General features: G+C 41.4%; 2 protein-coding genes and 1 non-coding gene across 7 annotated transcripts; 2 read left to right on the top strand and 1 right to left on the bottom strand.

Moving 5' to 3' along the window:
• Nucleotides 1–26,792: 26,792 nt before the first annotated feature.
• On the bottom strand, nt 26,793–88,593 carry cep63 (centrosomal protein 63). Of its 5 annotated transcripts, XM_072699933.1 has the most exons (16): nt 88,306–88,593; nt 86,825–86,893; nt 86,410–86,587; nt 54,721–54,816; nt 53,719–53,841; nt 47,334–47,453; nt 45,350–45,526; nt 43,852–43,991; nt 43,391–43,537; nt 41,167–41,269; nt 40,773–40,970; nt 39,124–39,210; nt 38,728–38,933; nt 38,001–38,076; nt 36,646–36,702; nt 35,131–35,269 (listed from the first exon to the last, which is right to left on the bottom strand). In XM_072699933.1, the coding sequence occupies exons 2-16, from the start codon at nt 86,863–86,865 to the stop codon at nt 35,267–35,269; spliced, it is 1,752 nt and encodes a 583-aa protein (XP_072556034.1). In that variant the 5' UTR covers nt 86,866–86,893; nt 88,306–88,593; the 3' UTR covers nt 35,131–35,266. The 5 variants fall into 5 exon arrangements, with proteins under 5 accessions (XP_072556030.1, XP_072556031.1, XP_072556033.1 ...); XM_072699929.1 differs by lacking the exons at nt 36,646–36,702; nt 38,001–38,076 and adding an exon at nt 26,793–28,131 and having other exon boundaries at nt 34,951–35,269; XM_072699930.1 differs by lacking the exons at nt 36,646–36,702; nt 38,001–38,076; nt 88,306–88,593 and adding exons at nt 26,793–28,131; nt 87,271–87,361 and having other exon boundaries at nt 34,951–35,269.
• Nucleotides 58,783–58,865, top strand: trnal-uaa (transfer RNA leucine (anticodon UAA)). Its single transcript has one exon. It is a non-coding gene; the product is annotated as a tRNA-Leu (tRNA).
• A 23,789-nt stretch (nt 88,594–112,382) lies between the features above and the next one.
• Nucleotides 112,383–120,164, top strand: LOC111846231 (uncharacterized). The gene is made up of 5 exons (XM_023816242.2): nt 112,383–112,608; nt 114,262–114,307; nt 115,030–115,355; nt 116,265–116,372; nt 117,650–120,164. The coding sequence occupies exons 1-5, from the start codon at nt 112,586–112,588 to the stop codon at nt 117,702–117,704; spliced, it is 558 nt and encodes a 185-aa protein (XP_023672010.2). The 5' UTR covers nt 112,383–112,585; the 3' UTR covers nt 117,705–120,164.
• The last annotated feature ends 24,015 nt before the right edge of the window (nt 120,165–144,179 follow it).

Below are 144,179 nucleotides of genomic sequence, written 5' to 3'. Positions count from 1 at the left end.
GTGGTGAGCCTTGCCTTGTACCCCGGCTTACTTTAAATGAAGGAGAGACCATATTATTAGTGAGTACTTTTGCCGAGGAGTCAGCTAGGAGAATTTCCATCCATTTACGGAAAATATCTCCAAATCCAAACCTTGTCAGGACCTCCATTAAGTAAGGCCATTCTAATCTGTCGAATGCCTTTTCGGCATCCAGTGATAGAACGGCCGTATCCGGGGTTTCAGCTCCCGTATGCACCAGGTTCAGTACTCTTCTAACATTGTGAAACCCTTGGCGGTTTTTAACAAAACCATTTTGATCGATATGTATTAACCGAGGTAAAACCCTCTCGAGTCTCATTGCCAATGCTTTAGCTATAATTTTGGCATCTACATTTAAGAGCGATATTGGCCTAAATGAACCACATTCCACTGGTGATTTTCCTGGCTTTAAGATAATAGTTATGAGGGCATCTCTCATCGATGGAGGGAGATAACCTTGTTGAAATGCTAAATATGTATCTAGTAAAGGTGATATTAATTTTTCTTTAAATTCCTTATAAATGTCTATTGGAAGCCCATCTGGACCCGCCGCCTTACCACCCCTCATACTAAGAACAGCAGCAGAAATTTCTTCCACTTTCAGATCTCGGTCCAGCTCTGACCTTGTTTCTTCAGTGATGGATGGAAATTCTAACCCATCCAAAAAGTTATTTTGGTTGGAACTGCATGATGGAAATTCCGATTGGTATAAAGATTTATAGAATGCGACAAAGGTGTCATTAATCTCGACCGGATCTGTTGTAATTGTACCTTTTTCATTCCTAATTTCATTAATGGATCTTTCTGAAGTTAATTTCTTAAGCTGCCAGGCTAACAGTTTGTTAGGCTTATCACCCTGATCATAATATGTTTGTTTCAATCTTACTATACTATTTTTAGCTTTTAATGTTGAAAGTTCTTCGTACTCCGCTTTAAGGGCTAACAATTTTTGTTTAATTTGTTTAGACTTATCTATATTCACTAATTTCTCTAAGTCTCTAATTTCCATGTCCAAAGTAATCATCTTTTGTTTAAGTTTGTTAGATTTGGAACTAGTATACCCAATCATTTGACCTCTAATAAATACTTTAAATGCTTCCCATCAAATCGCCGAGGTTTGATCAGTATTTGTAGTGAAGTACAAGTCTATTTGTTCACCAACAAATTTAATAAAGTCTGGGTTCTGCAGCCAATTAGGGTGTAAGCGCCATCTATAGGCATTTTTGGTTACCTTTGAGCCTCTATATATTAATGAAGTGGGAGAATGATCTGACAAGACAGCACTGTTGTATATACAACTATCAATGTTAGGAAGTAAGGAAATCGTAATTAGGAAATAATCTATTCGTGAGGAGGATTTCAATAACGAAGAAAAACAAGAATATTCCTTTTTGGAAGGGTTCAATATGCATGGTCTCCAGGGGTCACACAAATTTAAATCCTTTATAAATTGGTAAATTTTTTTCCTGCTTTGAGAGTGAGAGACATCCAGCCCAGAGGAGCGGTCAAGCAACGGGTCAAGCGCACAGTTAAAGTCACCTGCTATTATAGTTTCACCTGGAAGAGAAGCTAGTGCTATAAAAAGATTCTCAAAAAACACTGGATTATCCTCGTTCGGGCCATAAATGTTAACCAAATTGATAATTTTACTCATATAAGATCCTTGAACTATCAAATATCTACCAGCCTTATCTATAATACTATTATTTACAATAAAGGGTGTAGATTTATGGATCAACGTCATGACCCCCCTGGAGTGGGAAGAATAACATGAAACCAAGACTCGACCAGGCCACCTTCTTTGAACCTTCACCAGTTCTTCTTTAAGAAGATGCGTTTCTTGTAGAAATACTATGGAAGGATCAAGTTGCTTAATTCTTGTCATAACTTGCCTAAGCTTAACCAGTTTGATCATCCCCCTAACATTCCAAGAGGTGAGCTTCAACTTGTTTTGTGCGATTTTCTATAAATTAGATTAGATTGTACATTTTTATTCGCATACATACTTCGCGAATAACATTTTGATGTGGAAGTTAACCAAAAAATCTGTAGAAACTGGTCAAAAACAGACCAGAACAATAACTCAATAGCCTGCCATGAACAATGCACCATCCACACCCCCCCAAACCCGACAGCTTGATCCCCCTGTCCCACCCACCTAAACATTTGGATTTGGGAATATAGTTATGTCCCAGCTCTGATCCAATATCAAAGGGAGCAGATAACCAGAAGCAAGCTAAAGTAGAACTAATAAGACAAACATTAATTGAAATTAAGTGTGGCTCCTGGCCTTATACTGTGATTTATGTATATTTCCCCTACCGAGGTATTTCAAGTTACCATATAAACTGGATCTCTTTGACGGAACCAAGTATAAAGTACGTCTAATTTACTCATTTCTTAGCTCCTATTTTACTACCCGTACGGCGATAATGTGCATCACCCTATAAAACCCAAGGAATCCGAATATCAAAAGTGAGCAACAAACCAATATGATGATCCCAGTTTAGATAGGGAACCCGAGCAGCTCTCCATTCTAGACCTTCATGGTTGACCGGCGCTTTTCAATCCTTGTATAAATCTTTCGGCATCCGTCGGGTTTTCAAACTCGCGGGTCTGTCCATCAACTGTAAGACGCAGCTTGGCTGGATAAATTAGTCCATAGATAATGTTCATGGATCGCAGACTCTGTTTAACACCGTCAAATCGCCTCCTCTGTCGAAGTAACTCCGCCGATAAGACCGGGAAAAACTTGATCTCTTGTTGACCATGCATAATTTTGCCTTTAGCTCTGGCTACACGCATCACACGTACCTTGTCTTGAAAGTTCAGAAACTTCATGATCAGCACTCTTGGGGAAGATCGAGTGGATTGTGGCCTGCTTGGTAGTCTATGTGCTCTCTCAATAAGAGAGGGATTAGGGAAGTTTTCGGGACCCAACGTTTCAAGCAGCCATTTTTCCAGGAAGGCAACTGCATCCGGATTCTCCACCTTTTCGGGAAGATTAATCAACCTAAGATTCCCTCTGCGAGAACGGTTTTCAAGGTCGTCGAGCTTGCGTGTAAGAAAAGCAACTTGCTTAGCGGCTTCTTCCGATTTGTTCCTCTCTGATTTGACCGCGTCTTCTACATCGCTAATACGTTGTTCAGCCATATCCATCCGCCCTGAGAAGTCTCTTATATCCTTTTTAACCTTCTGAATCGCGTTTAGAACTCCGTCAAGCTTAGTGGCAAAATCGGTTCTCATAAGATCAAGTCTTTCGATCACATCTAACTTTTGGCAAGAGTTATCACAAGTTGCCTCTTTCAGAGGTACCTTATTGCATATTGTGTCCGACGAACTAGCGCTATTAGCTTCCTCTCGGTCGTCACACTCCACATTTGGAGAAGAGTCCAAATTAAGCTTATCTTTACGATTTCTTGAAGGCATTTTGACTCTTATACCCCCACGAAGAGTTACTAAAACAGACCAGATTCGTCACAGAAAATAAAAAGGCTGATATTCAGGATTTAAAACGGCCAGAGCCAGGAGCTCACAGAAACGCGTGCGTCTAGTTCGGAGTCATAACCACGCCCCTCTTGGCAATGTTTTTAAGCTAATACGCGATGGTTTATCTTTCCAAAGGAATTTAGAGATGGCGGAGTCCAGAGATCTAAACCAGTCAGGTGATGTTTTGCTCGGGATCATTGCAAATAAATAATTAATTCTTGGCAACACCATCATTTTTATTGAGGCGACCCGTCCCATGAGTGATATGGGTAGGGACTTCCATCTAGCCAGATCATCCTCTACCTTCTTTAAAAGTGGGATGTGGTTTAATTTAGTTAAATCTGCCAGCCTAGGTGAAACATTAATACCTAAATTTTTGATATCTCCAGATTGCAGTGGAGTGGAGGAACAATTCTGAAAGGAGCAGTTAATTGAAAGAACTGTGGATTTTAACCAGTTTATCGAATAATCTGAGACTCTTGAGAAAGAGTTTATTAATGTAATTACCTCAGAGAGAGTGGTTTGTGAATGCTGGAGAAAGAGTAACACATCATCCGCATAAAGACTGACCTTATGTTCCACATTCTTGCATTTGATGCCTTTAATCACTATAGCCTGTCTAATTGCTGCTGCTAGTGGTTCAATAAAAATTGCAAACAGTGAGGGGGAGAGAGGGCATCCCTGCCTGGTGCCCCTCTTGAGACAGAAGCTAGAGGATGTTTGGTCATTTGTCCTAACACATGCTGTTGGGGAACTATATAATATTTTTAACCAGTTTATGAAAGAGGTTCCAAAACCAAATTTGTGTAATGTTGCAAATAAAAAAACTCCAACTAACTCTATCGAATGCTTTTTCTGCATCTAGAGACAATATTGTGATTTGAAGGTTTTTATTGCACGAATAGTCTATCAGATTGAGTAATCTACGTGTGTTTGTTGATGAGTGCATCCCTTTTATGAAACCAGTTTGGTCAGGATGAATTATGTGAGGGGTTATCTTCTCTATTCTTTTTGAGAGAGCTTTGCAGATTATTTTAAGGTCAACATTAATAAGGGATATTGGACGATAGCTGGTAGGCAATATAGGGTCTTTGCCTGGCTTTAGCAAGAGACTAATGTTGGCAGAATTCATATTTGGTGGTAGTCTACTATTTTCCTTGGTTTCCTGCAACATTCTGTAGAATGTTGGTGACAGAATTGTCCAGAATTCTTTATAGAATTCTACTGGAAATCCATCTGGGCCTGGAGCTATTATTGGGCATACTGTTCAAAGCTTCCAAGAGTTCACCTGGTGTCAGCGTAGAATCCAGTGCCATCGTTTGATTATCTGATAATTTCGGAAGGGTTATACTATCAAGAAACTGATAAATTTCGTCTTTAGATGGGTTTATCTGTGGTGAGTATAAAGATTTGTAAAAGTCCCTGAAAGTGTTGTTTATTCTTTCAGGGTCATATACTGTATCCCCAGTTAAGTCTTTAACAGCACATATAGTTGTTTTTTCTTTCTTTATTTTAACTGGTTAGCTAGAAATCTACCTGATTTGTTACCATATTCATCATTTTGCCAGCGAAGTCTTTGTGCTAAGAATTGTGTTTTTTTATGAATAATTTCATTTAATTCTAATTTTGCTTTACGTATTTTGTTCAGCATTTCCTATTCCTGGGATGATACATAAGCTTCTTCTAAGGATTTGATGGTTTCTTCTAATTCCTGAATATACTTGTTTTCTCTTTTCTTTTTATGTGATGAGAATGAGATTATTTTACCTCTCGTCACAGCTTTGCCTGCTTCCCAGAGAACAGATGCTGATGTTCCAGGCAGGTCATTGTAGTCTAAATATAAAGCCCACTCTTTTTTGAAATAGTTAATAAAATCTCCATCTTTAAGCAATGATGTATTAAATCTCCAGTTTCTAATTGGTGGAATGGCTTTCTTATTTATTAGGGTTAAAGATACAGGAGCATGATCGCTGACAGCTATAGGGTGTATCTCAGTGTCTGAAATGTCACTCAGCAGTGAGCTACTGACTAGGAAATAATCCAGACGAGAGTAAGAGTGATGGACGTGTGAGAAGAAAGTATATTTCCTATGGTTGGGGTGAAGAGAACGCCATGCATCGCAAAGTCCGTGGTCGCTCATGTACTGCTTAACTATACTGTATTTATGGATTCCCAATTGCGCTGAGCAGCTGTACTGAGCCTGTCCATTTCTTTATTTAGTGCGAAGTTCCCCCAAGAACGAGTGCGCTATCTAGGTGTTCAGAGAGTGCGGTAAAGAAAACGTGGAAGAATGAAGGGTTATCAACATTTGGACCATATATACTAATAATACATAACTTTTTGTTAAGTATAGATAATTTAATGATTATAAATCTACCTTCTGGATCTATAATTGTGTTGAGTAATGTGAAATTAACATTTTTATGTATTAAAATTGCTACTCCCCTTTGCCTAGAGTTATAACAGGCTGAGAACACATTAGGAAACTCAGGTGTTTTAAGTTCATCTGTAGCTGTGGCAGGTCTATGAGTCTCTTGTAATAAAACAACGTCTGCCTGTAGTTTTTTAAGCTGGCTAAATATTTTTAAAGGTACTTTTCTAAGTCATTGTTCATGAGGAAATTAGCCAATGGAGAAATTGTGGATCGGGAGTGGCTTCTCTACTCTCCATCCAGAGGCACCGTCTTTTGTTTTGCGTGTAAGTTATTTGGGACTGGGAGTCACGCTCAGTTAAGTCCATTATCATCTGGATTTAGTGACTGGAAAAATGCTGGTGTACGTTTGCCAGAACATGAAATGTCAAAGTCGCACAAAAATGCAACCATGACTTACCTCAAGCGATCAAGTTATCAATGTTTAATGTAGGCTACAAGTTAAGGTAGTTAATTGGCCTTGTTCCCAAGAGTCAGCCATCTAGTGTACGGTATGTGTCAGGAGTTGTAGTGTTACGGTGGTAAATTGGTAATAGTGCAGCATTGTACAATAGTACAGTAGTGGCAATAGTACAACTGCTGTGTACAGTTGCCCTTTTGTATTTTTTCTTAAGGGCTGCAAGTGTAATGCTGTCTAATGTGTGTGGTCTGTGGGCATATAGCTACAACAGTTGTTGCTGTTTTTATTTTCAATAAAAGAAAGGCATTATTATTATTATTATTATTATTATTAGATAAGACCAGACAAGCTGGTCGGGAGGAGAGGGCGCGGAGGGGGGCGGGGTTGGGGGCCCACAGACTACTGTAGCCTAGGGGCCTCTGTACACCTTAATCCGCCCCTGTCTTTAATGTATTGTCATGTTTGATGTTCGATGTCTGCCCGGATTCCTTAATAAACCCTGTTTGTGCGTATTACCGGCTCTACTCGCCTGCTCTGTGAAGTGTGACACAAATCACATGCACAATTTAATTTAATATGCTCACAAAATACAAAATCAAGCTAAAGAAATCCCTAAAATGTACTTTTTCATGCTCTCATTTTGCTATTTTAAGCTCTTAATTTTTTTTTTTTTAATTTAAAGTTTGGTTAATTGTGTTCTTGCCTAAAGAAAATGTGCCCACAAAGCCAGAAGCTAGAGTGAAGCATGAAAATACTATGGGTTTTACGGTTGCAAATATATTCACTCAAATCTTTGTAATTCACCAGAATGGGGAAGAAAGGTGATTTAAGTTACTTTGAATTTGGCATAGTTGTTGCTGCCAGATGGGTTGGTATGGGTATTGCAGGAACTGCCGATCTAGTGGGATTTGCATGCTCAACCATACCTGGAGTTTACAGAGAATGGGCCATAAAATAAAAATATCGAGTCATCAGAAGTTATCTGGCTAAAAAAGCTTTGTTGAAGGAAGAGGTCAGGAAGAATGCCCAGGATGGTTTAAACTGACAGAAAGGCAACAGCATCTCATATAACCACTCACTGCAATTTTTGATTCCAAATGCCGGTGTAATTTCGATGGTTTCATAGCCTCGTTACTTAGCACAGCTTGGCAGATGACACAGATTGGTTTCGGGGGGGAACTATCGCTAGAAATAAAACCGAATTTAATATATGAAATGTCGTAATTCCGAGTAAATGGGCGATGTTTTGGCTCATCCTGTAAGTCGGCATAATTTGATGGACACTTCCAAAAGAAAGAATCCAGACTCTTTGAACACACCATGATTTATTGACAGCTCTCGTAACGCGTGTGTGTTTGTGAAAAGTTTGGAGTGAATGAGACAAAGGGCGGGAACGCTGAACATTCTAGAATGCTGAAACAAGGGGTGGGACGTGAAGTCGGGGGGGCAGGGAGGGGCACGCAGTGACAGCAGCGCTGAGATCACACCTGATCTGATTGAATTTTGATTGGTGCAGAAGCGAGGCTCCGCGGACCGGCAGGAACCCTCTCACTGACCGGCACCGGTCCGTGGCCTATAGTTTGAGAAGCGCTGTGATAGAGCACCTATGGGACATGGTGTAATGGGAGATTTGCATCGTGAAACTGGAGCCGACAAATCTGCAGCAAATGCATGATGCTATCATGCTAACATAGGCCCAAGTCTCTGAGGAATGCTTCATGCACTATACTGAATCTGTTCCACATTTTTATAATAACGCCAATATGTCTCCCATCTCAAATTTATTAATCTCTACTTTTTTTATAAAAACTATGCTTCTATTTTAATTTGGTAACAGTTTATTTACAACTAACATTTGCACAGTTCAGTACTACTTGGGGATGGCTTGACCGCAGTCCCAAGACTCCAGCTTTAGGTTTTGCAGGCACATTTTATTTAGATTTCTTGAACTTGATTTAGTATTTCATGGGCACAATTTAATACATTATATGTCTGCTAAGCTTGGGAAAGATCAGACAAATAATTTTTGAGTTATCATACTGACAAATCAAGTGTCTAAGCTGGTCTTCTGTTTACTATCACTATGCAGAATAGCTTCAGTTTTTGTGCAGTTTGTATCCAAATTTGATCAGTTCCAGATACTCAGTCTTACAACATGACTGCAGAGGTTGAAAAACATATGTCGAACAAAGTGTCTGAAACTGCAGTTTTTTTATTTCACTATGCGGCACTGCTTCAATTTTGGGGTGATCTGTATCAAAATTTGATCACCTTTAGTTTGTTTCCTATACAATGTTTCTGCAAAGTTTGAAAAATATCTTTAGAATACTTTAGAGTTACTGTGTTCACAAGACCTAGTATCCTCTACAGTTGCTGTTTCCTTCCTTCGCTGCCACACAGTACTGCTGTTTCATTTTTGGGGCAATTTGTCTGAAAATGAAACCAGGTATAGATCTTCATCCATATAATGTTTTTCATTAAATAAAAATAAGGTCCATCAAATACTTTCTGACGTATCACAATCACAAGGTCAAATGTTGTTTGCTTTCACCGGCAGCGAGGTCAACTGCAATACCTGGTGGTTTGGGAGGGCTTTGGTCCCAAAGATGTGCTGGACCCCTCGCTCATCGCTTACTTCCACCGCTCGCACCCTGATCGCCCTACCCCTCGACCCCGTGGTCGACCCCCATCCCTTCCTCGGCCTCCAGGTGGTGGCCGTTGGTGGGTGGGGGGCCTTGTCACACCTGCCCGGTCAGGCCCACTCCATGACGACAGGAACTACAGCTGATCCTGCCTACAGACAATGGTACTCCCTATTGTTGGCATGCGACTACCAAGCACTTTAACATTCTGTTCTCCCTGCAGTTACGTTCCGTCTGTCTGGCCCTCCCCGAGTTACTCACGCCTCCTGCCTGCCCTCCTTCTTGTCCGCCTTCCCCGTGTTCTCCGACAGACTCCCCGGCTATTTGACCCTCGGACCCCCTCTCAACTACGGCATCTGGACACGTCTTGGCTTCTGCCGATATCAACGGACGGATTCCTGTTAAGACCTGCTACGACTTCTGACCATTCTCTGTTTCATTCTCAATAAACCTGGTCGCTCGGAACCGAATAGTAGTGTGATTTTTTAATTCTTTATAGAACTATAATTTTATTGTGTATGCATTATCTACAATGGCATAAAACACTTCTTTAATTGCCTGCACTCACAGGAGTCCGGGAAAAACCATTACCTGGCAAACTGTACTCTTTGATATCAGGGTATATACAGAAATCCAGAGGTTAAATTTACAGTTTTTCCCAATCATTTTCACATTTGTCTCAATACCATGTCCACTTTTTCACAACACTTCACACAGTGGGCTGTACCAATACACACCTGAGCACATCACTTAACCTATGGTGCAAAATGCCCTACAACCACCAAAACGTTTCACAATTCACCCAAAAGTGACTCATGCTGCCATAACCATGACAAATGCTGTTACCCAACAACACTACTGGGGCACTCAATGTTCAATGGGCTAAAAAACACTAACAAATTTCAGCATTGCAAATTGCATATATAAAGTGTGGCTGTATCCTCCAGTTTGGCACAAATTACTGTCATGTTGCATTGTAAAAATAAAATAAACAAGAACTACTTTTATGTGTAAAAATTGTAATACCAACCAATTCTGAAATGCTGCAATATATTTCATTAGAAATCATGTAGGTGTTGCCATTTCTTTTTTGCAGTATGTAAATAATTCATGCCTAGCAGATGGAGAAAGTTTGTTACAGTCGAGTATAATAAATCTACAGTAAGACTATGCTGAGTGTTTTACTGTAAGAGAAACCAAGGAGCCATGTTTTACTGTAATGTATAAATACATGATAAATAAATTAATCACAAATGCAACAGTGTAATTTAGTGGACTTTTTGCCTGTCCACACAGTGCAATATCTGCTGTATTACCCCCCCCCCCCCAAAAAAAAATAAAATAAATAATAATACGATCAATTACACCAACAAAAAATACAAGTCCTGTCAAAGGATCAGAACGTAGAACTGCTGGACTGGTCTAGCCCATTCTATCCTCAGCATTTGGCCATAGATTTTCGTCAACATCATATCAGATGTTGTCCTCTGCCATACACCTAGGAAAGAATCTCTTAGAGTGTCTTATCCAGCCCTGGATGTCCTCTGCAGTTATGTCCATACACCCAGCCACCATTGCCCCTAGTTATGACATATGGTCATGTGGGCGGTGGTCACACACTTTCCATCTCCATGCAGAAAAAAAATCCTAAATTGGGTTGAGGAAAGGTGAGTAGGGTGGCAGGAATAATGGCATCATCCTGGGGTGGTCTGTAAACCATGCAGTGACCTGTCGAGAGTGGTGAAAGGCCACATTATCCCATACAATCGCATATGTTGGTAAATTTTGCCTTTCTTGATCTCTTGGGACAGTAAGTTTTTCCCACAGTTCATCAAGAAAAGTAACCAGGAGGGCTGTGTTGTATGGGCCAGTTACAGCCCTGTGCAGGTGCAGTCCTTCTGCAGATACTGCTGCACACATAGTGATGTTAGCGCCCCTCTGGCCTGGAGCATCAATGGTGGCTCTTCTTCCTATAACATTTCTTCCACGGCGGCGGGAGTTCAATCCCAGGGGTGCAACCATTGTGCCCCTGAGCAAGGCCCTTGACCCTAACTTGCTCCAGGGCGACTGTCTCTGTAGATATAGTACTTCACTCGCTTCAAGTCGCTTTGGATAAAAGTGCCTGCTAAATAAATACATGTAAATGTTGTACTGTAATATATGTGTCGCCATACCCACTGTTTTTGCACAGATTACATTGTGTTGCCTTGCAAAAAGGAAAGAGACACTCCATGGCCTCATTCGTATAAATGATGTAGATGGTAACGAAGCAGCAAACAAAAACAAAATTAGGAAATTTCTGCTAAAAGCACAATTATTTGTGTTAGTGCAAGTGCATAGTGTCCTTTGTCTGTCAAAATGCAGCATTTAACATGGTTAAATTCGAGGTTAATTTTAGTGTACGAAGAGCAAAGTCTAAATTAAAAGTATACAATGTTAGGAAGGCTAACTTTAATGGTATGAGACGGAAATTAGAAACTGTAAACTGGACAGAGTTAAATAGCAAAACAGTTGAAGAGGCATGGGAATTTTTCAAAAGCACATTGTTGCAAGTGCAAGAGGACTTCATACCTGTTTCCAGCAAAACTAAATCTAGGAAACGACAACCAAGGTGGTTTACTAAGGAAATTAAGAATAAAGTCAGGAGGAAAAGGGCTCTGTTCCACAACTGGAAAATAACTAATGATTTCAAAATCAAGCAGGAGTATCTAAGTCTACAGGCAGAGTTAAAAAATGACATTAGGCTATCAAAGAGGGATGTAGAAAGAAAAATTGCATTGGAGGCTAAGCATGACAGTAAAGGTTTCTTCCAATATTTTAACTCCAAGAGAGCACTAAAAGCTGAAATCACTAATTTGCAGGATAGTAAGGGCCTTATAATTGATAACGAAATTGATATGGTAAACGAGTTTAATGATTATTTTTCAAGGGTGTTCACAATAGAGAACACAAGTAACTTGCCACCAATTAATACAAATACAGCATCGTCTATGACCAATATATGTATAACTGAGGTTGATGTGATACTAAGCCTAGCTAAACTCAAAATAAATAAATCGCAGGGGCCTGATGGCATCTTACCTATAGTCTTGAAAGAGATGAGGGATATTATTAGCCAACCTTTGACTTTAATATTCCAGAAATCGTTATCTGCCGGTGTGGTACCATCAGATTGGAAGCATGCTAATATAACACCCATATTCAAAAAAGGGGATAGAAGTAATCCAGCAAACTATAGGCCAATCAGTTTAACTAGCATTACTGGAAAAATAATGGAAGCTATAATTCAAGTGAAAATGGTAGATTACCTAGATGCAAATAACATTATAAAGGATAGCCAACATGGATTTAGGAGAGGTAGATCCTGCTTAACGAATCTGCTTGAATTCTTTGAGGAAGCTACAAGTGAAATTGATCACAAAAAGGCCTATGATGTGATTTACTTAGATTTCCAGAAAGCCTTTGATGTTGTCCCCCACAAACGGCTCTTGTTAAAGCTTAAAGCTGCAGGAATTTTAGGAACTGTGGCAGCTTGGATCAAAAACTGGCTACTGTAACTGATAGGAAGCAGCGAGTAGTTATTAGAGGCACTATGTCACAGTGGGCCTCCGTTTATAGTGGGGTACCGCAGGGTTCAATTTTAGGACCACTATTGTTCCTAATTTACATTAATGATATTGACACGAATACATACAGTAAACTGGTTAAATTTGCAGACGACACTAAGGTGGGCGGGGTAGCAGATACTAATCTAGCAGCAGAGAGGCTTCAACGGGATCTGGATTTAATTAGCGAATGGGCTGATACTTGGCAGATGAAATTTAACACAGATAAATGTAAGGTAATCCATGCAGGGAGCAGAAATATACAGTACAGATATTTTATGGGTTCCACTGAAATAAAGGTAGCTGATTACGAGAAAGATCTCGGTATGTATGTTGATGCTTCCATGTCCCACTCTCGCCAATGTGGGGAAGCAATAAAAAAGGCGAACAGAATGTTGGGTTATATCTCTAGATGTGTGGAGTTTAAGTCAAGGGAGGTGATGTTACACTTATATAATTCCTTGGTAAGACCCCACCTAGAATACTGTGTGCAGGTTTGGTCACCACACCTCAAGAAGGACATTGCTGCCTTAGAAAAGGTGCAACGAAGAGCTACGAGAATGATTCCTGGTCTTAGAGGAATGTCTTACGAGGAGAGGTTAGCGGAACTGAATCTGTTCAGCCTTGAGCAAAGGAGACTAAGGGGGGATATGATTCAGGTCTATAAGATTCTAACGGGTCTGGATGCTGTTCAGCCAAATGACTATTTCAATATTAGTCTAAATACTAGAACTCGTGGCCATAAGTGGAAATTAGCGGGAGAACATTTTAAAACAAATTTGAGGAAGCACTTCTTTACACAGCGTGTAGTCAGAGTATGGAATAGTCTTCCTGCTATTGTAGTGGAAGCTAAAACCATGGGTTCCTTTAAATCAGAGCTGGATAAGATTTTAACAACTCTGAGCTATTAGCTAAGTTCTCCCCAAACGAGCTTGATGGGCCGAATGGCCTCCTCTCGTTTGTAAATTTCTTATGTTCTTATGTTCTTATATTTCAATTGACAGTGCTCTAAATTTCATTAGGTTTTGACCTGAAAGTTAACTGTTTTGAACAGATTATCTAAACGTCTGAAAAATCGGCTGTAGTTGTACAAAGTTTTGCTGGTGGCGAACACTGACTGAGAGAAGTATTCATGAAATTTGGGGGAAGTGGTGATTGAATGCATATTGTGTCAAAGCAATGCAAACGTATACATAGTTTAGCTCACATGGTCCAATGATATGGTGCATGTGTTAAGTGTTTTGAAAAAGTGGACATGGTATTGAGACATGCGTTAAAATGATTGGAAAAAACTGTAACACTTTTTAATACTTTCTCAATATTTTTTAAAATCCGCACGGCATTGAGTTGCAACCGTTTTTAAACAAGTTTCAAACTGATTTAAAGATTTATAATGTTACACAATTTTGGCCTGTACAACAGAATTTAAATAGGGAACATGGGTCAACAGAATAAATTTAGTGACTGTGATTTTGAAAACATCTTGCATTTAACTTCTTCAGTCACAAGTCCATATCTTTATCCACTAGGCTATTCATGGCAAGTGCCTTAATTGTTTGGCGTATTCTTCAATGAGTTTGTCGATTTGCACCAGTTGACTAACTGCTCTCATCCATGCATTCCTGATTTATGAGTTTTGTATCGCATATGCCACCAGAGTGCTAACCCCCATCCAGGTGATATTTATGTTTTTTTTTGCAAACCGATCAGTAACCCTCTCGATATTTTCCTGCTACTGGCCTTAGCCAGTCCTTAAACGCTGGGTCCTCTAACCACTTATGTGCAAATTTGCACTTACCCATGATGACTATGACTTAGCTTTTCTGAGTGTAAGTAGCCAACATGTACTTCAGCGCGCAAACTGTTTAAGACGTCGCTCGACCACTGAATATGACGTCAGCATCACAGAGATCATCTATGAATGAAGGAATGAGCCTAATCCACATTTAAAATAATTTGCGAGAAATTTAGCATATAAACTTTAAAACACAAATGGACAATTTGTAGTTTAAAATTTTTTTTCTAAAATTTAATACCTCGTAAATTTGTGTGTAATACCTTTTAATACTTTTTAATGGCTTTAATTTTTGCTTATGTGATTTACTACCTTTTAATACTTTTTAAAACCCCGTGGACACCCTGGATATATTTTCTGAATCGCCTATACAGTATACAAAAAAGTGCCGCTTGCAAAATATCTCATGGCAGTGCACATTGTCTGTGTGGCTGTGAGAGCCCGACTTCGCCTAGTTGGACTTCTACTATACAGAGCTAATAAATCTTTAAGATATAATATTTCATCTCGGCTGAAGCGGTATCTTTCAAAAAGAATATCATCCGGTAACAATAAAGGATCTTGCCATTCGTGCAAAACCCTCTCAATTTGAAATTCCCTTCTTATTATTTGTGCACTGATTGCAACTCCTCTCCTGGAGCCAACACCTTATCGTGGGGGAGAGGTTTGCGTGTTCCAATGATCCCAGGAGCTAAGTTGCCTGGGGCTTTAAGCCCCTGGTAGGGTCACTCAAGGCAAACAGGTCCTGGGTGAGGAACCAGACGAAGTGCGGCTCACAAGACCCCTAATGATGAGTATAAACATTGATCCATGATTTCCCTTGCCCAGACGCGGGTCACCGCCCCCTTGGAGCCCCCCCACCTCCCTGGAGCCAGGCCTGGGGGTGGGGCTCGATGGCGAGCGCCTGGTGGCCAGGCCTACACCCATGGGGCCTGAGGGAAGGAGCCTGAGCTGGTGCACGAGGCTGTGAGGTTCCGACTAGATATAGTCGGGCTCGCCTCGATGCACGGCTTGGGCTGTGGAACCAGTCTCCTCAAAGGGGGTTGGACCCTCTTTCACTCTGGAGTTGCTCACGGGGAGAGGCGCCGAGCTGGAGTGGGCATACTTATTGCCCCCTGGCTGGGCGCCTGTACATTGCCCGGGGACTCTCTTGTTCTGCTGGGGGACTTCAATGCTCACGTGGGCAATGACAGTGAGACCTGGAGTGGCGTGATTGGGAGGAACGGCCCGCCCGATCTGAACCCGAGTGGTGTTCTGTTGTTGGACTTCTGTGCTCGTCACGGATTTTCCATAATGAACACCATGTTCAGACATAAGGATGTTCATATGTGCACTTGGCACCAGGACACCCTAGGCCGCAGTTCGATGATCGACTTTGTAGTCGTGTCATCGGACTTGCGGCCGCATGTCTTGGACACTCAGGTGAAGAGAGGGGCGGAGCTGTCAACTGATCACTACCAGGTGGTGGGTTGGCTCCGCTGGTGGGGGAGGAAGCCGGCCAGGCCTGGCAGGCCCAAGCGTATAGTGAGGGTCTGTTGGGAACGTCTGGCGGAATCCCCTGTCAGAGGGAGTTTCAACTCCTACCTCCGGTAGAACTTCTCCCATGTCCCGGGGGAGGCGGGGGACATTGAGTCTGAAAGGGCCTTGTTCCGAGCCTCCATTGTGGAGGTGGCTGACTGGAGCTGTGGCCATAAGGTGGTTGGCACCTGTCGCGGCGGCAATCCCCGAACCCACTGGTGGACACCAGTGGTGATCGAGGGTTGCCATCAAGCTGAAGAAGGAGTTCTATTGGGTCTTTTTGGCCTGTGGGACTCCAGAGGCAACTGACAGGTCCCGGCGGGCCAAGCGGGATGCAGCTTCAGTGGTCGCCAAGGCAAAAACTAGGATGTGGGAGGAGTTTGGTGAGGCCATGGAAAACGACTTCCGGACGGCTTCGAGGAGATTCTGGTCCACCATCCGGCGTCTCAGTGTGGGAAAGCGGTGCAACATCAACATTGTTTATGGTGGGGATGGGGCGCTGCTGACCTCAACTCAGGATGTTTTGGGTTGGTGGAGGGAATACTTCGAAGACCTCCTCAATCCCACCGACATGCCTTCCAGTGGGGAGGCCTCCCTGGTAAGGTCTATTTGGGGGTTCTGGAGAGGAGGGTCCATTGGATTGTCAAACCTCGGATTCAGGAGGAGCAGTGTGGTTTTCGCCCTGGCCGTGGAACAGTGGACCAGGTCTATACTCTTAGCAGGGTCTTGGAGGGTTCATGGGAGCTTGCCCAACCAGTCTACGTGTGTTTTGTGCACTTGGAGAAGGCATTCGACCGTGTCCCTCACGGAGTCCTGTGGGGAGTGCTCCGGGAGTAAGGGGTGCCGGGCCTCCTTATAAGGGCTGTTCGGTCCCTGTATGACTGGTGTCAGAGCTTGGTCTGCATGGGTGGCAATAAGTCGAACTCATTTCCGGTGATGGTTGGACTCTGCCAGGGCTGCCCTTTGTCACCGATTCTGTTCATAGCTTTTATGGACAGAATTTCTAGTCATAGCCAGGGCGTTGAGGGTGTCTGGTTTGGTGACCTCAGGATTAGGTCTCCGCTTTTTGCAGATGATGTGGTTCTGTTGGCTTCATCAGACCATGACCTTCGGCTCTCACTGGGACAGTTCACAGCCGAGTGTGAAGCGGCTGGGATGAGAATCAACACCTCCAAATCCGAGACCATGGTCCTCAGCTGGAAAAGGGTAGAATGCTCTCTCTGGGTCGGGGAGGGGGTCCTCCTCCAGGAGTTTAAGTATCTCGGCGTCTTGTTCACGAGTGAGGGAAGGATGGAACAGGAGATTGACAGGCGGATTGGTGTGGCGTCAGCCGCATTGAGAGGAGCCAGATGAGGTGGCTTGGGCATCTGCTTAGGATGCCTCCTGGACGCCTCCCTGGTGAGGTGTTCCGGGCATGTCCCACTGGGGGGAGGCCCCAGGGAAGACCCAGGACACGCTGGAGGCACTATGTCTCTCGGCTGGCCTGGGAACGCCTCGGGATTCCCCCAGAGGAGCTAGATGAAGTGGCCGGGGAGAGGGAAGTCTGGGTTTCCCTGCTGAGTCTGCTGCCCCCGCGACCCCAACCACAGATAAGCGGAGGATAATGGATGGATGGATGTTTTCTATGCTGTCAATTGTGTAGGAATTATTAGCTCAGGTAATTTTTTATATCTCCACCAATATGTTTGAAATTAATTAAAGTTTAATTAATTACTATTTAATGCTGATTATTAACCAATTGTTATGCCGAATGGTCGGCTCCTCCAAACTCAATTGCGGTATCCCTGTGAGTCTGTTAATGTGAGACTTAAATGGGATTCACTAATTACCAGTATCGCTTAGTAACCTGGGTTAGAAAGCTTGTCCAGCAAGCTGCATCACCAGGTAATGTAAACGATTGGTAGCGAAGCTCCCCTCACGGCCGATGAGAGAGAGTCTCGCGATGTTTCAGGCGAGTTTGAGGTTCAGAGCATGTAGCAAGATCGCACAGAGGCAGGGACTTTATTGTGAGACACTCAATGACGGAGGCTAAAGTTGTGTAAAAGACATGCATTTATTCCTAGCTAACACTACAACTAACATAAGACAGACATTACACCTAACACAAACAACAAACACGAAATAACGGAATGTAATTATGAAAATGCAATGACCGGATTTAAATGAGTAACCTTAAATGGGAAATACTGTTCTGCAAAGCAAGCACAGATTATGGAACACGACCCCAAAGTCTTACAGCAGGGTAACAGAACAGCTTAAGTTGTTAGAATGAAAGGAAGTTGGTTTACTTGGTTGAAGAGTGGGGGGGGGGGTCTTGGCAGTTGATGGCAGAGCTGTTGAGCTGATGGCACTCAGGAAGGCGCGGCGTTTGGAGCAGTGGAGTGGAGCCCCTTTGGATTCTCTCTCTTGGTGAAGCTTTGTCTTGGGTGCTGTTCTCTGTTCAGCTGGGCCTTCACTGGAGGGTTTCTTGTGGGCTTCTCGTCTCCTGGGCTGATGGTCTTTCCTCAGGCTGATGGTTATTCTCTGCCCACCTTTGTTCTGAGGTCCAGGTTTTTATGGTCTAATGTTCATGAATAGGGATGACCAGGAATTTGACTCCTGGTCCAATGGCTGGCCATCCATTTGGTGGGATTTCGGAAGGGGGTCTGTATCAGTCCTTTTGGGATTTATGGCCCGACTGATTCTCCCTTTACTGATGATTTTCATTAAGCTGTTATAACTTTTGATACATCCACTTTTATGGTAATCACTGACCAGATTTGAAATCAGGGGTGATTAACAATCAGTTTGACACCAAACATGCCATACCAGCTTCATAGGTACATACCTCATACCATCTGTATTAATAGATTAAACAATTAATTATTTTGTCTATGTGACTGATTCACATCAGTATAGGATACAGGCGTTTTGGGTTGCACCTCAACAGATGTTACACTTTGTGCAGACATTACATCAAATATTCATATTACAAACAGCACATCTTATCCATAGATAGGCGTAGCCATTAGTTTGTGGTAATATCAATATAAGTTGCACATCTGGACACAACATATCTTGGTTGGTGTGGCTTATTCTAATTGATCTTCTCCAAAATGGATAATGTACACCTTAATTCAGTTCTTTTTAATATAGCATGGTAGAACACAGAAACTTTGTAACGGTCCACCAAGATCAGATAAGGACCACAAAGGAATGTTGGAAGAGAAGGGGGGTTGTTAACAAAGAAGACTCTCTAAAAGATAGGACACATTGGTTACACTCACTTTCCAGATTCTTCTGGTATACCATGAGAACATATATACAATGGTAGCTATACCTATCTATTTATTTAAATTTATATGTGTTCAAATGCAAAGGGGTAAAATAGGTGATACTCCGTGAACATGGTTATAAGGGGGGCACACAAAACACTAAGATTGTCTAAGGACACATACAAACATAACCTATCTGTATATTGAGACTAGTAGTCGTGAGTAGATCAATATACAGGGTATACAAAAGCCAAACTTAAATGAAATTTCCTTTAGGGTGTTCCTCTGTTGGGTGAGTGATATGTAAGGCAGAGTGTATGGGGAGGGGGTTGTGTGCCAAGTCGAGGGACCCCTGTCCATTAGGTCCACTCTGCTTGTCTGTAGGTCCCTAAATCTTTGGGCAATAAAAGTTGGAGTGCTGGCCCCCCTTATTATCTGTGTGTGTGTGTTTATGTGTGTAACCCCCCTTTGGTGCCTCTCGTACCAGGCTCGGCCTTGTCTCAGGCCACCTGGAATTTAGGCCCTGTGATATGTGCATGTGTGATCCTACAATCGTAAGGCTGCTAAATGATCTTTTGTTGTTTTTTAAACAATGGCAATAAAGATCTATTCTATTCTATTCAACCGCTTTGCAATACTACTTACAGTTGACCGTGGAATATCTAGCAGTACAAAATTTCACAACATGACTTACTGCAAATTCAGTGAGCTCTTCAGAACAACCCATTCTTCTCAAATGTTTGTTTACCTAACTGCATGGCTAGGTGCTTGATTTTATAGACCAATGGGTGGCAATGGGTCTGAATACCTAAATTCACCTGAATTCAGTGAATAAGAGGTCTGTACCAATACTTTTATCCATATGCTGTACCTCAATGTACAGATGTAGCCACTTGAATTTTCCGCTGTTTCCATGATGGGGCCTTGGCTGGTCCATGACAGGTCCCTGCTGGGTCCTGGGTGGGACCTTGACTGTAAGGAGATCCCCCATGATAATGTAATGAACAAGGGGGCCTGCATGATCCGGCCCTTAACTCTCTGTGTGTAAAGTACTTGCAATGATTTATCCATCCACCAGGAAGAGCAGTGATTATGAAAGCTGAAGTGACTTACCTGAAAACAGGTATTGAACTCCACTGCAAAAAATGAAAATCTAAGCAAGGATAATTTTCTTATACAGTGGTACCTCAGTTCTCAAACTCATTAGAACTCAAATTTCTTAAAAGTCGAACCAACCAGTTTGAAAAAAAATTACCTAGAACTCGATCTGAATCTCAAAAGTCGAACCGTGAACGCCAACCTAAGATAACTTGTACGTGCAGGGAAATTAGTCACGCATCACGTCTCTCAGTGGAAACAAAGGGTAACGCTTCAGTCTCAGCCTCGCATTCGCTGTGATAGCACCGTGCATGTTTACACTAGCTGAATACATATATTTAGACAGTAAAAATACATTTAGACAATGATAGACAGTAACAGTAATTATTATTATAAAATACATTTTAAAATAAAGATTTGTTATTAATTATTTTAATATTAATAATAAACCATTAATACATTTAATTATAATAATATTGTCCTGCCCAGCGGGGACGGAACGGAGACAAAGGCGCAGACGTCAGGGTATCAGGGAATACCGGGTTTAACTACAGGTAAGGCAGGCAAAACGCAGACGGACAGTACAATGACCAGACTGGGGAAACAAATTGAAATGCGGACTAAATACAGAGGACTAATAACAACACCAAGAAACAGCTGATCACACAGGGATTCCACACTTGGCACACGGAAGGAGAGGACAATCGGGGCAGGACACATTGTTTTTTTTTAACTTTAAACATTGTTTGGATACATTTATTTTCTTACTTTACAAATTACTGTTTTGATAAATGTGCTTAGATGTGTTTAGTACAGTATATGCTGTAAAAAAAAAAACATATTAAGGTGTAATTTTTGAGGCCGGGAACCAAATAATTGGTCTTCCATTATTTCTTATGGGGAAAATTCGATCAGAACTTTTTAGGATTCGGTCCAGAGTTCTGAACGGATTAAGTTTGAGTTCAGAGGTACCACTGTATTTAGACAAAATTCCAATTTCATTAATAAACTGACTACACTGCAATAAATGGCCTGTGAAAATTAAGAAATTGTTTCTGTTGTGAGGCAAAGATGGCCTAAAACTAGCAAAATGTGTTTTTAGTCAGTTTATTGATGAAATTAGAATTTTGTATTTTACTTTCGCTGTTGTAGATGAGGTGGACCCAAGATGTGTTCAATACAATAATTACAGGCCTAAACAAAGTAATAAGGCTGATATTGTCGAGCAATGAGGGACAGTGTGGTATATGAAGATTAAATAGATTTGAAGCCCATCGAGCTTGTTTGGCACATGATGAAAGACTTCATCCGCAAGGAGGCCGAGCCAGGTACAAAGCAGCTGCGTGTCCAAGCAATAGAGTAATTTTGGGAGACAAGAGAAACCCAAGATGTGTGTAACAGACTAATTACAGGCCTAAACAAAGTAATAATGTTGATTATGGAAAATAAAGGTGGACAGAGTTGAAAATGAAAAAAAAAACATATGGTTCTGTACTGTGCTTGAATAAAACAGACACATTCCTTAGTGTGTTCTTTCTTTCTGTCTGGGGGGGGGGGGGGGTGCACTCACAATGACGTGTGTCATTAACTTCTCTGCTTGACCACAATGAAAAGAGATATGTTTGCAGGGGTCAAGGTGAGGTTGTTTTCTTAACCTAAGAACACTGAACCAACGGTCAAGCATGGTGGTGGTAGTATCATGCTGTTTTGCTGACAGTACTGTACATCAGTACATTGCGCAAAGAAGATGGAATAATGAAGTAGCACTGGATAGATAGATTGGGAATTTTTTGTCATAGTACCAGACACAAAAAGAGGAACATAAAAGAAACATAGCATAATAAGTATTTACTGTAACCCTTTGGAGTCTGAGTCCTCTCCACTTTCAAAGTAGTCTGACATGCCTTGACATTTTACAGTTTTTCTTAATTGCTAAAACACATTTCCTAAAATCTCTCCATTAAACAAACCACTAAGCACAAACTCTAAAATTCAAGCTAAACTCACAAAACCTTACACTCGTCTTGCAAAATGAAACAATCTTCTCAAAACTAAATTATCTTTGCTCAAAAGCAAACACTGCTTTCAGATCATGCATCAAGCCAGTTGGTTAAATAAACACTACTGAACAGTCATTACACACTACAGCAAAAAATTAAAAACACTACCAGTCAAAACTGTTGTTGACATGTAAATTAGAAACCGCAAGACTATAGTTAAAAAAAAAAAAAAAAAAAGTATGGTCATCTACAAAAAATATTTCTATACTGTACAGTTATAACTGATAACTAATATGTAACGTTTGCCGTATTCAGTACTCCAGAAACGTTACTGTAAAGGACAAAGCCAAAAAGTAAATAAATGAGAGGCATATTACAGTGTAATATAAGTGTAATACACTTGTGCAACTGCTAAGTCAGAGTCACGGAAAAATATTCATTCATCATCTCATTCTTCATCTCAGGGCTGGGTCTAGCGATGCTATCCCTTGTTGGGCGATGCAGAAAGAATCTTCTGTGTGGCCCATTTGTACCTTGACATTGAAATTCAGCTTCTATTCAACATCTATGGCACGTATTCTATGTTCTAGTTACTCTTTGGCTTCTTCAAATGTTTAGAAATGTGTGAACAGTTTTGAGTCAATGTGTTTAAATGACTAATGTGTGCTACAACAACAACAACAAATTTATTTTTGTATTATCACGTTATCACAACATTACATTGTCCCAAAGCGCTTTACAGCATCCCCACCCAAAGCCCCCAGTGATTAAGCCATAGGCGACAGTGGCAAGGAAAAACTCCCCAGAAGGAAGAAACCTTGGGAAGGACCAGACTCAAAGGGGGAGCCCATCCTCCAGGGGCCGGCAGGGAGAGTCAAATACAGTTAAATCTGAAACACAAATGGGGAGCAGGGGGGAGATGACAAGCCGGTGCCACCACTCCCTCCAATCGCCAGGCAGCCAGAAGGCAGGGAGCAGGTCATACAAGGAAGATGACACAGGCAGAACGGTGAGCTGGATGCACGGACATCATTGGTAGTGACGACGTCACATGTTGCAGGGTGTGCTGGACATCTTGATAGATTGAGGGCTCCAGGCAGCACCCCCCAGGAGAAGGTGGTGGAAATAAATGCAATTAGTCAAAGTAAGGGAGACTATAGGCAGTGCTAAAAGTTAGATGAGTGCAATATGAAGTGCAATGCTCCGGCAGATATGGCTATGGCAGCATAAGTAGGAGGGAGAGGCAGGTGGGAATGCACGCATGGGGAGTCCCTGAAATGTCAGCACTCCAATCCCACAAGCAATTGTGAAGCTAGAGTGACAGCACTGTCAATTCAGTTTATTCAAAGCCAATGGCACCGATTAAGTGCTGGCTGCACTTAACCTATGCGGCCTGTGTTTTCTATTTTGCGTCAAAGTTCATCATAGTGCAAAATGTGTTTTGATTAATTAGAATGTGTTTCGAGTTTTGCAAAAATGATGACTGAAATCTGCAAGTTGTGTCTAACTAGGTGAGCACGGTTTAAAGTTTCGCCAAACAAATAACTGATTCAATAAATTACTTTTGGCAATTGGCAGTTTTGTTCCCAAAAAGATTTTTAATATTTCAACAATTCGGAAAAACTATAAAATATTTCACCTATCTAAAAAACATTTATCCCAAACTGATACAAATGCTTTTATTCAGCACCGATAATCTGAGATAATTTAGAATGTGATTGTTCTACCTTTTTTTTAGAATCTACTTTAAACCTACACTTTTCAAAAACCTATTTTCAGTGGTGCTGACAAATTGTAAAAAAAAAATCACATTATAAACATTTCTAGCCAAGACTTTTGAGCTCTGAAGCTTATAAACATAGGGGCTGGCTACACAAAGGTGAATGAGACATTCAAAAAATTGTATGAGGTTGAACTTTGAAGTGACTTTGGAGTCACCACACCTTTGCATACTGTCAATGGCCCATCAGTCTGGAATGAATGTCTGTCACTGCTCCTCACACCAAGAAAAGGCAGTGTGAATTTTACAGATTTTTTTAATTGCTAAGACAGATACTGCAATACTGAAGTTGCTTTCTCAAAACTCTTCATAGTCACCACATTAGCTTATGTGGGCTAAACTGTTAAGCATTTTGCTTTACTTTCATACAAAATGCAATCAATGACTAAATGCTTCAGAAGTCATGGATCCCTGTCTCACTCACAACAAAAAATTTTCAGAGGCCATTTTGCACATGCCAATACATACTGACCCTAATGCTGCTAAAAAGACAGTCAAATATGTCATTTTGCTAAATTACTTTTCTAAAATAGATAATAAAAACCACATAATATAAACAAATTATGTCAATTAACACAAGATCAAACAATGAATGCTGGATGCCAAGATATTTCTCCAGAGCAATGCCAAGGATAGATCAGGCATGTGAAGAGATACTACCATAGATACTACCCTGTCTTAGCAATTGAAAAAAACTGTAAGAAAAGACACAATACTAGCCTTTTTACAGTTTATAAGATGCAACGGATTAAACATTGATGAATAATGCAATCACATTATATATACAGGAATAATACAAAACAATAAATGAATATTAGAACAACAAATTGTCACTCCTGATCAGGATGCCAAGCTTCAAAATAGTTCCTGTCTAGTTGAAGGCAGAGATAGAAAGCACATGCTTTGCACTTCCAAGGGGTTTTTGTATGTACTGTATAATATCATAGCACTGGATTAGTATGTACCAGCATGCTCGCTAGCCAAGTACCTAGCCCTGTTTGTCTGTGGCATTGTAAAAACTTCGGCTGTGTTTTCAGTTTACCTTAACTCCAACAAGTTATTCGGCTAAGCAAGAAATCCTGCTTTGTGAAGTACGCCCAATCCAACCCTATTTGAAATTTGTGAGTTATGGTTAAAAGCCGGGTCCGTGGCAGAAACCCAACTAGTTTAAATGAACTAGAAATTCTGCAAAGAAGAGTGGTCAAATATTCAGCCATAATTATGCCAGAAGCTTGCTAATGGCTACCAAAAGATTCTGGTTGATACCTGTTGTACTTGTATATGTAAACTTGTGACCAGAACTAAAATGTGTTTTTGTAAAGAAAGCGTCATCTCATGGTAACACCCTGCAAGTGAATATATGGGCGGGTTTAGACGAGAATTTAGGAACACCCCCAGAAGGAGGGGGGTTACTCCCTTTGGCTGGCTTTTGGCAGGCAGCCGACAGGCTGTCAGAAGGAATGCTTTCCTGAGACATTCAGTGGAGCATTTTATGTTGACCAATCTTTGCCTGAATATGCTCAATGGCTCTAAGTGGACACCCAGATAATCCTGGGTAATCCTGTACAACCTCTATCTCCTCCCCCCAAATGCATAGAGGGCAACCAGAGACCATGATCTTTTCAGGTTCACTATGAGTTCCTTTGTCTTTCCGATGTTAAATCATAGTCAACTCTGATTGTACCAGTTGACAAAGCTGCCTGCCAGCCTCCTGTACTCCATCATGTCTGCAGATGGCAGAACTCTGTATTGTGCTTGAAGTCAGTGATGTACAGTGTGAAGAGAAAGGGAGATGGGAATGTTCCCTACAGAGTTCCAGTGCTGCTCGACTCGACATCCTGTAGACGAACATACTGTGGGTGTCCGGTCAGATAGATTATAATTCATTCCATCAGGGTAGCTTCCACCAGCATAGTTGACAGCTGCTCTCAAGTAGGACTGGCTGGTAAGGCATGGTAAAAATCAAAAAACATGATCCTCCTGGCTAGGAATAGGTACAGTGCAGCAGGTATATGATGGCATCGTCCACTCAAATCTGGGCTTGCAGCTTGGAGTAAAAGTCAGGATATGGGAAAAAAATCTTGTAACGAATTTTATTCAGCATTGAAAAAGTATATGTTGAAATATTAAATATCAGAGCTAATTATGTACTATCATTTGTAATACTTATGTTCTTGTCTAATGCAGTGCTGTTATGAGAAAAGAAGCAAAATTTAGAAGAGTAATAATTTGACGGTTGATACAATGTGATACATTTATTGTCCTGTGCGATGTGAATAATGTCACTGACACCAAACATCTTTTTCAAATTGTATGGCTTCTTGCTCATTTCCTTTGCAGTTATACCAACTGCATGTCTTCCAGCCACATGCCAAGTGAAGGATGAAGAAGTCATTGTACTGCATGTGATTGAAATGGATAACTGAGCTGCTAAGTCTGACTTAAATACTAAACACTGGAAGCTGACAAGCAGCCAGGGAGACAGTCAATTGACTGTTTAAACTGTTTGCCCTAGGTTGCCCTAGGCATGCCATCCACACAGTAAATTTTCACTCCTATATAGATGTCATTTCTGCTGTAGGCTAAAAAAAATACTCATTTTTTGTGTCAAACCCACAGAAAGAATGCAAACAAGCTCTCTCTCCAGGAATGTCAGGAAGAACACCAAACAAAAAAAATGTAGTTTTCTCTTGAACGTAAGTGGTAACATATGACATATTTTGTAGCACAAAATGCAGAAAAAAGACGATAATGAATTAAAATTGAGACATTGTTGCTAAATTTAATGTGCTGCCAGGACAGAAAACAGGATTGACTGATAGTCCATCACAGAGCCATCACATGAACCTACTCAAATCCACTTACGGTCACATTAAGAGGACATGGTCATACTTTGTTTTTCAAGTAATGAAAAGGACTGCACTTATGTTGTTTGACATCTTTAACTTACATTATACACATTTCATATGATGTTGCTGGTTCATAAAACATGGGAATATCTTGTGCTTCTGCATTAAGATTTTTCAAAAAATCTTAACCTCAGGTGAACAAGTTGCAGAAGGCTGCAAAGCATCCCCTAATGGCTTCTGCATCTGTCAAACTGTCATGAAATGTGAAAAATGAGAAGGGTCTGGCTGCAGAACACTGTGCAACCTCCAGGAACACTCTCCACTTCTGGACATGATGTGTATATATACACACACACATATACAGCGAGAGAGAGAGTAGGAGTGTGTGTATATATGTGTTTGAAATCACTTGACCTGCAACATCAGGAACTAACTTTAATAATCCAGTGTATGGGGTTCTGTTCAGTAGCGTCATGTCTGGGGCAGGAGTGGAGGTCATATGTTTTCCCACCCCACAATTGATCCTAGGACACAGAAGCTCAAATGTATATATGGCAGAACATATTGTACTTGTATCCATCACATACCTTGATTGTATGCTTTCCCTCACTGAATATTGCTACTTTTTCCCCCATACTCAAAATTAGGCAGTGATATAAGCGATCAACCTCAGCAACTGCATAATTTTTTTTATTTTGTTCTCATTAAGAAGCATGCATTACCATTCTTGATAAAATGGACAATTTGGAAGCTCACCATTTATTGCCACTGGACAACAGGAAGACATTTAATACAACTTAATTATATTAATAACACCTCTCCAAAATGATCTTTTTGTGACATATCATGCAAACATACAAAGGTAAACAGTTTGCAAAAAAAAAAAACCTGCCCGAAACGAATAAAGGTGAAGCCTTACTGATTTCAAGATAGAAGGCCTAGAATGGTGTTCTACAGCCATTCAGTAACAGTGAGGACTGCACACCAAAGTGGCAGAAGCCATTCTTCACAACTCATCAAATGAGCTCTTCATTTGATAATGCTCTTCATAATGGATGGTTCAGCCCACAGACTTTTAGTCAGAGTGAACCTTTGCCCTGTCCTTAAGGTACTTCTGCATGGTCTTTGCATTGTCCTCCTGCATATCATGGATGTGGGAGTCCAGCTTCTGTAGGAGTTCTTGGGAGCGCAGGGTCTCCTCCTCGAGGAAGTGGGCGGCCACTGTATCCACCGAGGACACAGCACAGCGTGCCTAAAAATGCAGAAAAGGTTTTCCAATGCCATACCAGGGCATTCAAACCCCTCCAACCATACGGTCCAGCTATTCAACATTTGTCATGTTGCTGCACCTTGGGGTGGGGGTTGGGCAATACAGCAGTAAAAGTCAGGCCATTATTTCTTTACTGCAAGGCTCCATTTTTCTGGCAAAGTAAACTCTACTTTTTATAAATAAATCACACAAAATAAACATTTTTGTCAAAGGGCATAATACTAGTAAATGCTGACAGTATGGTTTGTTAGGCTTTTTTGTCTCACTGCTGACTGGGTTTGACATTGCTGGTAAAGCTGTTACTGTACCTGTCCTGGCAGTGAAAATTTAAATGCGGGGGCCCATTTTCAGCCAATATTGGATGCGATTTGTCCTGTATTTCTTCAGATTTAAAGGGGAAACTCTAATTGCTGGTGTCTGTGACTGTAAACACTTGCATTTTGTATGTAGTGCTTCACATGTATATGTACGTAATGGTTGGCTATGGATGGCAATGCTTCAAATGGTTGAAATAAGGTCACAGTATCTCCAGTTAAGTTTTTACAGAATTTACAGAATACAGCAGCAGTCCATTCTGTCAGACTTTAAATTGCAAAAAGTATCACCACAATACCTTCCTTGTTTGGCCACAATATCTCCTTCCTTAAAAGATGTTGTGGCTGCTAAGCTGCCACTTCCTTTACTGATACCTAAAGCTTTTTTCTGAGGGAGTGCTTATCTCTACCATGATATTCCATATGAGTAGCATGTGCTCTTCTAAATCTGTCAACCTTGCTGTGCATTTTTTTGTAGACTGGCCGTTCTTATAAGACTTACCATATGATTGTATGGAACTGTGTTCATTTCTGTGATGTGCACTATCAACAGAGGTGTAAAGAGTACCTGAAAACCATACTTGAGTAAGAGTACAGATACCTTACTGTATAAATTACTCCATTACAAGTTACAAGTCACCAATTCCAATAAGACTTGAGTAAAAGTCGTAAAGTATCCAATTTTAAAAGAACTTAAGTATTTTACTCGTACTGAATGTAGGCTCAAAGAACACCAAGAAATGTGGAAAACAAGGAACTATTTATTTATGAGGCTTTATTTCCTAATATAGACATTAAATTGAACACCTCAATGTTTCAAAATGGCAGAAGAAGAAAATAGAACAAAAAGTCAGTCTCAGTCAAACTCAAATGTTCAAAAAAAAGGTAAAACAATAAAAAAACTAATAAAAAAACAAATTCAGAGCTGACTTTAATGGTGTCTTAAGGGCAATTCTTAAGGGCAATTCTTAAGGGTATTTCAAGCAAAAATGGAGCACTCCTAGTAATAAAATAATGACTTGAATTACACCATGATAATTATCAATATCGTTTGATATGATCATGATAAAAATATTTTTGCTATATCGCACAGCCTTAATGGATGCTACCACAGTGGCTTTGCTAACTAGCTAATAACTAGTAACCCATAGGAAGCAAGCTGAACAGTCGTTTGAGCAGACAGTAATATCTGATGACGCACAAAGTCTTTAAGTGTCAAGTCTTGTTAACTACATGGAAGCTATATTATCAGCAAGAAGGTCTTTACCTAGTTACCATAGTTTTGGTAGTGAGTCGGCTAGATAGTCAGCTAACTGATGGAAACGTTTAACCAGCAGCAAAACAACCACAAACAACCATGCGGGTCCCACAGTAAAATCTTTGTGCAGTAATTGACAGTCAATAGTGTGTCTAGCAGAAACATTAACAAACAAAATAATAAATAATAGATAGCACTGTTATTACACTGGGATACTAAAGATTTTTAACTTAATGACATAACAGGTACTACAACGATTCCGTTCTGCGAGTTCGCTTTGGCTTCCGCTTTAAGACGTGTTGGACAAGGGCGTGGCTTTCGCGGTACGAATGGGCCGGGTTGGATGTGGGCGGGGTTGGATGTCCAACCCCGCCCTCCTGCAGGCTGCAGCCAGACATACTTGAAGAAATTAGCCGTGGTAGATAAAGATCCTGACTTGTCGCACGCAATCACAATGTAGCGAGTAACGGTAAGCGTCCGTTCAAATGTAGTGGAGTAAAGAGTACATATATTCAGTCACAAATGTAGTGGAGTAGAGAGTAAAAGTTGCTTATATTTTTGATACTCAGTACAAGTACAAAGTAGCCAAAAAAATACTTAAGTACAGTAACGAAGTCCATTTACTCAAGTACTTTACACCACTGACTATCAAAAAATGTTCCTCATCAGTTTATTGAAGTTTCTCATTTTTTTATCATTTAAATTTTATATAAGTCTATATATCGTTTATATTTTCCAGCTTCATCCCGTCTGTACATTTCGCCAACAGAGAGAAATTGGGTTCACCTCCGTGCAGTGGTCTATCAAAGACTGAACCACATTTCCCTGCCACAGTTCCACAGCCCACCATTGGTTGTGAAACACTGCCATACACCATATTAGGCCTGCACAATGTACAATGTTAAAATTGACATTGCATGTTATACACATGCAATGGTCACATCACAAAGACCACAACAGTCAGCTGGGTTGAGGTGATTAATAAATTACATTTATTCTGTCATAGACAACCAAACTGTTATAATTTGAATGATTGTTCCTTTTCATCTAGTATACCTGAAGTTTAACACCTCTGCATTTGCGTGAGTTCTGCATGCGCACTCCGAGCCGTAGGACATGCACGGAAAACCTCTTCGGGTAGCCGCCCAAGAGGCATCCATGCCAAATGTCCAAATCACCTCAACTGGCTCCTTTTGACATGGAGAAGCAGCGGTTCTACTCTGAAACTCTCCCGGATATCCGAACTTCTTACCCTATCTCTAAAGGGAGAGCCCAGACATCCTGCGGAGAAACCTCATTTCGGCCACCTGTATGCGCAATCTCATTCTTTTGGTCATTACCCATAGCTCATGTAGGATCACACATGCACATATCACAGAGCTTAAATTCCAGGTGGCCTGAGACAAGGCCTAGCCTGGTACGAGAGGTACACATTGGCCTAGGCACCAAAGGGGGTTAGTGACCCCCCCCACACACACACACACACACACACACACACACACACACACACACACACACACACACACACACACACAGATAAGGGAGGCCAGCACTCCAACTCTTATTGCCCAAAGATTTAGGGACCTACAGACAGCAGAGTGGACCTCAAGGACAGGGGTCCCTCGACTTGGCACACAACCCCCTTCCTAGACATCCTGCCTTACATACCAGTCATCCAACAGACCAAAACCCTAAAGCAGTGGTTCCCAAGCTGGGGGGCGCAGAGGTATTGCGTGGGGGGGGGGGGGGCACACCAATGGAATAGCCTCATTGGCAAAATAATCTCTTCACAGACTGGACGATTAAACAAATAAAGCAGCGCAACATTACAGTAACTAACAATATATAAACCACTACCTTACGTGTACCATTAGAGCATTTATGTAATTTATTTAAACTTTATTTTACCAGGTAAATTAACTGAAAACCAGTTCTCACTGCTTTACGTGATATTCGAGAGAAATAGCAGATAACGCATCGGAACTTCCTGGGACACAAACGTTATACAAACGTCACGTTCTTCAGTCAATAAGGGCAAAGTTGTGTCGTCACGGATGCAGTTCCAGTTTGTTCAGCTGGCTGAGAGGTGCTGTACGATCTGTCTTAAATCGTCTTCCTCTTGCAAGGTTTTTGTACCATGTGACATGGTGACGCGTGACAACGTTTTGCACGGACAAAAAAATCTAACCATATCATGAAAAACGAGGTTTAAAATTTTCTACATGAAGTGCAGGGAGACTATCAATTAATGGGTATGATTTAGTGTTGTTTTGTGCTATAGTATAGGCTGAAACCTGCGGTTATCATTAAAAACAGGTGGCCAAATTTGGTGCACATCCCAAGGGTGTGGTCCCAAGTCCAAATACTAAGTTCTCAAAACAGCAAAGCATTAGTAAGATATAGGGGTGCACCGATCGATCGGCCTCGATCACGTTCATTTGAGGGGATCAGAAATCGACCATATTCCCATGAGATCCACCGATCTTAGTTATATGCTTTTAACTCTTTGGGATCGAGTATGTCGTCGACGACATCGCGTACTTTTCGCGTCTATTTCAGTTTATAAATATCTCGCTGAAATCTTAATGTATAATCATGAAAAAAACGCTGGCTAAATCTGTCTTCTTTTCAAAACGTCCATTGTCGGAAGTATTAAAGTTTTTTTAATTAGGTTAAATCGGCAAAAAAGTAAACCATGTCATCTTACTTTGTTTTACCTGCATCGGGGGCGTGTAGTACCGCTCTCACCCGAAGATCGCTATTCACATTCTAAATAGCCGCATTAGCGCGTATTCAAATCGCATTCGCATGGTAATTTGATTAACAGCGCAACGGTGAAACGCGATCCAGATACATCCCCTTCAGCGCCATAAAAGGGGGTTGGGGACGTGGCCAGGTGACAATGACTCATTCATACACATGAAAGTTGCTACATATTCAATGAAAGGAGCCAGAAATAGTTACATGAGTTAGGTTTTTCTTATTTATTTATCCAAATGAATGTTGCATCTACACCATTTAGTCATCTTCATGTAGCCAAGACTTTGGTGATCAGATATCTGGGATCAAAACAAACTGCCAGCATTGCTTACTATGTACTTTTATAATGTTTCTGCAAGTGTTCCATACTGCATTTTGCAATGTCTATACTTTGATGTCAAATTTCAAACTTAACAAAAATCTGACATATTTACAATATATATTAAAATAAAGATGAGTGTAATGGCAAAACAAATATATAAGAAATAATTTATTTGCCATGAATTAAGTGTGATGAAATGTGTGATCATGCCCCAGTCAGTGAAAGTGTGTTTCCTACCCCTAGGCCCCAGAGGGTTAAATCAGCCTTTTCTCCCATTCCCGAGAGAGGTGCAGTGCAGGCTGCCTCCCTCCCTATTTTTTGGACAAGTGTGTCATAACAGCTATATATATATTTTTTTTTTACAAAATTAGAGAAATTAAAGTCTGGAAGAAAAAATATGATTTTGTAGTTGAAACAGCAATGCTCATTTATATGTTCATTTATATTTGAGTACACTACCTCATGTTTTGTGAGTATTCATATCAAATTACTCAATAAAAATGGAAACATTGAAGTAACTGTCTTTTAGTTATGAAAGAAACAAGATCGGCAAAAAAAAATCGAGATCGGCAGGTAAGGTTGCCTAAGGATCGGTGATCGTTGATCGGCCAGAAAACTGCAATCGGTGCACCCCTAGTAAGATACAGTCACATATCCCGATTGGCGGCTTTGCTACCAAATTCATTTGACAATAACGGAAAAACAGTTCTGAAAATCAAAATTCCTTCTGGTACCTTTTGTGAAACTTGGTACTAACATTATCTCACATTTGGGGAAGATTGGACAAAATTTGTGGCATATGTAAAATTCTTACACTTTTTGAAAAGAATCCAACATGGTGGCTGCATCAATTAGCTGGACATGTAATTTCCCAAGGATCACACTGATGATAACCCATGGGAACCTTCGCATTGGGCATACATGCAACACATTGCGAAAGGATGCGATGTAAGAAGCATTTTAATATAATTTTCAAATAATAAAGATGTCATCTTTTAAAATGACTAACACTGGTAACGGTACAGTTTCATAACTAAACATCACTTAAAGTAAAAAATAACTGATTCACGTGGTAAAATTATTTTGTCTGATACATAACTACAACCTTAATGAAGTTTTGTCCTTGCACTCTGAATGCATAGTGAATTGGCCTCAGTAATGTGCGAATTCATTATGAAGGGTAAAGAACTCGCTGTTGATTTCTCTCTCTCTCTCTCATCAGGAAGGTAGGGGGGTCCCCCTATTTACAACACCCCTGGAATGCATACACCTCTCTAATGTGCCAAGCCACACTATACCAAACCTTTGGTTCCTAAGGTTGATCAGAGTCCACACTGCAGGTTCATTTACATTACAGTTTGTTTTGATCCAAGATATCTGATTAACAAAGTCTTGGCTACATGAAGATGACTAAATGGTATAGTTGCAACATTCAGTTGGATAAATAAATAAGAAAAACCGAACTCATGTCACAATTTCTGGCTCCTTTCATTGAATATGTAGCAACTTTCATGTGTATGAATGAGCCATTGTCACCTGGCCACGTCCCTCCCCACCTTTTATAGCTCTGACTGGAATGTTTCTGCGAATGCGATTTGAATACGCGTTAATGCAGCTATTTAGAATGTGAATAGCGATTTTCGGGTGAGAGCGGTACTACACGCCCCCGATGCAGGTAAAACAAAGTAAGGTGACATGGTTTACTTTCTTGCCAATTTAACCTAATTTTAAAAACTTTAATACTTCTGACAATGGACGTTTTGAAAAGAAGACCGATTACGGATTTAGTTAGCGTTTTTTTTCATGTTTCTATAATAACATTTCAGTGAGTTATGAACTAAAATAGACAAGATACTCGGCATCGCTGATGATGCCGTTGACTCCAGCGGGATAAAAGTATTTTTCTGAATCGTTCGGTTTGTAATGCGTACCGAACCGAAAGCCTCGTACCGAACGGTTCAATACGAATACGCGTATCGTTACACCCCTACTCTTTAGGGGTTGTTCGGGGACAATATGCAGAAAAGTAAACAACATTAGTAGGATAAACCTTTCAATTTTTCGTAAGACGCTAAGAGTCACCGTTATTACAAAACCTAGCCCAGCACAATGAGGCAATACAAGATACCAAGAGTAAAATAACTTACCTGCGGAAAGGACTCTTCTTTACCAAAGAGGTGCAGGAACTCCACAGGACTGGTGCTGGAAGAGCGCTCAGCACTGTCATCGAGGAGCGGGAGAAACAGGGTAGGCTTGCCTTGGGCCAGACCCTCCATGTGAGAGCAAGAGGCAGACAGCGAGGATGTCGCCAATATAGACCTGCTGCCCAAGGACTGGCTGTCCAGCTGGTTGGGCAAGGCCTGAGGTGGGTGTTCCAGCTGTCTCTGCAGTTGAAGGATGTCCTGCATCTTAGTTTCCATGGCAGCTAGTTCTTCTGGATGACTTTGCGGGACTTCTTTAACTTTACTGAAAATGTTATAAGCAGGATGAAGTCATTGCTTCACACTTGTCATCGGAAACATGTGGACATATTTGTTGGTACCCTTACAGCTCATTGAAACAATGCTTCATTTCTCCTGAAAAGTGATTCAATAAAAAGCAATTGTCTAATGTGCATGCCTTTAGTATGTGACAGAGTAAACTAATAAAATTGTGAGAACAAAAAAAAGATTTATTTATTTTATAAAGATATGCTAAAATAGTACAGACAGATTTGTTGGTACACCTAAAGAGACTATTTATCCTTGCATTATAGTCTTGTTTCAAACTTTCAAGTGTTTAACCTTAATTAGCATCACAGGTGCCTTCAAGCTTTTCATCAGCCATTTAGCCTATTTAAAGGGAAAGAACATGCTATTGTGTTGTTCTGTATTATTGTGTGTACCACACTGAACATGGACCATAGAAAGCAAAGGAGAGAGCTGTCTGAGGAGCTCAGAAAGAAGATTATACACTCACCTAAAGGATTCTCTTAAGATTCTAACAGGTTTGGATGCTGTTCAACTGAATAGTTACTTCAGCATTAGTTCAAATACAAGAACTCGTGGCCATAGGTGGAAATTAGCGGGAGAACATTTCAAACTGGATTTAAGGAAGCACTTCTTTACACAGCGTGTAGTCAGAGTATGGAATAGTCTTCCTGATAACGTAGTGCAAGCTGAATCCTTGGGTTCCTTTAAATCAGAGCTAGATAAGATTTTAACAACTCTGAGCTATTAGTTAAGTTCTCCCCAAGCGAGCTCGATGGGCCGAATGGCCTCCTCTCGTTTGTATAGTTCTTATGTTCTTATTATTAGGAACACCTGTTCAATTTCTCATTAATGCAATTATCTAATCAACCAATCACATGGCAGTTGCTTCAATGCATTTAGGGGTGTGGTCCTGGTCAAGACAATCTCCTGAACGCCAAACTGAATGTCAGAATGGGAAAGAAAGGTGATTTAAGCAATTTTGAGCGTGGCATGGTTGTTGGTGCCAGACGGGCCGGTCTGAGTATTTCACAATCTGCTCAGTTACTGGGATTTTCACGCACAACCATTTCTAGGGTTTACAAAGAATGGTGTGCAAAGGGAAAAACATCCAGTATGCGGCAGTCCTGTGGGCGAAAATGCCTTGTTGATGCTAGAGGTCAGAGGAGAATGGGCCGACTGATTCAAGCTGATAGAAGAGCAACTTTGACTGAAATAACCACTCGTTACAACCGAGGTATGCAGCAAAGCATTTGTGAAGCCACAACACGCACAACCTTGAGGCGGATGGGCTACAACAGCAGAAGACCCCACCGGGTACCACTCATCTCCACTACAAATAGGAAAAAGAGGCTACAATTTGCACGAGCTCACCAAAATTGGACAGTTGAAGACTGGAAAAATGTTGCCTGGTCTGATGAGTCTCGATTTCTGTTGAGACATTCAAATGGTAGAGTCAGAATTTGGCATAAACAGAATGAGAACATGGATCCATCATGCCTTGTTACCACTGTGCAGGCTGGTGGTGGTGGTGTAATGGTGTGGGGGATGTTTTCTTGGCACACTTTAGGCCCCTTAGTGCCAATTGGGCATCGTTTAAATGCCACGGCCTAACTGAGCATTGTTTCTGACCATGTCCATCCCTTTATGACCACCATGTACCCATCCTCTGATGGCTACTTCCAGTAGGATAATGTCACAAAGCTCGAATCATTTCAAATTGGTTTCTTGAACATGACAATGAGTTCACTGTACTAAAATGGCCCCCACAGTCACCAGATCTCAACCCAATAGAGCATCTTTGGGATGTGGTGGAACGGGAGCTTCGTGCCCTGGATGTGCATCCCACAAATCTCCATCAACTGCAAGATGCTATCGTATCAATATGGGCCAACATTTCTAAAGAATGCTTTCAGCACCTTGTTGAATCAATGCCACGTAGAATTAAGGCAGTTCTGAAGGCGAAAGGGGGTCAAACACCATATTAGTATGGTGTTCCTAATAATCCTTTAGGTGAGTGTAGATAACCACGTTAATGGGCTATAAGACCATTTCCAAGTAGCTTCATATTCCTGTGACCATAGTTGCCAATATTATAAAAAATATAAGGTTCATGGGATGGGCGGAGCACTGGGTTCGATCCTGGGTCCTTTCTGTGTGAAGTTTGCACGCTCTCCCTTTGTCAATGTGGGTTTTCGCCGGGGGCTCCAGTTTCCTGCCACGGTCCAAAAGCGTGCAGAATAGGTTGATTGGTGAGTCTGAATTGGCCCTGTAGTTGAGTGAGTGTGTGTGCCCTGTGGTGTGTTGGTGCCTGTCCAGGGTTGGAGAAAATGGATGGATGGGGGTTCATGGGACTGTAGCCAGACTTCAAGGACATGGACATAAGACTAAATGCAACCCCAGGTTGATCAGAAGGACAGTGTGGATGGTGGAAAAAGAGCAAAGGAAACCATTCAAGCTAAACTCCAAGGTCAAGGTACGTTAATTTTCTGATCGCACCATATGCATTTTGAACAACAATGGGCTCCATGGAAGACCCAAGAGGGCTCCAATATTGACAGAAAAAAATAAAAACAGAGTGGAATTTGCCAAAATGCAAGGCTAGCCCCAAAGTTTCTTGGAGTATGTCCTTTGGACTGATGAGACAAAACTGGAGCTTTTTGGCCAGTCACATCAGCGCTATGTTTATATAAGGAAAAATGCAGCTTTAAAAGAAAAGAACACCATACCTGATTGTGAAGCATGGAGGGGGCTTGGTTCTGTTTTGGGGTTGCTTTGCTGCATTTGGCATGGAGAACCTTTAATCTGTGCAGGGCATGATGAAGTCTCAAGACCAGTGTCAGAGAGCTCAGCCGCAATCACAGGTCATGGGTCTTCAAAGAGGATAATGACCCAAAACATACAGCCAAAAGCACTCAAGAATGCTTGAGAAAAAACACTGGACTATTATTAAATGGCCCTTCATTAGCCCAGATCTTATTGAATATCTATGGAAAGATCTTTGCAGTGTGGAGACACCACCCTTCAAACCTGAGACAGCTTGAGTAGTTTGCTCAGGAAGAGTGGCAAACGTAGATGTCTTATTGTGAAGTATCATTTGTTGGCAGTGAATGCTGCAAAGTTGGTGCCACTTTATATTAAATTAAGGATACCATCTTATTTGTTCGTGCCATTTTCATTTGTTCAATTATATGAAATACTCAACTGAATCAATAATCAAAAGCAAAGTCTTATTTGTGTTAAATATGGAATAAACAATAAGGAATGCCATTAAACTTTTATCAGTTTCAAGGTATTTGAGTTAGTTTTTTGGGTTTTTTGGAAGGATACAAACAAATTTGTCCTCGTCTGTATAGTAAGTATTACAGCTAGAAAAGATCTGACTGCATACGATATAAAACTTCTGTAGCAAAGGCATGAGCTGAATGACTTGAGCATTCATTAGCCTGTGCTTACCTGTCCCTGGCTGTGCACAGCTGGGACAGTTTTCCTTGGTTCTGCAGGAGTGCCCGTCCATATTTTTCCTGCCAGATTTGTGTGGAGGCTTCCAACCGGGCATGAACTTCTGTTAACTCCTCCTTTAGCTTCTTGTTTTCCTGTTCCAGGCTGTTCAAGGATGACACATAACTGTGTCTAAAGGAGGCCAGGGAACCAGTCACCTTCTGTGGGAAGCACATAAACGAAAGGTCATTGAGAGGCAAGGAGCTGCTGAGAGACAATGGCCTACTGGCATGAAGGGAAATTTAAGTTTATTTAATGTAATGTAGACCCCAAACCAAAGCACATACCTTCACTATTTTACTTGGGAATAAATCAAATCAAATCGGTGCCTTTACCTGGTGTCACACAAACCTTGGGAGACCTAGACTCCACTTGCTCCAGGATATCAGTGAGATGCTGGTTCTCAATCTTCAAAGTTTCCAGCTGGACTTGAGTCACCTGAATCACAAGCATCATAAGCATAGTTCACTACCACTTAAAAATATAGAATCCAAAAACTACACACATAAAACTAGGTTCACAATGAGTGTGTCCAAAGCAATGTTACAATATACTTCGCACCCCATCACCCCCCAACTGTTGAATGGTTACAGTGCATACTGTTTGACAGCATTTTGCTCATTTCAGAGGTGTGTGGTCTGAATAGTAAGTCACAATAAGAGGCAACTAAGAGCAGCTCAGGCCAACCTTACAAAAATATGGAAGGTATACTTAGCTAAGGGTGTACCAAAATAGCTCTGATCAATTGTTTTTAAAACTTTTCCCGATTCAGTATCGGTCTCTTTCACCCCAACAGGCATTTTTTTCCCAATTATCTAGGTTATAAAGTATCTATTATTATTATTATTATTATTATTATTATTGCCACAATGGTTAAACATAGGTCACTAGCAAGCTGAACACTAAGTGTTTGTATTTTTATGTGCACTATGCACTAAGTGCTATGTGGTCTCCAAGGGGTCGAGGTCTCCACCCATCACAGGGGAAACATGATTATTGTGGGGTTTATATTGGCTGGATCTGATTATTGGGGGGGGTTATGACCCCCCTAGCCCCCCGGGAAATTACGCCCATGGTCGTCTCCCTGATTCCAAATTACTTGGAATATCACTGAAATAAGTAAAAACATCAGAACTTTTTACCCTTATTTCCCCACTCCCACTATTTCCTAAATTTTCTTCAGGATCAAGAAAAGAAAAAGAAAAGAATGATCCATCCATCCAAGTCCCTGAACAGCGAGGTGTGACTGGCACATGATCTAGTGGTGGTTTTTGCACTGTTTGCCCAGTGTGGCTTAAAAATGACAGTAGCGGGTCAGCGGGTGTGGTAACCATGTGCAAAGCCTTAACTTAGTTAAGGAGTTAACTAAGTTATATACTTAACATGATAAACCTACATAACTATAACAAGATATCACATGAATATGCTAGTGCCAAACCTTCTGCCAGAGCATGCATGTGGACCTTCTCTTCATGTATAAGAATTACAAACTCTAATTTATGGCACATATCTTTAAGTTAAAGTCCTTCTGAAACACGGCATGTGAGTTTTAAACATGCCCATTTTTAGTTTCACCTATACATATTTGTCTTTTTTGGGCTTTGAAAGGGGCAGGTTGGTATTTAAGGAACTATACCCCTTTTGTTCCTCAACAAATAAGATTTAGGTATACAAGTGTTTGGGCTTTTCTTCTGTGGTTTTCACAATTTGTTTCCAGTGACTCAGCATTTGTAAGTTTGTGATCCATTAAGAGTTTTTTTTTTTTTTTTTTTTTTTAAAAACATCTCTCCAAATATGGAAAGTATTCCTACAGTTTTCCATATCTCACTCTTATGGAACTGATATTGAATCGGAATCTAAACAAATTGTTAGCTTGTGAATCGGGATCAAATGCAATTGGGACATCTGTGCCGATACCCAGCCCTATATACAAACAATATCAACATTGGACACTTGTATCTAATAAGGGCATTTCCTCAATTCCTGTTTACTCCACCCACTTTGAGTTCAGCTGCCCTATGCTCAGACTGCTCCATCTCAGCCCGCAGCTGCCGCTCGATGCTGGAGGCAGACCCGCTGAGCGTGGCAATTGTGATATCACGCTGGTGCAGCTCACTGGCCAACTGGGACACTTCTTTCTTCATACTTTCTACCTCCCAAAGCCTCCTCTGCTTGGTCAGCTCTAGCTCATCTCTTAGCTGCAATGCAAGCATGGTGTCAGCCCTGTGACCACAACGCTAACTGACATATGACATGACAAGACAAATTCAAATTAAGTACAGCCAATATCTCTGAAATTACATCACCACAGCTGTCAGAATCACAGCATTATTTTTGTTGATGGCTACATTTAATTGGATTGTGTACTTATAAGGTATCCAGTCAACTCCTAACCTTTTTCACTTCCCCCAAAGAGCGACTGCATTCTTCTTCCAAAAGGTTTGGTTGTAGATGTTTTCCAGACGAAGCTTTGCTCTGTCCCTGTATATTCTCAAGGCTGAAGAGAGGATTACTGTTCAGCTCATGAAAAATCTTTAGCACGTTGGGAACATAATTGTATTAACAACAACTTTATTAACAAATTTATTAAATGTGACCTCATGCATTTTACATTTTGGTTTGGATTTAAAAAAAATCCATCAGAATAACAATTCATAGTTAAGGCCATTTCACATCAAGTCTGATTTTTTTTGCACAAGTCTGACAAATTTGCATTGTTGTGATCCGTCATTTTTTATTTGGAGAGAGCTTGATTTCTGTAGTTTTTAGATACATTAAAAAAATGAACAAACATTATGATGTCAGTTTATACACATGATCAGTTTAGTTGAAAAGGAAGAAAACTATTGATTTTTTTTTCCAAACTGATTTTGATTTGACTTAAGCCTGGTATCACCAATACCAATATTCAATGCCAGCCCAACCCTAATGATAAATTAAAATCTCAGAACCATTTTATTTTCCTTTAGTGTTGGGGCAACTTCCTCTTTCTCCCCACTTATGAGCAGTCCTGTCCAATAGTGGATCACAATCCTACTCATAACAATATAAACATTTAAATTACAAGGTTAAAATTATATATATATATTGGTTAAAATCACGATCCATGATCGTGATCGGTGATAGATCACTTTAGTGCTGGGCGATAAAACGATCTCGATTTTTTATCGATAAAAAACAAGGACGATCACGATGATACACACAGACTATAAAACTCGATCAACCAAGTTTGCTCCGTTTTAGAGAATGCGCTGAAACAGACAACTCGATGGCCTATCGAGCAGAGGTTTACTGAACACCAGCACAACAGCCAATCACCGACAACGTTGTAATTTTGCCCATCCTCCCTTAAAGAAGCAATGGGTGCATTCGACTTGGGCTTAGGTCTATCTGCAGCTGACGCGACGTGGAACGCGATCTTCTGGCGGCTGCAGGGGTGGAGTATAAACTGACTGCAGCCAAGTCAGACAACTTCTACTCCTCGTAGTCTGCAAGTCTGCTGGTGTATTACGTTTGGGGCATAGTAAAGACTTATCTAACAGTCTAGGGTATTTGAGTCAGCCTATTTTAATATCTTCTTTTACATATGTGGGATTCATATGGGGCACTATAATAATAATAACAATAATTATAACAATAATAATAATATTTCAAACAGCGAACATCAAGCTCTCCTTATTCAACTATGCTGAGGTAAAATCAGATTTTCATTCTAAGGCACCTTTAAATACTACAGTTTCAAAAGCTTTCAGTACAAATAAACACTGAACACTTTGGTCTGTAACTGTGTACACACCAATTGCAAAGAAATAATAGATAAATGAAATTGGTTGTATTGCTATCTGTTCAAACCTGTATCTTTGCAAAGTTCGCAAATTACAGAAGATTGGTTAGATTTCACAAATCCAAACTATATGCTGCTGACTTTTGCTTAACAGCATGTATACCTCACTTGTATGTCGCCTTTGCTAAAAGTTTATGCTAAATAGAAGTAAATGTAAATGTAGTGCTTTGTCGCAATTCTTGCTGTAACTCTGAAACACATATTGTGGATACAACTGCAACCAGCTACAATAAATTTTTGCCCGCTACTATTTTAGCATTAGAATTGATTCTCAAAATGAAAACATTTGCAGCACATCCCCACTAACCTGTCGTATTTGACAGGAGGCATGTTAAACTGTTTGCTGCTCTTCTGGTTACTTGTGTTGAATTCACTTTATTTTTTTCAGACTTTATTATATTCCTTATGGATTATATCAAACTGTGGCTATTTATTAATATTTTCAGCAAAAAATAAAGAATAAGCCCTATTTTCGCTATTCTTGTACTTAGTGTATCTGGGTATCTGCCTGGGGGATCACCAGCTGGGATCCCAAGGAGATCCTGAAAATTTTGCATCATGTTTGGTGTGAATGTTTTTGATCCATCAAATTTGCAACAGAAAATTTCACAAATTCATATAGTTTATTTTGCATTCGGTGTGAAACGGCCCATACTTTTGTCTCACTGATTTACCAGTTTTTACCTGGATACACTGTAACTAAACAAAGTTTAAGTAAAAAAGTTTAAGTCGTACCATTATTTAATTACTAGACTACCTGTTGTCTGAACATACATGTCCTGAAGTCGGGCCACCTCTGCCTTTAGCTGCTCCTCCGAGGCACGAGAACTTTGGAGCTGTATCAGAGTCTTCTCAAGATCCTGTCTGAGTGGAGCCAGACCGGTAGACAGACCCTGGTCCACAAAACAGTCCTCCAAAGACCTTGATACACAAAATTATTAGAGCTACACATATTTCAGAAGAGTTTGTTCACTTACAACCTATCTATCCATATTTCAATCACTTATGGAGTACTGGGTCATGGGGGGCGCACACACACACTAACACATACCATGGGCAATTTAAAAACACTGGTTCACTAAATGCATAAGCTGTGGGAGGAAATCAAAGGAAACCAACTCTGGTTGTGTGATGAGACAGTGTTATCCACTAAGCAACTCAATACTTTCCCAATAAAGTATGACTACTACTCTAATAGCATCTACCAAATGTAGATACGCAGCACAGGCCCCTACTGAATGACGTGCTCTTTGGCCTGTAGGGTTTGAGTCAGCCAGGTCAACTTGCTGCGCAGCTGATTCACATCAGTACTGAGTATGAACTTGTCCTGCGCATCCACTGTAGCTTGTAGCTCCCCCTTCTCCTCAGTCAGTACCTGTGGGGAGGAGACAAAGCCATCTACTCATCATCCTAAACTTGTCATGTTCTTTTTAGGACTCAAGTCCCCGGGCCCCAAGTCGGCAGAAATGGCAGAATAAAACACTGTATATGCACTCAGCAGAATTAATTATCTTACTCAAATCAGTTATATTTACCTTTGATTGCTGTTATTAATGTTTTCTAAAGTACTGTTTAAAACAAAATTATAACTTTGCCCTGCAGGGTTCAGATGTGCCGTTTACCCTAATGTACCCACTGACTCAGATTCCAAACTACGTTCTCTTAAATAGTCCAGTTAGCAGTTAAGTCTCAATATTTACTGACAACCATGCATCACAGCTTTTACAGGCCTTAACCCTTTGGGGTCTAGGGGTAGGAAACACACTTTCACTGACTGGGGCATGATCACACATTTCTTCAAATATCATAAACTTAATTTATGGCAAATAAATTATTTCTTATATATTTGTTTTGCCATTACACTCATCTTTAGTTTAATATATATTGTAAATATGTCAGATTTTTGTTAAGTTTGAAATTTGACATCAAAGTATAGACATTGCAAAATGCAGTTTGAAACACTTGCAGAAACATTATAAAAGTACATAGTAAGCAATGCTGGCAGTTTGTTTTGATCCCAGATATCTGATCACCAAAGTCTTGGCTACATGAAGATGACTAAATGGTGTAGTTGCAACATTCAGTTGGATAAATAAATAAGACAAACCTAACTCATGTCACTATTTCTGGCTCCTTTCATTGAATATGTAGCAACTTTCATGTGTATGAATGAGCCATTGTCACCTGGCCACATCCCCAACCCCCTTTTATGTCGCTGAAGGGGATGTATCTGGATCGCGTTTCACCGTTGCGCTGTTAATCAAATTACCATGCGAATGCGATTTGAATACGCGCTAATGCGGCTATTTAGAATGTGAATAGCGATCTTCAGGTGAGAGCGGCACTACACGCCCCCGATGCAGGTAAAACAAAGTAAGATGACATGGTTTACTTTTCTGCCGATTTAACCTAATTAAAAAAACTTTAATACTTCCGACAATAGACGTTTTGATTACGGACAGATTACGGATTTAGCCAGCGTTTTTTTTCATGATTCTACATTAAGATTTCAGCGAGATATAAACTGAAATAGACGCGAAAAGTACGCGATGTCGCCGACGACATACTCGACCCCAGAGAGTTAAGGACAAGCTAATAGATTTTCTACACAAATGTGCCACTTTTCATGCCTCTCAGCAGTGAACAGGCTCTCGTCCCCAGATGGTGTGACCTGGCTGAATGGATGGAAGGACAGATTTAGATGGAGAGGTAGATTTTAGCTGTGGTGCTTACCTGCCGCTCCCTCTGAGCATCTCCCAGTTCCCCCTGGAGCAGGCTGAGTTGCTCCAGCTCTAGCTCCTGGACCCGCAGTGCATCCTGAGCCCTCTCCAGCTGACCCCGCAGCTTCTGCACTTCTGCATGGCACCAGGGATTTGTTGGCTCCTGCTGCTGTTGAGGCATCTGCAACTGCTGCCTCCATCACGAAAGCCACATAAGGGGTCAGGTCAACACTAATATACTGCATAGCTTTGACAGACTATATACACACACTGTACATCTACTGTAGGCCAAAGACACACACTGCTTGCATTAGTATAAGGTCACATATTAGTGTTGGAAGATAATTATCATATTTAGAAGAGAATTAACTTAATATCACCCCCTCCAATGGGCTCACCACCTGTAGGAGGGGACAAAGGGGTCGGGTGCTGTGTAAGTTGGGCAGTGGCCGAAGGCGAGGGCCTTGGCGGACCGATCCTCAACTGCAGAAGCTAGTTCTAGGGACATGGAATGTCATCTCTCTGGTGGGGAAAGAGCCTGAACTGGTGCGCGAGGTTGTGAGGTTCCGACTAGATATAGTCGGGCTCACCTCAACGCATGGCTTGGGCTCTGGAACCAGTCTCCTTCAGGGGGGTTGGACCCTCCTTCCACTCTGGAGTTGCTCGCGGGGAGGGGCGCCGAACAGGGGTGGGCATACTTATTGCCCCCTGGCTGGGCGCCTGTACATTGAGGTTTACTGCAGTGGACGAGAGGGTAGCCTCACTTTGCCTTCGGGTGGGGGGACGGGTCCTGACTGTTGGCTTATGTGCCAAACAGCAGTTCAGAATATCTACCCTTTTGGGAGTCCTTGGAAGGGGTGTTGGAGAACACTCCCCACTGGGGATTCTCTTGTTCTGCTGGGGGACTTCAATGCTCATGTGGGCAATGACAGTGAGACCTGGAGTGGCGTGATTGGGAGGAACGGCCCCCCCGATCTGAACCCGAGCGGTGCTTTGTTGTTGGACTTCTGTGCTTGTCACGGATTGTCCATAATGAATACCATGTTCAAGCATAAGGGGGTCCATATGTGCACTTGGCACCGGGATGCCCTAGGCCGCAGTCCGATGATTGCCTTTGTGGTCATGTCATTGGACTTGCGGTCGTATGTATTGGACACTTGGGTGAAGAGAGGGGCGGAGCTGTCAACTGATCACAACCTGGTGGTGGGTTAGCGCCGCTGGTGGGGGAGGAAGCCGGTCAGGCCTGGCAGGTCCAAGCATATAGTGAGGGTCTGCTGGGAACATCTGGCGGAATCCCCTGTCAGGAGGAGCTTCAACTCTCACCTCCGGCAAGGAGCTGAGCCAAAAGGCAAAGCTCTCAATTTACCAGTCGATCTACATTCCTACCCTCACCTATGGTCATGAGCTGTGGATAGTGATCGAAAGAACGAGATCGCAAATACAAGCAGCCGAAATGAGTTTCCTCCGCAGGGTGGCTGGGCACTCCCTTAGAGATAGAGTGAGAGGCTCGGTCATTTGGGAGAGACTCAGAGTAGAGTCGCTGTTCCTCTGCATCGAGAGGAGCCAGATGAGGTGGCTCGGGCATCTGCTCATGATGCCTCCTGGTGAGGTGTTCCGGGCATGTCCCACTGGGAGGAGGCCCTGGGGAAGATCCAGGACATGCTGGAGAGACTATGTCCCTGGAAACGCCTCGGGATTCCCCTGGAGGAGCTGGACGAAGTGGCCAGGGAGAGGGAGGTCTAGGTTTCCCTGCTTAGATTGCTGGCCCCGCGACCCAACCCGGACAAGCGGTTGAGGATGGATGGATGGAACTTAATATCACATAAATTAACATGAAGACAAAATAACATCCATAAATATCTTGGGAGGCATAACTACATGTAAATTTACAAGTGATTAACTGCCAATACAATAGAGCACAATCAACTTTCTTTACATCTGCTGACATGGAAGCCTTCTGCTCTTGGACAAAATGAGTTAAGTATGATTTTCCTTACCACTGCTTGCATATGTTTTAACTGCTCTGCCAGAACCTTCCTCTGAGCCTCCAGAGTTGCCAACTGCTTCTGGTACTGAACCCGCTGCTGCTCCCACTCCGCTGATCGCTGTTGAAACTCCTGGGGGTGTTACGTGCCACTGTTAGTTTATGTTTAGGTTCAGCTCTGCCCACAGCCCTTGTCTCCTGAACTCGCCCTTCATTCGCCGCTTCCTCCACCTCTACGTCCAGACCCCGCCCAAGACTCATCGTATGCATCACTTGTCACTTCCGTCACCAAGAGTTGAAAAGCCACCAGCAACAAACATCGAGAGCTCCGCTCATTCATTATTGTTTTTGGTTTGCTTTTCTCGGATGGATATTACAGTGTATGATTTGGTTGGTTTATTGGTTTTCTAATTTTTGCTTTGCCGTTTTCTGTACCTTCGCTTTAGCTGATTTTGCTATTTGATTTCGAACTCTTGCTCGGTTTATGGTTTACATCTTTGTGCGCCTCTCGGACTTTGACACTTTTATCTGTGTGTATGTTCTGTGTGTGTGTTTCAGGTGCGTAGGGAGTGAATGCCGTTTTTGTTTTGTCGATGCGTGTTGTATGCTATTATTTGGATAGGGAGTTAGGTGTAGAATTTGTCATTTGGTTTTGTTTTCTTTGCACTTAGGTAAGTTTAGCTGTGGGTTGCGTTCAGAAGCTGGGTTTTGTTTATTGTTTTAGCCTTAGTCAATCCTGAGTCCTTTTGCACTGGGGTTATTTCTTCAGTGTCTGTGGCGTGTCAATTAAAAAAAAAAAAAAAACAGAAAAATACAAGAAAAATACCCCTTTGTGCACTTGTGTTCTCTTGTCCATCACACCCTGTTTTTTCCTTACTCCACTTCCCATTTCCCTCTCATTCTGTTACGCCCCAACCCTAGACTGGGGCTCGTAACAGGGGGCATTTAACCAGGTAGGACTTTGATCTGGGCTTAACCCTCTGGGGACGAGCGCATCGTCTGCAATGCAGCATATTTTTCACAATTTCAGTTTATATCTCGCATAAATCTTTATGTAGAATCATGAAAAAATGCTACCTAAATCCGTAATCTGTCTTCTTTTCAAAACGTCCATTGTCGGAAGTATTAAAGTTTTTCAAATTAGGTTAAATCAGCAAAAAATGTAACCAAGTCACCTTTCTTTTTTTAACCTGCATCAGGGGCGTGTAGTACCGCCCTCACCTTGAAGGTTGCTATTCGCATTCTAAATAGCCGCATTACCACATATTCAAATCACATTCACATGGTAATTTGATGAACAACTCATTGGTGAAATGCATCGGTGGTGAAATACATCCCCATCAGCACCATAAAAGGGGGGGGGGGGTGTGGCCAGGTGTGAATGGCTCATGCATACACATGAGAGCTCCTACATATTCAATGGAAGGAGACCAGAAATAGTGACATGAGTTAGGTTTTTCTTGTTTATTTATCCAACTGAATGTTGCAACTACACCATTTAGTCATCTTCATGTATAAGATATCTGGCATCAAAACAAACTGGCACCATTACTTACTATGTACTCCCATAATGTTTCTGCAAGTGATCCAAACTATATTTTGCAATGTCTATACTTTGACGTCAGATTACAAACTTAACATAAATCTGACATATTTACAATGTACATTAAAATTAAGATGAGTGTAATGCCAAAACAAATATATAAGAAATAATTTATTTGCCATGAGTTAAGTTTATGATATTGAATGAAATGTGTGACCATGCCACAGTCAGTGAAAGTGTGTTCCCTACCCCAAGACCGCAGAGGGTTAAAATCCAGCTCAATCCTGACTGTATTAAGATTAATCAATCAATCAATACATGCATCCGTCCATCTATCCATCCATGGCTCAAAGCCTATCCCAGGCTGGGGTAATTCCCAGTACAGGATGACATTTTAGCCTAATGCAGTGGTTCCCAAACTTTCTCTGCAGGGCCCCCCTTTTATAGATAGGAACATTGAGGTCCCCCCCCTTCAAACTACATAAATTCAGATTAGGGCTGAACGATATTCTGTTTTGACATCGACATCGCGATGTGCGCGTGAGCGATAGTCACATCGCCGGAACATACGATGTGAAGGGTAGAAGCCCATGGTGTATTAAGGGAACGGTAGCACACAGTAAACACGAGTTTGTTGTATGGCTTGTTGCTGGGGTGACATGCACGTTCCGTGTGCCTGTACAGTGATTGGTTCGCTGTGCCGCTGCTCACCACTCACAGCCAACATTCACTGCTAAAAATGCGCGACGAAGAGGATCCGCCGCAAAAAAATGATTTCGTACCAAAAAGAAAGTCGAAATCATCTATTTGGGACTATTTCGGCTACAAAAAGGAGGATGTTGACCAAAAAGAGGTACTTTGCATGGAGTGTCATAAAGTTGTGGCCACAAAACATGGAAACACCACCAATTTGTCTGATCACTTAAAACGGCACCACAAAGCTCTTTACGACGAATACAAAGCCAAATCTGGATGTCAACCAAAATCAAACAAATATGTGTGATGCCTTTGCCAGTGTGACACCTTACCAGAAAGGCTCTAAACGACAGAAAGAAATAACAGACGCAATAACGTTTCATATCGCTAAAGATATGTTGCCATTAAATACTGTCGCCAAAGAGGGATTTAAGAAAATGATCCGAACGCTTGACAGGCGGGTTATACCATCCCGCACATATTTTTCCCAAGTTGCGATAAAAGAGCTGTATGAAAAATGCAAATCTAAGATTGAAGCAGAATCGCACGTGGAATACTATGCAACTACAACAGACTTGTGGTCCAGCAGGACAACGGAGCCCTACATGAGTCTGACGGTCCATTTCATCACAGAGGACTTCGAGCTAAAAAGTCGCTGTTTGCAGACGGCATTTTTCCCGGAAAGTCATACAGCCGAGAATATCGCGGAGGCCCTGAGAGAAGCGGTGTCCGCTTGGGGCTTAGATGAGACACGTCAAGTCTGTATAACAACAGATAATGCAGCGAACATGGTGAAAGCTGCCGATCTGAACAAGTGGACCAGGCTACAGTGCTTCGGCCACAGACTGCATCTTGCAGTTGGTGAGTAATGACCATGATCTTTATCCAAAATAAAAATACATTTTTACTCAGCTGTTTTACTTAATAACCTGTCCTGAACCTGACAAAACTTGTAAAATGAATTTGTTGCATGTGTGTACGTAGAGCTTTAAAACGTAAGAAAAAATACAGACACTAAACATTTAATTTTAACCCCCTGGGGTCGGCGATCCCGCCGGTGGGATCAGACAGAATTCTCATGAGACCGTTTAAATAACTCTGTGAGTTTTTGTCATATACACATTTTAAAAATACCCTCAGAAACTTTGGACGGTCTACTTTACAAATATATATAGGTAGAAACTAAATATATTTTTACAGCTTCGTGATACGAATAGAAAGAACAAGAGTGACTGACTTAAGCGTCTGCGTCTCGAAGCGGCTCTGATCACCCACCCACTTGCAAATCGCGCTATTCGCATGATAATAACATGATAATCCGACAGTTAGTATTGGGTGAAGAAATATGTGAATACGCCCATTGTGACCGAAATAAACAAGAGCACATGTCTGGGTAGTGTTTACACTGATCGGCTACAATATAGCACACGGATACGTCTCTGCCGCTGACGCTTTGCGCCAGTGTTACCACTTTCAGCAGCGAAGCTCATACCTGTGTTCATAGCTCAGTGGGCTAAGCCTGTGTGCCTGCAATCACGTGGTCGCCGATTCAAACGCAGCATATTTAGAACGTGAATAGCGATCTTCCGCTGAGAGCGGTCCTACACGCTCCCGACGCAAGTAAAACAAAGAAAGGTGACACGATTTGCTTTTTGCCTATTTAACCTAATTTTAAAAACTTTAATACTTCTGACAATGGAAGTTTTGAAAAGAAGACGGATAACGGATTTAGTCAGTGTTTTTTTCATGATTCTACATAATGATTTCAGCGAGATATAAACTGAAATACACGAGAAAGATACGCGGTCGATGATGCCCTCGTCCCCAGAGCGTCAATAATAGTCACTGCATCATATTTATCGCTTTCTATATTTATATAGTCACAGTTTTTCATTTTTCGTTCCATCTATCAATAAACTGTGAAAGGGATTTTATTGTTGCTACTTTTCTTGCGTTTCAAACTGCCTTTCCAAAGTGATGGGTGTGGGGTGCAGTGACATTCCAGATTGATGGGCCATTGACAGTATGCAAACTACTACAGGTGTGAGGACACCTATCTCATCAATATTCATTGTGAAGACCACTGACTTTGAGAAAAAGAGTGTCACTCCAAAGTTCTAACACTTTAGTAATCAAACTATATAAAATTTCTGAATGTCACTTTCACCTATGTGTAGCCAACCCGTGTCTATAAGCTTCAGAGCTCAAAAGTCTTACCTAGAAATGTCTATAATGTGATTTTTTACAATTTCTCAGCATGTCTGAAAATAGGTTTTTGAAAAGTATATGTTTAAAGTTGATTTTAACAAAAAATAGAATAATAACATTGTAAGAGGTCTCAGATTATTGATATACTCAGAATACTCAGTTTAGAAGTTTTATTTCATTTTGTTTAGCCATGATTATGATGATGACCAACACTGTTTTACTTTAGCACTTTTGCTAAGAAAAGTTGACTTAAAAACAAAAGATTGTGAACCAAAATGCTTATAAGTTGTTTTATAAAAAAATATATATTTAAATTATGTTATGAACCAATCAGGGGGGTTGGTGTTGTAAAGCTGCTGTTTAAATGTGTTCAGCTTTTCTGTATACAGGAATATGTTCTCTAATCTGTTTAGAAGATTTAATACAAAATATATAAAAATTTTATTTCATTTTGTTTATTTCATATATTTAGCCATGATTATGATGACCAACACCAACACTGTTTTACTTTGGCACTTTGGCTAAGAAAAGTCGACTTTAAAGATTGTGAACCAAAATGCTTATAAGTTGTTTTATAAAAAATATATTTATTTTGTTATATTGTTGTAAACCAATCAGGGGGGTTGGTGTAAAGCTGCTGTTTTATTTAAAAATGTGTTCTGCTATTTCTTGGAATAAAATATTAAGTGACCTTTTTGTCACTTGTAATGAAGCTTGCTTATTAGTGAAATTATTAATATATAATTATTGGTAATTATTGACTTTAGCCTGGATTGATGGCTCTAAAAATCGCAATATATATCGTTTGGAATATCGCAATGTAATTTTTTTCCAATATCGTGCAGCCCTAGTTCAGATTCAAACTTTATTTGAAATACAACTCCCTTTTCTAATTGAGCAAAACAAATGCAATTACAAAATACAAATGGTGCAATTTCACCACTGTGGGAGAAAAAAGAGCAATCAATTAAAAATAAAAGTCCAGCATAAGTTTGAAATTATGCAAATGCAGATTTAACGTTCCTGTTAATATTCATTGGTGTACACAAATTAAAGTTTGTTTCATGATTACCGCATTTTGTTTTTAATGATAACCACAGGTTTCAGCCTATACTATAACACAAAACAACACTAAATCATACCCATTAATTGATAGTCTCCCTGCACTTCATGTAGAAAATTTTAAACTTCGTTTTTCATGATATGGTTAGATTTTTTTGTCCGGCGCTGCAAAACATTGTCACGCGTCACCATGTCACATGGTACAAAAACCTTGCAAGAGCAAGACAACTTAAGACAGATCATACAGCACCGCTCAACCGGCTGAACAAACTGGAACTGCCTCCGTGATGACGCAACTCTGCCCTTATTGGCTGAAGAACGTGACGTTTGTATAACGTTTGTATCCCAGGAAGTTCCGATGCGTTATCTGCTATTTCTCTCGAATATCACGTAAAGCAGTGAGAACTGGTTTTCAGTTAATTTACCTGGTAAATTAAAGTTTAAATAAATTACATAAATGCTCTAATGGTACACGTAAGGTAGTGGTTTATATATTGTTAGTTACTGTAATGTTGCGCTGCTTTATTTGTTTAACCGTCCAGTCTGTGAAGAGATTATTTTGCCCCTGAGGCTATTCCATTGGTGCACCCCCCCCCCGCAATACCTCTGCGCCCCCCTAGGAGGGCGCCCCCCCCAGTTTGGGAACCACTGGCCTAATGGTATGTCATTGGCCTGCAGGAGGAAACACACAGTTTCAGTGTTCAGTGTTCCAATGTGTGTGTGGGGTTTGCATAGGTTGACAACAAAAACTGCGGAAACATCTGTCCTGAACGTCAATGTCTGCTTCTGTCCTGAAAGTGTGAGGCACAATGTCACTCTTCAGGTGAAAGGGGCAGTGCTTGTTTTAATCAGCCCTACTTTTTATGCACATTCCAGGCCTATGCTTTACCTCGATCTCACTGCTAAGCCGAGTCACTTCACTCTGGTCCTCCTCTTGGCTCCGGGCTCCTTTTCTGGCCTCCTTTACATACTTGCGTTGAAGCTTCCCATAGCTGTGTTTCAGCTTGGCCAGCTGCAGATGGAAGGGGTGGTTTTTATAGAAGCATAACATTTTTGTCAATTACCCCTATACTTTTCCATCCTATAATGGTGTGCTTCAAAAAATGAAAAGTCTTATGTAGCAAAAAAAATAAATAAAAAATCCTTATGAAATGTAACTTTTTTACTACATTGCTCATCTATAGCTCTTTGGAAAACTCCAAAAGAGTACATATTCATGGCATCAAATTCAACTTTTGCATATGACTTAGTTTCTTTTTTCAAGGTAAAAGTTTGTCATACAAACTGCCATTTTATTTGTTTATTAAAATGGAAATTGACCCAAAAGCTATTTATGGTCCAGTCATTTTAAATAATTAATAAAATGTGTAAGTAACAATCTGTTTAGTTATTTTGGGTGTAATTCAAAAGATTTTTATGAGCTAAACACTGACCATGATCCTTCAATAGCCATAAAAAGCTTCTTTGGAAGACTGTCAAACCCATCCCTGAGATGCACCTATATCAGTGTTTTAGGGTGCTGTTCTACGGTTTGAGCATTTTGTGAAAGCAACTGTAATAAGATCTGAACACACAAATCTGAGGTAGGCAGTGGATCATTTTTAAGTATGGACGGAGTCACCGAATCACTACATAAAGTCGTTGCATTTCAAACATTCCTGAAACTATCCATCTAATGAGCTCAAAAAAGAGAACATTTAAAAATTATTCAGCAGATGCCTTTGCTCAAAACAATGAAAAGTAGAGGCAAATATTAAAATGAATAAATATTGGGTTTCAGTAATATATTTGTTTTAATGCCATTAATGCTTGTTTCTTTGCAGAAGCTTCATTGAACTTAAATGCATAAATGTATTCTCCTTGGTGATGAGTGAGACAGCAGCACACAGACCTCACTGCGTAAATGATGCAGCTGTTCCTCATGCTTTGCCGCAAGCTCCTGCCTCTCTGCCTGATTTTCTTCCAGATGCTGCCGGAGCAGCTCAACCTGAAAATGGATCCGAATGGACATATTCAGTTACACTTCTGAACTAAGATCCCAAATTACAAATGGAGGAAGAAAGAAAATTAAGGTCCCCGACACATGGCGGGGGAGCAGTGCACATTGTTGGCTCAGACCTGCAGGGTTGGGGATTTGAATCCTGAATGTGTACCAGAGCATGTGAGCGGAGCGGAGCGGTGAGAATTTCCGCTCCTCGCTCAGGAGGCTGTTGGCTCCGCCCGCTCCTCCGCTCTAATTCGCACTAAGCTGCTCCGCTCAACACCGCTCCTCGCTCCACTAAAATGTCCTCCCGCTCCAGTCAAATCGCTCCATGCTCGCTCCAATTTAAAAGAGGAACAAGTAATCTGCATGCCTAACAAATGTCACCTTAAACCGAAGCCTTATGTCATAAAGAAATATGAGCAACGGCAACATTGCCAGTCAGAACAGAAAATATTTATTTTTAAGCAACCTATCGGCAACAACAGACAGGTTTGGAAATGGCATTCCACACAAAAATAGGCTTAAAAATAAAGGAATCAGTGGGTTTAATAGCCTAAAGAATATACAGACACGTTTTAAATTCCTCAATTTTTTTCTGTTGATGCAGCACGTCTCTAAAATAAAATTTTACGTTACGTGAAATTAAAAAAAAATCTTATTAGACCTACTTTAAATGACAAAACGAATTTATTTGATTACCAATATTTACTTTATAGACTTGATATGCTACAACCATATTAAACTTGCACGCGTTTTGCTCTGGCTTCCGCTTGTTCGCGTAGCACACTCATGTTTCTGAGAAAAGTGATTCCAAAGTGAATCTTTACTCACTGAAACAGTTTCACCACATTGTTGTTCTTGCTGCACATTCTTGTCATCTATACGTTTGATAAGAACAGTACACTTGTATGATTTATCAGTTTCCTTTGTGAAATACTTTGTGAATTCCATCTCGGCCAATTTGTGTAACAGTCTTGATAATTGTACAGATGAATTCTGGGTAGATTTGGGCACGCCTCAGAATTGTAGTGTGAGCGGTATCGGAGCGAAATTGGAGCGAGACAAAGCGACCGCTCCAGCCTTAATTAGAAAACCCGCTCCGCACTCTGACCAAATTCCGCCCGCTCCGCTCACATGCTCTGATGTGTACTGTGTCTGTGTGCAGTTTGCATATTCTGCTGTGTTGTGAAGGGATCCTCTAGCAGTCAATTTTCTGAATGGCTAACTGGTATCTCTAAACTGCCCATAGTTTTAGGATGAATGCCTTTATTAAAAACTAGATTTGGTGCTGCTGCAAACATCAGCACTGTATTCCCCCAGACAGGCTATCTAAGCCATATTAGTCCCACACTCAACAGCTTGTAAAATTTCTATAATGACTGGATAGATCACCTGAAAATGTTAACATTAATAAATGTGTTTTTGCCTGAATGGTGAGAGTCTATGTTGTGATATACAAGATTGAAAATAGGTTTGCAAAGAGATGGAAAATTTCCTGTAAATTTCCACAAACTTACTAGAAAATTGCCGTAAGAAGTAGGGTTGCAATAGGGCAGAAATATTCCATGGAAAGTTCACCTGGGGAATTTTGGATCCCTGTGGAACTCCACACAAAGTTTTAGATACGGCAAAGAAAGCAAACTGTATGAATAACACAACAGAATATGACTTTTTGATGCAGATGCTAATTTTGGGGTGTTTTTATGCACACATAATTACTCATTCATATTGATATTACTATTAGTGCTGTCAAGATGTTTAACATTTAAGTTACCTGTTTTAAGTTAACCTGCAATTTTGCAAATTTCCAGTTTATTCCCATTGGTTGCCAAGGAAAGTTTCCAATTTTGAAAATCCACAGAATTTTGCAACCCTAACTGAAAGTACACTTATTCATTTAGTGCACATTCCATTTATAGGATAATTTGTAGAATCCTTCCCCACCAGTTTTTTTCACTGCACCAGGTACAGAAGTTTTGGTACTTCAAGGTAAGTTTCCACATAAAAACTGGTACCAGCGCTGTATGACACCCCAACAAGACGCAGGGTGTTTTGTATTGAATTTGAAAAATGGCTGTACAGTAAAATCCCATTATACCCTCAAGGGACCTGGCAAAATAGTCAGAGAGGTTAGGTGGTAGTTTGGGCGGAGCTTAAAGCACTTTCCCATCTATGACATCATAAGCAGGAGGTGGGCGTGTCCTTTGTTCTGATTGGTCGGGGGAGGGGGGTTTTGGCCAAATGGTGTCATACATGCTTATGCCACATGTTGCCGATAGGGGGTCGTATGGTTTGGGGGGTTGTTAAACTTTAACTCTCTGGGGTCGAGTATGTTGTCGGCGACATCGCGTACTTTTCGCGTCTATTTCAGTTTATATCTCGCTGAAATCTTAATGTAGAATCATGAAAAAAACGCTGGCTAAATCCGTAATCTGTCCGTAATCAAAACGTCCATTGTCGGAAGTATTAAAGTTTTTTTAATTAAAGGTTAAATCGGCAGAAAAGTAAACCATGTCATCTTACTTTGTTTTACCTGCATCGGGGTCGTGTAGTGCCGCTCTCACCTGAAGATCGCTATTCACATTCTAAATAGCCGCATTAGTGCGTATTCAAATCGCATTCGCATGGTAATTTGATTAACAGCGCAACGGTGAAACGCGATCCAGATACATCCCCTTCAGCGACATAAAAGGGGGTTGGGGATGTGGCCAGGTGACAATGGCTCATTCATACACATGAAAGTTGCTACATATTCAATGAAAGGAGCCAGAAATAGTGACATGAGTTAGGTTTGTCTTATTTATTTATCCAAATGAATGTTGCATCTACACCATTTAGTCATCTTCATGTAGCCAAGACTTTGGTGATCAGATATCTGGGATCAAAACAAACTGCCAGCATTGCTTACTATGTACTTTTATAATGTTTCTGCAAGTGTTTCAAACTGCATTTTGCAATGTCTATACTTTGATGTCAAATTTCAAACTTAACAAAAATCTGACATATTTACAATATATATTAAAATAAAGATGAGTGTAATGGCAAAACAAATATATAAGAAATAATTTATTTGCCATGAATTAAGTTTATGATATTTGAAGAAATGTGTGATCATGCCCCAGTCAGTGAAAGTGTGTTTCCTACCCCTAGACCCCAGAGGGTTAATAGAATAAAAATACATTACATGTATTTTATTAATGTGTTATTTTTAATTACGTTTTTAAGGAATAATAAAACATATAGCAGGATGAACGTAAGCTAGGGCAAAACTTTAGTGTTACATTTAAAAAGAAAGAAAGAAAAGCAGGCGGAATTTAAACAAGTAGAGGCATAACCAAGCGAACCACCATATTTTAAACAAACGACACAAGTCCCAAACTTTAACTTTTAAAAGAAAGAAAGAAAAGCAGACGGAATTTAAACAAGTTGAGACATGTCCGAGCGAAACACTGACAAGATAAAACACCGTATTTTAAGCACAAACGACACAAGTCCCAAACTTTTAAACAAGCACAAAAGAGCAAATGCGAAACAAGCACAAACATTTTAAACCCATTACATTTAACCAACGTATTTAAAGAAGAACAAGAAAAACTTTTAGCGATATTTACCAGTGTTAGGTTGAAGAAAACATTTAACCAGCAAACATTTTAGCCCCGCAGCTCGACCGTGTCCTGCCTCCCAGTTCAAACTTGCGGGTCGAATGATTGCCCAGTGGGGGGCAGCACGCGTGACGCAGGCGCCCTGACGCAGACAAACGTTCAAAATGGCGACGGCGGAAATTGTAATCGCTAACCCATGGCCCTTAATTGTGTGAGCACGCCACCATCCTAACAGAATGCGCATTAACTCTATTTGTTAATCTGACTTATTTGTAAACAGTATAAATAATATATTTCTAAATTAAATAAATGTCGATTTGTAATAGCATTTTTAAATAGACAAAATGTATGCATATGTATCATGTTCACCAGGGTGGCCGAGGGGTTAAGGCTTTGGACTTAAGCTCCAATGGACGTATGTCCGCGTGGGTTCGAACCCCACCCCAGGTAAACCCTTTTCTGGGCTCTCTCTCTCTCTCTCTCTCTCTCGCTCTCCACATAGAGACACTTAAATAGCAGCGTCGCTGTCAAATCGGTGGCAAAAATGGCGACCTAGATGCATTTAATAGCTGTAGGAACTGGTGAACGGTATTTAGCAACATACCATGTTAGAATATGGCAATGGGTATATTATTTTTAAGGGCTAAAACATCAAACATGTCTGTCAAGCATAACACGGGAGTTCGCACCTGCGGAGGGAACATGGGGGTAGAATCAAACTGTCTTTGACATAGACTGATCATCCGTTCACAAGCCATTAAACATGGGGTAGAGTCATCCGCTCCCAGGCTATTAGACATATGGTGTAGTCATAAACAATCGCGGATGTTTACACGAAACCATGCCTCAAACAAAGAATAATGATTCGTAAGACAACCATTTCAAAATGGTAACAACAAACGGAGCAAACGCTATTTGAAATAAGGCCCCTTAAACGTGACGTTTTGCAATGTTTAATACAATGTATGTGAACAGCCTAGACGATAAGTTTTAGGGAATGAACCTATGTGTTTTTAACATAAATTTAGAAGCATGGGTGTGGTACGGCCTCAGCACATACCGCTAGGTGGGGCTGTCTACTGTTCTTTTTTTTTTTGTTAAAGGGTTCACACCAGGGGCAATGAAACAGCAGGGGGCCACGCACCTGTTGAAGCCTAGGTCGGAATAGACCGGCTCACAAGGCAATTAGCCATTTGCTGGTCCCCCGTTCCCAGGCTTATACATTGGCCATAATTTCATAAACCGTCGCTAATGTTTTTCCCAAAACCGCACATCAAACAAAGAATATTGATTGGTAAACCAGATGACAAGTATACCCCCACCAAGCTGGGGGCTTATTAAGGGGGCGAGCACTAGGTTCACATTAACACTCACGTCAAGGAGCGAAAGAAGCGGACACTTCATTTTTCTTAGCTGCGACATATCAACGTTGGAAAATGGAACTCTCGAGGTAAGCTACATTTTCATTTAAATGTATTTTACAATTGCTGATATAGATTTTTTCTGCTGTGAAAACATATTATTGTTATTTTGACCAAGAATTTTCCATGCTGTCAAGCTCCTGGAAACACTGTAATACAGAGGATTGGAATAGCGGTAAGTTTTCGAACATAGCTATGGAATTTACTGATTAAATGTGACAAAAGACTGAAAGTGTTTTTGCTCACATTTTGCAGCTATCGACGACGACACTGAACTGCGTGAACTGCTATGCACGCCAACGGTTATTTTCAGAGATAATCGTGAAGGGGCCGGACCCCGGCAAGTTATCCATAAACGGAAAAGAGCGGATAGTTTAAACGGTATGTTGGCCTATATCGCTTACCCCGTATCATTGTTTTTTCAGTATGAAATGCTTAACAGTGACTGTTCTTTAATAGACACGGTTGATGATGAATTGCTGGTCGCTGCGGCCGAAAAAATTGAAGCGGAGCTAGCAACGGGAAAGCGTGCAGGACCAACCAACTGGACAACTGGACTTTGAGCGACCTGGGGCTTCACAAAGTGCACCATCGGACCAAGGAGAATCTGCGTGCGGTGTTCCAGCATCCTCACCCCGTGCCTTAATGGAGCCACCGCTGTGGTCGCAAGATACCTCCCCCTTAACACCTTGGCAATTACCTGTTGTAAATTCCCCAGCCGGAGCAGATTCCCGAGAGGAGCATTTGAAGGCGCTCAAACTAGCATTCTTCCTTTTTCAGGATCAGATGTGTGATTTTTTGGCGGATCTGTCTGACCAGATCTAAAGAATAAGCAGGGGACATGTCTGAAAAACGGTGGATGTATAGTTTTGATGGGGCTGGGGGGTCTAGAAGGATGCATGTAAACGACGACGACGACGATGGAGAAGCAGCGATTAATCCTGATCTACAACAGATGATTTATGAACTGAATCACGGACCACAGGGTGAGGTTAACCCCCTTTTGCTTGCCATGATAAATGAATTAAACTCACCAAATGACCATGTGCCTATGGGTGTGGAAATGGCGGACGGGGACGCGACCGAGCCTGGTGTTAGGTGCGACAACGGACTGGGCACAGATATTGAAATGCATGATTCACACTTTGCAGAACATGCTGTGAAACCGAGACGCGGGGTCTGTAATCATACAGATGAGCAGAGAGCTCTGCTCGGCACGTGGTGCAGTGTCGAAATCAACAAAGCTGTGTCCCCGACCGGACAGACACACTTTTTGCTGGCTATATTAATAATCATTTAAAGGGAAAACAGGAGGCTTCCGGCTATCCCTCTTGGGCAAGGACTGCTGAGGATAAAGAGAGATACATTCAGACTTACTTTGAGAAGGAGGGTATCCGTTTGAACCCCGAGAACATCGGGGTTAACAAAATGAAACGCCAAATTTCCAAATTGTTTCTAAACAGTCTTTGGGGAAAGTTTGGTCAGAGAATAAATCAGGCGAGCACGACGCTCATCAAAGATCCCGATGAGTTTCTCACCTTCCTTTTTTCAAAGCTGGTCAATGTGTCTCACGTTTCCTTCCTGAATGACAATGTGGCCATGGTCCAATGGCGCCACATAAAGGTGTCCCCTAGCATGCCACGGCACGTCAATGTTTTTATTGCCGCTTTCACTACAGCTTATGCCAGGCTTGAGCTGTACAATCTCATGGACCGCTTGGGACGGCGCACGCTGTATCCTGATACAGACCTGGTCATTTTTGTCAGCAAACCGGGTGACTGGGCGCTCCCTCTGGGCGATTTTCTCTGTGAACTAACAAGCGAGCTGGACCCAGATGATCACATTGTAAAATTTGTCTCAGGGGGACCCAAAACTTATGGGTACAGAACAGCAAAGGGCAAAACGAGCATGAAAGTGAAAGGGATCACGTTGCATAACACCAATTCAAAAGTTGTCAATATTGCATCTCTGACAGGATTGGTTCAGGACTATGTGAGTAACCCACGTGACCACCCTAGAGAGATCAGGACATCCACGCAGCAGATTGTGCGGGATAAAAGGGGTTTCCATTTAAAAAAAACAAGACAGTCAGCAAGTGTTTCAAGGTCGTGTACACTAAGCGGCAGCTTCAGTCTGACTACACGACCTTACCTTATGGCTACTAGTGAAGGGTTTGACAATAGACTTCAGCATCCGTTCTCTTGTATTATATCGGGACCGAGTAACTCTGGCAAGTCATATTTCATTAAAAGACTGTTGGAAAATGTGGATTGTACATTATCCAGAGTTCCTGAAAATGTTGTATGGTGCTATTCTTGCTGGCAACCGCTGTATGATGAATTGCTGTGCAAAATAAAGAACATTAAATTTGTGGAAGGAATTCCGGAGTCTCTGTGTGACGAACTTTTGCCTCCAAATAAAATCAACCTAATCATCATTGACGATCTAATGGAAAAAGCCTGCGACAATAACGAAGTTGAAAAAGCTTTCACTAAGTATACGCATCACAGAAATCTGAGTGTTATTTATCTGGTGCAGAATCTCTTCTTCCAAGGTAAGAAAAGTCGGACCATCAATCTGAATGCCAATTACATCGTATTATTTAAAAACCCCAGAGATAAATTACAGACGAGCGTACTTGCACGTCAGATGTACCCGCGGCATTCAAAATTTTTTGCTAGAAGCTTTCGAAGACACCACAAAAGCCCCTTATGGGTACCTGCTCGTGGATTTAAAAGCCGTGACACCCGAGGACTACAGACTCAGATCTGGTTTACTTCGACCGGAGATGCCTGTTGCTTATGTTCTCAAGAAAAAATATTAACGATGTCGGCTCGTATAAAAAGAAACTGGAGTGCCCTGAAAGCTTTATTTGACAGTAACGCCAGACAGAGAAAGAAAATTTTAAAGACGGCATCGCCGGGTTTGCTGAACACTCTTTGTGAAATAGCTTTGAACGTACTGTGCGGTAACATCCCGCTAACCAAATCAGACTGCAAGACTTAAAAAGCAAAAAAGCGGTATTAAACTACTTGCGAGCAAACGGGCATCGTTAAAAAGAAAGAAGAAGGTTATTAACCAGACCACTTTTAAGCATCGCCATACCGTTTCTCACCAGTCTTTTTCATCGGGGTTAAGTAAAATGGATTACGCTAGGAAAATGTATCTGGTCCCGAAGGCACAACTTGAAAAACTGCATGATGCCACAGTGCCTAAAGATACGATAAGGCAGACTGCTGAAAGCGAGCTGGACATTGCAATACGTAACATTTTATCAAGAACGAATGTTGCTGATCACGAAAAGGTCCGCTTGTATACAGAGGTGTTACAGAGATATTTGAATCTGACCAGGAAAGGTGATAATGAGCCGTTATCTTTGACACTTCCCACTGAAGAGACGGCACGCGCCATTGTTGATGCTGGGGACACAATCATATATGATGTTGTGAAAAATGCAGCCCCGCGTAACAAGAAAAAGGTTGAATATATGATGGGTAAAATGCTTGAAAACTCTACCGTCACCGCGTGGAACCCGCGCGGAGGGTGTTTGTTTTTAATGGAAAGACTATCGCGGGGTCGCACATGCTCGATTTGCTTAAAAACATTACCAACCCTCGTAATGTTGGCGATGCGAGAAGACCTGTGGGATGGGGCTAGTTTCTACAAGGACTGGCAAGGCTCAACATGCCTTGCTCCCTCATCCCTAACCAAGATGTCTGCCGTCTCATAGAAGCGATCAAGAATCCCACCGATGTGTCGCGTGACACTACCCCCAAAAGTTTTTGTCATTCTCCACGGACCTGTAGCACCCCGCGGAAATTCTTAAAACCAGACTGGCTTATGTTTTAAAAATGTTTTTTGTGCTTACTTAATAAAAACACTGAAACGTGATATTTTGTCTTTGTGGTTTTTATTTAACATACAGTCTTTTTCAAAGCCTTACAACAACATCTCACCGTTTGCATTCTGGTAAACACATTTTTCACACGATTGGTGTATTTAAATTTAGAAACAAAATGAGAAACCACGGCATCGTTCTTTTTAAAATCATTGCTATAAAACGATAGACTTTTAGAAAAAGAAAAGCCTCTACAGCGGTTAATTAAATAAAAAAGGCAATGTTGGCCGCACGTCATGCTGAGATCGTCTTGAAGCTGCTTTGCGTTGTAAACAAGCCGGTCACAGTTCCTCGTCATGAATGTCTTTATGATTCTCGGAAAGTTGGAGTGATCAGGTGGATTCCCGCACGAGTCGAAAAACTCTGCGGAACTGTCATTGTTAATAAAGAGCGCCAGCCAGTGTTCTCTGGGGGCAGAACTAGGATGTGTATTGATGATGAAGATTGCGGGTAATTTATCAAGCTTTACTTCCTCCAGCTCATCACAAGCTAAAACACCATAAAAATGTCTCGCGGTCCATCGGTTTCTACTAAGGATATTAGATAGCTCCAGGGTATTCATGACTAGTAGTAATCATACAAAATGTTTCTCCTTTGGTTAATCTCGATTATATTGTCGAAGGTCGCGTTCCGCTGACGGAATCTCATCTCTAGGCGCATGTTTCCGCTTTTAACCATAGACAGGTGTTGATTGCATCCTTCGTCCGGTGACAAGTTAAAGGCATACAAAGTGTAGCCGCTTATGTACTCGTTTCTGTTACAGCGTCGTGAGTATTACAGCTACAGGGTCGTTTTTCAAATGTCTCCCCGTGGTCAGAATCAAGCTGTAATACTCACGGGCAATATTACCCCTGTTAAAATCAGGCTGAAACGGTTTTGCTGACATAAATTGAAAGGGTTTCGATCGTAAGCGCCCATAAATCCCATGTTGTCCACTAGCCCGATGACAACGGTTTTAGGCAACTGGCCTAGAAACAGATTTTCTTGCGCGCAGACCCGGCTGCCTGCAGCAACGCTGAATGTTTTCATGCAGACTCTCTCGATCGGGTATTTCGCATTGGCTGTCAGCAAGGCGCTGGCGTGCCCCAGTTTGACAGCCGTCGACACAGAAACTTTCTTAACAAACAGGGAAGCCGATACGATTTTGAGCGAGTACTGTTCAGCATCTCCGCTCATGAGGCAAAACTCATCTTTGTTTCGAACCATTTTAATTTTGGCATCGACCCCATTTAGCATTAACCTCTCTTGAAAAAATATGTCAGAGTGTATGGGGCCAATCAAATCGAAAACGCCGCTTCTTGCTGAAAATGCTGCTCTTTTCTCTAAGCCCTTGTTATCGCCATCAGGGTCTGTATTTTCCATTGCATCAGAACTGTCTTTATAAAACAGCCCGCAGGTAAACTGCCTGGATAGCGTTCTGGCGCTGTAATTAAGCAGGCACTCTATCATGGCTCTGTAAGGGTACGTATTGCTAGACTGGCTTACTAGCCTGTCACCCAAGGATATGTCCACCTGTGAGAAAATTGAGGCGATAGGGTAATTTATGACCCCCACCTTCGCGGCTGGGTCAATGTTTGTCCCATTAGCTTTTGTGATTCGGCACCGCAGGTGCAGTAGCGTGTTGTTGAGGTCTAGGTAATCTTCCCCATTACCGGCGATGAACAACTCCAGGGGGCCATTATCTGTCAAGGCTGAGAGTGGCGGCACTTCCACGTATATGTTCTTATCGATGCTTGCTTGTGTGTATGGCACTGCAAAAATATCCAATTCTGATTTCATGCACTCCTCTGACAGGCTGTGTATGAGGGCCATAGCTTTAGAAAATGTATCTTCTTCTCTGTACTTTTTTGGGCGACTAATTCTCTCGCTTCATTTTTGACTACTGAGCTTCTCTTGGTCGACACCTTGCGTTTTTTAGCCGTGGTAATTCGAGCCCCAGGGGGTCTTTCACGCTTACCACGCGCCAACACCATGAGCCCAGAGCCCTCTTGCTGTCGTGTTGTTAATTGCCCCGTAATCGCACCGGAAATTACATCCTTTGCAATATTTTGCGCTGCCGATTTTAAATGCGGCTTTCCCATATTGAAAGTCCTTTTCAGAAATGGTACGGCCATTCTCAGGAACCGTCGAAAAAGGCCCCCCAGACCCCCTCCGTACATGACGGGTGCTCCGTTGTATCCGGGGAGTCCGTTACCAGCTTGGTTTCTGTAGTATTCCACATATCTATGTGGATCTGAAAAACCGTCAGCGCTGTACATTATTATTATTATTATTGGGGGTAGTGCTTAGCCGGCCTGAAATGCAGCTTCACGATTGTTTTTCCGTACCGGAAGGGTATCGCCTTGTTCTGGTCAGACTTTAACTCGATTACAATATTATCAATGTGATTCTTGCAGAGCGACACGTAATGGATCCTGTCGTACGATACTGTGACCATCGAGTTGTGAGTCCCCGTAATATGTACCCCCCGTAATAGAGGCACGAAACTGTCACCCACTCTTTGGTGCTCGACAATGTCTGAATACGCGTAAATTGTGTAAAATCCGGCGCATATGTCTGCTGGATTCGGAGCCGCTGATCTATCAGCAATCTTTTGAAATACATCAGGAACAAAACCCAGCATCCTTGCAAGGTTACCTTTCGTTTTTAAAGCCATGTGTGGTGGTCCAACCATATACACTTTGTTTTTTATCGCTCCATAGTCAAGTTTTAGTTTTGACATCCCTAGAGCATCGTTAATTTCACTGATTAGGTTTTTAGTATCTCTGTAATGCCCCGCTTTTAGCTTGTATTGCAGGATTGGCGGTATTGACACCCCTCCGGCCACGTAAAATAATGTGTCTTCTTCCACCAGCGTATCCCACGTTCATGGGTAGTGGATTTCCGCTAATCCTACTTCCCATTTACCATTCAGAACGATCGGCTTGGCTAGTTTTGTCGTATAGCTGGATATGGTATTGTGCGGGAAAACATCCATAGACGCGTTACTAGGGAGCGTAACATAAGAACCGCTTTCCTCCTCCATGGCTGCTTTTCATGTGAATGCTTGCCACAAATACGCATCATCGCCCTTATACGTCGACTACTTGGCTAGCGGGGACCCAGCTGTTAAATTTGTCGGGCCACCCCAGCCATTTCACTAAAAACATTTTTTTGCCCCTTTGCGTTTTTTCCGCAACGATTTTTGTCTTTGTCTATTCTGATCTTTTGTAGCTCTTCTGCATAAAATGTGCCGTCTATGATCTCCCCATCATAATCTTTTATCCTGTACACCGGTGGTGATCTAGGCAGACGTTCGGTGACTGTAAAATACTCGTCCGTAAAAGTTTGCTCATATCCTTTGGTAAATTTCCCCCGTGCTTTCGATACCCTGACCACATCACCGATATTAAACTTATAACGACGCTTTTCAGCTGCACCAGGCATCACGCCATATATGTTGTTGAAAACCTGTCCGGCATTCTCCGTATTCACCTCAACCGGCTTCATTTTAATGGTGCTATGGCAGGTGTTATTGTAAGCACTCGCCAGATCTTGTACAATGTCCACATACGTTCTTGTATTATAAGCCATAAAATAACGCCACATTCGTGTCTTTAAAGTGCGGTTAAATCTTTCTACTATGGATGCCTTAACATCATTACCGGTTGCAAAATGTATTATCCCGTGTTTCTCCGTAAGCTTATGAAACGATGTGTTAAAAAACTCTGTCCCTCGATCGGTTTGTAGCTTTTTGGGTATCCAGCCTTCAGAGAGAATGTTTTCAAACACTTTCTTTACCTCTGCACCTGTCTTGCTTTTAAGGCAGCGCACCCATGCGTATTTTGATAGAATATCTATACACGTCAACAGGTATTTAAAATCATCATTCTGGTCCGCGTAAGCCGACATATCCACCAAGTCAGCTTGCCATTGAGAATCGATATTAGTCACAAAGACTCTATTCCTTTTAAAGTTAAATCTGATCGGTTTATGTAATGTGTATGCATCTTCACCAGACAGCCATGTTGCAACTTGCTTCTTATCCACAGTATGTCCACTTTGGTCATTTATCTGTGCCCTGTATAATCTATCGACACCACCAAATGAACCAGGGTTTGATGGCGTATAATAGACACGTTTCAAGTGCTTGTTATCCATCGTGAACCTCTAGCAATAATAACACAATGTTTTCATGACTCAACTCATTTTATTTAGAAAAAGTATGTAAAAATTGCCATCCAATCACATTTTGACAGACGTTGTTCAGCGTTTACACACCAGCCAGAGTCTGCTCGAACTTGTGCATATCCCAGAGATCACTAATTGCCCCATCTACAGCACACTCATAATCTTTCCCTTCAACATCACGTTTCAGCTCGCGTAATTTTTCCCGTACATTAATTTCGGTTTTAAGTTCAGAAATGACTGCCTCGACTGCACCTTGGACTTTGACAGGTGGGGGGTGAGGGTGAAACATCGCGACTGCTTTTGTGATAATATATTTAAACCATGGTCTATACAGCTTTTTCATCAGCTTTTCACAATTGTTACAGAAATAAAACGCTTCAGGTTCATAGAGGCACGTGTGCCTCCGCTGGCTCGGGTGATTCACAGAACAGCCGAAACAGTTCGCCTTCAAGTCATCTTCGATGATCAGATCCAGAATACAGGCCAGTGACCCTTTGATTATCTTCATGGCAGCTTCGGTGATGCTCCCATCCACAGCATCTTCAGATAATGACAGTCCCGCAAAACGATCGCTGAGCTCATCCATCGTCGGCAAAGGGGGCCTCGATGTGTCCATTAGGTTGGAGGTCTCCTGCGGAGGTTGCTGTTGTGATCCCGGCCACACAGCCCAGGTCGAGCTAGAAGGAGATGGTGGCGGCAGGGGCCACTGCTGCAAAGATCTGAGGACGCGGTGGCGGCAGGGGCCACTGCTGCAAGATCTGAGGAAGCGGTGGCGGGGTCTCCAGTCGCAGCCCAAAACCTGATGCCCGAGGCCATGATGGGAATCGCAGGCCAGAAGGCGGTGAAGGCTCCAGTAGGTCAGCTTCAGGAGATGTAAGTTCGCTTGCCATTGCTTGCTGGGAGATGTGTCTCGTCGTGAGTGCTTGCTCACAGGATGGCGGAGTTTTAATACGTTTTCAACATGGTCTTCTCTCATCTCATTGGTCGTCATCACCAGAAGTGGGCCGACCACACTTTGTTCAAAATTTTTTCTCCAGTTTTATACAGATACATTCTTTATGCGAGAATATGCTGCACAGTGCTCCGTGCTTGCGCTGTCTCGACGGCTTGCGTAGAGTCCAAGTCGGGTTTAGCAGTACCAAGTTACGGGTAGGTGTCGTCGTCAAACTCATTGCAAGCTCTGTATGTATGAGATCAGAAACATTTTGTCCGTCGGTCGCCATTTTTGCCACCGATTTGACAGCGACGCTGCTATTTAAGTGTCTCTACGTGGAGAGCGAGAGAGAGAGAGAGAGAGCCCAGAAAAGGGTTTACCTGGGGTGTGGTTCGAACCCACGCGGACATACATCCATTGGAGCTTAAGTCTAACGCCTTAACCCCTCGGCCACCCTGGTGAACATGGTACATATGCATACTTTTTGTCTATTTAAAAATGCTATTACAAATCGACATTTATACTGTTTACAAATAAGTCAGATTAACAAATAGAATTAATGCGCATTCTGTCAGGATGGTGGCGTGCTCACACAATTAAGGGCCATGGGTTAGCGATTACAATTTCCGCCGTCGCCATTTTGAACGTGTGTCTGCGTCAGGGCGCCTGTGTCACGCGTGCTGCCCCCCACTGGGCAATCATTCGACCTGCAAGTTTGAACTGGGAGGCAGGACACGGTCGAGCTGCGGGGCTAAAATGTTTGCTGGTTAAATGTTTTCTTCAACCTAACACTGGTAAATATCGCTAAAAGTTTTTCTTGTTCTTCTTTAAATACGTTGGTTAAATGTAATGGGTTTAAAATGTTTGTGCTTGTTTCGCATTTGCTCTTTTGTGCTTGTTTAAAAGTTAAAAGTTTGGGACTTGTGTCGTTTGTTTAAAATATGGTGGTTCGCTTGGTTATGCCTCTACTTTAAATTCCGCCTGCTTTTCTTTCTTTCTTTTTAAATGTAACACTAAAGTTTTGCCCTAGCTTACGTTCATCCTGCTATATGTTTTATTATTCCTTAAAAACGTAATTAAAAATAACACATTAATAAAATACATGTGATGTATTTTTATTCTATTAAAGTTTAACAACCCCCCAAACCATATGACCCCCTATCGGCAACACGTGGCATAAGCATATATGACACCATTTGGCCAAAACCCCCCTCTCCCCAACCAATCAGAACAAAGGATACGCCCACCTCCCGCTTATGACGTCATAGATGGGAGAGAGCTTTAAGCTCCGCCAAACTACCACCTAACCTCTTTACAGTCCGTTATATCCAAAGTCTGTTATATCCAGAGTTGCTGTATGCCCAGAACACAACTACAGGACACCATTTACTCAAGCAACACCCCAGCAGACACACTTGATGTATAGATTATTATATTGTACATGTAGTAATCCAACTTTACCTGACCACATGTGTAATTATTAATAATCCCGACTACGTATCTGCGCTGGATATCACCGGTACGCCACACACGTTGTAGGCAGAGCCTGCATGTCCCTTATAGCCGAACAAAACTACTAAAAGCGGCCCTGGGGACCAAATTGTTTGTCCATTATAAACTAAATTCCGTTATATGCGAGTCTGCTATATCTGATGCTTTTTCTGCATGTTCTTAAAGGCGCACGGCTGGGACCAGCAGACCTCATCCGTTATAGACGATATTCCGTTATAAGAGAGTCCACTATAACAGGATTTTACTGTAATATATTATAGGGCTTGTAGGAGCCATATGTAAGTTACTTAACGTATGTCTACAAGTGTAATCAGTTTGTATTTTGCACAAGTACACCCTGGTGCACAAGTGGTGAGGGCGCTGCCCTGAAAAGGAGATGACGTTGCGCATGGCAGGGAGGAAGCGGGCCAGCAAGATACCATCACTGACCTCAGCCTTGGGCTTTAGGCACAGCCTGTTTGCTGTCCCAGGGAAGTGTCAGAGATCAAAAGGCATCAGCGACACCTTTTTGGAAGATTTGCATTTTCGTTTTGTAATATGTTTTTTTTTTTTTTTAATTAAGAAGCAGTGAACAGCAACTTGTGGATCCTTTTGTGAGGGGCTAAGCTAAAGGCTGCAAGTCAGACAAATGGTACCCGCACTTCCCAGGTGGCAAAACCAAAAGTGGGGGTTAAACGAAAGACAAAACTTTTGCTTTTTGTCACTTCAGGGCTGGACGATGTGGATATTAAAACCAACACTGCATGTTATGCACATGCAATTCTTACATTTCTAGTAAGATAGATTAAGATCAAGCGTTTTCTTACTTTCAATTCTGTACGGACATTATAGCACAGGGAGTTTAAGTTTTGCTGAAACATTATTACTCTAATAGAAAAAAACCTTAGCTAGGATTTAGATAATCTATAAAAGGAGTAATAATTAATATATGTTTAAAAATCAGTTTAAAGTTTACTTTGGCTGCTTTTGCATTAACACTGCATGTGTTCTCCAAAATAATCATAATCATTTTCATCCTTGCTGTTTAAATCACTCGAAAAATATATTAAAGTTCTTTTTGCTTTATAAATAACCCCAAAATCACATCGCTAGGACATCCTGCTGTATGCCGCTATAAATACACTCTAAATACAGGCTATTTGCATAAATAAGAAAAAAAGTCCCATCACAAAGTACCAAAGTATTAAGGGGGCATTTTTCCTCTGCACCAGGTGGTATACTTTTGGTACTTCAAGAAACGTCCAAAACTACAGTACTTCAAGGTGTTGGTCTTCCACTGGCATAAAAATTGGTACCACCGCCAAAGGACAGCACAACAAAGATGGGGAATTTTATATTGAATTTGAAAAATGGTTGTAGGATATTATATGGCTTGGCAATGTGCAATATTAATACCAATATTGGACAATTCTTACATCGCTAGTCAGCTATATTAAAATAAAGCTTTTTCTTACTTTCAATTCAGTACAGACATTATAGTGCAGTGGTTTAAAGTTTCACTAAAACATTTTTACTGTTACTCTGTCATAGAAAAAAAAAAAAAAACTTAGCAAGCTTTGGAATTTTAATTATTATTCCTTTTATCGATTGTTATAGGCTTAAAAATTAGGGCGTTTTTCCACCGCACCAGGTACCGTACGTTCGGTACTTCCATAAAGTGCCGAAAGTATGGTACTTCCTTCGTGTCGGTTTTCCACTGGTGTAAAAAATGGTACCGGCTGAAATGACATCATCAGTGACCGCCCCTGACTGACATCGTCACAAAGTGCAGCTTAAATCATAATTAAAAATAAAAATAAAAAACAGCACAAAATTCAAACTAACAGTTTAGGCTAGAAAATGCGGTTTATTGTTATGTCATGTTATGTCAGCTTCTATCACAATATAAGATTCAGTAATATCCAAATTGCATGAATGCTGCCATCAATTACGTTTACGTAGGTACACTTACTTTGGCTAAGCCGATCAAAGCAGTAAGAATTAGCTTACTGCTAATTCAGTCTTTTGAAAGCAAACAAATTATTTAATTATGTTTTTTTGATTTTCAAGCGGCATTGTTCGGTGTTTCGCGTGTGCCCCATTTCTTCCAAGCGGCTTGGTATTACGGTGTTCCAGGCAATTCAGTTTCCCTATGTTTCTCCTGTCTATAAGGAAATAATGTTTCCCCTAATATTAAAGCAAAGAGGTATGTGAATTGTCTGAAAATCATTCAGGTACATTATTACATGTGAATACAGTAGATCGCCACGCATAATGTAGTCTTATAAGCAATACTAAACCATTTTCATCAAGAAATATCTCTATCCAGCGAATTAAGTAATTTCATTTATTATCTGTAAAAACAAATAACATAGAAAAGGCATGTGATGTTTTAAAATTAACATATGGCTTGTTTACCTCAAGAGCTTTGTAAAAAGACATGAAAACAACAGCGAAACCGTGTACAAATCAGCGCGCGACAGGGGAAACATAGGAAAACTGAATTGCCCGGAACTGCAAAAACTTTTTTTTATTTTGAGACGTGCCATCCAAATCCCACTTGATCTGTTAATCCGACCATATGGCGATTAGAGCCTGTGTTTCCTCGTTTGTCCATCCTTCCATTTTACTTTTTTACATTTTTGTTTCTACTGCTTTCTCGCTGTGATCACTCTGTTCGCAGTGTGTTTCAAAAGATGGCGGTTGTATTTTGTGTTTCAGCTGCAGGCTAGTTGCATAACCAATCAACAGCAAATACATTTGCAAGTCCCACCCCAAAGTACCGAAGTACCAAAGAAGTACCCCAAGTGGTTTTGCACTTTTGGTACTTAAACTTTCTGGTACTCGACCGGAAGTCAATGGAAAAGCGAAAGTACCGAAAGTACCGAACTTTGTGCGGTGGAAAAGCGCCCTTAGAGTTTTACCTCCGCTGCTTTTGCATGAGCTCTGCATTTCATCATTGCTGTTTAAATCAATACTAGACGGATTTGTGAGAAATGTATAAACTTCCTTTTTGCTTTATACATACCCCAATATTTATTACAATAACTTGATAATAATAATAATAATAATAATATATATATAAATATTTTTTTTTACTTTATCATTATTTTCTGAGTTGCCAGTTGTTTTCAAGGCAGCCTTTGCATTCAAGGCAACCTATTTGCATAACCAAACAACAAAAAAACCATCTGAAGTCCCACCCCAAAATACCAAAGAACCCAAGCTGGTATGGCACTTTGGATACTGGTACTTGACCAGAAGTCAATGGAAAAGGGAAAGTACTGAAAGTACCGTAAGTGCCCTTAGTTGGATACCTATTGGATACTTCCTTTGTGTGTTTTAATGTTCATGTCTGAAAACGTCATTTCTATTATCTGTATACATACAGTACAGTGCAAATGTCTTAGGCAACCAAAGAAAATGATATTTCATGCCTGTCTAAGTGCGCTTTTCCATTGCACCAAGTACAGTACTTTTGGACTTTCTCTTTTCCATTGACTTCCGGTCAAGTACCAGTACCAAAAGTTCTAGTACAGAAAGTGCCACACCAGCTGAGATACTTCAGTACTTTGGGGTGGGACTTGAATTGCTTTGTTTTTTGATTGGTTATGCAAATAGCCTGCTGCTGAAACACATTACAAACGCCACTTTGAAAACAGCTTTGAATTTAGAAAATAATACTAAATGAAGCAAAAAAAAAAAAGCGATTTGGTCATAAGAACACATACAACAAAAAGATCAAGATGGCATGACAAGAATTAAAAAGTATTTTGTTGAACATATTAATACAGCATGCATATAGCGTGCTGTACTCGCGATTTCATTTTGTTATAAATACAGTGGTACCTCAGTTTTTGAACTCATTAGAACTCGAATTTCTTAAAAGTCGAACCAATCAGTTTGGGAAAAAATTACCTAGAACTTGATCTGAGTCTCAGAAGTCGAACCGTGAACACTGACCTAAGATAACTTGTACCCACAGGAAAATGAGTCACGCGGCAAGGAGTTTAATTGCATAACCAGGTAAGGTAGGCAAAACGCAGATGGACAATACAATTACCGGACTGGGGAAACAAACTGAAACAAGGACTAAATACGCAGGACTAATGACAACAACCAGAAACAGCTGATCACACGGGAATTCCATATGGGGTTAACGAGGGGGCGCGGTACACGGAAGAAGCGGACGATCGGGGCAGGACACATTGTTTTTTTTGTTTTTTTTTTTTTAACTTTACACATTGTTTGGATACATTTATTTTCTTACTTTACAAATTACTGTTTTGATAAATGTGCTTAGATGTGTTTAGTACAGTATATGCTCTTCTTGTTTTATCCTGTTCATTTTGCGTTTAAATGCTAAAAAATAAAAACATATGTAGGTGTAATTTTTTGGGGCCGGGAACCAATCAATTGGTTTTCCATTATTTCTTATGGGGAAAATTCGATCAGAAGTCAAACTTTTTAGGATTCGGTCTGGAGTTCTGAATGGATTAAGTTCGAGTTCTGTGGTACCAGTGTATAGCAATGTGATTTCATTGTAATAAATATTTGGGTATTTATAAAATAAAAAGGAGTTTTTAAATTTCTTAAGTTTTTTTCCCTATTACAGTATCAGAGTAAAAATATTTTAGCAAAACTTTAACCCCCACACTATAATGTCTGTACAGAATTGAAAGCAAGAAAAAGCCTTATTTTAATATAGCTGACTAGTGATGTAAGATATGTATGTGCATAACGTGATGTTTGTATTAATATTGCACATTGCCAAGCCCTAATATACTATAACCATTTTTTAAATTCAGTACAAAACACCCCATCTTGCTCTGTGATGTGATTCGGAGCAAGTACCAGTTTTTACATTAGTGGAAAGTACCGTACTTTCGGTACTTTCTTGAAGTACTAAAATTTCAGTGCCTCGTGCGGAGGAAAAATGCTCAAAGTGTGTTAACTTAGCCATTTCAAAACTTCTGCTAAATTAGCAGCAGAATTAACAGCAACCATCCAATATAGCCATGTTTTTTTGACTCGACTACTAAACACACTAGGCATAGCTAATATCTCACTGTCTTTTTGTAACTAATTAAATTAACTAAACGAGCTGGTGGTGAAACTTAATAAATACATGGAATGATTGAGGTGCCCCTGAAGAAGCGGTGCTCAACCAACAAGATATCTGTAACTTTTTCGATAACAAGAAATTCACCCTGGAGGGGTGCAAAGAAATTGCAGGGGGTGCAGGTGAGAGATGGGGGGGGGGGGTGATTTATCAAACTGTGTGTGGACTTTTGAGCAGGGGACAGAAATACTTTGACACTGCAACTTTCAGGAATATTAAAAACAACGTGAACACTTTATATGCCTGTACACTAAGGGGGTCCTTAAAAATGAAAATTTGAAAATGCTAGCCACTAATCTTCTATAAGAAAACATTTCAGGGACTTCTTGATGTGTCGAGCATGTTTAGAGTTTGCTCAAGCAGCTTAAATGGTTAAAGCCTAGTTTAGTTATCCACCGTCAGTAATATCTCAGGTAATTAGGGTCCTATGCACGTAGTGCATTGGACACTATTGGTTTTGCAGGGCTAGACATAAGCCGCGGCCAATGGCCGTCGTGTCTTTCAAAATTGGCCGCACGCCTCCTCAAAATTGAAGTACCTTACGGCCAAGATTGGCCTGCCTTTAATGTTTGTCTGGCCGTATGCCCCCTTTTTACCGAAAGTAACGTTCATTACACAAAAGACTTGCGCACGACACGGTCCACTTTACCTCGTCAACAATCGATGCATCTGTACTGAACCCGAACCCAACCTTCGATACGAGAAACGAGGTCGACCCGCACATCTCGTAATTCCCAACTACTGAATGAACCGCAATGAATTCTGGACTAATACGATCATGTGTTCGTCGCATGATTGGCTGGTACGGTATGTATCGTCCAGCCTACTATGGAGCCACAGCAATGACAATGGTGCATCATCGGGGGTTACGTTTTTGATTGGAAAAGCCATCCGACGGTTTCCGAATAACAGATAGGTGTCCTCTTCGGTAATCATCGTGTAGTTGTCGTCTGCTGCTTATGCTGTCACCATGCCTCGCAAAGATCGAGAACGTAAAAGAAAGCAAGCTGAACTCGCGGCTACTGCCGCAAAATGTTGCAAATTATCTACTTTGTTCAGGTAAGTGTCAGATGGTGTTGTAAAAAAACATTTGCCGAGGCAGAGCAGATTTGACTCAGAGAAGTACCAAGCTCTGCTGGGAGGATATAGGACTGGTAGCGTGCAGTGTGCAAAAAACGAACGTCAAGTCAATTGTCATGTACACTAAAAGAATACGGGTGTTCTGAGAAAACAAATACAAAAATATTGACGGCTCCTTTATTGTAGGATTTTGTTTTTTGAAATAAAGCTATATATATCTATAAATATAAATATATCTATAAATATAAATATATAAATATATAAATATATATATATATATATTTTTTTTTTTAGGGATGTAAGCAATTAATCGATTATCAATTAATTGTCGATAAGAAATTACTCGATTAAAATTAATTAATTGCAATTAATTGTATTTTGAACCCATAATTCCTTGCCAGTCCTCGTGGGGTGCACTTGTTTTCGTTTTAAGTAGTCTTTCTTATATTTTGATATTTTCTATTCAAAATATGTTTGAAATGCTACCAAATGTTATTCCCTGCCCTCAAGTGAGCTCAGAATAAACCTTTGATTAAGGAATATGATTTGCATTTTTTCTTCATATCATATAGAAGATAGCATTCTATGTTACGTATACAGTAGATGGAACCTATTCAGAGGGAAATTCAGCTTCTCAGAAAAATTGCCGCTTAGCAATTAATCGATCATCGATCGATAAGATGAAACAACTATTGATTAATGAATTACTCGATAATTTGCATCCCTAATATATATATATATACTGTATATTCTGTCTCAAATCGAAGGTCGTATTGCGTAGGTTGTCTAAACTTGGTCATTACAGTAATTGGTAATTAGTGACTCAGTATTGGCCCAATGCCTTTTTGGAAAGTTTCTGCTTTTTTGAAAATAAAAAAAATGCATTCTTTATGGAAATAAAATTCCTCCACAAGGCCCGAGGTGTCCTATGAAATTTAAATAAATGAAAAAAACATTTTTACTCCAGATTTTGGCCTTGTGCCCAGGCTTAATGGCCTTGTGCCCTAGAAAAAATATGAATAGCCAAGGCCAAAGTGGCTGTGCCCTCCTAAATCCTTATGTCTAGCCCTGGTTTTGGTAGTATTTCTTATTATTTTTCTTCCCTAAAATGAAATGAGCAGCCTAAACCGTAAGACCTAGACTGACCAAATTTGGTAGGGAGATGCCAACTTCTACCCACTACTCAGACCATCCAACCCAAGTCAAACAGTCATACGTTTCGGCCGATATCTCCTGACCCATTAATCCTAGTCTAAATTCTTTTTTCTGCAGATACAGGCAGCCATTCCCTACCAACTTGCCAATCACACCATTAAGCCCCACCCACTTAGATTTTTTGCTAATTTGCTAAACTTATTTTTGCATACCTTTATAAAAAAAAAATCTTAAACTGTAAGGCATGGCCACCAGCCACACCCAGACCATATCTGTCACGCCCATTTTTATCAAACAGCTATATCTTGTGCATGCTTTGACCAATTATCACCAAACTTAAATATGTACTGTAGGACTGTAGTGAGGAAGGATCCTTCGAATTTGACGCCGATCAGTCAATAGGGGGCACTACAGCAATGTAACGTGTCTCTAAACTGCAAAACCAGTGCAACTGAAATTTTCCTCATTTCTCTTTAAATAAAATTTAACTGGTCAAAATTCTTTTGACTAAGTTCTGTGAGTCATGCCAAATCAAAACATACAGCCATGGAAAAAATGAAGAGACCACAGCACATTTTTTTTTTTTTCACTCATTTCTCAATTTATGGGTGTGTGTCTCTGAATAATATATACTTTTTGCAAACTGCAGCCTGGTTCTTCTCTGTTTCTCATTATTGAAGGGCTTCTTCCTTGCTTTAAGGGACTTCAGTCCTGCTTCTATTAGCCTGTTACGAACTGCCCTAGCTGTGCACTTCACACCTGCAATTAATGCTTCCCATTCCTTTTGAAGGTCACCTGAGGTCATCCTACAATTCATAAGAAACTGTCAGATAAGTTAACGGTCATCTCTGAGATTAGGAAGTTGCTTCCGCCCTCTACCTGGCTGATTTCTGGCCGTACCTAGTGTCTCCTGCTTCACCTTATTCTTGTGTGCTGCTGTCTTAGAAAATTTGAACCTGGAAGCAACCTGCTGCTCAACGTAGCTTTCTGCCAGCAGAACTACGATGAAACCAGGATTTAAAAGTGCAGGCCTGTTTAAAAAATATAGAGTGGTCTCTTGTTTCCACGGCTGTATGTACTGTCCATTGACAGTCATTTGCATTTTTAGTGAAGTTTAAAAACACAATAAAAGACATATTTCTATTACTCCTACAATCTGCAGTAGAACTTGCCAATTCTGGTAGCAGGTGAATTAGCACACTACCCTTATGGATGAGTCATAAAAATAAAAAAAAAACTTGACCTGCATGTATAGTATGGCTATACATGCAGGCTAATTCAGCTGAAATGTCCTTATATCGCTTAACACCTTCAAAGATTTGCCATATTTCTTGTCTCTCATTTTACTGCCATTTGACTCATAGAAAATGATCAAAATCCATTTATATTTCAGCCAGTGAACAATGCAGTACTAAGAATGTTTTAATAAATTAGCCAGCAGGTGGAGTCAGTGCTCCATTTCATAAATGCCATTCAATACTTTCAAGCCTTCTCATGTCTAAATGGACAGCCTACAAAATGACAGAGCATGATTGTACTGCTGTTATATGGAGCAGTCCCCCAACAGAGCAATGTTGTTCTGAATATGCAAGACAGTCTAAGTTCACACAGCCAGTATAAAGAAAGCTTAATGTGCAACATCTAGACTTACCACATTAGGTAGGAGATGCCTATTTCTACATACTACTCAGACCATCTGACCCAAAGTAGACATTCAATTGGACTCATGCACTCCACCAGAGGTTTCTAAATTCTGTCCTATATGTGCTGACCAATCAGGCCTAGACTCAAAAATCTCCATCTTGTTCCAAGATTACTTAGTACTGTGACTTTTTAATACGTTGGCCACCAGTGAAAGTCAATACTCCATTATCCAACATTACTCCTGTACTGTTTCTACACCCTGGATGATATTCCGATGCTTTGGACCCTTCAGTCACGTCCTGCAGTTACTAGTTCATTTGATTGTTATTTTTCTGTAGGGTAATTCCACACTAAAAGGGAAAATGGATTGATTTTTCATTTACTGCACTGGTGTGAAATATTTGGGTTTTATTGCAGGGGACACCCCTAAGGGCCTAAACAAATGGTTACTCTTGCACTGACAAGCCTATTTATTAGAAAATTCTTCCTCAGAAGTTAGCATTGGGATAAAATCAATTTTTTCCTATTTTTACATGAATTTTATGATATACATTGTAAGATCAATTTCTTGTTAGATTTTGATTCTGTATTTGGTAATTATATCCCTTGTCCATGCACAAACAATAATGACAGTGAAAATTTGCCAGTTTTGGGGCTATCCACCAGGCAGTTGTGTTAAAAGTGGAATGTGCCAGCAGTGCAACGCGAGTCACGCCAACATACTGAAGTTAGTGTTATTAACAGCTCCTTGTGAGAACTGAACTGTCATCTATAAATCTCCTCCTTTAAGGTATAAAGAACATAAACAAGGGGGCATAAGACCCATGTCTCCTTATTTCCTTTAGAAATTTAGCTCAGAAAAATGTAACGCGAGTCACTTGTAACGTGAGTCACAAAATCTTGGGTACTGTAACACGAGTCACAAAATAAAACATCTTGTCTGTTACATCTGAGTGTTATCTTTTATAATTATTTCTTTGAGACAAAAGGATAATCAGTTTTTAAGGATCCCAATAGAGGTCACTCTTGCCTAATTACCCAGAATCCTGCTGACTTCCTTTTGTTCTAGCCTCTGACAATTTAATTCACTCCAAGGACACAATTGTGGCTTATATGGATTGTATCCTTTCTTATATGGATTGTATCCTTCCTGATCATGTTCAGAAACTGTCCGTGTGGTCAGATGGTCCTGCTTCACAGTTTAAAAATCGATTCATTGCTGCTGTCTTAGAACCACTGCAGGCAAAACACCATGTTGAAATCACCTGGAATTTTTTTGCCACCTGCCATGGCAAAGGCCCAGTTGATGGTATTGGTGGCGGTGTAAAAAGATTGGTTTGGAATGGGATTAGGTGCAGAAAATACATAGTAAATAATCAGCATCTAGCAATGTTAGGGTTCTAGAAATCAAACCCTCTGAGATAGAAGCCATCAATGAATCATTGTGCTTAGAACAAGTCTTCAAAAATGCCCCAGCAATTGCAGGCATTAGTGACATCCATTGCATGAAAATGGTTGATGGCAACATTGCCACTTTCCTCTTGACCTCTGACATGTTTGATCAGAATAATGAGATGCAAGAGCCTGGAGCCTCCCAAGTTCCAGTTGTTGGTGAATGGTGGGCTGTGAGTTATGAAGGGGAGATATTCCCTGGTGAAGTCCAGAAAATAGAAAAAGGTGAATACCAGGTGAAGGTCATGGTGGCTGCTGGGAAAAATTGGAAGTGGCCAAATACCCCAGTTGAGATTTTCTACACACTTGATAAAATGGTGCGAAAATTACTGCCACCCATCCTTGTGAATTCACGTGAGCATTACAGCTTTGCCAGTCTTTAAATGAAAAGGCTTACTTAAGATGTTTATGAAAGAAGAGAACTTTACTGCTAAAATTCTATATTTGGTTAATCAAATGCAATTATTGAAATTCACCTCTTTCCATGATGGGGTTAATCACTTAATCAATGTAATCAAATATGTACATGTAGGCTAGATTTTTTTTTTTGTTATCAGGTGTTCACCATACCAACTACCAAAATCAGGAAGAAGATCCTGTCCATGTTTTAATTCTGTAAGTGTGAGCATTATGTAGTTAGTGCTGCTTTTGAGGTAACGCGAGTCACGGTAACGCGAGTCACGCATATTATGTAACATTTTCTCTGTAACAATCAAAAAGTTAAAATTCCATTCTAGCCTATTCAGAACTATGCAATGTAAAGAGCATATTTATGGTATTCAATGGAGTCCAATGTTTTTAGTTTGAGGAGAAACCATGCTATTATCATTTGAACTTAAAAGGTTTTCCTTTTTTTGTAACGCGAGTCACGCTGTAATCAATTTGTAATTAAAATTTCAATTAAAATTCTTTAAAAAATATTTTTTATAATTTTGTTATTTATGCTATAATAATCACATGTGCAGTAGATAAAAGTTTCTTGGACCACTGCTGTGGCTATGACAGCAGCTGCAAGTTAGAAAAGTGGACTAAAATGTAACGCGAGTCACAGTGGAATTACCCTGTACTCATTTTATTGTCTCAATTGCTATAAGTGTATTTCTTAATGTTCGGTTCGTCCATCTATCCATTTTCTGTAACCACTAATCCTATTCAATGTCATGGAGGATTCAGAGCGGAGGTTAGGGGCACAAGGCAGGGCACAACCCAGGATGGGTCACGAACCCTTAGTAGGGCATATTCACATACCATTCACTCATACAAGCACATTGGTGATTCCAATTAACCTCAGTATGTTTTTGAACTGTGGGGAGAACCTGGAGGAAACCCCATGATGATACGGGGAGAACAGGTAGAATCCACACACGTGGAACCCTGGTGGAGACTTAAACTCAGATCCCACAGGTGTGAGGCAACAGTGCTAACCACTGCACCACCATGCAACCCAGGTTTGGCTCATTTAAATTAAAAATAGGTCATAAAAAATACCATTATTAAAAAAAAAAAAAAGTTACTCATTTAAATTTAACTGATGTGTTAAACCAAAAATGCTTACAATAGAAGGAAGAGGTAAAATTTATCTATACTTCATAGGATTTAAACCCAGAAGCTCGGCATTATTAGTGCAATGCTCTATCAGTTGAGCTACAGGGGAACTTTCAACAATGACCAATCGTGCTTCAGCATTTTATTTTTCAATATGGAAATAAAAATGAACACCCTTATTTATAGTCTACGTAAGGAATTACAGTAAAATCCAGTTATAACAGACTTCAAGGAACCTGGAAAAACAGTCCGTTATATCCAGAGTTGCTGTATGCCCAGAACACAACTACAGGACACCATGTACTCATGCCACACCCTAGGAGACACACTTGTGGTATAGATTGTTGTATATGTAGTAATCCAGCTTCACCTGACCAGATGCGTGACTATTAATAATCCCCACTACATATCTGCGTTGGATATTACCAGCACGCCACGCACCTTGTAGGTGGAGCCTACTTGTCCGTTATAGCCGAACAAAACTAGTCAAATTGTTTGTCCGTTATAAGCAGAATTCCGTTATATGCGAGTCCGCTATATCTGATGCTTTTTCTGCATGTTCTTAAAGGCATGTGGCCGGGACCAGCGGATCTCGTCCATTATAGACAATATTCCGTTTAAGCGAGTCCACTATAATGGGATTTTACTGTACCTACAATCAAGAAGAACAGTATTTTCAAGGAAAAGTTTTTTTTTATTATTATTATTAAATCCTTGGCTCTTTCAATTAGACTATACCAATTCATTGCCCACAAAACAACATTCGCTCCATTTATTTCTATGGACATAACCCTAATACCTACCCAGCCATAACCTTAACCATAAATAACCAACAAAATACAAGACTTTTGCTTATTTTAGTTTTTGTGACTGCATTCAAAGAGTTTATATTGTGGGGTCATCCATGACAAATTTTGCTGAACAAAAGTCTAGCCGTCTAAGGAAAATATTATTAAAATATTATTATTACACCTTTCCAAAAGAAACTAAAAAAGTGACAATTAAATTCTCCCACAATAAATGTTGTGGTGCGGTTACTGGAGATAAAATTTGCCAAATGAGGCGGCTAGCAATAAAAAAAAAATCAATATAAATTTTATTACAGAATATTTGATAAAGTTGATAAAGCGGAATAAATATCGAATTGATACCAGAATCAACAGATACTCAAAATTTTTATATCAGGATAAGAAAACATAACATCATGCCATGTTTAATTATATTTGTGTGTCTGTGTATATAGTAGGGTTGCCATAATTAGTTGACATTTATTTTAATAAAATAACCTTTATGATCTAAAATACTTCAGTTCATAACAAAAGTTTTCCTTTAATATCATTACATAATTATGAGAGTAGTTCTAATTATCACAAAACAAAAAGGTGGTTTTATACTGTGAACAGTTTGATGGCATGCCATAGTGGCACTAGCGCTATGCACAAGCACCTGATGAGAAAATGCACAGGAGCTATTCTGAATGATGGACTGCCAGAGTAGGCAAAACCACCGTAAGTGCTGTCTATTCAAGTTAATTTAATTATCATTAGTATGGAGAATTGTTTTAATATCATGTGTCCTTGTAGCTGCTAAACAGTCATTATTAAAGCCATAAAGTTGTCCACCTGTTACATTAGAATCTCCTTTGAATAACTGTTTGTGAAAACGTTTAGACTAAAATCTGGGCATATTCTACATTGATTGATGGTGCCAGTCTGTGTATTCATGTGCATTGGACTTGCTGGGACCAGTGCTGTTATTGTAAACTAAAACTGGAACAAAAACAGACACTAAATAAAAGAAACTGGTGAAGTGAAATAAAAATGAAAATTACATTTACAAAAACGAAACGTGTCAGACTTTAACCTTTAAACTTTAACCACCATACACCAATGTGCAGCCCATGAGAACTGAAAAACAGAACTTAAATATCACAAAAGCAGCTATGCAAATACCTCTTAAAAGAGGACATTCATGTTTGACAGACACCCAATAATGTAAGAGTAACCATAGATATGTGCCTCATAGCTTCTCAGAGTAGCCTAGCCTGTCATTGTCATCACCGTGACATATTATTTTTCTTAAATTTACTTCCTACCATTCCTGCATCTCAAAGTAATAGCTGCTTAAAAATGTTAGCCCCATTGCTTGCATGTAGGGCTGAAGGTTTTGTAGAAAATATCTAATCACGATTTTTGTGACAGATATTGCAATTACCATTTTTTTTGCAATAATTTTTTTTATGTCAAGCTTAAGTTCAGCATTAAGTTTAAATTTAAAACATATGACACAGCATTACCAATAGCGATCTGCCAGCTAATGCTGATTAATCCCCTAATAACACTAGAACTGCCTTTTCCCACCCCAATGAACAAGCAAGAACTACTTCGGTGTATGCAGCCCTTTTGTTTGCACTAATGTAATTAGTGTTAATAACAGAAACTAATCTAACACTCTCAACCAAAAAGCCATAATGTTCATAACAGAGTAGCTATTCTGTCCTGAAACCGTAAAGCTGGAAAAATTTGAAATGTAGTATGCATTTTATAAAATGTCGAAAAAATATAGGTAGTTTATTGGTGATTTCATGTTGGTCGAAGTTTCCGCTTTTTAACAACGGTATACGGTTATTTTCTGTACAAATCAATACAGGTGAAGCAAAAAATGTACGTGTTTAGGGTTGCAAACTCTTTCAGACTCACGCAAGAAATCTTACGGTAAATCTATATTATTCCATTCTGAACTTAAAATTAGCTGCATCAGAAACATTAAGGCAGTTTGCAAATCCTACAGATTATTTACAAGATAATAAAACTTTTACATACATGAAAATGTGTGTGCAGAACAGATAACAGAAAATCTCACTCCATGCAGCTGACCAAAGCTGGCAACCCTGGATGTTATTTGAAATGAGAAGTAAAATGCAGTTTTCAACTGAAGCATCTTATTCCTTTGCCTTGTTACTCTGACAAATATAAAACGAATGAATAAATATATGTGCCACTTTTTGTATCTTTTCTAAATAATAAGACCCAATTCTAATAATAATAATACCCAATTGTAATAACGATTAAAACGATCTGTTCTTTCAGTATTTATGTTAAAGCGAGGCATTTATTTTCTTACTGTTGTGGGATTAAGATTATTTTCACAAGATTAATCTTTGGAAATAAATTAATGAGCACAAAAACATATAACATAAACACAACTATATTATGGGTTTTACGGCTTTGTTGGGGGTGACAGACTCAGCTGCTGCATGGATTACTGACTGTCTCATTGTTGTTTAGATGGGTTAGCGATATGCTAATGCTATTGCCCATTAACAAAAGCAAAAGGTATGGTACGCTGAAGTAAGTCGCTGTTGGTGGTTAAAAGGAGGTCGCTGGTTCTATTGATGATAGGGACCTTTCTGAAACAATGTGGGACCATGAAATAGGAAGGCAATTCACTTATAGCTCAGTAGCAGAAGTATTTTTTCCGCACCGCGAATGCAACATTTTCCTTGGGTTTCACAAGTTTGCTGTTTGTGGGCCTATATGCAGTTGTCTTAGGCCACTTCCAATTGGTGAGCATGACTGGCATGTGAGAAATACGGCACTTCTGATTGGTGAGAATGACTATCACACAGGGAGCATGGCATGAATTTGTACAACTATTCTCACAACAGTTTTAAACCCTGTGTCCGACATGCTGTATAATGTATATCCTAAATCGCAGTCTTAGCGATTTGGTAATCATGATTTCGATTTCAAATCAATAAATCATCCAGCCCTACTTGCATCTACATAAAATAATACATAAAAACCATATAATATACAGCTGAAGGCACAGATATTCACACACATGCAGCTGAAAATGTTCAACTACATCCTCCATGTCAGTTCACCTTGTGCAATTGTTTCTCCAGTACAAACTTTGTCATCCAAAAGCCACTGGTCTGAATCTCTAACAGAGTAATGACTACTACTCTGACTTTAAATATGTACTAGAAGTAAAGGAAGTGGGTCAGAGCAAAAAAATGAGCAATGTATTTTGTCCATCAATACTCAAGAAATCTGAAAAGTTGCTACAAGTATAGATACCTCGGCATGCTTTCTCTCTAAGCGATCTCTGGTGGATTTCAGGTCCCTTTCATTATCTGCCAGATTCCCCTTCAAGGCCTTCATCTCTTGGTCCCACTGGGTCTGCTTTTCAGCAACCATGATGTCAATCTGACGCATTAGTTCCTGGAGCTCAGGCTCACAAGAGGTCAAAACCGCACTGCAGATGAAAAAGGCAATTAAGTCCCAGTGTCACAAGTCTGAGGTCCACAAATTCAGCTGTGTTACAACTATATAGACACACACAAAGCCATATATATCTATAAATAAATGTGTAGTAAGTCAAAAAGAAATTAATATTACTTCTACAAACACGTATGTTCGATGTATGATGACATTATCACAATACCATCGATGTCTAACTTTGAAATTTAACTGCTGACGTATGTACACTCACCTATCATCCTGATCCCGCAATGTTCTCAAAAAGGGATCCATATCCAGTCACCGATCCAGGGTTGCCACACTTTAAAAAAGTAAATATATTTTATAGTACAGCTCAGCGGTAAGGTGATCCGTCAGCTGGACGATCACAAAAGGCAGATCGCTAGAAATGTTTATCGTAACAAAACCACACAAGTTGTCCAGTTAATAAACATGAGATGCTGGCGTTATTTATGAAGCTACATTTTCAAGTATAACCATTGACTACACCGGGAAAGTGAATCCACAACAGCTAGTTAGATAGCAAGCTAACATCTAACAGAAATAACCAGTTGGACCCCAAGTAACATCATTCATTCATAAGTACCTAATTAGCGTTTTCTTTATTCTAAGAATGAGCTTCTATGTAGATAGATCCCGCTTGGCGTTATATGTCTAGAAAACGGATTCAAAACTTACTTTTACAGAATGAAGCGACGAGGTTTCTAATGTAAACGTTTATTCGGTGCGCAAACGCGCAATCACGTAAAGCATCATGGGAAGCGTAGTTCGGCCATAATCTTTGAATTAGGTGAAAAGGGGTCCAAGTAGACATTAAAAGACGAATATATTAGGAAGCCGTATAATAGGTAGGAGGCCCGTTGATCGAGGGGAATGATTCTCGCTTGGCTTGCGAGAGGTCCCTTAGTTCCTTGAATATTCTTAGAAGATGTAACTATACAATGCCAACCGGATAGTTTTGCCAGGTCTAGCAAAAATCTCCAGCCCAAGGTCTGCTTAAAATAATACTGAATAAGCTGAAACTAGCACAATATTTGAAATCCCAGTATACTGTATCTCAAATAAATAAACCAGTATTTTGCCTACAGATCACATTCAAATGTTCAACATGTTGAAACTACAATTAAACACAATGATGTCACGTAGACGGACGCACTCTTGGCTGTCAACTTTGGTCAGCTGGCTGGAGTGAGATTTTCAATTCGAGATAGATCTGCATGCACATGCATTTACATGTATATAACAGTTTTATTATCTTGTGAATAGTCTGTAGAGTTCACAAACTTCGCTTCTGGTGTAGCTAATTTTAAGTTTGTAATATAATTATATATATTTCCGTAAGATAGCTTGCGTGAGTCTGAAAGCGTGAATATCACGCCAGATGTGCGAGTTGGCAACCCTGATTTCTGTGTACGTCCGTCTCTGACTTTCGATGGCTAGCGATTCAGTATTACACAGCATTAGGAGCCACTTGCGTTCATAATAATTAATTTATTTTATTATTTAATATTTAATATTTAATTATATTTATTTTTACCTCTTACAGTCCGCTGCCGCGGAACATTATGATATCAGGCCAAAAACCCGCAACCTCTTAATATTTACCCGAACCTGTATTGTGAAAATAGCCAAACTGGCTAGCAAGACCGCGGATCTGGCAACTCTGCAATCGGATGTTAGACAACACAGTATATAATAGAATGGAAAACTTACGTAAAAGTACTGTCAAAACTCTTCCTCTCCCTTGGTTTGTTAGTCTAGGAGTATAATTCTCCCTTTGGGTGCGAGAGATCCCGCGTTCAAATCCCGGACGAACCCTGTTTGCGGTTTTATTTTCCTGTTCTTTTATCAGATTCAGATATCATTAACCCTGTAACGTGCTGCATTAGATATCTATAAATATAAACGAATATCTACTCGGCGTATAGCTCAACTGGAGACTACTTAAACTCCAAAGGACCCGCTGCCGGCAACAACTGCTTTTTCGGCTGTCGCGCTGCTTTCACGTCCTGTCGTAAATGTTACGGCACATGCGTTCGATTATCTCGCCGGAGTCTATCCCATGACAAATCCAATCTCAGGAAAGAAACGCGGAGTTTCCCGATGAGAAATGTAGTTTTTCATTATCATTATATTTTACATTTAGCAAACGGTAGACCTTTTTTATTATTACTATTTGAAACTTTTACTTACTTGCTTACTTAAAGAAAGCAGGGTCAGATCGTCCCTGGAGCAACTTATTCAAGGACCCAATGGTGAAAGTAAACAGGTTTTATTGAGTTGATTTGCATAAAAATAACATTACTTTATACTGTTGTTAAATAATGTAAACTTTGACGAACATGAAATCACCAGTAAACTACGTGTTTGTCCAATATTGTATAAAATGCTGCGTTTAAAAACTTAGCAGCTTTACGAATTCAGCAGCCACTCTTATGAACCTTACGGCTTTTTAGTTAAGGGGCAGGGGTCGGCAATCTGTGGCTCGCGAGGCATGTGCGGTTCTTTAAGCACGAGGCCATGAGACTTCTCTGAACGATAGACTCATTCACATTTTCATGTCAACATATTATGATAATACTGTAACAAACTTTGTGATATAGAGGGTTCGTGGATTGTGTCCCGGTAGAGCTGCCGTAGGGCGGGGAAAAGTGTAAAAAAATAAATAAATAAAAAGGAAGTGAAGTGTTCGGCAACTGAGGTGGATCTCGTGTCCATTGAGGGTTAATATAAATCTATCCGAACCTGGAGGCTCGGTCACATTGGTGGCAGCGGTGGGATTTATTGCTGGAAGCAACTTTAATCGTTGCCTGCGTCGTTATTCCCAATAATTGCGCTTAATTGTTAGTTTGTTCTTGCTCCCCACAACATGTGGTGTGGCGACGAGGATCCATTTAAGTTTGTCCGGGGGGAATTCGGTCGATCTACCGACAGAATGAAAATGAAAATCGACTTGCCTGCGCCCTTTAATGGTGATGGGAGCCAACGTTTCCTCTGCTGGGTGAGGCAACTGGAAGTGGCGGTGAAGGCATCGTCAGACTGTAGCTGTGATTATTATGATGACTTGGTGCGGATTCTCCCCACTCGCTTGAGCGGGGCAGCTTTTTTGTTATGGGATAGCCTGCCTGCTACAGTGCAATCTGATTACGCTGTGGTTAAACAGAAGCTTAAAGAGGCTTTTGGACAAAAACAGTTTATGGAGCGCTTCAGAGTTTCGCTTTCTGCTCAATCGCGCGCTCCCGGTGAGAGCTTGGATGTATATGCTGCCGACATAAGTCGGTTGGTGCAGGAGGCTTTTCCGCATTATGGAAGTGTTGCGCAGCGGGAGGAGAAGTTTAGGCGTTTTCTTGCTGGACTGGACCCCGTTTTAAAGTCAAAGTGCCTCGAGCAGGGGGCTACAGATTTGGAAGAGGCTCTGCTGATAGCCGGACGATGCGACAATGCACGAGAGGCCCTGAAGATAGACTATGTGAGTGCACCTTCGAGCAGCCATCCTATTGGCGAGGGTGCTGCTGTGCATTCTGTGTCAATGGATGAAGGTCTTCGAACCGCAGTCGATAAACTTACTGAGGAGGTGCGTTTCCTTAGGATGGAAATGAAAGAGATGTATGAGGAGAATCGCAGACTGAGAGCTGCAGTAGGGGGGCCACCATAGAGACGGGGTGGACGCTCCCCTGATCGCGATTTGCAGTTAACAGAAGCAGGCAGCCCATGGCAGGACCGCCGATCACAGTACAGTGGGGGGCGCAGCCCCAGCCCAAGCTGGCGCCCTAGATGGGAGAATGAGCAGGGTAAGCGAGGGGTGAGATTCTTGTCTCCACGTCGAGTTAATGACAATAGTCAGCAGGGAAACAGAGTGTAGCTGGTGCCGAGGCCCAGACATCAGCTCACCTTCATATGGGCCCCATGATCATGGACACTTCTGCTGGGGGATGTGAGATAGACACTCATAAGTGTGAGCAGCAGACTTCATACGTGAAAGGAATTGTGGAAGGCACTGCAGTAGCTATCCTGGTGGACTCAGGGGTTTGTGTGTCTTTAATTAGTGCTGATTTTCGCACGTCAGTTTCCGCACTACAAAGTCGTCCCCTGGCTAAAAACTATGTTAAATCTCGTGCATAAATGGACAAAGGTTAGATACTCTAGGTACTATTACTGTGACTTTTCACCTTGGGCCTGCATCCTGGCAACATGTTTTCCATGTCTTAAGAGAATCAACTCAGGCTGTGCTCCTTGGGCTAGACTTCCTCACCAAGAACCATGCACTCTTAGACCTGAGCCGGGGTATGTTACAGTTATGGGACATTAGCGTTCCCCTGCTACGGAGCAGAGAGTTAATTCCCGAGTGCTGCAATGCATCACTGGCCACCACTATGACAGTTCCACCCTTGAGTGAAGCCATGGTCCCCGTGGCCCTATATTCCTCAGCAGGCACCCTAACGGGCTGTTTATTTCGATGGCTATATGGAGCCAAATGTGCCAGACACAACAGGACTGGTGGTCGCTCATACAGTGTCCAGTGTGAGTGATGGTGTCACGCTGGCCTGTGTGCTCAACCCTACAGGTGGTCCCATTACACTAAAACAGGGGTTACACATGGGTGAGTTCTACCCCATTGAGGACTCTGATATCGCATCTCTCTCCCAGGCTGGAAAGGAGGAGATTGGAGTTTTTCCACCCCGGGCACTTCCTGTCACATTAGATGAGTCTCCTGTTACGGTGCAGCAACGAGCAGAGCTATCAGCACTGCTGCTGAAGTTCAGCGATGTGTTCAACCTTTCTAAAAGGAACACGGGACGGTGTACACTTGTAAAGCACACTATAAGGACGGGTGATCACCACCCCGTCAAACAGCGTGCGTATCGCTCTTCTCCAGAGAAAAGAGCAGAAATCGATCATCAGGTAGCTGGGCTGTTAGCGGATGGAGTCATAGAGGAGAGTTGGAGTTCCTGGGCATCACCAGTAGTGCTTGTTAGGAAGAAAGGGGGAGAGTGGAGGTTCTGTGTGGACTACCGTAAGCTGAACTCCGTGACAGTCAGGGACTCCCATCCTCTTCCCCGTGTGGATGACAGCCTTGACGCATTAGCTGGATGCACTTGGTTCACCACCCTTGACTTCTCTAATGGCTACTGGCAGGTGGAAGTGGCTGAGGAGGATAGGGAAAAGACAGCTTTTACGACAGGGCGGGGCCTATATCAGTGGCGAGCTATGCCCATGGGCCTGACCAATTCACCGGCTACCTTTCAGCGGATGATGGAGCTGGTGCTACGAGGTTTGCCATGGCACATCTGCATGGTGTATCTGGACGATATCTTGGTCTACAGCCGGACATTTGCAGATCATCTTTCCCACCTAGAGGAGGTGTTGTCCAGAATCCAATCAGCGGGCCTGAAGTTAAATCCAAAAAAATGTCACTTTGCCAGAGACCATGTTGTATTTTTTAGGCCATGTGGTCTCTGCCGATGGCCTCATGCCAGACCCAAGGAACACGAACAAAGCACGGTCCTGGCCCACCCCTCGTACCCCGTCTGAGGTCCGATCATTTGTGGGCTTTTGCTTGTATTATAGGCGGTTTGTTAAGAACTTTTCGCAACATGCTGCGCCTTTGAATCGCGTGAATGGTAAAAATGTGCCATTTGAATGAACTGCAGATTGTGAGGCGGCCTTTTCTTACCTCAAGCAGGCTCCCAAGCTCTGCCAGCCAAGCTCTGAATAACACACAGAAACGTTGGGCCACCTTTGATCGTGAACTCTGGGCTGTCGTGTGGGCTGTACGTGAGTTCAAGCATTACGATGAGTCATTGACCATCGCCCCCCCATGGGCCTCCGGAAAATAGCTTTGGAAAATGACCCCACAGGGAGAAGGGGCCGATGGATTCTGGAGTTGGACCCTTTTGACTGGGAGATTGTCCACAAGGATGGGTTCCGCTACAGAAATGCAGATGCATTATCTCGCCGGCCTGTGTTGGACAGCTCCATTGAGTCAGGGCACTCTAACAGCTATGTGCAGGCTGTTGGTTCTCTGGGAGGGGATGACATCTCACTTATTGAGCCAGGAAAAGGGGGTACCACTCAGAATCCCCAATTGATGTATTCACTTGCCTCGGATGGATTAGAGTGTCATGAATGTCATGGCAGAATGTCATGGCAGAGGGAAAATCTGGACATTAAGACGGTGGTAGTTTGGATTGAGAAAGGTAAACGGAGATCCCCCCGGAGACTTCTGAAGGGGGCTTCTCTCCCTCTTCGTAAGTTGTGGACAGAATTTAGCCGCTTATCAATTATAAAGGGACTGTTGTGCCGGGCTGTGATATCTCCATCAGGTGAGAGGCAGGTGCAGGTGGTTATTCCCCCAACTTTAGTGCCTCAACTCCTGGAACAGTTTCATGGAGGGCCAGCTGCTGCTCATTTTTCAACCGAACGGGTCTGGGAAAAAGTTAGGCAAACATATTATTGGCCTTTCATGTTACGAGACATACGAAACTGGTGTGATAAATGTAGGGCATGTCAGACACGGCGCTCCCCAGTTCCGCAGCTAAAGGCTCCCATGGGTGGGTCCCTGGTTAGCCGCCCTTTGCAGAGAATTGCAGCTGACATCTTAGAGTTGCCAGTGACCACGAGGGGTGTCTTAAAATGGATGAGAGAGGGATATAGGGCTCTCGAAGGAACAAACAGGCACGCTTAGGTTCACTCAAATACACTTTAATAAGTAATACAAAATGATCTCACATTAACACCAATACTGAGCTATCATATTGAAGGCAATGCAAAAGAACTCGTACTACAACGGATATCAAATAATATATATCTTATAGCTAATAGTATTAGGTGCAAAGGTATGAATATATATATAGAAAAGAAGAAATAATACATAGAAGCAAGGAAACATAAAAAGTTACGAAATATTATCACAAGCGGCGATAATTTACTCGCAACAATCAAGGAAAAGCATAAGCAGTTGCAAAGCTATTTACACTCGGACGTGCTATCATCACCCACCTTCATGGACTGGGGAGCCCTTTCAGTCCTGGCAGGAGACCAACACATGAGTTCCGAGAAAGTGCCGGGCGATGCGCGCTCTATCCCACGGCTGAACTCCGGTCAGTACTGGGATCTCCCCCTTCCTTTATACTAAATTTAGAGTTGCGTGTGGGCAGGGGGTAAGCTGGCCAGGCTCACCCCTTCCCCCCAGGCAATATATGGTGCTCCAATTCCCCCTTTTGTCCGAGTGATTCTGCTTGCGATAATACAATACAATGGGCGTCCTGGCGCCAGGTGACTTTGCGCATCGCCTCCCTGTTCCCCCCTACAGGCAATATAGGGTGCTGTATAGCGACCCCCCACCCTATCTCCCGAAACCAAGATAAGCATCCTGGCTTCTTTTATGAGCCCAAGTTATTTATGGTAAAGTTAGGTTTTACAGGGGATCGTTAAATAACGTGTTCGTGCAGTCTAGTGACATTTGGGGTGAATCATGGACGATTGATCTGAATTTCGGGACGATCAGTCCACACGCGATCGGAATTAATCCACAATTACAACTTTCCAGAATATTATAGTAAAGTTAATTCCATGTCACGTGGGTGACGTAATTGTCCGTAAATTCATCCTAATTCAAGGGGTAACAGGTATGTGCTGGTAGTGGAGGACTATTTTACAAAATTTGTGAACCTCTATGCCCTGCCAAATCAGACCGCTAACACGGTGGCACACTGCTTGTTTGAGGATTTTGTGCTGGTGCATGGCGTTCCGGAGACCTTACATACAGACCAGGGTCGGCAGTTTGAGGCTGAAGTTACTCAGTGCCTCTGCCAATTGTTAGGGATTAAGAAAACTCGCACCACTGCCTACAATCCTAAATCGGATGGTATGGTAGAATGGCATAATAGAACCTTAATCGATCAGTTGGCTAAGAAACTGCTGTCACAAGGTGGGGAATGGGATAGCTATGTGAAGCAGGTGGCTTTCGCCTATAATATATCTGTTCATTCTAGCACAAAATTTACCCCATTCTACCTCATGCATGGCTGTGAGGCACGAGTCCCAGCTGATGTGCTGGTACCTTGCTGGGTATTAGACCAAAGGGATGGGGGAAGTCATGCAGATTTTGTGGCAGCGCTTGTCAGCAAACTCAAAGTGGCTTTCAGCACGGCTCGGATTAATCTGGTGGAGGCACATGAGAGACAGAAATTATACCATGATGAAGGTGCTCACCATGGGGGCTATGCTGTTGGTGCCATGGTGTGGTTGAATGACCCCACGGAGAGCCGTACTAAGTTGGCCCCCCATTGGAAGGGCCCCTACCAGATTGTGGAAGCGATGGAGGCAGGGGGGGAAGCTGGACTAATGTATCGGATTGTCAACCCTTTGGACATGCATGGAAGGGTGCAGGTGGTCCATCACAATAGACTAAAGCCATACACGTTACCAGTTCCCCATCTTTCGGATACCCCTGTCCATTCGTCCAGTTTGAGCTCATCTTCTGTGGCTGACACCCCACCTGCCCCCCCGTCTCCTGGGTTGGACAGGGCGGGGCTTCGATTGGATGCGGAGTTGTCGGGGAGACTGTTGCAGGACCCCGGGACGGAGCGGTCGCAGGCTGGATGGGTTTTGCGGCCTCCTGCACATCGCTCAGACTTTGTGGTTTACTGACTGTTCTGCTTGTTTTGTTCTTTGTTTCCTGTAAACACATTTCCCTTATAGGTACAGTTTTGTGCCCTAGAATTGATTTGGTGCGGTTTTGGACACCCAGGGTTGTCAGTTGGTTTACTGTGGGGTGTGGGCTTGTGATTGTTCTTTTCTTTTGTGGAAACGGGGACGTTTTTTTTTTTGTGGGGGGGACAGATGTAACAAACTTTGTTATATAGAGGGTTCGTGGATTGTGTCTCGGTAGAGCTGCCGTAGGGTGGAGAAAAATGTAAAAAAAATAAATAAATAAAAAGGAAGTGAAGTGTTCGGCAACTGAGGTGGATCTCGTGTCGATTGAGGGTTAATATAAATCTATCCGAACCCAGAGGCTCGGTCACAATACTTTAGCAAATATGAATAATTTATTTATGGGTTAATATTATTTTTCATTTAGATATTTTATTAGCTATATGTGAATGAGGCGGTGTGTCGCGTGCTTCTGTGATGTCTTAATTGCAATATTTAACTTAGGTAAAGTTGGAAAGACATTGGCAGATTCGAACTTCGCAGCTCAATAAATCTTAAACAAAACGTTCTTACAATACAATATACGGGTCTATTTAACAGTGGTAAGGTAGACAATGAACTACAACCGGATTTTCGTCCAAACAATATGTATTTACAGAAATACGGATAACATTGCTCCCTATGAGCAGTGCGCTGTCAGAGGAGAGCTTAGGGACCGTCTACAAAGTGCAAATCAACAAAGGATAATGTCAATAACTTCACTTCCAAAGAGTGAAGAGCCACCTAAATCACTAAAGGCTTTTGGAATGTTATCATGGTCATACAACACACCTTAGTTTGGTGAAATGTACCATAGTCTATTTTTAAAGATTTTTTTTTATTAGGAATAACATTCAATAACTTTGCTCCTGTCAACTGTACTACCACCAAAATCAAAACACACGTCTACAGTCTCATTATGGTCATACTACCTCATTTAGTTTGAGGAAAAAAAACATTATTATTAAATAAAATGCAATAACTTTGGGAAATGTACCTGTGTCTATTTTTAAAGAATTTTTATTGCTAATAAAATAAAATCTTTCTTACTATAAACTGTAGTTCCATCAAAATCACTACACACCTCTACAGTATCATTATGGTCATACTACAACACTTAGTTTGGTTAAATGTACCTGTGTCTATTTTTAAAGAGTTTTTATTGCCAATAAAATTCAATAACTTTCTTACTATAAACTGTAGTTCCATCACTACATACATCTAGGGTGTCATCATGGTCATACTACAGCACTTAGTTTGGGGAAATGTGGCTTAGTGTATTTTTAAAGAATATTCATTTTCTAAATAGAATTCTGTCACGTAGCGTGGTCGGCGGACGGGCAGAAAGGCGAGGGGAGCCGGTCAGACGGGTAGCACAGGGGTTTATTAGACGACACAGGACTGATGGCAACAATACACTACTAACATCAATGACAGATCTGAAGGGACTGGACTCGGACGCGGACTAAATACACAGGACAGGTTGGAATTAACTAGACATAGGTGGAAACAATCAGTAGTCAACATGAGGTAATGAGGGGGCGTTGCACACACGAGGATCGTTCAGAGCTGATCGTGACAGAATTCAATATCTTTGCTTCTACAGAGTGTTTGAACAACTGTTCTCTATTCTTTTTAGATGTGCAGCTACAGATCATAGGTTGGAATAATGTTCTCATTATTTCACATTCAACTTCTCATATCTACAGTACTGTATAAAATGTCCTCCTTAGTGGACAGTTGTAATTATTACCAAAATTTTGATTATCGTATGCAGGAAGGGAGTCACTTTCAGAGGCAGAGAGAATTTTGCTGCAAATTGTTGGTGAAAACTCAGATATTGAGTTGTCAGATGAGGAAGATGAAAATGCAGAGTTTGAGGCAGAGTCAGAGGAGTCAGAAAGCACAGATGATGAAGTTCAGACAGGGCAAACAGAGACAGAAGAGTCAGCGAGGGAGCAACCATCCACATCTAGTCGTCGTCTCCACTGGGCCAAGACTACAATGTACACCCTGTCATTGTATTCTAAATATATATCACTATTAACAGTACCTATAGGTTTTTAATTTTTACTTATAGTTAGTCACAAAAATTATATATTCTGATAAATCTAATAACGTTTTTAGAGACTCATTTTCTTTTTTCTTCATGCTTTTTTAAGATTCAACCCCCAACTGGATGATCCTCCAATAATTCACAGCAGTGATGCCCCTACACGCAATAACTGGACCCCAAAGCAATATTTTGAACAGTACATTGATGACTCTGTGTACAAAGAAATGGCTATGTTCACAAACCAGCGTGAGGTCCTTTTGTCTGGAGCACCAATTAACACCACCCCTGAAGAGCTGAAGACATTTTTTGGAAGTTCTATCTACATGGCCTGTCTTGGTTATCCAAATATTCAGATGTATTGGGCCTCAAACACCAGAGTTCAAATAGTTCTACAAGCTAAGACAATCTATTAAGATCATCAATGACCTGGATGTTTCAGATGAGGAAAAAAGAAGAGACCTCTTGTGGAAGGTCAGGCCCCTTCTGAAAAAAGTGAGGAAAGGATGTTTGAGTCTTCCAAGAGCACAAAAACTGTCCGTTGACGAGCAAATGATTCCTTTTACTGGCCGCTGCCCAGTTCGCCAGTATGTTCCGGGCAAACCATACCCAACTGGATTGAAGGTGTTTGTCTTGGCCACACCAAATGGCATGGTCTTAGATTTTGTTGTGTACCAAGGCAAGACCACCTTCCCAATCACAGCAGGACAGGGCATCGGAGCACAAGCTGTTCTTCATTTGACTGAGTCCATTCCCAGAGGAACCCACTTGTTCTTTGACCGGTACTTTATGACTGTTGACCTTTTGAACACCCTGGTGGAGAAGGGGCTGACAGGAACTGGAACTCTGATGAAGAACAGAATTCCAAAGGAGTGCAACATTATAGGGGACCAGGCCATCAAAAAGAAAGGAAGAGGGACATCTGAGATGGTGGTCAGACGAAGCCCTCCTGAACTTGCTATCATTAAGTGGTTTGACAATAGGCTAGTGGTCATGTCATCCTCTGCCTATGGCATTGAGCCTCAAGACACATGCAATAGATGGTCTAAGAAGGACAAAAGGTATGTTCAGGTGTCAAGACCACTGGCAGTGGCTGAGTACAACAGCAACATGGGTGAGTTAGACATGGCCGACCAAATGCTAAGTTTCTACAGGATGGCCACTCGTACTCGGAAGTGGACGGTGCGTGTAATTTTGCACTTTTTTGATTTGGCAATCACCAATGCATGGCTTCAGTACAGGAATGATTACCAGCTTCAAGGGAAGAAACCACTGAAGTTTCTTGAATTCAAATTGCTCCTTGGTGAGCAACTGATTACCCATGGTCAAGCTGGAATCTCTAGTGAGAGTGAAGATGACTACACTCCCCCACGTCAAAAGTGGAAACCTCAGCCGAATGCATCCCTGAGACACTATGGAGCCATCCATCTTCCAGAAATGGTGGATGAAGCACATGCATCCAGGTGTCGCAGATCTGGATGTAACAGCAAAACATACGTGATGTGCACTAAGTGTAAGATCTTTCTCTGTGTTTCAAAGAAGGGGAATTGCTTCTTGAAATATCATACCCCATAAAAAAGAAATACATAAAATTTCCAAAATACAAACACCACACTAACAATGATGTGTTAGTTCCAGTCAAAGTTCATACTGATTCTTGATATTTTCTTTGTAATTTCCTTGTGTTCATGGTTCGTTTTCGGATATACTAACTTCTGTTGTCCAGTGTGGTGGACACAACATATTGTGAAAATAAAACTTGTCAGTATGCTCATTGCCTTTCAAACAATTGGAAAAAGGAAAAATAAAAATAATTTGAAAATATTTTTTTTCCTGGTAGTCAGGAGGATATTATTCATCTTTGCGCTGTTACGCGTCTGAATGATTTAAAACTGAGAGCCCCCCGCCACGAAATTTTCTTTATTGTTTGTAAGTACTTAAAGTTTTGTTTTTGTGTTAAATGCATATATACCGATATCGCATTAAAATCATATCTCAAACCCTCTTCTCTATCCCTTGCGGCTCTTTGAAAATCTTGTCAGACATTTAGGATAAAATGGCTCTTTGCTTTAAAAAGGTTGCCGACCTCCGGTTTTAGGTGTTAGATTCGCTACTGTTGAAGGAGTTTGATGTTCACTGGTACGGGAAACGGATGGTTCTAGTGTTAACTGCGCAGTTGCGCCTCTTACCATGCACCCTACATGAAGGCAGCGGCACATATGCTGATTTAGCGAATGTATTTTACTTTTTAATTTGCTAATATATATGTATGTTTCTGGGTTATTTTTGTTTAATGTGTACAATTATACAAAATCTGTTTTATTTGAATTTGTTAATTTGCAATCAAGATGTGGCGTCAGAGTGTGTTCAATGGAAAATTCACACAACGCAGGTAAACCACTGCGGTCAAGTTTCCGTGCTTTGCCGATACACGGTCAAATCATCCGTGTTTAAAATTCTTTAAAATATTGTTTCTAATAAAGTCCATGTAATTATGTCTTTCGTTATGTGTACAAAATAATCATGCATTGGTTAATCACAAATCATTTATTTTAAGTGAATTATGATTGAAATACTTCTTACATCCAGAAGGTGGCAGTAAGAAGAAGATTAAAATGATTCAGACTGCACATGCACAAACTCACTATCTTCCTTGTTTTTGGCGGATAACTTGCCAACGGTTTGAGAGAAGTAGGTGGACATTTTTCATTTGTAGTATTATTGAGCATGATTTAATTGTGTGTTTGTGATACAACACTCGTTCTATATTTCTGAAGTGCTTGTTTTTTAGAGAGCGGTGGGTCTGGCACATTATAGCTTATTGTTGCACGATAACGCTACGTTAACGTTAGGTCAGTCTGCTTTTATCCCGCCGAGATGTGGTTTGATGGGTAATTTTACTGTCATGTTCCTGTCTGAACTTTCAGATATCAAGCTTTATTTTACTGATGACATCCCATATTCCTTCTAACGTCAGTGCTTCATATTAAGCTTTCCATCGGCAAACTATATAGTGGGTTTTTTTTTTCACTGTGAAACAGGTACAGGAAATGCTAAGTGTTTTAAACAGCAAATTATATTGGGCTACTCGGTTACTAGAGGACCAAGAGTTAGCATGTACGGTAAGTTAGGTACTGAAATAAAGCACCGGTAGCTTTTGGCAAGCGCTGGAGCTGGCGTCATCAACAACGGGATCCTCCAGTGTTATGTTTTAACTAGACTGCATTTCCGCAGAGAAAATGCAAAGTGTGCATGCTCAAATGCAGCAGTCGTCTGACCCTTCATGTCCCCATAAACAAAGTTTTTGGCTGTCCCTGCTAAGTGTTCATAAACTTAAATCAGACATCTTGGAAAATCTGGCTCAGGAAATCATCAAGTGTTAGGCATATCCCTCAAACTTAGAAATTGAATATGTTGCTGAAGCTTTAATCAAAGCACATCCACGTTTGAGAGAACAGGGATCCTTCAGTGGTTTCTACGGCTGGAAAATAAGTCTTAAGTACAAGATGGCCAACTACAGGACAAAGCTTAGAAACTTGGGGTGTCCAGAACTGAGCATCAGTTCCCTCAAGCACAAACCTGCAGATAGATGTCAGCCTGCCTACGATGTCAAGAAACTGAGGAAAGCAGAGGTAAATTTTTAAGAACATAAGAACATAAGAACTATACAAACGAGAGGAGGCCATTCGGCCCATCGAGCTCGCTTGGGGAGAACTTAACTAATAGCTCAGAGTTGTTAAAATCTTATCTAGCTCTGATTTAAAGGAACCCAAGGATTCAGCTTGCACTACGTTATCAGGAAGACTATTCCATACTCTGACTACACGCTGTGTAAAGAAGTGCTTCCTTAAATCCAGTTTGAAATGTTCTCCCGCTAATTTCCACCTATGGCCACGAGTTCTTGTATTTGAACTAATGCTGAAGTAACTATTCGGTTGAACAGCATCCAAACCTGTTAGAATCTTATAGACCTGGATCATGTCCCCCCTCAGTCTCCTTTGCTTGAGGCTGAACAGGTTTAGCTCAAATAACCTTTCCTCGTATGACATTCCTCTAAGACCAGGAATCATTCTTGTGGCCCTACGCTGCACCTTTTCTAAGGCCGCTATGTCCTTTTTAAGATATGGTGACCAAACCTGTACACAATATTCTAGGTGAGGTCTCACCAAGGAATTGTATAATCTTAGCATTACCTCCCTTGACTTAAACTCCACACACCTGGAGATATACCCCAAAATCCTATTGGCCTTTTTGATTGCTTCCCCGCACTGGCGAGAATGAGACATGGAAGCATCAACATACACACCAAGGTCTTTCTCATAATCAGCTACCTTTATTTCAGTAGGTCCCATAAAATACCTGTACTTTATATTTCTGCTCCCTACATGGAGTACCTTACATTTGTCTATGTTAAATTTCATCTGCCAGGTGTCAGCCCAGTCACTAATTAAATTAAGATCCCACTGTAGCTGCTGAGCCGCTAGTTCAGTATCTGCTACACCACCCACCTTGGTGTCATCTGCAAATTTCACCAGTTTACTGTATATATTGGTGTCTATATCATTTATGTAAATTAGGAACAAAAGTGGTCCTAAAATTGAACCCTGCGGTACCCCACTATGAACGCAGGCCCACTGTGACATTGAGCCTCTTATAACTACTCACTGCTTCCTATCCGTTAACCAGTTATCAATCCAGGTCGCTACAGTTCCTAAAATACCTGTTGCTTTGAGTTTAAGTGAGAGCCTCTTGTGGGGAACAACATCAAAAGCTTTTGGAAATCTAAGTAGATGACATCATAGGCCTTCTTATCATCAACTTCCTGAGTAGCTTCCTCAAAAAACTCCAACAGATTTGTTAAACAGGATTACCTCTCCTAAATCCATGCTGGCTATCCCTCAAAATGTTATTTGAGTCCAGGTAATCTACCATTTTCTCTTTGATTATAGCCTCCATAACTTTACCAGTTATATATACAAGTTAGACTGATTGGCCTATAGTTTGACAAATTACTTCTATCCCCTTTTTTGAAAATGGGCGTTATGTTGGCATGCTTCCAATCAGAAGGTACCACACCTTCAGATAAGGATTTTTGAAACAGTAATGTTAAGGGTCGGCAAATAATATCCCTCATCTCTTTTAACACTATAGGTAAGATGCCATCAGGGCCCTGTGATTTATTTATTTTGAGCTTAGCTAGGCTTTGCAAAACATCAGCTTCAGTTATATATATATTAGTTATAGACGATGTTGGATTAGTAATAAGAACTGGTAAGTTACTAGTGTCCTCAACAGTGAATACCCGTGCAAAACTATCATTGAACTCATTTACTATGTCAATGTCGTTTTCAATTATAAGACCCTTACTATCCTGCAGATTAGTAATTTCAACTTTTAGAGCTCTTTTAGAGTTAAAATACTGGAAGAAACTTTTAACGTCATCCTTAGCCTCCAATGCGATCTTCCTTTCGACATTCCTTTTAGCTCGTCTAATGTCATTTTTTAATTCAGCCTGTAGATTTAGATACTCTTGCTTTATTATGTCATCATCAGTTATTTTCCATCTCTGGAACAAAGCCCTTTTCCTCCTTACTTTATACTTTATTTCCCTATTAAACCACCTAGGTTGCAATTTCCTAGATTTATTCTTGCTGGAAACAGGTATGAAGTCCTCTTGCACTTGTAATAATGTGCTTTTAAAAAATTCCCATGCCTCTTCAACAGTTTTGTTATTTAACTCCATCCAGTTCACAGTTTCTAGTTTTAATCTCATACAATTGTCCTCCTTATCCTGCTGGAGAGACCCAGGACAGCCTTCAAGGTGAAAGATTGGCATTGTTATCTGAGGTCAAGAAGAGACATAATGATAAAGTTGTCAATGAAAAGATGGCCAAGACCTTCGCATACAGGAGGCAGGAGGTCGTCAGAGACAAACCCATGGTCGCCGAATTCACGATCAGATGGTCAGGACTGTTCACCGTGGCATCGGTATGAAATGCTTCTTCAGCAATTTATTTTTTTATTTTTTTTGGCAATTCTGCTATATTGGATAGTGACAGTGTAGAGACAGGAAGGGCAGGGGAGAGAGCAGGGATGACATGCATCAAAAGGCCTGAGGTCGGATTTGAACCTCAGCTATAGTCAATACTTTTTGTCATTTGATACAATGTAACATATGAATGTTAATCATTTTGTGTAAAACATAACCATGGCACAGGAAGTACTATTGTTTAAAGCACTGCCTGTTTTTTGTACATTCGTGTGAGAGTATTTCTGTTTTAAATGTTAAATGTTTTAATAGGTACAAATAATGTTATTTGTGGAAATTATGTTTTCAGGTGGAAGCAGAATTTGTGAGGATCACTACTCGTCCCCTTGTCTCAAAGTTCCATGCACAGCTTGACCAACACACTGCCCAGCTCATCAAAGTGTTGAAGAAGAAAGGAGGCTCTGTAGGGAATAAAATCAGCAGAATTTTGGTCCCAATCACACAGGTATGTTTTGCTATCGGTAGAGAACATTATTTTAATTATTATAAGTTGATGCTAACTAATCAGTTTTAACAGTCAGAAACCCTAACCCCAATATTTATGTCTTTTTTTCTCTCTTAGAATCTTAGTTTAGTTTCTACCTGTAAAAAATCTAATCTTGAATAACTAATCTTGTTACTTTGTTAACATTTGCATGGAATGAGTTTCTTTAAACTTTTTTGGAAATCTAAATACACTCACTGAGTATTTGATTAGGCACACATGTGCAATCCAATACAACAGCTCTACCATACATTCTGCTTTTACTAAGCTTATACATGTTAATTTTTTGCTGAGAGTTGAATCTGGTCAACTGCACTTGGTTATATGTCTTGAAGATGTAAGCGTGCTTACAGATAACCGCATGGACTGAGAGGGACTTTATGTTCTTACCTCCCTAACTAAAAGTAACGTCACGGGTTGTATGAATACTGCTCGCTTCATGTGTGACAAGCCAGCAGCCGTTCAACCGGGCTTTGTAAGGTTGGTGAAGAGTGTGCGTAATTAAAAGACAAAGTTTTTGGCTGTCCCTAATAAGTGTACCGCCGCCTCTTCACCTCCACAAAATACAACCCTACATTACACAGGGACAGCCAAAAACTCATGACACGCTGGTACTGGGATTTCCATAGCGAATGTTTTTATCTTATTTTTACACAAATAGCACTTTTTGAAGTATCATGTGAAGATATTATTGGTGAAAAAGGTTTCAGCGCATGTAACAGTAGAATTTGTAGTTATGTACAGTGACTTGTATCTGTAAGTATGAGTTGTGAACTTGTACAGTGATTTTTATGTGTCAGTATGAGTTGTGTACTTGTACAATGATTTTTCACAGAATTTTTTTCACAAAAAATCTAAAAGTACTCATACTGACACATACAAATCACTGTACACCAGAGCATGTGAGCGGAGTGGAGCTGTGAGAATTTCCACTCCTCGCTCACTAGGCTGTTGGCTCCGTCCGTCTAATTCGCACTACGCCGCTCCGCTCAACACTGCTCCTCGCTCCACTAAAATTTCCTCCTGCTCCAGTGAAATCGCTCCACGCTCGCTCCAATTTAAAAGAGGGACAAATAATCTGCATGCCTAACAAATGTCACCTTAAACCGAAGCCTTATATCATAAAGAAATATGAGCAACGGCAACATTGCCACTCAGAAAATATTTATTTTTAAGCAACATATTAGGTATGTGAAGTGCGCGACCAACATGGCCGCCTTTTTTGTTCCAGATTCCTGTTCCACCATCGGGTCATCTGAGCGCTGGGTATACCCCGGAAAATACGCATTCTTATTGTATCGCATTGCGGAATTCCGCGGTATTCCCACTGATAACATAGATGGGGAACCCCTCTTCGTCCTCCGTTTTGAATTTTTCAATTCTGTGTACATTTAGACCTTTTCCGGTGTTGTGCCCTAATCTGCCCCCCTGCCACAGATTGCCTCCCCTGACGTCATCGCTCCATTTAAAGGCAAAGTCGCTTCTCCAGGGCAGCAGAAGCGAACGCTCGCTGTAAATTCATTTTCTTGCCTTAAACCCACTGAAAAAACTCAAATTAGTTGTTTATTATGCCTTTTTACATTATAACCTTAAGTTATCATTCACAACCTCCTGTAATTTGTCACGAATGTGACGGTAACTTTTTCATTAAAACGCTACAGTAATGCTTTTCCTCTCGACAATGCTCGTCTGTGCAAATACAGTCGCTTTCAATCGCAAAAAGGGACTGATTTAGTTGAAAGATATTTTTGACACTTTGTTGAATCCATTCTGCTGAAATTTTTCTTCTATTCTGTCGTCGTATAATATAATACGGCGTTTAACTTAATACTCAGCACCGTCACGCCTGGAAATGATCTAACATCGATCCACAGAACAAAAGTAATCAAAAGTCACCAAAATTTCACCACTCACTCTAAACCCCGTGTGTACATTACAGCTAACAAGTCGTATTGCAAATCGTCCATCCATAAGGAAAAGACTCTGGGGGGGGGGGCATTTTATAGCAGGCCACCCTGCCACAGAATGCCCCCCCCCTATCTAACTCTGGCTGGGAAACTACTACATGCACCAAACTTGCACCAGTTACTCATATGTATCTCTTATATATGCTGTATGAATTACTTTGGGCTGAGCCATAAGGAAAAGATTCTAGCTGGGGGGGCATTTTATAGCAGGCCACCCTGCCACAGAATGCCCCCCCTATCTAACTCTGGCTGGGACACTGCTACAAGCACCAAACTTGCACCAGTCACTCATATTTACCCCTTATTTATGCTGTATGAATTACTTTGGGCTAGACCATAAGGAAAAGATTCTAGCTGGGGGGCATTTAATAGCAGGCCACCCTGCCACATAATGCCCCCCCTATCTAACTCTGGCTGGGAAACTACTACATGCACCAAACTTGCACCAGTTACTCATATGTATCTCTTATATATGCTGTATGAATCACTTTGGGCTGAGCCATAAGGAAAAGATTCTAGCTGGGGGGCATTTAATAGCAGGCCACCCTGCCACAGAATGCCCCCCCTATCTAACTCTGGCTGGGAAACTACTACATGCACCAAACTTGCACCAGTTACTCATATGTATCTCTTATATATGCTGTATGAATTACTTTGGGCTGAGCCATAAGGAAAAGATTCTAGCTGGGGGGGCATTTTATAGCAGGCCACCCTGCCACAGAATGCCCCCCCTATCTAACTCTGGCTGGGACACTGCTACAAGCACCAAACTTGCACCAGTCACTCATATTTACCCCTTATTTATGCTGTATGAATTACTTTGGGCTAGACCATAAGGAAAAGATTCTAGCTGGGGGGCATTTAATAGCAGGCCACCCTGCCACATAATGCCCCCCCTATCTAACTCTGGCTGGGACACTGCTACATGCACCAAACTTGCACCAGTTACTCATATTTACCCCTTATTTATGCTGTATGAATTACTTTGGGCTAGACCATAAGGAAAAGATTCTAGCTGGGGGGGCATTTTATAGCAGGCCATCTTGCCACAGAATGCCCCCCCTGTCTAACTCTGGCAATTACTCATATTTATTCCTTATTTATACTATACAAATTACTTTGGGCTGGGATGTAAAGAAAGTTTCAACTCTGATTGGGACTGTAAGATATGTAAAAATAGAGAAAAAAACAGAATTTCATAAACTTTCTCAATAACTCTGTTTTTAATCAATAAGAATACAATTAACAGTAATGACAAAGAAAGAAAGAAAGAAAGAAAGAAATATGACATTTGTAATAAATAAAATTAGGTGGAGCAATTATTAGATTAACACAAATTAACAAAAAATGTAATCAAATTAAATGAAGTCAAATCAAATTAAATTAAATCAAATTAACACAACATTATGTGCAATAATTATTAAATTACGTAAAATTATGTTCTTATGTTCTTAAATTACGTAATTTTTTTTACATGATCTTCATGAGTGGGGAGGCACGAGATTCGCCATGGGGGATGCATGCATTGCACCCTACTGCCTAGTGGCTGGCCAGTATTCATGTGCATACTGGGCACAAGTAGTCCTTCTCCACTGAACACTGAACACAGGTAGATTAATGTTAACACCAAGCCTGCATTGCAGAGTGTAATCTGATTCATCAAAACAATTTTTATATACATTCTCTCTCTCTCTCTCTTACACACACACACACAAACATACATATTTATGTGTGTTTTAATTGCATTATTACACAAAGGAAAGTGGAGAGTGACAGCAAATGGTAGGAAGAGAGAGGGGTGAGATGACATGCAACAAGCGTCCCTCGAATATTTAATTTAATCACTACCACAATAGTAACACACACTGCCGAGATTGTCTGCAAAAACAAAAAGAGGTTGAATATTAACCTAGAAGTATTTTATAAACATTGAATACTAACAAATGTTTCTTAAATATTATTTCTACATATGATATTAAAATGCTACATTTAATTACGTTCTTTTTAATTCATGTCTGATTTAAACATAAAGGGATTATCTATGACCATCAAAAAAGAATCAGAATTACAGAATTGCTACTTTCTCTTACATTACAAAAACAAACTCCTGCTGAAAATAAAAGATTTAGGAAAGTTAGAAGAGATTTAGATAGAACTATAGAACAATAAAGTAATAAAATAAAATAAAATTTAAATAATAAAATAACCAATAAAAATAAAACCTATAGCAGCAATTATATTAACATTGGCATATATTAAACATGATTTGCATAGTACCTGGGTTGTTACAGCAAACATATACACAGTGTACATGGTTATTTAAGGTGATTGTGCTTAGGTTTGTGGTTTGAGTGATCAGATATGTGAGTTAAACAGTTTTATTGTGACCAGCAGGAATGATTTCCTGTGTCTCTCAGTTGTGCAGCGTGGAAGTTTTAGCCTGTTGCTGAATGAGCTCCTGTGGCTGCTCAGCATATAGTGGAGCAGGTGTGAAAGAAAGTCCAGTATTGTCCTTATTTTGAACAATGTTCTCCTCTCCAACACCTTATTGAAAGAGTCCAGTTCCACTACCACAACTTGGCTGGCCTTCTTAATTTACCATTTACCATCTTGTTGAGTCTGTTAATGTCCATGACCCTCAGGCTGCTGCCCCAGCAGACAACAGCATACATGATGGCACTGACCACCACAGACTCGTAGAACATCCGCAGTATCGTCCAGCAGATGTTGAAGGACCTTAGCAGTCTCAGAAAATAGAGATGGCACTAGCCCTTCCTGTAAACAATGTCCACATGTTTAGACCAGATTCCTGGAGGAGGGTGGTGGCTATATCCAGTCTCATTTTCTTTTTCTTTCTTTCTTTCTTTCTTTCTTTCTTTCTTTGTCATTACTGTTAATTGTATTCTTATTGATTAAAAACAGAGTTATTGAGAAAGTTTATGAAATTCTGTTTTTTTCTCTATTTTTACATATCTTACAGTCCCAATCAGAGTTGAAACTTTCTTTACATCCCAGCCCAAAGTAATTTGTATAGTATAAATAAGGAATAAATATGAGTAATTGCCAGAGTTAGACAGGGGGGGCATTCTGTGGCAAGATGGCCTGCTATAAAATGCCCCCCCAGCTAGAATCTTTTCCTTATGGTCTAGCCCAAAGTAATTCATACAGCATAAATAAGGGGTAAATATGAGTAACTGGTGCAAGTTTGGTGCATGTAGCAGTGTCCCAGCCAGAGTTAGATAGGGGGGGCATTATGTGGCAGGGTGGCCTGCTATTAAATGCCCCCCAGCTAGAATCTTTTCCTTATGGTCTAGCCCAAAGTAATTCATACAGCATAAATAAGGGGTAAATATGAGTGACTGGTGCAAGTTTGGTGCTTGTAGCAGTGTCCCAGCCAGAGTTAGATAGGGGGGGCATTCTGTGGCAGGGTGGCCTGCTATAAAATGCCCCCCCAGCTAGAATCTTTTCCTTATGGCTCAGCCCAAAGTAATTCATACAGCATATATAAGAGATACATATGAGTAACTGGTGCAAGTTTGGTGCATGTAGTAGTTTCCCAGCCAGAGTTAGATAGGGGGGGCATTCTGTGGCAGGGTGGCCTGCTATTAAATGCCCCCCAGCTAGAATCTTTTCCTTATGGCTCAGCCCAAAGTGATTCATACAGCATATATAAGAGATACATATGAGTAACTGGTGCAAGTTTGGTGCATGTAGTAGTTTCCCAGCCAGAGTTAGATAGGGGGGGCATTATGTGGCAGGGTGGCCTGCTATTAAATGCCCCCCAGCTAGAATCTTTTCCTTATGGTCTAGCCCAAAGTAATTCATACAGCATAAATAAGGGGTAAATATGAGTGACTGGTGCAAGTTTGGTGCTTGTAGCAGTGTCCCAGCCAGAGTTAGATAGGGGGGGCATTCTGTGGCAGGGTGGCCTGCTATAAAATGCCCCCCCAGCTAGAATCTTTTCCTTATGGCTCAGCCCAAAGTAATTCATACAGCATATATAAGAGATACATATGAGTAACTGGTGCAAGTTTGGTGCATGTAGTAGTTTCCCAGCCAGAGTTAGATAGGGGGGGCATTCTGTGGCAGGGTGGCCTGCTATTAAATGCCCCCCAGCTAGAATCTTTTCCTTATGGCTCAGCCCAAAGTGATTCATACAGCATATATAAGAGATACATATGAGTAACTGGTGCAAGTTTGGTGCATGTAGTAGTTTCCCAGCCAGAGTTAGATAGGGGGGGCATTATGTGGCAGGGTGGCCTGCTATAAAATGCCCCCCCAGCTAGAATCTTTTCCTTATGGTCTAGCCCAAAGTAATTCATACAGCATAAATAAGGGGTAAATATGAGTAACTGGTGCAAGTTTGGTGCATGTAGTAGTTTCCCAGCCAGAGTTAGATAGGGGGGGGGCATTCTGTGGCAGGGTGGCCTGCTATAAAATGCCCCCCCCCCCAGAGTCTTTTCCTTATGGATGGACGATTTGCAATACGACTTGTTAGCTGTAATGTACACACGGGGTTTAGAGTGAGTGGTGAAATTTTGGTGACTTTTGATTACTTTTGTTCTGTGGATCGATGTTAGATCATTTCCAGGCGTGACGGTGCTGAGTATTAAGTTAAACGCCGTATTATATTATACGACGACAGAATAGAAGAAAAATTTCAGCAGAATGGATTCAACAAAGTGTCAAAAATATCTTTCAACTAAATCAGTCCCTTTTTGCGATTGAAAGCGACTGTATTTGCACAGACGAGCATTGTCGAGAGGAAAAGCATTACTGTAGCGTTTTAATGAAAAAGTTACCGTCACATTCGTGACAAATTACAGGAGGTTGTGAATGATAACTTAAGGTTATAATGTAAAAAGGCATAATAAACAACTAATTTGAGTTTTTTCAGTGGGTTTAAGGCAAGAAAATGAATTTACAGCGAGCGTTCGCTTCTGCTGCCCTGGAGAAGCGACTTTGCCTTTAAATGGAGCGATGACGTCAGGGGAGGCAATCTCTGGCAGGGGGGCAGATTAGGGCACAACACCTGCAGCATACAGGATCGTCACGGGCTAAAAATCCTGAAATCTGCTGTATGTTCATCAGTGATTTGTTGCATCAATATGCCATGATATTAGGGAAATATCTTAAGATGTGAAAAAGATTATTATATCCACTGAGTCGCATTTAATTAAGCAGAAGATAAGAGATATTCACATGGTCACGTGACCTAAACCAACAGCGGCGCCTGTTGATACACCATTCCAGTCTTCACCTTGTATCAATTTTATTTCAGACTAAGGACATACTTGGAATATATATTATTCTTTCAGATTGAAGAATATAAAGAGATACACCTTCCCTGAAAGTTTCATTGAGATATCTTGATTATTAAGGAAACTACAAGCGTTTTTATATAAAAAGTTAGGTATTTGGTCACAGCTATTTTCTACACACATTCCATTTTAAAAAATAGGGCTAATTAGCGAACTTCTTTTGCCAATATTTTCCTTATTTGTTAAGATATCTGAGTGATTTTGGTGTCATTGTCTTTGTTTATTCAAGCTTCATTTAATTTGGTTGAGTTTTAAATTTTTCTTCACATACCTAAACATATTTAGGCAACAACGGACACGCTTGGCAATGGTATTCCACACAAAAATAGGCTTAAAAATAAAGGAATCAATGGTCTTAATAGTCTAAAGAATATACAGGCTAAGCATCTACGTTTCAAATTCCTCAATTTTTTCTGTTGATGCTGCTGCTGCGTCTCTATAAAATAAAATTTCACTAACAGCGTTACGTGAAATTTAAAAAATCCTATTAGACCTACTTTGAATGACAAAACAAATTTATTTGATTACCAATATTTACTAATATAGGCTTTTATACTTTAATTTATAGACTTGATATACTACAACCATATAAAACTTGCTCACGTTTTGCTCTGGCTTCCGTCTGTTCGCATAAAACACTCTCGTGTTTCTGAGAAAAATTATTCCAAAGTGAATCTTTACTCACTGAAACAGTTTCACCACCTTGTTATTCTTGTTCTACATTATTGTCATCTATACGTTTGATAAGAATATTACACTTGTATGATCTATCAGTTTCCTTTGTGAAATAGTTTGCGAATTCCATCTCGGCCAATTTCTGTAATAGTCTTGATAATTGTACAGATGAATTCTGGGTAGATTTGGGCACGCCTCAGAATCGTAGTGTGAGCGGTATTGGAAAATTGGAGCGAGACAGAGCGACCGCTCCAGCCTTAATTAAAAAAACCGCTCCTCGCTCACGCTCCGCTCCGCTCACATGCTCTGCTGTACACAATTACAAATTCTACTGTTACAGGCACTCAAACCCTTTTCACCAATAATGCCTTCATAATCATGCTATTTTCATTAAGGGAAACCGGAAAGGCAAAAGTTAATCTTTGGAATTCTACAAAATCTGTGATTTCATAGATTGGTTGTGTCCTGTCTTTCTCCGGTATGTAAAGGATACTGACGGTACTGCTGTACAGAGGGAGCTTGAGCAATTTAACTTTGGCATCTACAGCGTCGAAGTCGAGTGAGGTGATGCCACCACTCCACCAGCTGATGTTGGAATAGTGATCGGGGCTGTTGAAGTTCTGCATGACCTGGGAGACGTCACCTCTGCATGTGCACTCTTAATGGGTGTGATATATGCACTGAACTTCAGTTATCCTATGGAACTGAAAGCCTTCTTTGAAGTACTTCAGAAGCTCTTCCTTCAACTGGATGCTAGCAGACTCTCAACCAAGGTACAGATGCTCAAGAACAAACTGTATGAATGATCGAAACAGAATGCTGCAACACGAGCTGACTTGTTTGTAAAAATGTTAATTTTTCCTTCCATTGTACTAAATTAAAAGTTGACAGCAGCACGTTTATTGTTATGGTTTGACTATTACAAAAAAAATTGAGAACTACAAGCCTGTTTTATTGTTACACAATAACATTGAAGAATCAAAATTGTTTATGCTGCTTCGAGGTGGTTTATAATTGTTAATGTTGGGTAGCAATGCAACACAAGTTGACATTTGTTAATATAATTACATTTCAGGGTATTCCCTCTACAATATTAAAATATTCCCTTCCCTGCTCGCCTTCGTACCGTAGCGTGACACATACAATTTCGTGGGACCTGTTGACAAAATAATTTTAATTAAAGTCAAAGTTTAATTTTTGTGAGTGTAATAAGTGGAGACGTCTAAGATGTTGAACAATAATACAAGTAGCCAACATGGTTTTTTTTTGTTTTTTTTTTGCTATTTCAGGACAAAATTTGTTCAACTTTTACTGTATCATATTCAAGAAAAGGCACTTTGAAATCCATGTTATTGTATGTTATTAAAGTTTGACAGGCTATTTCTCAGAATTTTCTCATAAGGTATAAACAAGTCTTATACCTTCTCAAAAGCAAGGTCCTAGGCTGTGTCCAGACAAAAATTGGTCAAGTTGTATTGTAACATTTAAAAAATGTACTTTCAATCCATTATTTTGTGTTATGAGCCATTTCTCAGAATTTTCCCTTATTGTATATAAAAAGTGTTACAGCTTCCGAAAGGTAAGGTCCCAACCTAAATTTGAACGAACTTTGGTCAAAATTTACTGTACCATCTTCAAGAAACTGCAGTTTTAAATCTATGGTTTTATGCACATTTGCTTATGTGAGCCAAGTCTGACAGGCCATATCTCAGAATTTTCCGAAAATGTATAAACAAGTCATAGAGCTTCTGAAAAGCAAGGTCCACTGTTATTATCCAGTTAAAATTTGCTCACTTCAAGAAAATGTACTGTGAAATTTTTTTTGTTTTTTTTTTGTTTTTGTTTTGACTGGGCAAAGAATTGATAAGACCTCAAGTCCAAAGTGCCATTTCTTGAAAATGATAAAGGAAAATTTGAACAAATTTTGCCTGGAAATAGCCTTGGACATTGCGTTTCAGATGCTACATGATTTGTTTAGACATTTTGGGAAAGTAATAAAAATATTGTATTAAAATGCATCCTGTGCTTCATACATATGAGCATTAATCCTTTTCATATGTGCGCAATTTCTTGTCAGTTTTGTCTGTCATGCTTAACCTTTCCATGCCACTAGCTTGTATGTGAAATTGTATTATAATGGTGCATTACTATCAAACGCATATAAACATCCCTGTCTGCAGAATACCATTTCTTACATCTAGTGCCCTCCAAAAGGCAAAAAAACATGTGTTAGTGCAGTATTTGTTAGAAAACATAGGGGGTAATTCCGAGCACTTCTGGCAGCTTAAGGAGAATTAAGCAACACCAAAGAATAGGCGGAGTCCTGCCTTTTAAATTGTTAAACTGAAGTTACATAAAACAACACCCATTTGGCTGAATGAAATCCTGTTTTTGAACATAAAACCTTTTACTCTTGTTCTTCACAGCTTTGTTGAACTGAAGGCCATCTGCAGAAAAAAGCAGTATATGACGGTAAGTACTCGATTAGATGACATTTTAAAAATCTATTAACGTGATTTCAAATCACATAACAGAACTTTTAAATGAAAATATTAGAGTAGTTTAATGATTAGGCCTAAAATATCTCGGATACTTTATGAAGTATCAATCTAAACTGTACTGGAGAGTGAATGTACTGGAGACTGTGATAAATTTAAAACAAGACTTTCATATGCAATGAGCTATATTTGAGTTCTAAAATATGTTGGATTAAATCAACATTATTACTTGAATAAATAATTATTCTTTATTCATTCCTTTTCTACACCCACTTCTCCTCTGGGATACACTCTGGATCCCTGCGACCCTGAATTTTTTAAAAATATTTTCCATATGCCTACATATGTTAATATTTATATATATATATATACATGTGTGTATATATATGTATATATCTATATTTTCATTTATATGTGTATGTATATATATATAAATATAAATGAAAATATAGATATATACATATATATACATACATGTATATATATATATATATATATATATATATATATATATATATATATATATATATATATATATATATAAATGAAATACCTTAAATTTAAGTAGTGTTGGGCAAGTAAAGAAGGCTTCTGAGTATACATACATTAAAGCTCACTCCATGGGACAAACCAAATTAAAGTGTAAATTTGTCGCAATTTCCCTCCACAATCCCTAACCCCATCACCCCACTACAGGCAGTTGACGTGATGGTACTTTACGAAGATAATGAGTGCAGTGTGTGCTACCTACCCTATTCCCGGCACGAGCGTGTACCTCGGGTCCTGTACTGTGAACATACCTTCTGTGGACCCTGCTTGGAGCAGCTGGCCCAGCCTAAAGATGGTCTGTTGTCTGTGTGCTGCCCACTTTGTCGACGGATAACTTGTGTGACTGGAGAGCATGGGCTGCAAGCTACACTGTGGGTCAATTCTGATCTATGGGAGCAGATCTCTGAGAATAAGGAGGAAGAAGGAGAGCATGTTAAGCAAATCCTTCTAGAACATGCTTCAAGTGATGAATGGTAAGCTTTTTCTCTCTGTGACCATCTCCTAGCCCAATATATAAATGAGATATTGTATTGAATTCCTTTCAAGTTGCATACCAAGCTGTAGGAGTGGGCGATATTACCAAAATGTCATATCACAATGTTTTTGGTTATAGCAACCCACAATATATATCATGAAGTTTTTGGACTGTAGGCTGTGTAGTAGCCTAATGTTGACCATTTAACTTTAACCAGCAAGACTATCCTTACAAGAACATTGCTTGTAGCATTATAAAAATAAACCTAATTATTATGGTGTGTAAAAGACTACACATATGCGACGTGGCCCAGCTGACTCATGACAGCAAAAGAGTTTTTAAATTATTTTTAATATTAAACTTTCAGAAGTTTAGTGTATAGATGAAAACGATTGGTTATATTGTCCCCTCCAGTATGAACGGTAAAATATTTGCAAATTACAGTAAATTGGTCAACGTCGGATTTCGGCTATACAAACAATTACCACACAATCAAAGTAGAAACTTTTTTGGAACATATTCTTCCTAATCCATGCTGCACATATCTGTAGCCGACCCATCTATGGACTGTGCGTTGTTTACCATATGCCACAAGTACAATATTTTTAGCAGTTCAATTGTATATAATATGTATATAATAATAGTTTTGTTTCACATAGGTCTGTTTTTGTTGTATTACTACTGTAACTGGGTATTCATTGGAAGCTCATGTTAGTTGTGCTTATAGCTAGTCAACTCCTTGTCATAGTTACCATTACCAATTAATCATTCTGTTACTCAATTTTGTGAATGACAGGCATGGACACAGTGGTAGCTGTGGGCCATTTTGAAAGATGTACCAGCCTTGACATTTTATTCACACTATACCTCTGAAACACTCTCCATCTTTATTTGCATTTGTTGACAGGCCTTCCACTAAAAACTCCATGCCCAAGCTCAGACTTCCCACCTTCCTGAAGAAATTCAGTCTTACCAAGCAGCAGCAGCAAGAGACAGTTTTGCCAACCTCAAATGTGTGAGTCTTTCTTTCCCAGTTTCTGGCTGTGTTGTTTTTATCAATAGAGGTGTTTTGTAATACTGTGCCCGTATGTGTCAAGCCAGTTTGAAAATATGTGCAATAATGTTGCATAATATTAGTCATACACTCATTATCCTGCATTAAGGTATTCTCAAATTCCATTTGCCCAATAAATTGTGAAAATCCTCACATTGTAATTTTTTCTTCACCTGTAACATAATTTCTATTTTCTTAATTAATTACAAGTTTTTTTTATTATTATATATTTAGCTTAGGGAGATTTACAATGAGTATAAATGATAAAAAAACAGGGAAAAAAAACACAACAAAGAACAATAAATCACAAAATATAACATAAACAAGAAATCACAAAATACTTACATAACCTAAAGAACTATAATTTGAATTAACTTTTATAGTTCTGTAAATATATAATGATGCAATTCAGGTGAATAACCTTTTTTCATCCATTTAGTCTGAATGAAATTTTGTCATACAAAACATGTTACAAAATAATGAAAAGTGAAAAATAATTTGAAGCTTCAGAAGAGGATAAAAATGCATATGTACATTTTTATGTAGAATACAGTATTACAATTATATGTGAAAGTTTGATAAAAAATAATTCTGTTAAAGTCCTAATTGAAAGAACTGCATGAGGTGTCAAATACAAAACAATAACACTATAAGAAACATACACAAATATTGTATTTCAGTCATTACACACGTCATGAAACAAACAAGCAGATTTCATGAGGCATGTTGGGTTCTTGACTTACATGCTTCAGACATTTCTTTGCATTCACATTAATTTCAGTTTAGTTTTTGCCCATACAACTAATTATTTTGATACTGGTTTCCTAGTAAGGAGCAAATAGTAGGCAGATTTTTCATGTGTTTAACAAGAACTTGGAGGAATTTGAAAGGTTTCCTCCAGAAAGCACACCTAGTTCACTAGTGCACTGCCACCTCTTCCCTTTTTCAGCTACCGCCTCCTCACCTTAATTTTTTGTTTGTTGTGTGACCATGTGCAGTGTAGTGATCTCAACTCAATTTATAGTTCTTTTTTCCTTCCTTGAAATGAATGGTTATTATGTCTCCAAGATTTTACGATCTTACAAACTGATTTCCTGGAACGCATGAGTCTAGCAGTGTGGTACTATAATTGGATTTTGTTTTTATATTATGTGTACTTTCCATCTCAACTTTGATTCATGAGTTGAAGTCAGTGACTGGCAAATGTAACACTGAGCTTGCCGTTTCTTCCCTGACAGAGAGATGAAATCCTGGCGCAGACTCTCGGCAGAAGAAATGGTCTACAGAAATTAAGACTTAGACAGCCCCAAAAGTCTTTTTATGGCTCTGATAGTTTTTTTCTTTGTTTTATATGGGTATTTTAGATATATTTTTTCAAAGAATTTTGGAAAATGTGTTCAAGGTGAAGGAGTTATACTTGTGTTTGGTAACATTTTATAATGCTTTGGGACCAGTTTTATGATGCAAAAGTGGGAACTGCGGAGAAGTGTCACACTTGAGCAAGCCTTTTAAGACATTAGCTCCAGAGATACTGGCTAATCCTGCTCTCCAATCCTCACCTGTATGTCACTCTGGACAAAAGTGGCTACCAAATGAATGTAGTATAGTAATAGTGTAGAGCTGCTGCTGTAGTACTTGAGTCAGCTGTCCTCTTAGAGCAGATGTCTTTCCTTCTCTGTCTTCAAGGACCTTTTTGAAAATATTCAAAGCATCTTGTTGAGAGATACTCAAAACATACACAAAACTGTTATGATTTGTTTAGATAAAAAAGTTATGTTTTAAATCTGCTGTCCTTTGAATGTGTAAACCCAGGGGTGTCAGACTCCAGTCCAGGAGAGTTGGAGCTCTGCACATTTTTGGGTTTTCCGACACTTAATAACCTGATTCAAATTCTTGTGCTAATTATCACACAGCTCTTGAACTGAATCATTTGTGATGGAACAGGGAAAGAGCTAAGCTACACAGGCCTCCGGGAATGGAATTTGACACCCCTGTCTAAACCTGTGTCCTTATATATCCAGCCATCAGTGTTACTAAGTAGCTTTGTGAGTGTATGTGCAATTTATAAATGAGGTATTCCCATGGTTCTGTTTTTGCTCATCACATTGGTTCAAATAGCACAGAGATGCTTTTTAGTCATTTTTAATCACAGATTATATAAAATCAAAATGCAAATTGACATTCATATATATGCAGTGCATTTATGTAACATTGCATGCAGTGCACACAAATTTGTATCCATATTCATATTTGCATGAATTGTGAGTTGGGTTGAGCTTCCCAAAGGAGAGATGGATAGAAAAGGAGGGAGAAGTAATAATAAACTTGCTGCACATTTGCAACAAAAATTGATAAAAGTACTTATGGTTGGACTAAGGTGTGATAAGTTTCCTCTAACCATTAGGAAGTATATGTTGTTGACGGGAATATTTCAGAGTTTTCTGACCCTGCAGGCTTGGGAAGAACAGGATTGGGCAGGTCAAGTCTCAACTAGGTAACAGTAGCAGTTAGAGCAAAATACTCACAGATACTGAGCTGTTTGTTTCACAGCAACACACCCAATATGTGTGAGCTGTATCATTGCTAATCTGCTCACCTGCATGCTGGATGAATATGAGATGAAGTGAAATGTAACACAAATCATTATTATTCCTAAATTCAGTTTGAACAACATTAAATTACAAATTACTGTTTCCTTTTGAGTTATTGGAGAGAAAATAAAAAAGAGAAACCTATGGGCTGAATCCTCCCATATTTTTTTCCACAGAACTTGTTCTACCAGAACACAGTAACATGTTTGTTTAGCAACCAAAACTTCTTGACTTCAGGGTTGAACAAAGCATACATATGAATCAGGTAATATTAGTTAATCACAATTCAGAGATTTGTCATTGGTATATTACTCTCTGGTGTCACTAATTTCAATAAGTAGTCGGTTTTTTTCTTCAACACCTAAACACTGTTGTGCAATTTATTTTGAGTCATCAGTACAGGCTAGTAAGGTAACACCCACAAGCTCAATGACTGTTTATACCATGGAAAACCTCATTTGGGAAATCGGTGAATCCTGCAAACTTTTCTTTTTGTGACACATCAAAATTGATATTTGACACTTAAACCAGTATTATTTTAATTTTGTTTCTTTTTTTTTGTTTAGTTTTTATTTTTATATCCATTTGGAATGCAGTTTAGTTTGAGTAAGTTTTCAGTGTGTTTTTATTAGTTTAAATATATATTTCTATGTAGTTGTTATTTATATTAAGTTTAAGTTTTACTATGTTAAGTTTTGGTGTGTAACAGCATTGCATTCTCTGGAAAGTCTCGTAATTTAATTTGCGCTATGACCAATATTTTCTGTGACATAACAGTAAGAACTGTAAGAGATACATTAGTAGTACATACAGAGTCCTGGACAGAATCCTTTTTTTCCCCCATGTACATTTATCTAATTAACATTTAACTGACACTTTTATCCAAAATACATTTTATATATGCTCCCTGGGATTTGAACTGTACTAGCCTACAATAGTACTATAAGCGTACTATTGTAAATTGTGCTTTAGTTTAACATGCCCATAAAAAACTCAAGCATGGGACGGGTGCAAACTCAAAATCCTCACATTTCACAAACGACTTAATTGCACAACTCTACTGACATATTCCTTTTGCACAATAAAATAAAGTTTTATATAGTATATAAACAGGATTAGCTACAGTCAACAAGAACAGTATTCAAATAAAAAATCTTAAGTATTTTTAACTCTTGGCTCGTTCACTTAGAGTATATCAATTGCACAAAAGAATAAGGGATATTGCCAAACAAGTAACTTTATCTTGCCTGATGGCAGAATTCAGATTTTGAGTGGTTAAATATTGCTTGACTTCCCACATTCAAAAGGTCAAATGTTATCTGCTTTCAACCTTCCCTTAAGTGCCACTAAGCGGCATCACTTCAATTTTGGGGAGATTTGTCTCATACCTGAATAAGTTTTAGGTCATCACCCATATAATGCCTGTAGGATCACACATGCACATATCACAGGGCCTAAATTCCAGGTGGCCTGAGACAAGGCCGAGCCTGGGACGAGAGGCACCAAAGGGGGGTTACACACATAAACACACACACACAGATATCAAGGGAGGCTAGCACTCCAACTTTTATTGCCTAAAGATTTAGGGACCTACAGACAAGCAGAGTGGACTTCACGGACAGGGGTCCCTCGACTTGGCACACAACCCCCTCCCCATACATTCTGCCTTACATTTCACTCACCCAACAGACAAACACCCTAAAGGAAATTTCATTTAAGTTTGGCTTTTGTATACCCTGTATATTGATTTACTCACAACTACTAGTCTCAATATACAGATTTTGTATATTGTGTAAGGTTATGTTTGTATGTGTCCTTAGACAATCTCAGTGTTTTGTGTGCCACCCTTATAACCATGTTCACGGAGTATCACCTATTTCACCCCTTTGCACTTGAACACATATAAATTTAAATAAATAAATGTTAAAAGAACTGAATTAAGGTGTATCTTATCCATTCTGGAGAAGATGAATTGGCACAAGCCACACCAAACAAAATATGTTGTTTCCAGATGTGCAACTTATATTGAATTTACCACAAACTAACGGCCACGCCTATCTATGGATAAGATGTGCTGTTTGTAATAGGAATATTCGATGCAATATCCGCACAAAGTGTAACATCTGTTGAGGTGCAACCCAAAACCCCTGTATCCTATACTGATGTGAATCAGTCACATAGATACAATAATTAATTGTTTAATCAATTAATGCAGATGGTATGAGGTATGTACCTGTGAAGCTGGTATGGCATGTTTGGTGTCAAACTGATGGAAAATCACTCCTGATTCTAAATCTGGTCAGTGATTACCATAAAAGTGGATGTATCAAAAGTTATAACAGCTTAATGAAAATCATCAGTAAAGGTAGAATCAGTCGGGCCATAAATCCCTAAAGGACTGATACAGACCCCCTTCCGAAAGCCCGCCAAATGGATGGTCAGCCATTGGGCCAGGATTCGAATTCCTGGTCATCCCTATTCATGAACCTTAGACCATAAAAACCTGGACCTCAGAACAAAGCAGAGCAGAGAACACCCAGCAGCCGTACAGAAAAGACCATCAGCCCGGGAGCAGAGAAGCCCACCAGAAACCCTCCGGTGAAGGCCCAGCTGAACAGAGAACAGCACCCAAGACAAGGCTTCACCAGGAGAGAGAATCCAAAGGGGCTCCACTCCACTGCTTCAAACGCCGCGCCTTCCTGAGTGCCATCGGCTCAGCAGCTCTGCCATCAACTGCCAAGACCCCCCCCCCCCCCTCACTCTTCAACCAAGTAAACCAACTTCCTTTCATTCTAACAACTTAAGCTGTTCTGTTAACCTGCTATAAGACTTTAGGGTCGTGTTTCCACAAACTGTGCTTGCTTTGCAGATCAGTATTTCCCATTTCAGGTTACTCATTTAAATCCGGTCATTGCATTTTCATAATTACATCGTTTGTTTTATTCCGTTATTTCGTGTTTGTTGTTTGTGTTAGGTGTAATGTCTGTCTTATGTTAGTTTTAGTGTTAGTTAGGAATAAATTCATGTCTTTTACACAACTTCAGCCTCCGTCATTGAGTACTCACACTAAGTTCCTGCCTCTGTGCGATCTTGCTACACGCTCTGAACCTCAAACTCGCCTGAAACATTGCGAGACTCTCTCTCATTGGCCGTGAGGGGAGCTTCGCTACCAATCGTGTACATTACCTGGTGATGCAGTTTGCTGGACGAGCCTTCTAACCCAGGTTACTAAGCGATACTGGGAATTAGTGAATCCCATTTAAGTCTCACATTAACAGACTCACAGGGATACCGCAATTGAGTTTGGAGGAGCCGACCATTCGGCATAACAATTGATTAATAATCAGCATTAAATAATAATTAATTAAACTTGAATTAATTCAAACATATTGGTGGAGAATATTAAAATTTATTTGAGCGAATAATTCCTACATAAATGGTGGAAGAACGCGGCACAAGGTTCAAACTTTTTGTGAGCACACAATTTAAACTTTTTATGACCGAACGTGCAGTTGAATAAGCGCTACTGTGAACAGGTTGCAAAGTTGAGGATTAATTGCACTCACGGCAGTCCGAAGGCATTTAAGCGGGATTATACGGGCTTATTTTTTTTTTTTCTATTATTAGTAGTTATTTTCTTTTGTTTTAATTTTCGGTTATTTTATTTTAGGTTTCATTCGTTTTAAACTGCAGTAAACTTAAACCCTATATCTGACGAGATTCTCAGATATAGCGCGTTGTTTCCAGGATAGATTCGGACGAGTTTCTCCGTTTCTATATATCCTGGCAGAGATCTCTCTCTCTATTAGCGAACAGAAATTCTTGTTACGAGTTCTAACCTGAATTTTGTTGCGCTTGTACTCCCTGAGATAAGACCGATAGCTTAGCTACCTATCAGAATCTTTCTCGTATGTGTGTGCCTGCTTTAGACAAAGCAAGTTTAACACCGCTTTGCGCTGTGAGCCAAGTGTGTGTGTTATTTAGAATTTGGGAGTCTCCAGTGCTTGAGACCCGCTGTGGTTAAGCACCATTTGCGACGAGATATAGTGCACTCGCTATTTAGATCTGTCGCCGTAACGCGAGCGCTGTCTCGCTTCAGCAATCGTTTTAAGGGGTTTTAAACTGCGCAAGACGCAGAAGTTTAAAAGTGTATGTCACTCATCTAGCTTCGGCAATCGCCTAGCAACCGTCTTGGTTACGAGTGCAGTCAGCGAACGCCACTCTAACCACTTAAAGGTCAGAGCCCTGAAGGCCTGCCTGACGCCATTTGTTTTTTTCTCCTGGGTCACCAGTGACCCCACCCCTTAGTCTCACGTACCTGGGACCCCCCCCCCTACCCCCCCCACAAAGGGAGCAAAGTCCCATTGAGCCTCTAGTGGTCAGGCATAGAACTACCACTCCATTTCAAAGTGCGCCTCTAGTGGTCAAACTACCACTCCATTTCAAAAGTGTGCCTCTAGTGGTCAGGCATAGAACTACCACTCCATTTCGAAATTGCGCCTCTAGTGGTCAGGCATTGGACTACCACTCCATTTCGAAATTGCGCCTCTAGTGGTCAGGCATTGGACTACCACTCCATTTCAAAATTGCGCCTCTAGTGGTCAGGCATTGGACTACCACTCCATTTCAAAAGTGTGCCTCTAGTGGTCAGGCATAGAACTACCACTCCATTTCGAAATTGCGCCTCTAGTGGTCAGGCATTGGACTACCACTCCATTTCGAAATTGCGCCTCTAGTGGTCAGGCATTGGACTACCACTCCATTTCAAAATTGCGCCTCTAGTGGTCAGGCATTGGACTACCACTCCATTTCGAAATTGCGCCTCTAGTGGTCAGGCATAGAACTACCACTCCATTTCAAAAGTGCACCTCTAGTGGTCAGGCATAGAACTACCACTCCATTTCGAAATTGCGCCTCTAGTGGTCAGCCATAGTAGTATAACAACATCTGAGTTGGGTCTCTAGTGGTCAACACCGGTAATACCAACACACATAATTGGACACGCAGGTTCTTGCCTGAAAGCAGGAATCAACTTCACAGACCAAATTGATTAGATCACAACACATTAACATCTAATTAGGTTATTGCTGCATAACTAATTGATGTTTACAATTAAACAATAAGAAACAATTAATTTGGTTTGATTTCTGTTTTACCTTTTTGATTTATTTTAGGTTTTACTTCATTTTATGCTTTCATCCACTCCCTCTCCCCCAACAAGGATTTTTGCATAGAAGTTCAACCATTATTAATAACAGTAAACCAGTTACATATACAATCACATCAGGGAGTCGTTGAGGTTTTGGACGTGATCGGTTGAGCTTTTCCTGTGCTGGGTGCTTACCATTCGCTCTCTGTTGGTTGAGCTTTGCCTGTGGCTCTGCTGTCACTGCTTACGATCGTACAGTTTGTCAGAACCAAAGGGAAGTTCTCAGCAATTGGACGCCCAAAAGCGCGCCAGCTGGGCTGCACCCGCTGACTCATTAAGGGCAAGGTTGGCAGGTATCTCGGGAGGTCATCACAAGTTTGAGCAGGACCTCGTCTAGGGCGAAGTTCAGGAGAACAGCCCTAGCTTGGACTCTCAATCGGTTGGGTGACACCCGAGTGCCGTTGCGCCGTCTCTTGTTCGAGTCAGGGCCAAAAGTGCGCCCGATAAGCTGAGCCCCACCTGGGTTGTTTCAGTTGTGCGTACAGAACACCCCCTTCCAAGTTGACATTGCTGGGGATCGGGGGAGTGGGAGCTGGACTTGGGCCTGCTTGGCTGGGATTGAGCTTGTGGGACGTGCCCTACTCAGGAGGGACACCTGACAGCGTGCAAACCTCTCTCACTGCATGACTAGCTTAACACCGCAACACCTCATATAGGGACAAATAAAGCAGAACCTGCTAGTGGTCCCCCTTCTGGTCAAAGCGGAGTTGTACGACCGAGCCCAACCCAGGGATAATCTGATCTGCAACAGCAAGCTACGTTTGAATGCAGTCCCATTGGTTTGAAGCTGTTATTTCTCATTTGCTGTTCCCAACTTCTCCTGTGGTCTTCTGACACTGTCAGTAGCTACAGATCTGCAATTTCCAGGACAAAGCTTTATCCTTTCCCCCTCACTAGGGCATCTCTCAGGCCTTAGAGTAACTCACACTGTTCTAACCTGCAACAACTTCTCCCAGGGAACAATTTTTGTTTGTTTATTTTGTCGTGGGTAACTATTCCCGTGGTTCACTACACCCTTCCAGTTACCCATTGACAGGCCCCAGTTCTACTTTATTTTATTTTGTTGGTTTAATTGGTTCGCCCAGATTTAGGTGTTAGGCCTCCCACCTAGGCAACACCCAGCCTGAGTAACAGATTTCTGCGGCCACCCTCCTGTTGACCGAGTCACAATGACCCACATGGAAAGCTCACTGGACCAGTGGAAAGATTTTGGTGTCTGGTCTGAAGATGTGACTCCCAACTTGCCGTCCGGTCATGTCGATCTCACATGGTCCAAAGAAGCTGACCAAATTGAAGACGACATTGCCGAACTTATGGACATGCCACCCACTCAGAAATGCGGGAGTAAAGAGCTAACCAAAATACTCGGCTCCCTCGCACACAAACTACTAGCCAGGCTGAAGATGAATGAAGAGGGAACGTCCCGTCTCCAGCAAAGGGTGCAAGCACTCCAACAGCAGGAGGAAAACACCCAACGACTACTGGCAGAGGCACAGAGAGATGCCGTCCAGGCCCAACATCACATTGGGAACCTGAAGCAAGAACTCCAAAAGAGAAGCTTTCCACCCCATGAGGAGGAGGAGACGGAAGAAGGCGAGAGGCCTCACACCAGCAAAAAGCTTCAACACGCCCTGGAAGAGCTCAGAGCTGAAGCTGACCAGCAAAAACAGCAAGCCAGAGCCACCAGAGAAAACCTCGAAGCCGGACTGGACCAGGCCGACACCCTGCTGGACAGAGCCCACGCGGAGCTCAAGAAAAGGGATGGTCGGATCCAGGCCCTGGAAAACCATCTGGCCGAGGCACAGAGACGCCTGCACAAGCTGAATCACCAACTGATCAGTTCCCAAGAACAGCTCACTGAGGCCAGAACGAAACATTGGGCTGACGCAGAAGAGATTGACCAGCTGAGACGGGGACTGAAGCAAGCATATGAGGTGAAGTCAGAATTTGGAACATCCTACGATTCAGTGATGGCACCGACTTCCTCTCCCACAATGCTGTCTCCCCCAAGGCACTCAGACTGCGCTCAAGGGACCTCTCACTGGGACAAGGTACCGCCTTGCCCAACACCGGACCTTGAGGAACCAAGAACCCAGAAGGTCTCTCTCAGAGAAGACACCACAGATGGAACAGGCCTACCAAAGCAAACGTTACACCAGCACCGTGCTACCACAAAGGAGCTTGATAAAGTAGCTCGGAATATCAACACGTTTACCCCGAATCCCGGAGGAGGCCACGACATTCACGCCTACCTCCAGGACATCGACTTCCACCTCCAAAGACTGGACAATGTGACCAATGAGGACAGAGTCTACCTCATCAGGATCACATCTAGTCTGGAGCTCCGCAGCTTCCTGGATCGACAGCCCAGTCGAATCAAGGCCGACTCCAAGCTGCTACACAAAGCCCTGATTCGAGAGTTCGCTGATCCTGAGTCAGAACAAGGTATCGCCGTCGCCTTCGATGTTAAACAGAGCAGACAGGTAGCTCCCCAAGCCTACTACAATCGCTTTCGTCGGGCATATTTTGGGTCCAGAAATGAGCCAGACATGGAAGAAGATGCAAACTTCAAGGCTCTCTTCCTTCGGAACCTCCACCCAACCATTAACCACTACCTGGGGCTCATGGCTTGTCCCCGCACCATGACAAGTCAACAACTGCGAGACCTGGCGATCAAGGCGTACCACAAACAAAGAGCAGCAGCTGAGAAGGCAACCAAGGCTCCGGCAGTGCTGAACCTTGGCACTACAGATCCCAACCTAGCGTTGGAAGGTGGCCACCCTCCTCATCAAACACCAATCCATGACCGAGGTTGGAGAGCAGCAAGCCACAGTGAGCGTTACCCTGGTGTGCCCCCACAGCAGTCAAAGACTCAGCCAGACTGGTGGGAGACACGGCGCTATCCTAACAAGGGTAAGCTAAGACCAATGGAGCCATGGAACAAGTGGAGAGACCGACAGGGAAACCAGTTTCCTAAGCTAAGCTCTCCCCCAAGTTCCCGACGGAATCCACCACAGAATTGGCAAGACAGAAGGAGAGGTTACGATCCAGACTCGAGGCCTGGACGAACCAAGGAAGAAGAGGAGTCTAATCTACTACAGTTGCTGCATGATTTCTTTACTCAGCATCCCCTCAAGGGTCAAGAGGACTTTCGGAAGAAAGATCCAAAATGATTAGGACGGAAGCACAAATCACGCAGGACCCCACAACCCTCACCTGAACCCACACCAGACAATGCCTACAAACTCCCTCAGAGGTCAGCCCCAAATGACACTCAACAGTCATCGGCCTTCCCTACCAGAGATATTGGAACAACTGAAGAAGTCCCACCTCAACCAGAAAGAGCGGCTGACTCAGGCCTGGTAGGAGCACCTGATGTCGCCGTCACCAACACAGAGCTTGATCAAGGGGATGAGCCCCCACAAGTGCCTGACAGCGCTGTCCTGGTTGTAGGCTGTGACTCAGAAGAGCACCAACCCTACTGGGGTGATGCCTCACCAATTCCTGACCAGGCCCTTGTGCCACAGTTACTGGGTGACCTGATGGAAAGGGGGGTAGCCAAGAAATTCTACCTCTCCATCACCCTGGAAGATGTTTTCACCCTCGAGGCCCTCATCGACACTGCAGCAGACATCACCCTCATGTCAGCCAGTCTCTTCTACCAGGTGCAACACCTAGCCGCCCAGAAGAACAAAACCCTCCAGCCGAGGAAATGCTCTCTGGACGTGCAGGCATATTCACCAGTGGGCACCAGGATGGATCACATGATCCCCCTCGATTTGTCCATCGGCCCCATGAATGTATTGCACCCTGTATACATTTCCCAACTTGAGTCCATTCCATTCCTCATTGGGAAAGATTTGCTGAACCGGTTCGAGCCATTGTTAGACTTCCAACATCAGAAAATTTGAGCTCAAGTTAGAGAACCGCTGCCACTGTGGACACCTGACTTAGCCACATGGGAAACCCTGGCTGTCTCCTCAGACCTCACTCCACACCATGGAGAGAACGCAGCTGGAGATCAGTGTCTTGACACAAGAGACCCATACCAGCATCATGACTCCTTCCTGTGCAGGCTGGACCCTACCCAGGGATCCTTCTGCCACAAGATCGGGAAATGCATGTGGCTCCAAGGCATGGAAGTCACAGATGTGGTCATGACCATGGAGGTAGAAGAGTCACCAGTGACAAAAGAGACTGTATGTCACGTGGAGCTTGCGGACGACCAACACCTGACAATCCATGCCATAACTGCCCAGCCTGACACAGTACAGTCACCCAGCTGCCACAGCTATTCTCAGGAGGGACCGGCAGCACCCAACATTTTGGACACGCCCACACCAATGGAACCGTCGCAACACCACTACTTTGATGAAAATGTCTGTCAAGACATGATCACCATTTATGTAGATGGGTGCTCATTCAAACATCAGGGGACCCTGAAAGCTGGAGCTGGCATTCTGTGGCTCAATGACGACCCTGTCCCACCACAACAGCTCAAGCTTGGTCCTCACACGTCACAGTACGCAGAGCTGGCAGCAATCTTAATCACCCTGGAGATGGCCTCCGAACGTGAAGTAAAGGACCTGCTGATCTGCAAAGACTTCAGCTATGCACGTCTCAACTTCATGTGCCATCTCCCTCACTGGACACGGAATGGCTTCAAGACATCAGGGAACAAGCCGGTCAAACACAAAGACCTCCTGCATACGTGCGATGCTCTGATTATCGCACGAAACACGCAGATCTATTGGAAGAAGGTCAGCTGTCATTCCAGACTCCCAGAACTGGACAAGACGTACAATGACCACACGGATGCACTCGCCAAAGCAGGACCACTGCACGGTGACTTGTGGGAGTTTTGTTCCCTCCCACCCACCCATGCTGTCCAGGTCGTCACCCGCAGCCACAGCCGAGCACCTACCTCGATGCCAGAGGCCTCACTGCTGGAACTTTCCCCTCTGGTCTCCAACTCTGACATCATCACATTGGGAACCTGAAGCAAGAACTCCAAAAGAGAAGCTTTCCACCCCATGAGGAGGAGGAGACGGAAGAAGGCGAGAGGCCTCACACCAGCAAAAAGCTTCAACACGCCCTGGAAGAGCTCAGAGCTGAAGCTGACCAGCAAAAACAGCAAGCCAGAGCCACCAGAGAAAACCTCGAAGCCGGACTGGACCAGGCCGACACCCTGCTGGACAGAGCCCACGCGGAGCTCAAGAAAAGGGATGGTCGGATCCAGGCCCTGGAAAACCATCTGGCCGAGGCACAGAGACGCCTGCACAAGCTGAATCACCAACTGATCAGTTCCCAAGAACAGCTCACTGAGGCCAGAACGAAACATTGGGCTGACGCAGAAGAGATTGACCAGCTGAGACGGGGACTGAAGCAAGCATATGAGGTGAAGTCAGAATTTGGAACATCCTACGATTCAGTGATGGCACCGACTTCCTCTCCCACAATGCTGTCTCCCCCAAGGCACTCAGACTGCGCTCAAGGGACCTCTCACTGGGACAAGGTACCGCCTTGCCCAACACCGGACCTTGAGGAACCAAGAACCCAGAAGGTCTCTCTCAGAGAAGACACCACAGATGGAACAGGCCTACCAAAGCAAACGTTACACCAGCACCGTGCTACCACAAAGGAGCTTGATAAAGTAGCTCGGAATATCAACACGTTTACCCCGAATCCCGGAGGAGGCCACGACATTCACGCCTACCTCCAGGACATCGACTTCCACCTCCAAAGACTGGACAATGTGACCAATGAGGACAGAGTCTACCTCATCAGGATCACATCTAGTCTGGAGCTCCGCAGCTTCCTGGATCGACAGCCCAGTCGAATCAAGGCCGACTCCAAGCTGCTACACAAAGCCCTGATTCGAGAGTTCGCTGATCCTGAGTCAGAACAAGGTATCGCCGTCGCCTTCGATGTTAAACAGAGCAGACAGGTAGCTCCCCAAGCCTACTACAATCGCTTTCGTCGGGCATATTTTGGGTCCAGAAATGAGCCAGACATGGAAGAAGATGCAAACTTCAAGGCTCTCTTCCTTCGGAACCTCCACCCAACCATTAACCACTACCTGGGGCTCATGGCTTGTCCCCGCACCATGACAAGTCAACAACTGCGAGACCTGGCGATCAAGGCGTACCACAAACAAAGAGCAGCAGCTGAGAAGGCAACCAAGGCTCCGGCAGTGCTGAACCTTGGCACTACAGATCCCAACCTAGCGTTGGAAGGTGGCCACCCTCCTCATCAAACACCAATCCATGACCGAGGTTGGAGAGCAGCAAGCCACAGTGAGCGTTACCCTGGTGTGCCCCCACAGCAGTCAAAGACTCAGCCAGACTGGTGGGAGACACGGCGCTATCCTAACAAGGGTAAGCTAAGACCAATGGAGCCATGGAACAAGTGGAGAGACCGACAGGGAAACCAGTTTCCTAAGCTAAGCTCTCCCCCAAGTTCCCGACGGAATCCACCACAGAATTGGCAAGACAGAAGGAGAGGTTACGATCCAGACTCGAGGCCTGGACGAACCAAGGAAGAAGAGGAGTCTAATCTACTACAGTTGCTGCATGATTTCTTTACTCAGCATCCCCTCAAGGGTCAAGAGGACTTTCGGAAGAAAGATCCAAAATGATTAGGACGGAAGCACAAATCACGCAGGACCCCACAACCCTCACCTGAACCCACACCAGACAATGCCTACAAACTCCCTCAGAGGTCAGCCCCAAATGACACTCAACAGTCATCGGCCTTCCCTACCAGAGATATTGGAACAACTGAAGTCCCACCTCAACCAGAAAGAGCGGCTGACTCAGGCCTGGTAGGAGCACCTGATGTCGCCGTCACCAACACAGAGCTTGATCAAGGGGATGAGCCCCCACCAGTGCCTGACAGCGCTGTCCTGGTTGTAGGCTGTGACTCAGAAGAGCACCAACCCTACTGGGGTGATGCCTCACCAATTCCTGACCAGGCCCTTGTGCCACAGTTACTGGGTGACCTGATGGAAAGGGGGGTAGCCAAGAAATTCTACCTCTCCATCACCCTGGAAGATGTTCTCACCCTCGAGGCCCTCATCGACACTGCAGCAGACATCACCCTCATGTCAGCCAGTCTCTTCTACCAGGTGCAGCACCTAGCCGCCCAGAAGAACAAAACCCTCCAGCTGAGGAAATGCTCTTTGGACGTGCAGGCATATTCACCAGTGGGCACCAGGATGGGTCACATGATCCCCCTCAATTTGTCCATCGGCCCCATGAATGTAATGCACCCTGTATACTGTACATTTCCCAACTTGAGTCCATTCCATTCCTCATTGGGAAAGATTTGCTGAACCAGTTCGAGCCATTGTTAGACTTCCAACATCAGGAAATTTGGGCAAAAGTTAGAGAACCGCTGCCACTGTGGACATCTGACACAGCCACATGGGAATGTCAAACCCTGGCTGTCTCCTTGGACCTCACTCCACACCATGGAGAGAATGCAGCTGGAGATCAGTGTCTTGACACAAGAGACCCATGCCAGCATCATGACTCCTTCCTGTGCAGGCAGGACCCTTCCCTGGGATCCTTCTGCCCCAAGATCAGGAAAGGCATGTGGCCCCAAGGCATGGAAGTCACAGATGTGGTAATGACCATGGAAGTAGAAGAGTCACCAGTGACAAAAGAGACTGTATGTCACATGGAGCTTGCTGACGACCAACACCTGACAATCCATGCCATAACTGCCCAGCCTGACGCAGTACAGTCACCCAGCTGCCACAGCTATTCTCAGGAGGGACCAGCAGCACCCAACATTTTTGACACGCCCACACCAATGGAACCGTCGCAACACCACTACTTTGATGAAAATGTCTGTCAAGACATGATCGCCATTTATGTAGATGGGTGCTCATTCAAACATCAGGGGACCCTGAAAGCTGGAGCTGGCATTCTGTGGCTCAATGACGACCCTGTCCCACCACAACAGCTCAAGCTTGGTCCTCACACATCGCAGTACGCAGAGCTGGCAGCAATCTTAATCACCCTGGAGATGGCCTCTGAACGTGAAGTAAAGGACCTGCTGATCTGCAAAGACTTCAGCTATGCACGTCTCAGCTTCATGTGCCATCTCCCTCACTGGACATGGAATGGCTTCAAAAGTTCAGGAAACAAGCCTGTCAAACATCAAGACCTCCTGCAGGCATGTGATGTTCTCATTACTGCACAAAACATGCATATTTACTGGAAGAAGGTTCGCGGTCATTCCAGACTCCCAGGACTTGACAAGACATACAATGACCGCACGGATGCACTCGCTAAAGCAGGAGCACTGCATGGTGACTGTCCCCTCCCACCCACCCATGCTGTCCAGGTCGTCACCTGCAGCTACCGCCGAGCACCTACCTCGATGCCAGAGGCCTCACTGCTGGAACTTTCCCTTCAGGTCTCCAACTCTGACATCATCTCTCTCCAGCCCACTGATGCTGTGCTCAACAAGGTCTGCGATCATCTCTGCGACCTCTCTGCTAACTCGATCTCCACAACTGATCAGGCATCCCTTCCTGACCTCCATCACCTGATCATGGCTTTACCCTTTCTTCATCTTGCCGAGGGCGTACCTCTTGATGTCCCTGATGCCCACACTTCGCCACGGCTCGTGGTCCCTCAGGCACAAAGCGGGGTCATGCTACTGTACACCCACGACGCACCCTGTGCAGGACACCGCAATGCCAAAACAACCAACGAGGCACTCAAGATGAAGCCAGCAGCTTGGAATAAACCACATTCCAACCAAAAGAAGGACAACTTTTCCAGCCGAAATCTCCTCCAAAACCCCAACAAGAAAGACCAAAGAGAAAGGGGAGGAAAGATGGTCACAGATAGGTTAGACCAAGGTGGTGGACTTTACTACTGAGATCTGGGTGACCTTAACGTTTTTGTTTAATTGTTTGTTTGTTTTGACAACTTTTCATTTTATTTGGTTTTTGTTTTGGTAAGGACCTGGGGTGGCTCACGCGTGCCCGGGAAATTACTGAAGAGGATCCGGTTTTGCACCTTTCTTTGTCCTGTTTGTTTCTTTGCAATTGTTCTCTGGCCGAGAATTGTTGCCACTATACTTTCTCCCTGTTCCCTTTGCACCGGTGTACACAACATTCAGAGTCTCGACTCACCCCCTCACTCCTAATCTGGTCTTTATTTTCTACCCCCTATCACTAGGAAGATGCTGCCCCCGCCACTAGCATTACTCTGGCTAGAAGGCTGAGGCCTCAATCCGACATGGTGTGCCCTGGGCCTCCGCCCAGCATCGTCTTCCGCCTGCCGCGGACACTACCCACAGGTTGGAGCAGACCCAAGCTGAGTCCAATCGATAGCCTAAGAGGCTCCTGAGCACCCTACTGGGAGCTGCAGCAGCCGTTGGCACCCTGTTCGACATAGGGTTCATCACTCCTTGCGGTCCCAGAAGCCAGGCGCCAGCCCCTGCGCCTCCTCCCTGTCCATCCTGTCACTGTGCCACCCAGAGTGCCAAACAATGGGATGTCAACAATGCCTCGTCGCAAGGCCATCATCAGCCGAAAGGGGGGATATGTAGGATTACACATGTACATATCACAGGGCCTAAATTCCAGGTGGCCTGAGACAAGGCCGAGCCTGGTACGAGAGGCACCAAATGGGGGTTACACACATAAACACACACAAACACACACAGATAACAAGGGAGGCCAGCACTCCAACTTTTATTGCCCAAAGATTTAGGGACCTACAGACAAGCAGAGTGGACCTAATGGACAGGGGTCCCTCGACTTGGCACACAACCCCCTCGCCAGATATCCTGCCTTGCATATCACTCACCCAACAGACGAACACCCTAAAGGAAGTTTCATTTAAGTTTGGCTTCTGTATACCATGTATATTGATTTAATCACGACTACTAGTCTCAATATACAGATAGGTTATGTTTGTATGTGTCCTTAGACAATCTTAGTGTTTTGTGTGCCACCCTTATAACCATGTTCACGGAGTATCACCTATTTTACCCCTTTGCACTTGAACACATATAAATTTAAATAAATAGATAGGTATAGCTACCATTGTATATATGTTCTCATGGTATACCAGAAGAATCTGGAAAATGAGTGTAACCAATGTGTCCTAACTTTTAGAGAGTCTTCTTTGTTAAAACCTCCCCCTTCTGTTCCAACATTCCTTTGTGGTCCTTATCTGATCTTGGTGGATCGTCACCAAGTTTCTTTGTTCTACCATGCTATATTAAAAAGAACTGAATTAAGGTGTACATTATCCATTTTGGAGAAGATCAATTAGAATAAGCCACACCAACCAAGATATGTTGTGTCCAGATGTGCAACTTATATTGATATTACCACAAACTAATGGCCACGCCTATCTATGGATAAGATGTGCTGTTTGTAATATGAATATTTGATGTAATGTCTGCACAAAGTGTAACATCTGTTGATGTGCAACCCAAAACACCTGTATCCTATACTGATGTGAATCAGTCACATAGATAAAATAATTAATTGTTTAATCAATTAATACAGATGGTATGAGGTATGTACCTGTGAAGCTGGTATGGCATGTTTGGTGTCAAACTGATTGTTAATCACCCCTGATTCCAAATCTGGTCAGTGATTACCATAAAAGTGGATGTATCAAAAGTTATAACAGCTTAATGAAAATCATCAGTAAAGGGAGAATCAGTCGGGCCATAAATCCCAAAAGGACTGATACAGACCCCCTTCCGAAAGCCCACCAAATGGATGGCCAGCCATTGGCCAGGAGTCAAATTCCTGGTCATCCCTATTCATGAACTTTAGACCATAAAAACCTGGCACCTCAGAACAAAGGTGCGCAGAGAATAACCATCAGCCCGAAGGAGAACATCAGCCGGGGCAAACAGATCATCAAGCGCAGAAAAGACCATCAGCCCGGGAGACGAGAAGCCCACAAGAAACCCTCCGGTGACGGCCCAGCTGAACAGAGAACAGCACCCAAGACAAAGCTTCACCAGGAGAGAGAATCCAAAGGGGCTCCACTCCACTGCTCCAAACGCCACGCCTTCCTGAGTGCCATCAGCTCAACAGCTCTGCCATCAACTGCCAAGACTCCCCCCCCCCCCGCCCCCCACTCTTCAACCAAGTAAACCAACTTCCTTTCATTCTAACAACTTAAGCTGTTCTGTTAACCCGCTATAAGACTTTAGGGTTGTGTTCCACAAACTGTGCTTGCTTTGCAGAACAGTATTTCCCATTTAAGGTTACTCATTTAAATCCGGTCATTGCATTTTCATAAGTACATCGTTTGTTTTATTCTGTTATTTTGTGTTTGTTGTTTGTGTTAGGTGTAATGTCTGTCTTATGTTAGTTGTAGTGTTAGCTAGGAATAAATGCATGTCTTTTACACAACTTTAGCCTCCGTCATTGAGTGTCTCACAATAAAGTCCCTGCCTCTGTGCGATCTTGCTACACGCTCTGAACCTCAAACTCGCCTGAAACATCGCGAGACTCTCTCTCATCGGCCGTGAGGGGAGCTTCGCTACCAATCGTTTACATTACCTGGTGATGCAGCTCGCTGGACGAGCCTTCTAACCCAGGTTACTAAGCGATACTGGGAATTAGTGAATCCCATTTAGGTCTCACATTGACAGACTCACAGGGATACCGCAATTGAGTTTGGAGGAGCCGACCATTCGGCATAAAGATTGGTTAATAATCAGCATTAAATAATAATTAATTAAACTTTAATTAATTTCAAACATTTTGGTGGAGATATTCAAAATTACCTGAGCTAATCATTCCTATACAAGATAGTAACCACTTAAACACTTCTCTTCCCATTTACAGCCAGTTTACAACTTGTAATGTTATCTGCGAGCCATAAAATATGACAAAATGGTAATTGTATAATTCTCCGGCTGTACGTCATGTTTACTAGCTTGAATGACTTCAGCTTCAAGCATACACTGGCTCAAGGCCATTCATGGAACAGGGCTAAATATTGTTATGGATGTTTGATGAGACCAGCACAATATTTTAAGGAGGTTTTCTGACTTTGAAGTGGGCTATACAAATTTCTATAGGAAAATAATGACTGACATTTGCCAGAAACGCTCAAATCTTCAAGTTAAAATCCATCTACTTCCTGGATCTTCCAGTACTTTAGGAAAATTCTATGTAACAACCATTCTCCAGGGTTCCTACTATCAGTAGTGCCTCTGATCTTCATCAGTGAAACTCACTAGGTGTGTCAGTAGCAAGGTGCCAAGTTGGCAGGTAGACTGTAAGTTTTTTATGTACTTCTCAAGAAAAGATGAATGTCCAAAAACTAATTTGTACGTTTAAGCTCAGAAATTGTTTGTATCATGGTTTTAGAGAGTTGTTATCTTTTGAAAAAAGTTTTTTTTGAAATATACAAACTTCTATTTTTTTGTTCTTCAGAAACATAGTGGTACCTAGTTACATGCTTTGGGCCTCTGCTTATATTCCGCTATTTCGGTTTTGTTGTTTGTGTTAAGTGTAATGTCTGTCATGTTAATTGTAGTGTTAGGAATAAATGCATGTCTTTTACACAACTTCAGCCTCCGTTCATTGAGTGCTCACAATAGTCCCTGTGTCAGGGTCAGCCCTTACTGTCTCACTCTGTCCCTTCCCCGTTTGGCCAGCAGGCATTGTTGGTTATCCCGTCCCTCATGTTGTCAGTCTTTGTGTTTTCCCTGGCTCCCTGTTGGTCGCATAGCTCAACTTGTTGAGCATGTGGTTGTCTGTGAACCCTTCTGTCGTGTGTTTGAATCCTGTCGCCTCTGTTTTTGTATTTTGTTCCCTAGTTCATTGTATGAGTTTATCTAGTTCCTGTGTCTTCTGTTTTATATTTGGTTTTAGTTAAATTCTTCATGCCCGTGCTTCACCGGTTCAAACCCAGCCTCAGCACGTCTGCGGGTCCTTGAGCAAGGCCCTTAACCCCCAAGCTCCCTGGGCGCCGCTACGGGTGGCTGCCCTTTACGGACAGCTTGCTTAGAAAGAGCAAGTTGAGGGAGGCATAAAGGCAATTTCCCCACGGGGATTAATAAAGTGATGATTATTATTATTATTCCTACACATGTTAGTCATAACAGCATCAATAACTTACCATAACTCATTAGGGCTCTGCACACTATAAACATGTCTACGAATGGCTCTCTGCTGTCTGAATGACCATCCAACTGGGTCAAGCCTCTGCAGGCATTGTCTGATATGGAGATGCTGTACGTGGATATTACCTGCTCTTAGGCTTCCTAAAACATAACGCTCTCCTGCATTTGGAGTGTTCCCCAGTATCTCACCCACCAGAGTGTTCAATTCCTCATTGGACAAAGATGTAAACAATCGAGGTGGGAATCCATGGCGCTGCCTATGCCTGTGTAAAGTGCATCGGCTGATTCCAAAACATGAAGCAATCAATTGCCAATTCATTCAGTGAGACACACAATGGGCAATTTGATTATATGATATATCGTACCGAGGCCGACCAAAATTTCCAGTTCCAATTATTGGAGGCATAGGGGGAGGAAGGAGGGGTCTCTGAAAACTTAATCTCTGTCTATTTCCAGCAAGTATGGAACAAAAAGACGAGTGTATATTCTCCAGTGACCTCTCACAGTCCCTTCTTCCTGGATCCTCTGAGTGTGGTATGATTGAAAGGAAAAATGAAATAGTCCTTGTGTGGTCTTCAGGTTCACTGTACAGTCTTGCCAAAATCATTCTATCTGTCTGCCTTTGAATATCTTGAAGACAGTGTAAGGCATTTTGAAAAAATCTATACACATCTTTGTTTTCCTCCATCTGAACTAACCCAGATAATAAAACAACAACATACTGATAAAACATTCTTAAACAATACTACCTATAGACTGGAGGATATAGATTTGTCCCTCCCCCTCAAACTCCTTTATCTACTCAGCCCCTCCTTTTCCAGAAAACTGAGCAGTGCAATGCAGTCTTTCAGGCTGTTCTTGTCCTTTAGGGATACAATCTCTCAGGATTGTGTCATCCGCCAGCCACCAATAAGCAAAACAGTCCCAAAGTCTCCGTGGTTAGTGTGAAACCGTCTTCCCCCACTTCCACTTTTATCCTCATTGTGGAGAAACTCTTCCCGTTTCACAGAAGGCTGTGGTATCAGTCCCATTGCCCCTCCTTCTTCAGCATCAGGGGCAGTAGGCTCAGCTCTCCCCAAAGGAGTAGGAACATAGGCAGGAGGACGAGGTGCAGGTGGCGGCGGTGGAGGAGGGGACACTTTAGGCAGGACCGGATATCTGAATTAAGCTTTTTCCTCTTCACAGCATGAGCTTCAGGCGGAGAAACAGCAGCAATCGAATCAGCCCCCCTTTCCTCTCTGCTAACCTTATCTCTCAGCTGCTCCACTCTAGTCTGCCACCCCCTCCTAACTCTCACCTTGGCCACAAAGTTCCACCGATAATAATATTCTGGCTTGTACATTCCCTTACCACAACAACCATTTCCCCTCCTTTCCAGCACTATCTCACAACATTCTAGCTCCAGTATGTTTAGAGTGTCCTCCTTCGGTCATCTACCCCCAGTCTGACAATTCCAATTTTTGCAAGCCTTCTTCAGGCCTGTCACCCGTTCCATTACCTGCCTTGGGGATGGTTTTCCTGGTTCCCCTTTATTACACTTCCTCATCTCCCCCTCAATCTCTGAGTCCCTTTCGGGAGGGTGCGAATGTTCGCTTGATGCACTCCGCATTATTTACCCTTTAACAAACAGCGTTGAACACAGCACCTATGAAATATCTGTTCTGGCCCTATTATCCTACACACTTTCCTTCTGCCCAAAACACACAGCTGGTGGGTGGCCACTAAACAACAAGGCACCTTGTTACTGGGTGACGAAGAATCATAAAAGAAACAAGTATAGCTCCAAACATTGGGTGTTTTGAAAACAAATTAACAAGCTCACCCCAGCCTGTATATCTCAGATCCAACACATGATTCCCCAAACACCTTTGTGCTATTCCATTTAATGTTGACACTTATATGTGACAGCGCGGAGCAAAATCAACTCGATTGTATCATTTTATCCCACTGAGGATACTGCACCTGGGAGATCACCAGCACCCTTTATCACATAAAACTAGAACTCGTGGCCATAAGTGGAAATTAGCGGGAGAACATTTTAAAACAAATTTGAGGAAGCACTTCTTTACACAGCGTGTAGTTAGAGTATGGAATAGTCTTCCTGCTAGTGTAGTGGAAGCTAAAACCATGGGTTCCTTTAAATCAGAGCTAGATAAGATTTTAACAACTCTGAGCTATTAGTTAAGTTCTCCCCAAACGAGCTTGATGGGCCGAATGGCCTCCTCTCGTTTGTAAATTTCTTATGTTCTTATGTTCTTACACATTGTATTAGGACGCACTTATGGACGACTATGTTGCCTATACAGTAGTACTGTACTGTCACTTATGAGGTGATTGAAGTATTAATTGATTCTGATCATGTATGGACTGATCATCCTGAGATTCAGATACAAGATTTTTTTTTCCTCTCTGATCACTTATATAACTTGTTTTCACAAATGACTGAATGGTTTCAGAGTATCCTTATCTTATGTGAAAGAATCCTTGTTCTGGGATGCTTACCCTATTCAAGGACGCTTACCATGTTTTCCTGGGTTTTGGAGGGGCTTGCTGAGGGCAGGGAAAGGTGTTGCTCAATATGTTGTACACCACTGGTCAGTGTATGAGACACCTGCCTTATCTTCATGAGAAAGGGAAAGCATTGCTCAAGGATACTCATCTAATTATTTTGGGAAATGCACCTAGCTGGTCAGTGTGTGTAGAACGCTTACTCCCATCCTTAGGAGGAGGGGGGATACATTGATTATAGAAACTTGTTTTATCACTTCCGATTGAAACTTCAGGCAGCATTACTCGGACAAAATTGGAAATTTGAGAACGCATTGCCTGAGGGGAGGGGTGAGCCTGGCCACAGTGCCCAAAATTAGTATAAAGGAAGGGGGAGATCTCAGTACTGACCGGAGCTCAGCCGTGGGATAGAGCGCACATCGCCCGGCACTTTTTCGGGACTCACGTGTTGGTTTCCTGCCAGGACTGAAAAGGGCTCCTCAATCTAAGAGTGAAGGTGGGTGATGATGGCACGTCCGAGTGTGAATAGCTTTGCAGTGTCAATGTGTTGATTCAATCAATTATCACAATAACCATAATATCAATTTGCACTTTCTATATATGCATGTTTCAATTGTCACTTTTTAAATATATACCTATATTCTCTTTTATTCTTTAATGATATATATATATTTGTATATTAGGGCTGTGCATCGATTTAAAAAATGTAATTAATCACAGAGTTTTCTGTATTTAATCGTGATTAATCGCACAAAATTCTTAACATTTACAAATGTAAAGTTACATAATAACAATTGAATAATATATAAATTTTCTGTAACATAAATCCAGGAGCATCATATTTTAGATTATATTATATTTTAATGAATTAACCTGTGAAAAAACTAAAATTCTTTACTTACACTTGTTGCAAGCAAGTATCAAGTATTAGAACTAGATAAACAGACTTCACTGAGAAGAGATGCCATCAAAACACACAATTAAATTTGTTTCCATAAACATAGCAGTTGAAACTTAAAACTAATCTATCATCAGATCAGCTATTGTAATTCTGAACAGTCACCATTTTACTTTTACGTACAGTAGTTTTGCTCACAGTTTATGCAAATAACAATAGATTCCACTCTTCATCAGTAAATTGCAGGGTGACACCAAGGTAGTTGTCATTACTTACAGATGTCCAATGATCCCCAGTTACGGCAACGTACTGAGCTCTCTCTAACATGCTCATTTTCAGTGCCCTATCATTCTCATAATTTTATATATATATAAAATTATTGGATATCACTTGTGATACGGGATTATTTTGCATTGCCTTTGATTGATTTTAATGCAAGGTTATTTTGTATTACTTGTAGTAAATAGTTTTTAGAAGCGAACCTAAGTGTGCCTGTTTGTTCCTTCAAGAGCCCTATATCCCCCTCACATCATCTTAAAACACACATTCTCTAAAAGCAACAAATCCGATCTTATCGACATACACTATTATACTCCCATGGGACTGAGAGTGGGCCGAACTCCGAAGTCCTTCAGCTTGGTGCCAGGGGTCTATGACAGCACCTGTCTTAGGTTGTTCCTGTCCTCACACAGGAAACTTACCCGTCATGGCTACCGTGTGCAATGCATTCACTGTCCAACCTTCACCATGCAGTGCCATGCCATGCAGTGCACACACCACCCTGTCCTCTGCCCCTCCTTGCACTAAGCCTTCACCGTCATTTCTGGCCTCTATGCGGGTGATGGCTTCCTTGCCGCCTAGTGCCCCGTCGCACAATATACAGTGGCGCCACTCAAAATCACGGACTTTCCCAAGGTCTCATGCATCCACCTATCACGTAATAGGACTCAGGACTCATCCAGAGACAAATTACTTGGAGCGTACCCTTTCCCTATCACAGGTGGATTCTTGTCTGGTGACGGGGATAACAAGGCTTAGCCTGTTATCCTCTCCCAGACAGAGCACTCGCCCAATGGCCTTCTAACCACTGTCAGTGCTTTCCCTGTGCTTGGAATCCCACAGTCACGGCAGACTCTCACATAACACTATCTCCACATTCAAATGCTACCAAAAACAACCTTCAGCAACAAGCAAAGCAGCAGCAAGAATGAATAAATAGAGCAGCCTTTACCTCACCAAAGCAGGTCCAGCCAAATGAATCTCAGGAATGTTCAAGTCTGAGACAGTGTGATTTCCGTTGTTCCTCGAAGAGGGACTGGGCCAATCCTCATCTCATCTGGATTTGTTCCCATCAGGCTCTATGCCTTACCCACTCTATCATAAGAACATAAGAACTATACAAACGAGAGGAGGCCATTCGGCCCATCGAGCTCGCTTGGGGAGAACTTAACTAATAGCTCAGAGTTGTTAAAATCTTATCTAGCTCTGATTTAAAGGAACCCAAGGATTCAGCTTGCACTACGTTATCAGGAAGACTATTCCATACTCTGACTACACGCTGTGTAAAGAAGTGCTTCCTTAAATCCAATTTGAAATGTTCTCCCGCTAATTTCCACCTATGGCCACGAGTTCTTGTATTGGAACTAATGCTGAAGTAACTATTCGGTTGAACAGCATCCAAACCTGTTAGAATCTTATAGACCTGGATCATGTCCCCCCTCAGTCTCCTTTGCTTGAGGCTGAACAGATTTAGCTCAAATAACCTTTCCTTGTATGACATTCCTCTAAGACCAGGAATCATTCTTGGAAATACGTTTTATAGTTTATTATAAGGTTTGTTTGCTGAGTAACGCTTATTATCTGCTGTGTAAGTTAACGAGGCGCCGACGACATCAGTTAATTTAATGAGATTAGAGAGATCAATTCGCATTTTAGACAGTTAACAGTATACTTCATCTGTGCTAGTATTACATGCACATACCATGTATGTATACGTTATTATATTTAATTTACGATGCTCAGATATTTTGCTAATATGGGGAAGTAATGTTAGGCTAGCTGTTTGTGAGTTAAATTTAGTTGAAATGGAATAGCCAGCTCATATACTTTCTTCAGAATAATGTTATTTAGATCGGTTGCTGATTTTAATGTGCAGATATGATAATGGATATTTTTAATTAGGATAAATATGTTTCTAACTGGATCAGATGTAACCAGACTGTAATATTTTGGCACAGGGTTAATTAAACATGAAAAGAAAGGGCGAAATATCAGACTTCTTTATAAAGAAGCACAAACAGGCAGATCAGGTTCAAACAGACCCTACCCTTTGCACTGGATCCCACAGCAGCTCCATACCTGAGACTAGTCAGAGTCAGTGTGGTCAGACTTCAGATCCACCAGCACATCAGAGCATCTACCAGGCAATCACATGTTTCATACAATGTTAGAATTTAAGCTGAGCTTCAGGAAAGTTCAACTAAAAAAATCAAATCCTGTCATTACTTATTAACTCACAACAAAGTGAGTAGATGATGAGTAAATTATTATATTTTCATATTTTGAATTATATGTTGGTAATGAAATAGATTTGGGTTTTCTAAACACTTTCATTGTGTTTGTGTGTCTGTGCATCTTTGTGACATATCAGGATACAAATTTGTATAATGGTATGAGTATGACAGGTATTTCAGGAGAAGGTGACTTATGAGGACATTGCCCATGCAATTTTCATTTTTCAAAAGGCTTATAAATATTTTTAAATGTTCCCTGTGAGGGTTGGATTAGGGCAATAGAAAATAGTTTGTAGAGTATATAAACAATGGAAACCTATAGAATGTCCTCACAATTCACAAAAACGTGTGTGTGTGTGTGTTTTCACTATTCTATGGGAACTAATGGATTGTGTTGTAAATAGATGTATCAAGGGATGACACAGAGACCTCTGGCTCTGAGCAAGACAGTGAGCCAGAGCTGACAGAAGATGTCATCGAGCCCCTTCCAGCTGCATCAGTATGGTCGGCTCCTCCAAACTCAATTGCGGTATCCCTGTGAGTCTGTTAATGTGAGACCTAAATGGGATTCACTAATTACCAGTATCGCTTAGTAACCTGGGTTAGAAGGCTCGTCCAGCGAGCTGCATCACCAGGTAATGTAAACGATTGGTAGCGAAGCTCCCCTCACGGCCGATGAGAGAGAGTCTCGCGATGTTTCAGGCGAATTTGAGGTTCAGAGCTTGTAGCAAGATCGCACAGAGGCAGGGACTTATTGTGAACACTCAATGACGGAGGCTGAAGTTGTGTAAAAGACATGCATTTATTCCTAGCTAACACTACAACTAACATAAGACAGACATTACACCAAAGACAAACAACAAACACGAAACAACGGAATAAAACAAACGATGTAATTATGAAAATGCAATGACCGGATTT

Source organism: Paramormyrops kingsleyae, chromosome 15, assembly GCF_048594095.1.
Source record: "Paramormyrops kingsleyae isolate MSU_618 chromosome 15, PKINGS_0.4, whole genome shotgun sequence".
NCBI classification, from domain to species: domain Eukaryota; kingdom Metazoa; phylum Chordata; class Actinopteri; order Osteoglossiformes; family Mormyridae; genus Paramormyrops; species Paramormyrops kingsleyae.
Note: the sequence above shows the minus strand (reverse complement) of the source record. Positions and strands in the feature narration are given on the sequence as shown.

Bases quoted from the DNA above. Each gene is read 5' to 3' on its own strand.
- cep63 (XM_072699929.1), bottom strand. From the start codon at position 86,865: ATGGATCCCTTTTTGAGAACATTGCGGGATCAGGATGATAG. The intron at 47,454-53,718 runs GTAAAGCATAGG...TAACACCCCCAG, and splicing joins GGCTTAGCAGTGAGATCGAG to GAGTTTCAACAGCGATCAGC. The intron at 41,270-43,390 runs GTATGTTCAGAC...TCCTCTCTTCAG, and splicing joins GTGGCCCGACTTCAGGACAT to CCTTGAGAATATACAGGGAC.
- LOC111846231 (XM_023816242.2), top strand. From the start codon at position 112,586: ATGCTAGCAGACTCTCAACCAAG. The intron at 114,308-115,029 runs GTAAGTACTCGA...ACCCCACTACAG, and splicing joins GAAAAAAGCAGTATATGACG to GCAGTTGACGTGATGGTACT. The intron at 116,373-117,649 runs GTGAGTCTTTCT...CTTCCCTGACAG, and splicing joins GTTTTGCCAACCTCAAATGT to AGAGATGAAATCCTGGCGCA.